The sequence below is a fragment of the Melanostigma gelatinosum genome (assembly GCF_949748355.1).
Source record: "Melanostigma gelatinosum genome assembly, chromosome: 3".
Taxonomy (NCBI): domain Eukaryota; kingdom Metazoa; phylum Chordata; class Actinopteri; order Perciformes; family Zoarcidae; genus Melanostigma; species Melanostigma gelatinosum.
Window position 1 is genome coordinate 19,690,530 of NC_136636.1, and position 144,179 is coordinate 19,834,708.

At 41.6% G+C, this 144,179-nt stretch overlaps 3 protein-coding genes and 1 pseudogene across 7 annotated transcripts in view; 2 read left to right on the forward strand and 2 right to left on the reverse strand.

Annotated features, from left to right (window-relative positions):
* Positions 1-7,140: 7,140 nt before the first annotated feature.
* On the reverse strand, positions 7,141-80,151 carry LOC306797768 (A-type voltage-gated potassium channel KCND3-like; the record flags this gene model as incomplete). Its single annotated transcript, XM_079297183.1, has 6 exons — positions 7,141-7,378; positions 8,058-8,302; positions 8,910-9,002; positions 13,466-13,567; positions 20,132-20,294; positions 79,049-80,151. 6 exons carry the CDS (start codon positions 80,149-80,151, stop codon positions 7,141-7,143), a joined length of 1,944 nt encoding a protein of 647 aa, XP_079153309.1.
* A 15,494-nt stretch (positions 80,152-95,645) lies between these two features.
* On the forward strand, positions 95,646-107,978 carry LOC306797578 (CTTNBP2 N-terminal-like protein). 3 transcript variants are annotated; one of them, XM_079296917.1, is made up of 8 exons: positions 95,646-95,693; positions 96,154-96,193; positions 99,162-99,266; positions 104,706-104,939; positions 105,530-105,637; positions 105,778-105,966; positions 106,081-106,251; positions 106,399-107,978. In XM_079296917.1, the coding sequence occupies exons 3-8, from the start codon at positions 99,174-99,176 to the stop codon at positions 107,320-107,322; spliced, it is 1,719 nt and encodes a 572-aa protein (XP_079153043.1). In that variant the 5' UTR covers positions 95,646-95,693; positions 96,154-96,193; positions 99,162-99,173; the 3' UTR covers positions 107,323-107,978. The 3 variants fall into 3 exon arrangements, with proteins under 3 accessions (XP_079153043.1, XP_079153042.1, XP_079153044.1); XM_079296916.1 differs by lacking the exons at positions 95,646-95,693; positions 96,154-96,193 and adding an exon at positions 95,730-95,816; XM_079296918.1 differs by lacking the exon at positions 95,646-95,693 and having other exon boundaries at positions 96,165-96,197.
* A 6,695-nt stretch (positions 107,979-114,673) lies between these two features.
* Positions 114,674-122,484, forward strand: LOC306775169 (protein Wnt-2b-A-like; annotated as a pseudogene). Its single transcript, XR_013773152.1, has 5 exons — positions 114,674-114,911; positions 117,461-117,681; positions 118,520-118,797; positions 119,074-119,338; positions 121,970-122,484. The product of XR_013773152.1 is annotated as a protein Wnt-2b-A-like (transcript).
* Positions 122,485-131,501: 9,017 nt separating this feature from the next.
* LOC306797617 (suppressor of tumorigenicity 7 protein-like) overlaps positions 131,502-144,179 on the reverse strand; it is a gene marked incomplete at its 5' end in the record, with an annotated part of 14,222 nt that continues 1,544 nt past the window's right edge. Inside the window, 13 exons of one of the 2 annotated variants that reach the window (XM_079296984.1) lie at positions 131,502-131,735; positions 133,159-133,298; positions 133,469-133,561; positions 133,961-134,111; positions 141,954-142,056; positions 142,146-142,218; positions 142,353-142,467; positions 142,668-142,768; positions 143,164-143,252; positions 143,427-143,505; positions 143,719-143,834; positions 144,028-144,082; positions 144,167-144,179. The exon at positions 144,167-144,179 is cut by the window's right edge and continues 147 nt beyond it. In XM_079296984.1, the coding sequence (XP_079153110.1) occupies positions 131,640-131,735; positions 133,159-133,298; positions 133,469-133,561; positions 133,961-134,111; positions 141,954-142,056; positions 142,146-142,218; positions 142,353-142,467; positions 142,668-142,768; positions 143,164-143,252; positions 143,427-143,505; positions 143,719-143,834; positions 144,028-144,082; positions 144,167-144,179 (1,224 nt within the window). In that variant the 3' untranslated portion in view covers positions 131,502-131,639. Of the gene's footprint in view, positions 131,736-133,158; positions 133,299-133,468; positions 133,562-133,954; positions 134,112-141,953; positions 142,057-142,145; positions 142,219-142,352; positions 142,468-142,667; positions 142,769-143,163; positions 143,253-143,426; positions 143,506-143,718; positions 143,835-144,027; positions 144,083-144,166 lie in introns of both variants that reach the window. The other variant, XM_079296983.1, reaches the window with a different exon arrangement.

Genomic DNA, 144,179 nt, shown 5'->3' on the forward strand with positions numbered 1-144,179 from the left:
GAAACACAACTTCCCTTCCCTTTGTGCATCATGTCAAGTATTTAGATGTTCATTTTGCTGGGTGTTCTCCATCTTTGCTTTTGCTGAGCTTTACGTTTACCCAACTCGTTTGGATTTTGTTTCATATTGAGGACAATAATAAAAAGTTAGGATTGTATGACTTTAGATTGGAATTTTGTACAAGTGTAGTGAGAAGTATTATGAGTACACTATACACTTTAGATCAATCATTGAAATATGATAAATGCAGTGAGACATTTATTGCTCACAATTGTATTTCCGATATTAAATAAGAAGAAAGGGATGTGACGTATAACAGAAAGTAAACGTTATTCTGAAAACGATTATATGTGTATGTCACTCACTGGTGTTTTGTAAAAAGTACTATTCCAGCTTGTTAGGGATTTACACACATTGGTGTTGGATGTAATCACTGAATAACTCTCCCATTAAACAAAATGTTTGATAAGGTCGACCTGTCATATGCAGAAGTGATAGTAAAACCAATACTAGTGTATGAACATTGTGTTAAGTTGATAGTGCCCTGTACTCTCAACAAAAAATGAATTGTGTATCATGCTGCCATCTAGTGAGACATGTACAGAAGTGCAGAGAGGAACATATAGCTGGACTATGTAATAGTTTCCAGGGTGTAACGTTGTATTGACTGGTTCCTATTTGCATTGGTAGAGGAAGTATTCAGACACTTTACTTCAGTGAAAGTACAAATACCACACTGTAAAAATACTTCATTACAAGTCTTGTGTTGAAATGTTTAGTATGTAAGTGTAGTCAGAATTAAGTACTTAAAGTAAAGTAAAAGTAAAATTCTTTATTTTTAAACAGAAGTTGTGAAGTTTAAAACCTTCTTACATGTTCACCATAAACACGTGCTCAGAGCAATCATTTATTTGATTATTCTATTAACACCTATTTTTCCATCCTTACTGCCATCGCCATCATTTCTCATCATTTCCTGTCCATCTAGAAACTTTGCTGAGTTGCTTTGCAGAGTATGTGTGCTCGAACAGGCCAGGATGTTCCTGCAGTGAATGCTCCATTGATAACATGCCTTTCAGTTGGCTGGTTGATGGGGGAAATGTTAAAGGATACAGATGATCCATTCAATTGCACAATGTCCTGTCCCACTGTGCATAATGAGACGGTTTTCCGTCGAGTTGTGAGACCCCAACACTGAGCAGCTTTGTGGGAGTGACTCGGTTTGTCCATGTAAAGGCGCTCTGAGGAAGAGGAAGTAAACATCACAATGGCTGATTTGTTTGCATTGTCATCATGGAGAATGGTCATAGCCTTTTTAAGGTGCATTTGTCCATTTTGTGAATTCTCCCACATTTACTGCATCTCCCCTTCACTTTGATCCCTTTCCTAATGTAATCCTTGGAGAGCTTTTTTAAATTCTGTGCATGCACCGAGGACATGGTCTCTGGCATTGCAGTAGGGGAAGTAAGGGTTAGGCTGATTAACATTTACCTTTCCTTCGGTCTAGGCTATTGGTGTGCTTTCTGACTCAGATTTCATCGACAAGTAGACAGAGCATACTTGTCCGGAGGGTTGCCGTTTTTTTTTTCCAGTTCTTGGTCTTTTCGGTTTGTGGAGCTCAACAGCTCTCTCTGATATGCGTTTGGCTCTCGACTTTTACTGTTGCCAGGTTGAGAGGTCAAGGAGGGAGTACATTTGGTTCGCCTGCCCTGTCAACATGCCACATGCTCAACAAATCCATCTCTGTACTGCACAGGGAGTTTACTTAGGAGTCTGACAACATGAGAGCCACGTCTTAACTCAGACTTGTTAGGGCCCTTCAGGGACAACAACATAGACATCAGAGCTTGGACAGAAAGTGTAAAATCATTCAAGGCTTCTACATCACCCATGCGAATAATGGGGGAGTTTAATATTGCTTGAATTTCACTCTGAACTAGCAGCCTTGGCTGACCATATTTCTCTTGAACTGCTAGGAGAGCAGTGGGCTTTGTTCCATCATGCATGCCGGATCTAGCCAATCGGTTTGCTCCTGGATCCTTAAGATGTTCTAAGATGACCTGGTGTTTATGCTGCTCAGTGAGATGGGGATGATAGTCAAGAAGGTCATCCAGAGCCATTTTAAGGAGGGGAAAATCACTCTCTCTGCCACTTTTAAACACAGGAAGTGAAGATGTTGGTAGTCTACATGCAGAGGATATGCACAGATCCATGACATTGGGGGTTTGAGAATGTGGCATCTGGGATGACATGGCTTGCATTGAAGGTAGACTACCAGTGAAATTCTGCTGTCCAGGACCAGGCATGGATGCTATATCATTTGGGCTTGGACCTGAGATGCAGGTGCAGGTGTATCGTGATTAGAAAGAGAAGAAGCTATCACCTTAGCAGATGCATGGTGACTGAAAGAGTGTATAGCCTGCATGGGCAGAAACATAGGGAATAGACAACAGTGCAGCTTGAGCAGTAGCTATAGAGGGCAAAGACTGAGCCTGGACAGGCGCTGAACCCTGAGATATCAGTTGAGACATGGGAAGGGTCTGGGAGGCCCTATAGTTTTCCAGGAAAGCTAAGTTGAGGAAGCGGGGGAGTTAAAGCCGAATGAGAGTGACAGTCAGCGTACAGCAGGTTCCGGGAGGCTGGGGAGGCTGGAGTGACTATCCTGGAAGGAGCCAGATCATAAAAAGAAGAAGTGGCTCTGTTTCCATGATGGGATGAGGGAGACAGGAGCAAAAGCCACACCAGGGTGTTCATCTTCTGAGAGATCCTGTCTGATGAAACTGGAAACAGTCTGGGCTGACTCAAGCTCTTGTTCTTTAACACAAATGTGTCGGTTCATGTCAGCCTGTCTGCCAATTCTCTCTCTCTCCTTGTGTGCATCTTCTTGCCTATGCTGAGCAGCTATGTCTTTCTCATCAGCCTTACAGGCTGCACTTGCTGCTGCCCATCATCCTTCATTTCTGAACAAACAATAAAATATTTACTTGTCCTCGGTTGAAGAGAAAATGCAGATGTGGAAATAGTCCCATTACATCACAAGTGATTCAACAACTAGCATATGTATCTCACCATTGAGTGGCAGCTTCACATTCCTTACCATCCTTTCATTTGGCATCGTGTAAAGAATGAACCAAACTATCAAGAAAAAGCTGACTAAAGCTATGGTAGAGACGGGCAAATCTTGGGTTAAAAATGATGTCTGCTGGCTGCTGTCCTAGCTGACATTAGAATGACTTTAACCACTAATATTTCCTTCTTTGTCTGAGGCGATGCCCAATTCCAACTTCTTGGGTATGGGAAAAAGGTGGTCCATTCCTTCCCTGGGACATGGACTCAGCGTTAGGTGACCATGCAGTCGGTCTGATTGACAGATTTAAGGGCATCTATGGTGATATTTCTTTGTCTCTTCCTCTCCCCAGTGAACATCCTATGCACGACTTCCAATCTGGACAGATGGTTCTGGTCAAATCCCTGAATCCCAGAAACCTTGAACCACAATGTAAAAATATCCCGAAAAGGTCAAAGTATACAATGTCATAAAAATATAGTACACAATCTTAAAAATGTACTAGCATTGTCTGTCATGAAGATGTCATGTTAAAAGTCATACTATAGTATATTGTTAGATTGTCCTCTTCTTTATACTTTTACTCCATATTCCGTACTTTTTACTCCACTACATTAACTTGATACCTTTAGATACTAGTTACTTTGCAGATATAAATTTATCTAAATCTAAATTTTACAAAACACAATCAACAATCAAATTATGATGTATTATCGGTTTAGATAATCTAAGAAATTCGGTAGCTACCCATCAGTATGTATCGTAAAAAATAAGCCCCACCTTTACCAGCTGCAACATTAAAGTAACATTAAGGCATCAATAACTATAACCAGAAACCAGAGGGTGGCCGCTACGCTTCCACAACAACTCCGTTGGTCGGGACGACATTATCAACTGTCAATTGGGAAGAGAGATGACAGATGAAAGATTGTTGTGGTAGATTTTAATTCTCATCTGACACTTCATAGCTTTTATAACAAATAACCTGACGGAATATTAAAACAGCTAACAGACAAAAAAGCTCAGTTCAAAAGGAAAAAAAAGATAACTACACAAACAGCAATGCCAAGACTTTAAAAAAGTGACCCCCACAATGCCTTCTGAAGTCAAGTCCATCATATAATGACAACAAGTAATCATCATACAGCATGAGAGAAGTGCTTTCTGTTGTTGAAGCATGGTGGTGATCAATGATAAGAGCCCTACTGTGTAGATACTGCGTCAACCAAGATCCAAGTGATGAACACAACAACAGAGCAGATGCTCATTATTAACATTGAGAGGAGAATTATCTTTTTTTGTTGTTGAATAAAGCAGCATGAGGAGTACTACTACTTTGTTGTTCTTACAAAGAATGGACAAGTTAACGTTTTGGCACACTTTGGTTTTTAAACGTGACAAAATACAGAAAAGCAACACAAAGTATACCAATACAGCCAAAACAATTTCACTTGGTGCTTCATGATCAAAAAACACAAAGTTTAATCGTAGTTCCGCTTTAGCAAAACAATATAGACGAATAAACACATTGTTTATTTCATACAAGTAACAATTGCACAACTTGGCAAGTAGACACAAACTATTTCAAACATCAACTTTAAATGAACAACAATGTGCAACAGGATATAATTAATATATTAATGCAGGAGTAAGAACAAATCATTTTAATCCATTTTAAATCATTTAGTTTTAAGGTCAGAATGCATGATTTCTGCCATTCTGTGACGCTCTTTGGGATTATCATGATTGATGATTATTAATCGCCTATTGTTAAGCTTCCAATTTCTAAATTGACCTTGGAAGTGTAGTTTGACAGAACAATCACAACTCATGGTCCTCTAAATACCTTTTGTTGAGGATTTCAATCATATCTCATGAAATGGAATACAACATTAATAATTGTTGTGTTTTCTTTAGTGTACAATTACTTGAAAAATAATAATTTTTGTGTCCTTAGAATGAGCCTTTTTATATTTTACATGTAGAGCCACCGTGTTTCTACAGTAGCCAAGAACGGACAAACCTAACACTTGCTCTTTAAAGGGCCATTCAAGTCTGTGTCGGCCACTGTAGTTCTGCTACACGTGTGGCACACAGGGGAAGCTTCAACTGGTTGCAATCTGCAACCTCACTGCTAGATGCCGCCAAATCCTACACACTGCACCTTTAAGATGTAAGCAAATCGTATGCATATCAACTTTCTTTTTTCTTTACTCCAAGACTGAAAAACTGTGTACAGTTGAAACATCTGGAAAACTAGTAAAGAGGACCTGGGAGGAGTCGGGATTATTCTATCAAACAAGCGTATTCCTGCGTATTCTCAATTACTTGCTTTCCTTACAATTGTATATTTAAAGTTTTAAAGTACATTTATAACTTTAAAAAACAGACTTTCAAGTGCCACTTCATGAACACACTGTAGTCAGCTGTGAAATACTGTCTCTTCATTGACAGTTTAACTAAGTCCAGAAAATGGTACAATTTGAATTTGAATTTATCAAAAGACAAAGAAGATGACAAAATAAGATTTCCAGCCAAAACAATAGTGACTGGATTCGCCAAAATCATTTTTATAATTGCATAATTCACCCTTGTTCTCTCCATTTTAATAGTCAAAAAATAATCAGTTTTCATATCGTTTCTTAGTTTCAGTTTAGTTCCAACCACATTGATATCAACTGGATATAATTGAATTACTTAAAGGGAAAAGGCAGGACATAGTCAATATTAGTCAAGATCAAAAATCTAAAATAAATCAATCCTACTAACAAGTATTGTGAATGCAGCAAAGGCTTGTGTCCGATAGATCGATGAAACACATCAGTGAGCCACACAAGACGACATGTTCTTTCATTACAGTAAACCAGGGCACTGTAGTTTACATCCCATATACACTGACATGCTGCTGTCACTTGAACTCTAAATGTGTATTCACCCACAGCCTAAAATAGTCAGAAATAACTGCACTATATATTCCTGTTTGAGTCATTTTTGCTAGAAATTGCAATGCCCAGTATGTGAGAGAATTACAAACCTTTTTATTTATTTATTTAAAAATCTTTTTGTAATGCCTTTTTTAAAATTTGTGTTATAAACATATAGGTTTGGGTCTAAGAGCCACAGAGAGGGTGAGGAGGTCAGAACATTTTGAGAGACAGGCTAACACACTTCTGTGAGGTTTTCATGTGATTTATTAACAACAAGAAAAATAATAAAGCTGGCCTTATTCTTTAATAAAAATACAAAACCTTCACTTGTAAGTAATTGTGAGGTCAGCTGGAGGGATTTTACTGTTAAGTTGAAAACCACTGCTTTGTCTCACCTCAGTATGGAAACTTATAAGTCATGAAGTCAGTGTCAGGTCAGCCTCACTCACTGAAGTCCATCTCCAGTCTGAAATTTAAACATGAAGCAACTAAAAAGCACAGTTTGGTTTGAGTCTTTGACACCGTGAACAGACACAAATTTCAACAACACAACTCACATTTCAGCGATATGATATTAGCAGCATCGTCGGTACCGGACTTTTCAAATGCTGCTGTAAATCGTTTTTTTTTTCTTCAAAATTCTAAAGAAAAACAACACATAACACAAACTAGTCCAATCAAATCCAAGTAAACACAGTCAACACTTTTCTTAATCTTCCTTCAAACACATTTGAAGTCAACAAAATATCCGTTTCACTATTTCACCGTGAATTCACTTTAAATGAAGTGTGGATTGGTGGTACGTCGAACAGTATGTGCTGATGTACGGATATGCTAATTGTGCAATGTCTTCCAATTTTTCTCCACAATACTTGCTGTAAAAACTTCTGTAGTGCTGTTAGAAATTATTAGAAATGCAGCGACTCTGTCCGTATCGACAGCACATACACAACATGACGGGTGTGTGGTTCTCGGTTCACATATCTACAATCTTCTACATCAGTAACGGCTCCATATCGTCTGTCTTCTCTGGAATACGGTGCTCGTCCTGATGACCCTGTGAGACGGGACATGGTGCGTCCATGAAGGCAGTGTAACCTGTTTCGCCACCTGCTCCTCCTTATCTTACATCCGTCAGCCAGTGAGTCACAGAGCAGAGACTTTGATGATGTTGGTGCCAGCTGAGCTTGTTGTGGTCTGGATGCTTGGAGCTGCAGGGTGACCCGAGGCTAGGGGCGGCCTCCTCTGGGGGGCCCTGCGTAGGCTATCGGCGTCCGGTGTCAAAGCGGGGGGGCACGGGAGGCTGATGATCGCCGTGGTGATCCGGCTGCCTTTGCTGTTGAACCTGCCGCATTCATCGGTTTTGCGGTTGAGGTTTGAACGACTAGAGGAAGAGATAATAGACAGAATAAATACAATTTCATAATGTTCATCGAAGCACATGATGTGCAGAATACACGGAGTGAGGTTTGAGATCACGCTGTCTACAAGATGAAGCACATAACATAATAGGCAGATTACTCCGTGAACACATCATATTTGAGCCATTAACAAATAATAATGACAAAAGATATGCCACACATTTCCTCTATTACTTTATAATATATTGCCTAGACATCCACTGGTATACAGTATATGATATATTCAAGTAAATCACTTCGCATGCAATTTTCATCTATTGTTGTTTGTTGTAGTTTTAATTCCCTTATTATATATATATATATGTTATTATGATAAGTTCTTAGTAAGTACATAGTTGTAATTTATGGAAGTTCAGCCATTATATCCTTCAACAATAACTCTAATTCAATTTGAAAATGTAAAGGGTATTAGACACTTGTTTTTACCTTTTTAAAATGGTAATTTCATCCATATTACTGCAAACTGTTTTTCTTACTCCACCTCTCTACTTGTATTTAGCTTTACACCTGAACCAACCCTACAAGTGGAAATATTGTGGGCAGTTTAATTGTAAACTATTTTACCCTGATAAAGTTGGCAGAATTCAGCTAACAGCCTGTATGCAAAGCCGCAGTCTCTCCTCCGATGCTGCTATCTTTTACCTGGCGGTGTGTGATGGTGGATCACCAAACTGTATGTGGATGGCACTGAGCTCCTGCAGGGGGCCCTGGTATGTTGGGATGGGATGGCTGGAGGGCAGAGGAGTGTTTCTCTTTACCCTGCGGCAACAGCAGGTACCCACAGAGCTGTCGTGGCTGGATATAGAGGGGCTACGTGACGGGTAGGTCTGTAGCGCTGTCTCTAAACAGTTCTGCTTGTACATCTGCTCATCCACAAACGCATGAGCCTGGAGAGAAGAAACAGAATGGTGCTTTAAAGACACATGGAGGTATTGGTGCAGACAGAGAGGAAAACTGAATGTGAAGTCAATAAAAAACAGACTCATGGGACCCGAGTGTTGTACGAAACAGTTTGACTAATAAATACACAGAAGCAAGATGATTAATACTGATTATAACAATAAACTAATGGTACATTCACAAACTCATTTAGTATATGAGTCACAGAACATCCAAATCCGGTCCAAAAGGTCCAAATCACTGTGTGCAGACAGGATTAACCTCTACTTACACGACATGTCAAGTGAAAAGTTGAATGTAAACATTGTGAAGCATTTTTGCCAAGAATTTGTCTCTTACTTCCAACTGACGTTGAGGCACAGATTTAACGAGCTGGAAAACATCGCTGTCATGGCCATAGGCATCTTTGACAGCAATATTTTACAGTACAGTAAAACCTCTAACCCTGAAGTAATGTACATGTTGTGCACAACGTTTGTGTCTTTTTCACTGACAAATAAATGTCAAAATTAAATAAACACATAATTTCAACTCCATGAATGTAGGAGGCAGATTTCTGGAGTCAAAGATGGAGAAGTGTTCCAGTGTACCTACAGTGGTTTTCTCCAGACAGTTCAGTAGGTGGTGGTGTTGGCTCTCTAACAGAGAGGTGGACTTAGTCAGCTTCTGCTCATCCTCTTCTGTATCCTTAGTAAGCCACACACACACACACACACACGCACACACACACACACACACACACACACACACACACACACACACACACACACACACACACACACACACACACACACACACACACACACGCACACACACACACACACACACAATTGATGAATGTTGACAACTTACATTGTTGGTGTACTCATTAAAGCCTCTCACTCTGTGCACAAAGTAAACTTCGTCATCAGTAATGAAAAGTCAGACGTGGCTCTTTCATTCTGCTCCGTGTCTTCCATGTTAAACTGGACTGCCTCGGTTCGAGCTTGTTGATTTCACTCTCATTTGCGTTATTAGCAGGTAGCCAACAATTCCTGCCGTCTGCTTTCACTAGCCAATTAGTTACATAGTGGACCACGGTTCTGCTTGGTGTGAATTGATCCTTAAACCTTGGCGAGTGGTTTGTTTATAATTATTGTCTCTATTCTTTGGTGGCATTACTACTGTCGCCTCTCCTTTGGTTGCTTGTATAAGTAAGGTGCAAATGAACTCCTCCTTTTCAGTTTATTGAACTAATACAAGTCTAAAACTGTATTGTTGCCAGCTCTCTCACTAAATTATCGAAGTAGATACCACTGAGCATCATGTGATGCTCCAGGCAGCTGAACAGTTATTGATGTACGAAGCCTCAGAAAGTGGAAAAACACAAGAGTTGAGAATAACAGAAGAAACTGATGGAGCAATTTCTTTTTGGTATTCCCCCAAACGAGACTCGGTTTCAAAGCTCCAGCTCCAATATAGCTCAGTCTCAAAGTAATCACAATTGCCAAAAAACATGAAGACTGAAAACAAATGAATTCCCTCTCTACAGCGCACATTGTTACTCAAAGGATTTGGGTGGGTGGCGATCCAGCCCAAGGACTCTCATTCAGACACATAAACAATACGGTGACGTGGGCACGACAGAACTACGCCTTCTGATGCCTCAATGTGTGGATCTGCCCTGTGGCAGAGGCCCGATCAAATACATTGTATAGCTAGAGACTGAGAACCGTGTCAACTTTCAAGGTTATGCTCGTGTAACAAAAGATGCTGATTTGATACAATCCATCTGGAATGTGACCCTGATTGTGTTAATCCCACTCAGGAAGTTGTTCTGAAGGTCTTGTCTTGTATCTTAAGTGAAGAGAGGAAGTCTGTTTACTCAACTGCTGATGGCGCTTACATTTTTCCCAATGTTGTGAATATAAGCAGGTGATATGGATAACATTTATTATGGTATATGTCATTTTGTACTTCATTATAGATATAAATTGCGACATGGACACATTTTTGAAAATTTGAGTTTATATTAATCATAATTACCAGATGGGACAGTCTCTTTTTGGCTCAGCCGATATATTAAATATTTGACAAATCAAGGTAGGTAATCAAAACTGTATATCATGCATGACCGGCTCCTAGAGCTTGGTGATTTCAGTCAGAGATCAGCTATTTGTTATTTTACATGGCTTGTATTGACTTAAATGGAGGAGGCCTTTCTCCATTGTGATAAAGTGTGCTTCTTTTTTTACCAGCTTTGAGATGATTTCCTACCATCCACTGAGTTCGTACTTTCTAAATGTAAATTTAATGGCCAGATCTTCGACTGAATGTCTGACGGTGACATATGTAGCATGCGTATCTGATTCCTAGATCAGTGTTATTCATCAGATAGATGTTGTAAATGTAAATATGCAATGTAAAATCCCATTTTGCCATGAGACAGTCCTGCATATTGATTTGCAGCACTGTCTACAATGGCACACGATAGAAACCAATTCAAGAGCTCATATTTTTTGTCAATGAGCTTATAACACTCAATTATGGGAGGGTGATATGACGATATATATGCCGCGATGATACAAATTTGGTCAAGCAGTGCCATGCCCTACTCTGGTACTGTAGGCACATCTCTGGGGGTATTTAGACCCGTGAGGCAATGTTGAAAATACAAAGATCTGATTTGTTTCAGACCTGTTTGAATCACTGGGGAAAAATGGAATTACTGCCTTGCGGTTGTATGCCTCCGCCAATCAGTGAAGTTGCGGTTTACATCCATGTATGTCCAACATTTCATCACATCATCATTTTACTGTATTAGACATTTGTGTAAAATTGTCATAATAAGCATTAATTCTTGTGTTACGGCCAGACATGTTTTTTTGTGAGGTCACAGTGACCTTTGAGAATTCCAATCAGTTAATCCTTGAGTCCAAGTAGACGTTGTGCCAAATGTGAAGAAATTCCCTCAAGGCGTTCCTGAGATATCACGTTCACGGGAATGGACCGGACGTATACACGCACAGCCTGTTGCCGGCGCGGAGGCATAACTGCCATGTGGGCCTCAACCCAGTGATTGGGCCTCAACCACTGGGGCATATCGGAACTAATTCTGTTACTCTGAAGTGAAACGTGTAAATTAAAAAGCACCTAAAGGGATAACGCTGTATGGTCTTTCTATGCAAGGCTATAATACAACTTGACAGGTTTATCAATAAATCAACCTCTATGATAATGGGCCGGTGATTTGGGTAGCAAATAAATGGCTGTCAGAAAATTAAAAAGCCTTTGGGGTAAACTGAAATAGACCATCAGACCAGAACTTCTAATCTACATACGAGAGAACCAGTCATTCTGTCATATATCCCCACTCGCTCCCACCCGGACCCACGCAGCGCTACTGACTGACTGACAGCAGTGACGCCACCGTAATTTGATGCGGCAGGACTCTGGCAGCCTCATCACACACACGCAGAGGGATGCGGGTCGCTCAGCACTCACAGATGGCATTTATATGATAATTCTAACCACTTCCAGACACCCATGAGCTTTCACAACGGACTCGATTGGATCCAAATGCATTTTAGTAACCATCTGCAAGGAAGGGAGTGTGTCACTGAAAGCAAAGTGATGGACTGGATGGAAGGGATATAGGCAATTTGCTCATACATTACCAAACACACTTTTCCATGGTAGTGACGAGTTACAAAGAACAAATGGTTACGTGAGAGTGGAAGAGAACATGGTGGTGGATGCTTACTTTAAAAAGTAGACAGTTGGTTGATGTCTGCAAGTGGAGATAAAGAGAAGTACATGTCAATTAAATGAATAGTTGTTTGTTAAGAAACCCACTTATTTGCTTTCTTGCAGAGAGTTAGATGAGAAGATCAAGACCTCGTGTCTGTGTGTTCAGTTCAGTGTGGAGCGAGACCCAGGAGATGATTTGCTCGGCTTGACCAGAGTTAAAAAAATACCCAAAAGTTAATCCAGGCAAGCTGTTTCTCCCCGTTTCCAGTCTGTGCACTAAACTAAGCTAATTGCCTAGCTTTGGTCCTGTACTAGGGCTGAGCAATTTGGAAAAAGTATCTCATTCCGATTCATTTAACTGATATTGCGATATGATTCACGATATTGGAGGGAATGGTTATTTTCTTTCCATTAATATCAAAATGATGAGGAGCTGTACCGAACCCATTTTTTCTGTCTGTCCAAAGAGACAGATATTTCCCTCAGGAGAAGGTTAAACGAGTGACTATACATCCCACTTTCCAAGAGATGAGAAACATGACTTTAAACGGATGCTCTGTGTCTGCTGGACGTGTTTAAATGCCGCCGTTTGCTCACAACTTTATCGACGATTGTGTTTACAACTTGTTTCAGCTGCCCCTGAGTCGCCACAAAATATTGCCGCCTTAAGGTACAATGATGACAAAAGACAGGAACATAGCAACACTGCAGTTGTCTGTTCTGTAATCACAGAGGAGGAACGACAAAAACATTTTGTACCTTTTGCGGGAACAGGAGTTTGGGTGAGTTTAAGTACTCCGCTGCCTCACTGTTCAATGCTGCGGTTTGAAGTTTACTGCAGCATCTTTTTTTTAATGCACTAACCATCTAATTATCACTAAGAGCGACACAGCAACCGTGGGAAGTAAAACAGCCTCTGTTGTCTGACTTTGCCAGTTTTACAGACATGGATGAAATAAAGTGTAGGACTGAAAGACAACCAAGAAAAGTACTTTGTGTGATTACACCGATAACGATGGTTGTCTGAATAACTCCTCTGCTATCACTCCTCTGCCCCGTATAATAACCAGAATGTAATGACTCCAACTTCTGTTGAGCTTTTATAGCCTCTAAAATACTTCTAAATTGTCCTTTGCTTAATTACAGCAGTAATTGTTTGTCACTCTGTGTGTGTGTGTGTGTGTGTGTGTGTGTGTTTATGTACTGCAGATGTGAAGTTGCTGCTTCCAAGCTGTTGCGTTGTAGTGAACTGAAATAATTAGTAGAAGGGTGTTTGACAAGGAACAATATAATTAATCTCTCACACTGAATTATAATCAGCTGACATTTCACATTTCTTAATTTTGAATGACTTTGCAGTAATCATCGCGCCCACTTTGCTGTGGATGGTTCTTAGTGTTCAGGTCGGAGGTTGTTCTCACCGTCAGCTCCAGCAGTTCGTTGAGCAGTCCGTTGCGTTTGCTGTGGAAGAAGGCGTTGATGCTGCCGGACTTGGATATTCTTATCCTGGCCAGTCTGGCTTTCTAGGCGTGGGAAGAAGAAGAGGTCACAGCATCAGACAGGGTGGGCGGGAGGTCACGGAAGATGACTAATGCAGTATTAAATGGTGAGAAACTGCCGACTCATGAACCAAGTTTTGTAGTAATTGAGAACAGTATGATGCATGAGAACAGACCTCTAAATACACTACTCCTCAACATGCACTACATGCTCAAACGTGTGTAGACTGGATTCAGTGGCAACTATTTAAATCACCGGTTTATCTCATTACATCATAAGTTGTTGTTCAGGCAAAAGAACATATGGTATATTATAAAACCATATTAACAGTCATGCTTGAAGATGTCACCTTGAGAATTATAAACCAATGGATACCTTTTTTTTAATGATATAACTAATTGAAAATTGTCAAACACAAAAGAAATATGGAAATTAATTGTCAAAAAATATGAATTAATCATGAAAGTATTCATTAGCCAATGCCCTAATGAGGACAGGAGTGTGCACTTTTGTGCCAGATGTAGTGTTGAAGGGACAAAAGTAGATTTTCCAATAACAACTGACTGAAACAAAAGCAGGTTTTTTAGGCTGTTTTGTTTTCTTTCATTGAATGATTCTGTGTTATTCTAAATTGCCGTTCATTTCTATCCACTACACTGTACAGTAAGGCAAACAACCACTTTGTGGAAGCTATTTAGGATCCAAATGAAGAATGCCTCTTTGAAGCTGCAAATTTTTTTTGCGTGAGTCCACAATCTAAAAGATTTCAGTTTGATCCTTCAAATGTCGATTCAAACTAAACCACAAACCACAGGACAAACATCACCGCAAAACCAAACGAAGCCCACCTGCTGATGTCGCCTGTCTGCAACTGAGTTACAACGAATGGACGATTTACTGCATTAGTGGTGATTCTGCCCATAAGAGGCGGACGAGTTTACAACAACGCACCTGTCTGCTGATCCTGTTTCCCAGCTTTGTCTACAATGAGGCGTAGTAAAAAAGGATAAATGTGATAACCCCTCCAACAGAGAGATGTGATTACTGAACAGAGCAAGGGTGAGAGAGCCAGACAGGAAATGAGAGAGAAATCCGATTGGGAATCTTTTGGAATGAAGAGGATATTAGGACGACTGTATACGATATACGGCTGCCTCAAGTGCTTCTGGACACGTAGGGTGAGAGATTTCTTTAACCTTGTGCTGATTCTCTCTCTCTCTCTCTCTCTCTCTCTGATAAATGCATTTCAGTTAAGGGAGACAGGAGGAGCAATATCTGCTTCCCAGACGTGAATAAGAAGTAATGGAATTACTTCAGAAATTGTCCGTCAGAGCGTAGATACCTGTGAAGGTGTGAGGAATGCTGGAGACTCGTGATGCAACGATAATGATTGTGTTTGTACGTGCACAGTATGTGAAATGGAGAGAAAGAGGGGGGGGGGGGAAAGAGACAGCCATTCTACGCAGCTTCAGCTAAAGTGTGAATGAGTTTGGAAGGGAAAGTGCTGTCGTTGGCTGCCTGCGTTTCTTATTGATCAAAAGCTCGACTTGACACGAGAAAAGAAAAAAAATATATGAAAGAATAACTAACTCTGATCCGATTGATGCGCTGATGGGTATTTCATCCTTGCTGATCGTCCGCTGAGCCCAAATGGTTGTCTCAGGAATCTTTACTCTGAGCTGATGAAATTCTGAATTTGTTTAGAGTCCAGAGGTCTGAGCAAGTCAAGTTTGGTGAAGTCTTAAGACACAAGTTTTAAGTCTGATACCAAGCCAAGTCCAGGTCCATGTCGTCATCAAGTCTCATGTCAAGATGTAAAGGATGTGGCTGGTGTTTAATATTTGTCTTTTCTGTCAAAAATGTTACAGTGGGATAGTTTGTCCCTCTCAATGCTTTATGACTTGTCTCGCCTTGCGGCAGCTCTCACCCCCAAGCCTGTGCGTTCCAACTGAAGAAGTCAATTATTTTTAAGGGATAGTGCAGTGATTGTTTCGTATGCAGCAGAGTCCAAAACGTCCCTACTTTTAGTCCTTAATATGGGTTTAGCTCCAAAGATCCTGGATCATACATCCATTTTGCAACCAATAGCATCTTTAAGATAGACCCTTCCTGCTTGGTAATGTTCTCCATCTATCAAACACAGGCTTTCTGTTATACATGTGTAGTCACCCGGTCCAACCCTGATTACATCATTATTTTCTCAGACCTTAAACCCCCCCCCCCCCCCCCCCCCCCCCCATCACTAAAAGACAGCTATTTTCAGTGGTTGATTCGATGAGTAACCTTTTAAAATCAGGGTATGAAAAGGCTCAATCATTTCTTTAAACAGCTGGGCACTGTCATTACTCAAGCAGGAGTGCATTGCTGGGCACCTGTGGATTAATATATACATTTGCTGCGCTAGTGAGTGTTCACGGCAGCAGGATGGCGTCTGTGGGATTGGCTGAAATAAACTACAGTGCCCATGATCACAGTAATGAAGGAACATTTTCCCCAAGTGCAACGATATATGTCGCATTGATGTGTTTCTGGGCAACAATTGAGGTTGATGAGGAAGGTTTTCATGTCTGGTGAAGTTCTTTGAGGTAAATTATAGTCTGTTCAGAGGCTGGCCTAATGGCTCCTCGACACTCCGTTCAAAGCCCGGTGATGATGGATTCTTGTGATTTTCCCCTTTTTTTTTCTTTCCGTGGGCTAGTTGACAGAGAAAATCAAGCCTACTTGCTGCAAAGTTACCACCCTCAGTCAGACAGCCAGACTACTGCAGTCCAGAGAAAAAGGCATGAAATGTTCAGCTCGCAGACAAGTGAGCCTTGAAGCTGCTGCGTGCAGAGACCTTTTGTTTTCCCCTCTCTTTTACCCAAATCAGCCTCTCTGCCGCTTCGCTTTCTCTGACCGTCTCCTTTGTGTTCTCTTTCTGCTTTTTACTTCTTGTCCGACCTCCTTCTCTCTTTCCTCATTTTCTCCTGTCATCCTGTTTTGTCCTCACGTCTCCGGTCATTTTTACTTTCTTCAACATCCTGCCATATCTCAGTGCAGCTCCACTTGACATCGCTCTCCCATTACCGGTGTGACCTCAGTCCATTTACTGCCTCGACGTTCGCGACACTCTGATGGCGACTACGCTGCACCGCTTTGTTGTGCAGTGATAAAAAAAAGAAAAACCTGTCGTCGTCGTCTTCTTCTTCTTCTTCTTCTTCTTCTTCTTCTTCTTCTTCTTCTTCTGGGGAAGTTTTCTTTTTGAACACCTCAGGGAATTAGGCGCATTAGTATCAGGGGTTGTTTCACAGACTAGTTATGTCATCTGTGGGTGACTGAACATGAAGAGGAGACACTGCTCTCTACACCGAGGTCCGCACACACACACACACACACACACGCACACACACACACACACACACACACACACACACACACACACACACACACACACGCACACACTATAAAGTAGTTAGGAGGGAACAACTATCATTAAATCTCATTTGGATTCTCTACTTTCTATTTTCTGACTGTGAAGCTACAATTAGTACATGAGAAGACCTTTTTGTACAGTCAAATCTCCGGATGACGCTATAATTGTAATGGGAGCCTGGAGCAGCCTGTTGTTAGAGAATGAAGACGAATGAGACCTAGAGAGGAAGGTAAGGCCAGGAGAGATGGGGTAATAGAGAGCGGGAGAGTAAATGAACAGGGTTAAATAAAAAAATAATCTTTTTTTATATATAATCTTTCCTACCTTACTTCCTTCTCTTTCTGTTCACAAACTCATACTATCAGGGGAAACAAGTGGCACATGTGTCTATAAAAGCGATTTTATGTGAATTGGTAAATAGAATTGCTCACAGGTGCACGGTAAATGTGTTGGTGACTTGCGAACCTTTTACAGTTGTGGGCATAAATACAAGATAAGAGCAGACAATTACCGTACACAAACCAATCCAGCAAAGCACCTCCTGCCGGCAGAGCTCCGGGTTTCCACTGTACTCACAAAATGTACTTTCCTGGCGTGGTGAAACATTCTCACTAAGAAGAAAAAGATGCACCTTTTCAACTGCTTGTGTATTGTAAAAAGAAGTCTTATTCTGTCTGTCTGTCTTACTAAGACATCATAAAAAACAACTCCAGTGCTGGGATTCACAGTTGATTTGGAGACAGCAGTTGAGAAAACCATCTTGCAACAAGAGCGATCCTGTAAGTGTAGCTTTTAATTATAGATGTTATAATTTTGTTTTCTTGATCTCTTTCAGAACTTCTTGTCCATGTTGGCTTAAAAGCTGTTGCTGCTGTTTCCAAGGTCAAAAAACGAACTTTGAATTATTTGCATTTAAAGCAGCTATAGCTCTCTAAAGCGTCTTTCAGCTGTAAAAGAATACAGCTTGCAGCACAACAGATGGCTGAAAAACCCACTATATTCTACCTGCCCAGCACCAAACTACAAACAAAGTTTACTACTCTGTTTGAGTAAATGCTATAGTGTGACTATATGTTATAGTCTGACCACTCACTGCCCAATCTGTTTACTTTTCCGATTCAAAGAGGAATAGCAGGGATTAGTGCTAGTCTATATGAGTTAGTTTGCAGGACATCAGGCCAACGTTGGTCTTAAACATTTTGAAACTTGTGCATCAGTGTTTTTCATTTCTGGTCACCCATGAATGCAGCAAAGAAAACCTGCATTCAAATGTAATTTCATTAAAATTTTCATTTAACATTAAACGGTTCCCTCGGGGGAAATCTTAAGATCCATATAAAACAACAGTTTGCACACGATTACACAGTGCTAAATGACCAACAGAGATGTTTGTTGCTGTTGACTTACTTCAACTCAAGAAATGTTTCTGTACTTGAACATAAAAAACATCTGTGTGGCTGATTGGCCAGCAATTAAATGTTAATTTGGGTTGTGAAATGTTTGGTAGAAGATACGTCACAAAAATAAACGTCTTCCTGAGATACTATTCAGACAGACGTCTGTCCTCGCAGCACTTTTGGTCGCTCCTGCTGTCAGTAGCTGTTGCTAGGCAACAGTTCATTCATGCACACATACAAAAATCAATATTAGAACGACAGTCAATGAAGAGGTATTAAGTATTAAGTTTTAAAAGCGTCAAGGAAAAACGTATGTAGAAATCTTATCTGCCCACATTTTCTGGTCCTTGTTTTGAAAATGTATCGTTTTCTGAAAAAACCTTTGTCCATCTATGTTTTGAAAATGATGAGGGAGGTCGAGGAGTGATGGAACGTGAGAGAAAGACCTGTAAAATGATATGAATATGAATGTTTTAATGTTGTGGCTCAATGAGAGGACTAGATGTCATCGTGCCAAATGCCTAATAGCATTTTGTGAAGATTATCATGAAGAAAATGCTGAAGAGTTTATTTTCCTCAAATAAGGAAGCAGTACGATGCTAATTTCCAGGTTGGCTTACAAAAATAGGTCGTCCCTGCATCTATTATGCTCGATATTCTATTATTTTTGATTTAATAAGATGATGGTGTGTTTTGTTTCTTTCTTTCCTATTTACCTTAGTGTGTCACGATCAAACCTCACATCTTGGAAAATAGAATAAAACATTGTTATAAATGATATTACTGTTTGCAGTGTGAGTTAGGTTATTACTTACACGTTTCATTACTCATGTGGGACATTTCATTGGCTTACAATAACAGTTTAATAAAATGTTTTTTGTGAATTATCCATTATGAGTCTATTTTCAAGCCATGTGTTAAAAATGACCATATGTTTTTTTCTTGATGGTATCTAAACCTTCTCTGACCTGTTTTATGCTATTTCTTTGTTATTTCTGCTGATTCAAAGCAATATATTAATAAGAAAACCAGACACATAGGATTTCCATATCGCTATGGATTGAAAGCAGACTTCTCCCTCCTCAATTAGCGATCAGCAGCTGCTCTCTAACTTAATAGCTCTCTTATCTCGCTCCGCAGAAAGGTCAAGCCCACTGGGTGAGTGTAGTGAGTGGATAGCGAACATTTAGTACTTGGATTTAAAGTGTTCGTTTGAGAAAGAGACAGAGAGGGAGTGTGTGCATGCGTGGAAGGAAGTTGAATGATGTAGGTCTGAAGGGCAAAGAAATGTCCTTTGTGTGTGTGTGTGTGTGCGAGGGTTTTGAAAAATGTGGAATGATGTGGGTGGAAGGACAGATTTACAACGCAGACGTACAATTCAATTGGGGTCAATTCTTTTCAGCATCACCTTTAAAAAAACACTTTATCCGTCCTCATTCATCAAGATCATTTAAGCCTCTGTCATTATTCTTTATCTGAATATATGTACAGTATATACACACAATATTCATATGAAAAAAAGACCTTCAAAAGGTTTTCCATGCTTAACCATTGGTGTACAACGACCCATCACTTTTTATTCAACACGTAAACCTGCCATTCATGCTCCCTCCATAACGTGATACTATCGAATAATCCTGTGGCCTTTTTTACAATCGGAAGCTTGAACTCCTCTCTTTTGTTCATGTGCGCACACTTCATCAAAACAACGCTTGTGTTTTGAACATTGAATCTCACTGTCGGAGCAGAAGGGATGAAATAAAGACACTGACTTTTACCTTCTGAGCGCGGCGTTTGTCGGCTCTCTGGTTCTGGTGGTAGATGCGACTGAAGTTAGACACGATAACTGGGACTGGCAGAGCGATCACCAGCACGCCACTCAAGGAGCAGATGGAGCCGAAGATCTTCCCGGCGATCGTCTTTGGCACCATGTCTCCGTACCTAGAAATGAGACAGACTAGGTGGTGACAAAGTGCTGAAATAGATACATGGTGTTGACTTGATACACAACGTATGTTTCCATTTACGTGCGTTCATGGCCATTTTCTATTTGACCATGAAAGAACTTAGTGGAAATGCAAGAGAAGCAGTCTCTGCATGTTGGATGAGACAGAGAAAAGGTGGCATATCAAAAAATAAAAAGTTGTTTTGGAATACACCTCAACATTAGACAGACTGTAGACAAAGCATTTGTATCAGCTTGACACTTATCAGAAAGGTCCAAAAATAAAAAATAATCAGAAGAGACTAATTCATTTCCATCATGGATCAAAGCATCAAACCTACTGGTGCTCAATTCATTCTGTAATCTTGTCACATCCTCTGAGAACATAATGACAAATGAGTTTCTTTAAAAGGCAATTAAAAGAAAAATGCACAGCTCCATCGCCATACACAACGAGCAAGGTTCACCTATTCCAGCAGGACTCATACGTATTTCCCTGATCTGACTTTGGCAGAGAGCACTCCCTATTTTAGAGCACTATATTTACTTTGTGTCATTTAATCTGAATGTGTTTTATCAACAATCCTACCGCACATGCACTGTATTTAATGAGCGCGGGAAAAAAATCACACTGTGAGACACTACTAGGCCTGTCAGTGAGGACGCAAAGTAGTCAAAGTATAAAGTTAAACCTGCATTAAGTGATTTATTTTGGGGGCTGTTTGGTGGCAGCTGAAACAAGCTGTAAAAACATCACGGACATCACATTTAGTTTAATCCAAAAATATAATTACAGCAGCTTTAACTATTACATCTCCTTCATGAGAATACCAGTGAATGGCATTCTAACCACATTTTAACTCCTGTTCTCAGCTTCCGTCGGCCGTCCGATAATTCGATTACACAGGTGACTGGCTGCTTTAACAGGTAGACAGAGGTGCAGAGACAGGACCACTGCTATCTTTGCAGCGCAGACTAGGCATAACAAAGCCATGCCAGTGGGATCCAGGGCCAGGAAGAAGCCAAGGTTGATGCGCTGGCCAAAGCTGTGGGCCATGACGGAGTTTAGTGGAACAAATTGATTATTAAATACAGACTTCCAGGACGAGCTTGTAGGCAGGTGGGAAATGACACTGAAATCGTCTCCTGGAGAGGCCGCTGACATCAAATTGAAGTATTGTGATGTGAAGCAATGGGAAACAATATTTGCTGGTGCTTGAGGGAAAGACAGAGTAATTAGATCAGCATTTCACCGAGGTTGAGAGCTTTGGGGCTGTTCCTGCTGTTTTTTTTCTTTCCAAAACAGTGGTGAAAAACACCAGCAGCAAATGTCAGGGGTTGAGTTTTCATTAAAACCAAATTATGACTGGTTTGTCAACTGCATGCCAAATTAATCAGAGCACAGACGGCCAAATTGCCTCCTAAGTAACCATATGATGAGCAACTATTTTTAAAAACTGAGTCCTGTACAGTGCTCACACCGCAGAAAACACACTTACATCACTTACAACAAACTTCACAGAGAACAATTAGGGCAAAAAACAGCATCACTGATGTGTTCTAACTGAATATTATCTGGTCTAGCTCAGCTACAATCACAAAAACACAGACTTCTTCGGCATGTTAGTGAGTCGCTCACTACCGAGCCTGTTTGTAAATCGGCTACTGTCAACGTTACCTTCTTCATGTCACCTTTCTCTGCTCTGCTCCTCTGTGTGTGTGTGTGTGTGTGTGTGTGTGTGTGTGTGTGTGTGTGAGGAAAGGCTAAGCCCTGCACTCGGTGAAACACCAGAGCAGAGGACGTTACTGATGATTAATGACTAATGTGTACAATTTTAGCAGAGGCGCTCATAACTCTGCAGTGGCACACCTGAACATCAACCTGTACAGCCAGGCGGTTTGTTACACACAACCATCTGAGAAGCCGTCGTTGTAAATAGTTTGGAAAAGGACGGGCACTTTGGAAACACATGCGGCAGGTGATTTGACGAACCATTGGTCAATCAATCATTCACGAACTGAAGTGGGATTAGAGCAAAAACATCTTTTCCATCGAGAAATCCATCAGTGGCTTTCTTTGGTCTTCTTCCATCCACGCTAATCTCTTCAGGAGCCGCTATGTGTTGTTTTGAACATCAGTCGCCTCTCTGTGTCTTCTCGCGCACACCTGAACCACGGCAGCAGCCGCTCACAGGACGCCGATGGGTCCGTGCTCTGGCTCACTGGACCCAACGCATCAGTTGAAGATGTGTGATCTTGCGACTCTGCCGTGCAAGGTAGCCTAAATATCGGTGCAACACTGAGCAAGGTGAGTGAATATTCTGCATAAGACACTGTTCTAGTAACCACAGTCCTCGACAGACCGTTTTCCTCAAGGGCCACTTTAAAACACGGATCGAGCATAGTGGTTCGATTTTGATCCTCAAAGCTTCTGTGAAACACTTGCTCTTGTTCAGAGCTCTTTCTTCCTCCTCCTCTGGCTGTTTGGCCTCGTTGGCTCCTCTGCATTTCCTCTCCACTGCGTTCTCGACACAACGAGACTCTTGACAGGTAAGCCCCATGCACTGTTGACCACTGTGTCTCCTGAGGGCCGCTCTCTGCCAACCAGGGTGGTTGCTGGCTTTCCACTGCTCAGCCTGTTGGTTTTTTTGGTGGGGGGCCCAAAGCATGCTGTAAAGCGCTTTAATCGCTAGACTTACCTCCTGCTTACTACCCATAAACTGATGAGCTGGGGATTTATCACAAACCCGGCCTTCTGCTCTGCCTGAACAAATATGCAGGAGACGGAAGAACGTGCTCAAATCCATTTTTTAAATTACTTTTTTAAAATGATTTTTCTGTCGAAGTAGAGAGGAGCACGAATGATGCAGACCACAATTAATGAACAATTATTTGAACAGACTAAAAATTGACTGTTTTTGACTTTTTTTTTTATATTCATGACGGACAACACATTAGCCCAGCAAAAATTATACTTAAATCGACAAGTGGGAAACTTCCAAATACGATGGATCTCAAAGTTATTAATCATGTTTGCAGTAATAAAAGATTATATCCTCGTTGCTCTTCATACACCAAACCCCGTTTTTTTCCTGGGTAGAAGTTTTTCTTATATTGTTATATTGTATTGTGAAATCTCATAGCAGTCTGGCTGACTTGAACTGCAAGCACAGAAGGCACAGTCAGAAAGATGACAGATTATTAACCAGCGATGGAGATTTGACCACAGAGCTTGTAGTTATTGTCCTGCTCCTGGCTGCCAGACAATCAGACAAATGATTTCACAGCTCTCTCTGCTCACCATCTGTCAGCTGATGAGAGATGACGTTCTCTCAGCTGTGTCTTTGACTGCTTTGTTCTAATAATTTGACACTTCATACTCACTGTGATGTGTTAAACATCATTAGAACTGCGATACGGTGGAATACGCAAAACTTTGCTCTTTGCAGTGAATGAGTTCACAACAGGGTGTCATAATTAAAGGAAATGGACATTAAAGCACTTAAATGCATAAATGATGAATGGTTAGATGTGATTTTATCTCAGGCAGCAAAAGAGGTCATTATGGAGCTGGCCTTTCATTCGCAGCAACCACTTTCTCCCATTATACAATTTCAATTAGAATTGCTGATGATTTGATTTGATCATTCTTACATTAAAAAATGTATAATTCATAATCTGCCACTGCCTGAACCTTTGTACCATGCCACACAGATGCTACGCCACTCCACAGATGCTGCATCAAGCACTGCAAGGCCACATTAGTAGGTGACTGCGTGTCCTGAACACGGCGTTTCTGCTGTTTTATTATTATTTTAGCTGACGATCATTGGGGTGAAAGATAAAATAGCTGCTGCAACGATAATGAGTTGTTTAATAGTGTTACACATGTTTTAGTGCATCTGTCAATACTTTTACAGTTAAAACTCACTGGTAAACGTTGTTTAATTGAATGAATATGTGAAGTATGAAGTCCTAAATAATTGGATGAAAATTTATATGTATAAGAGTGAAATTAAAATGAAAAAATCGTAAGAGTGGGGTGGCCCATATCTACATCCGGCACCCTTGCTAGAGCACACCAATATTCAAACTCAGTCTTCATATGGACTCTCTGGTGCCACAAATACACACACATGTCTCATCTGTTTGTATGGATTTTCTCATCTCAATTCTTTGGACTGATGTGTCATGGCTGATGTGTCATGGCCTTTTCGCCTGTTCTGTATGTGGTACATGTAATTAGGCATTCTGTAGTGTTCTGTGTGACATTTGGGCTAATCCCATGCCTTTATTTTGCAAACAGATCTACAAATTTGAATCAGTTCCACACAGCAGTGAGCAGCTGCAAATTGAAATGTCAAGAGTAAGAAACTTTCGCTCATTGAAAGATTTCGGATTAATTAGGGAGTCAATGAGTTTGTGTATAAATAATGCAAAACACTGAAGGTCAGGAAGGTGCTCGTCTCACAGATTTAGTGAACGCATGGTTCGCCTCGATGACGGGATAAGAACTGTTAACCTTTTCAAATCAATACACTGATATGTGTTACCACGAGAAACAGGCATAGTATAGAGTAAATTAAGTAAATCATGAATTATTATAGAACATCCTGAAAGAGTAGTTAAACGCTGCAACAAGGCACGAAACACAGCAGTGGGGCTCTTACACCGTTAAGTGGTCTACAGGGATTCATTACTTTGCTTTTCCCATCTGCCACAGTTTGAGGAAGAGGCCTAAGTGAGTGGAAACATCTATTGTGAAGGAATTTATTCAGTCATGTGTTTTATCTTTTTCCAATCTCTCGCTTTTTTTGCTCATTGTAAGAAACCCAGCAACACGGGAAAGGAACAGCATGACACAAATTGTAATAAAATAAATGCCCTCTAATACCACAAACTTGCATTGCAAACCCAAAGTTGCTTAAGATCACAAGAGCACACAGACTTATATCGTGAACAGAAAATGCTGTTATTAGGACTCTTAATAACAACTGCACACTTGAATGAAAACTCGTTGTTTCTTTTGCAGCGCTTCACAGCAGTGACTAAATCCTATCGAGTTCAAAGCTCAATGCTTCATTTGATATTTCTGTTGAAAGCTGGTGCACAATTTAGAATTTGAGTAAGATTAAACATCACCTCATACACTTCGCTTCCCCCGCAAGTAAAGTAGCATTCAAAGGTCAAACCTCCAGAACCTTTGTGGTCTTGTTTCATGCTCTTATGACTTTCTGAGAGCCAACACAGAAACCAATAAGCACTACCAAACCTCAACCAAGGCAACATGGCCTGCTCATCTTTCCAGAGGGACTGCAAGGATACACAACCTGCAGTATTGATATTTACACACAATCTCACCTTTTGTTTTCCACTGAAGGAAAGCAGGAGAGAGGAGGATAACAACGGAAACAAGAGCAAAGGAAGAACAAGGGAGGGGGGATTTAACTGAAGGAAAAGAAACAACCCGATATCTCTTATTACACACAAAGGCTCGCAAGCAGTGTGGGATATTAGTTTGTGTGACCTGCTGCCACTGGAAAGAAAGCACCATCCATCACGACCAATGTGAACTCCTGGTGAAAAGCTGGTTCACCTTAACAGGGAGAGTTAACGTCCAGGGCAAATGAACCTTATGGCGACAGGTTAGAACAGTGAGTTTATCTAAAAGCATGAATAAATCTGGTTTAACTGTTGGCCAAAGGATGATGTATGAGAGAGCAACAGCTGCCTAATAGCAGAAAATAAAAACTGTGAACCTTTATTTACCCAGTTAAGGTTCCCACAAGCATGCATTGTCTTTTTAAACTCTTAATATTATATATACTGCTACAGTATAGCTGCAATCCATATAAATACCGCAAATACTGACACCTTTGTGTCACTTTATCACGCATTGGGTAGCACAGCACGTCAAACTGTGATGATCCACTCTGTTCACAATAAACACATGTTTAATGTTGTGAATTGAAACAAAAAAACCTTCACAAAAAGATTGTGGTTTGGTTTAAAAAGTACTTTGTGAACACAAAGACAAACAACACATTGTTGATTTCACTCAGGACATGAACAGCGGTCTTCTGGGTGAATGCCCAGTGTTGTTTTGTCCCATCCATCCTCCCCTCCGTCCCGTCTTTATGCTACGTCACCCCACTCCCGGAGCATTTGCTCTGAGCATCTAATATTAACATGGATGGGTTTACATTTTAGTTACTTGCAAGACTGTTACGTATCCTACAGATGCTAGCAGCTAAAGGGTCTTTTGTGCATCCGTATCCGACGCCGAGGTGCGAGACAAAGTGTCGCTATTTAAAGCTGAACGGGCTGATTGCAGTCATGCTACCCAGTACAGCCGCTGGCCTCCTCTGGGTGATTCTTTCTTTCCATTGTTTTTTTTTCTGCAGGTCTTAAGATTAAAAATGGTCCTTGTTTAACATAACCTGCTTTGCCGTTACAGGTATATGTGGGCGTAACATTGATCATTGTTTATTCTAATGTGCCAATTGAGATACGGAAAAAACTAAAAGCAAAGTCGATTTACAGATATTGCACTTTGGGGTAGAGGGGGGCTCATGCAAGTACCATTCATACAGAAAAACAATCTCCCATGTGTATTATTGTCCTTTTTGTCTTCTGCCTTGTCATGCCCTGTTATGTCCTAACTGTCATGGCTCAGTGTTTTATATGATTAAATAAAAAAGAAAACAATGGAATCATATGTCTGAACAGATTTGTTCTTAAGTGGCTCGAAGGCCAGATTTAAAAGTACTTGTCACATTCACCAATTGAAAATGTTCTGTGAGGTATGAACGAGATTCACAAGTGGTCAAAGTAAAGTCATACGTCTGCGAGGGGGAAAACACCTGTTTGACTTAATACCTTCACACTCCATCTGCTGATCTCCAGCAACAGGATTTTTTAGGTCTGCTGCAGTGTAACGTTTTTACATTTGGGTGACATTTTTATGAATGAATGTTGCCCACAAATGGTTGAGAATAGGAAGCCTCACATAATAATTTTAGGGGTGGTGATTGTGGAAATAATCACATATCATATACCTGCTTATAAACAGGTGGTATTTCCAGTGGTTGAAAAAGTACTTTGATCTTTTAATTATTACCTATAAAAGAAAGTAAAAAATACTCCACTGCGAGTAAATGTCTTGCATTCAAAATGTTATTTCAGGAAAAGTATTAGCAGCTCAATAAACATATGTATTAACAGTAAAAGTACTGAAAAATGCCCCATGGACTTAAATCGAATGATTCCCAAACAACGGGTCGGGCCCTACAAAAGGTCATAAAATAAATTTTGGGGGGTTATGAGAAGATTGATAGTAGGAAAAGAAGAAAAACTTTGGACTTTAAATGAACTTTGTATTCATATTTGACCTCTTTATTTTAAGAAGTTAAGAGAGGAAATATCTGCTAACAACTCATAGATATTTGAAACATGACAAGAGGCCCAAACTAGACTTAGGGGTCACAAGCAGAAAGGATTGGAAAATACGATTGTAATCATTCAAAATGTGCTGTGTTTTATAAGCTTCTCATATGTGTTGATGTTAAATCGCCACCCGATGGATTATCACTTGTAATCATTGCTCTCGGCACGCTTCGTCACAGATTCTCTGTCTATGCTGTCAGACAGCTTTCATTGACAATTTCAGCTCCACAATCATCAGAAGTAATGAACCATAGTGTCCTGAGGATGTGACAGGAAATACATATTTGCTTTTTGTATTTCACTCGTCTGCAGAGATCTAGCAGCGCTTGCGCTTTTTCATCCAACTCAAATACACACTGGGGTATCATTACCCAGTTTACCTGGCTCAGTAGCCGTGGAGTTGATCGCCGATATTATCAATAGCATACAAGGTATCTATGAATACCAGAGTATTATTACTGTTGAAAACACATTTGTCTTTCATTTTTACATCAAAAAAATAATAACATATTTTATCAGATGGACTCGGGGTTTTGCAATGATCATTCTTGAGTTCAGTTCATGCACACAGGAGCGTTTTCCACCTTAAATGTCCTCATAGTCAGGAAGTATTCCCAGTGCTAAGTTATTGAATACTCTACCTTCTGATTGTTGTTTCCGACACAAGAATATGTGACATCTGGCGAGTCCAATGTTGGACAACGGGAATCATAATTTCAGCCAACGATTTAACCCAAAACTAATTTGTTTTTCATCTCTGGTTGAGTTCTGCTTCTCCTTCTCCTGTCCTTAATCTCCATCGCCAGAGGTATCCAGGGAAGGGGGCTGTAGTTCTTGATCAACGGTTCGCAGATTTCCTCAACCACGATGTGATGGATTGCATCACAATCGTAGTGAATTTGGGGAACTTGCCTCTTGTGTCGTTTTGGGGGCAAGGAAATGAAAATGTGGAAATTAATAAGCAGGAAATGCTTTCCTGTCTTTCCCTCCCTAATGGGCCAACTGGTAATTCTGTGATCGAGCTCCGTCACCGGAGAACTCTGCAGTGACTGTGCAGGAAACAGATTCAATTGACAGTTGGATATGACATAACCCACTGTCCTATAATTTGCTTTGATATTTAAGTATTCTGCATCAGCAATTGCGTTTTTAGGGAAAGCTGAAAGCTGAATGCCAAAATGCCTGTGAGTGTGACATAGCTTAATCAACTCTGTCTCTGTTTATGTGTTTGCATGGAACATTTGTCACATTAAGGGACATCCCAAACCGGCTGTGTGGAGAGGAACTGGACAATAAAAAAACAAGAAAAGCGTGGCTCCAGAAATGACTTCCTATTCTCTTAACGCCCAGGGTAGAAGCAAGGGGACTTCTAAGGAAAAAGTATCAACGCTTTTAAGTTCAGCCTCACAAGTAATATTTGGTTCATGCAGAAAGCCAAAGCATTTTCTACAGTTAATAAAATGCTTTTTCATGATACTTTTAACAATCACGGTAAACCCATAGTATACCCATAGTAGTCAGTTAACAAGCTTGGAGAATAATAGAATATAAATCTCAAAGTTTAACTTCACTTTGGCCTGTGAAACATTTGCTCTTCTTTATATCAGCTGATTTTTAGTTCCACTTGAATCCAATGTTATACATATTATGCAAGTATCAACATGTCCAGTGCTAATGCTCAACCTAATAAACTAAAGTCTGTATGCCGTTGTTGAATCCGTGGTAGATGCATCGGACAAGTTACTGCGTCAGAAATCCGTGACAGCCAATGCACATAATTAGTTTTTCCAATTTAAAGCATTAGTTTTATGGGGCGTGTGTTGGCCTAGTTAAATGAGTCTACATAATACTGCAGAGAGAACTATACCAGAAGTCATAAGTGCATCTCCTTTTTTAAGCAAGCATCTAAGAGCATAAACCAGAGCAAAAGTACAGTGCAGCAACAAACTAATACAAATACAATAAGGGTCAAAATTACTACTACTTTTACGACTACATCAAGGTCAGGGGAGCTTTGTTGTGGTGGTGAACATAATAAACATATGGCTCAGAACCTATCATGGTCTTGATTTTAAAATAATAAAAACAAGATTCACTGTCATGATACTTTCATAATCACTCCAGCCACTAGAGGTCTTCGTCACCTTAACATCAACACATGTTGGAGGTAGGCTACTTGCCGAAAGGTTTTGTTGTTTTTGTCTCTTCATTGCATATCTTACCCATATCCCCTACACATGTTGAAGTCAAAACAGACTGGCGAAGCAGTCCTGCATGGATGCTAATCAAGTAATGAAAAGTCTGTGATTAAAGCTGTGGCTTACTGATGAGTAAAATCACATTCATCATGCAATCCTGCTACATAACACTATGCATCTGCTGCCCCACACAGAAATATAATTTTTCGATTACAAATTGCATGCCTAATTATAATTGAATTGTGAGGATTGCTTCCTCTTATATAATGAGGGAATTAAATTGGAGAAATTAGCCACAGCAGGAATTAAATGCTGTAATTCTGTAGGTGTTTGAGAGATGTTTCTTATACACAAAAACAAGATTCAAAAGATTCATAAGCATTGGTTCAAGCACTTGTTGGAATACTAAAGGGTCTTTTACCTCTAAAGGCAAACAGAGTTCAAAATAGTTTCTATTTAAGGGTATTTCCCTTAAAATTTCCCTTTAGAGAGAATAATTATATTTTAATCTGAAGAAAGTGGCCGTTCTAATGATCCCTGTGCTCCAGGATACATTTGAGGCCAATTACGCTGCATCACAAATACCACATTTGTATTCGTCTCTTCATGCGGACTCCTGAAGTGGGATGCCACTCCTTTTGAGTGATACAACAGTAGCTGCTTGGGTCTCCCGAGCCTTCCTGTTAGCCTACTTTCTCCTGTAACCTACTTAGGAGGCTTTTTAAAAAGATCCCAAAGAAAGCTTTTTTCATTTCTGTTCTCATCTCACGCTCTCTAATGGAGCCGGATGGAGAGACAGCTGACTGGGGGTTGGACGTGAAGAGGGATATACCGTGAGAGGAGGTAGACACGTGGGTAGGTGGTTAATGCAGGTATGTGATTGGACTGTAGAAATGTAAAATCCAAACAGCAGTTGCTCTCTGCAAGCCATCTTGTCTTCTGAATTATTATGTCTCACTATGTATTCAGTGTGTTTTCTGAAAGCAAAGCTTTGTGCAGATGCTGCTTCATGTTGCTATCAGTAATACGAACACTAATTTACAGCTCTGCAACAACAAACTCTTGTTGCTCACTAAACCACGTGTCATCTTATGTGTAGCCACGATGCATCTCATTTTGGCACACACACTTTTCTTTTGCAGAATTGAATCAGCCAACATGCATGTTCACATCTCACAGGGATTCTATTATGTGCTGCAGCAGTCCTAAAACCCAGAAATGAGCCCGCTTTTTTGCACTTCCGGTTCCCTCGTCTCAAAGTCAATGGGTTTTTTGAATGGGTTTTTGGCTCAATGTCTGAAATATGGTTTGTGGTTAACACAAGCTTAAGATTTTAATGTTTTGTTCTATGATATAATATACGTCAGTAAAAAATCCCTATGGTGAATTTTAAAGTCTTTTAAAAAGGCAGTGGCTAAATAATACTACAAAACAAGTTCACCTTTAAATTATTGTTGTATATCTCCGTGCTCATGTGACCATGGATTAGTTAGTATATAACCTAACATTAGCTTTTATTGCTGCTGATTGCATTCATGCTTCAAAAATCATAAAAGTGGGGTTCATTTGTGAAGATTATCTTGCTGTACAATCGGTATCATAAACGTCTGTTTAACACAGAGCTAATTGTCTGCAATAATCCATACTCAGTGGAGAAAATCCCATTGGCTTTTTTATATGAGAACCACTGCGATGCTAACTTCTGAGGTTGGCCTGAAAAAAGATGTCATCCCTGCAGCACTCATTAACATGTGAGAAGTTTGCCTTCAGAGCTTTCTGCCAGAGATCTTAAGTTTAGGCAACAAGCCTTCTTAGTTTGATTTAGGAAAAAATTGTGGGTTGAAATAAACCGTTTCTGACAGAAAGCCCTGAAGGGAAACCTCCCATGTGCCGCTCTATTGTCTGTATATTGCCGATACTATCACAATAGACAAACAACAGTATAACTTTCATTTTTTGAATCCTCTGGTTAGGTTTGTTGAAACGGCCCTTAAATGTCCTCGGTTGTTGTTCAGAATCTTGTAATTTGAAGAGGAAATGTAATTCAGCAGCTGTTTGGAGTCTTATCCAGAAAGCTGGCTATAATCCAGTAAACCATAGGGTACCATGAGGAGAGTGGGGCACCGATGATCTTTCCGGCTGTCTTTACGCATTGTAAAGACAGCCGGAAAGATCATCGGTGCCCCACTCTCCTCGTTACAGGCAACATACACCACCCGCCTCACCCGGAAAGCCACTCAAATCGTAAGCGACCCAAGTCACCCTGCACATACTCTGTTCAGCCTCCTACCCTCTGGAAGAAGGTACAGGAGCCTCCGCTGCCGCACCACCAGACTAAAGAACAGCTTCACCCACCAAGCTGTCAGGACACTGAACTCTCTCCCCTCACTCCCCCCAATCATATCCTCCAGCCTGACGGGAAGCTGAAGCTGACCCCCCCCCCCCCCCCCCCAGTACAGAAGTATTGTAAATATGTATCCATATTTATATTTATATTATATTAATTGCCCACTTTCACTTTCATACACACACATTATTATATTAATTGCCCATTTTTCCCGTTCTATGTGTATTGAATGTTTTATTGTAGTACAGTATATGTTTTAACTAGGATATCTGTTTTTACCTAGCCTAGGAAGTGTTTTATGTTTTATGTGTCGCGCTTGCACTTTATGTTCCACCGTGGGAGAGTGGGAAACGTAATTTCGATTCCTTATATGTCCTGACATGCAAGAAATTGACAATAAAAGCTACTTTGACTTTTGACTTTGACTTTGAAACCATGTCTTACTCGCTTGTGATCAGCTGCGTCTGGTTGATCATCTGTGGTGGATAACAGGTCCCTACTCTCTGACTCGCATCACTTGTTTTATTTTTTATTTTTTTTCTGCCAATACTTTTCTACCCTATGAGTCATCTGTGTTGTGTTCATCTTGTATTAATTCAGCTAGAGTGGCAGGCTGGTATTGGCATAAGAATGGTATTTTGACAATTGAAAATTCGTCTGTAGAAACGCCGTCAGTAGATAATAGGATGATCTTTTGAAGTGTATCATTGCAGCCTGTCTTAGAGAGAATTGGAAGGTTGTTGGTTCAAGTCTTCAAATTGCCTCAGAAAAGGCCGAAGTGAATGAATAACCCATTCGTAGAGACAGATAGTAGATAGAGGGAGCACGGTGGAGACGATCTCCTGGAGTTAATCATGGCCAACAGGATTGTGCAAAACAAACTCTTCTACACCGCAATCTCCTGACTTGTCCTTTATCGTCATCATAATGTTGACATTTTAGTTTTTTTGTGATATGTCCAGGGAACTATTCAATGGATTGCCATGTTATGAGGTAAATACATTAATGCCCCCCTCAGGATGAATTGTAATAGCTTGAGTTAAACATGCACCTTTTCTTTCGTCCAATATTTTGGTTTGTTTGCGTGTTAGCCTGCTTTAATTTAAAGTGCAACAATGCCTTTCTGCAGCCTTGAGGGCCGCCAGAATGGCCGTAGACTCTCTGTCAGGCGTGTTAAAGACAGTTGGCAGAAATTTGGCATTTTTAAGAGAAAAGTATCACAGACCTGTTGTTATTATACCGTTCTGTACAGCCTAAAACAATGCTGGTAAAAGTGCTAAAATACTAAGACTTACCCAAATAAATATAAATGTTTTTCTTTTTCTTATCCATGACTGAAACTACACACGTCTTGCCAGAAGCAGAACAGCGGGAAAGGTTAACTGTGTGATCCCATAGTTCCGATCTACTATCTGTCTTTTAACGTTATCAATGTGGGACAAGGTATGACGAATCCTGTTACAAGATTAAGCCTTCGTAAAGTTGTCATTAGTCAGAAGCACATTTGAACAAACCGCAAATTACTCCTTGTGGCCCTAACTATCGCCAAGAAAACTATCCTCATGAACTGGAAATCAAGGAATAACACACACATCGCACACTGGAGAAACTTAATGACAGAATATATTTCAATGGAAAATCTAACCTCATCCATCATATACAATACAACAGAACACCATTCCACCTGGTCATCCCTCACTATGTTTCTGCAAACGTGACACCACCCATTCTATTAATATTGAAAGATGTATAGTATATATACCGGTATATATATTTTTTCTTTGTGTATTTCTTTTACTATTGTTGATTTCTGTTTTGTTTTTCTTGCCGGACAACCAATTGAAACCCACGTACATGCATCATGAACATCCATATGCACACATACTTACCTGTTTTTCATTTTTTTTTTTTTTTTTGGTTTGGTTTTTTTAATTATTATTATTATATATATATATATATATATATATATATTTTTTTTCTCCATCTCAAAAGGCTCAAGGACATTCTCACACACACACACACACACACACATGCACACATACACACACACTGACTATATGATATTTGCTGGCTTTTATCCCACTGTTCTTGTCATCCTCTTGTTGTTATGTCTATGTATTGTCTTAATATTGTCTTGTATCTTTCAATAAAAAATTTATAAAAAAAATAAAATAAAAAAGAAGCACATTTGAACAAGTTAACGTTTATTTAACTAAAGTTTATAAAGCTATTAATCCAGATCAGACGTGAGTGTGTAAGAAATTTGAGCAAAAAACTGTAGTTAGTAGATATAATAAAAGTGTTTAATAATTCATAATTAAGAATTCATAATTAGTCATAAACATACGGGTTTTGGGAATGCATAATTAAGATAAACATAAAGTGATGTAGGATTAGAAGCTAAAAGAAATGAAGCTTCTGCCAAGTTGCAGAAGTGCAGTTTATATACTGAAGGATTATCATAGAAGGAATTAAGTCATAACTGGGGATTGAATGTGTTAGCGGCTCAGGGAGAGAGATGTGGAGATAGACGGAAGGGGAGGAGTCGCGAACGAATATGTGGGAGGTTTGATTTAAAATACTTTTTTGCTCTCTCGTGTGAATGCTCTCAGACGACGGACGTGTTTTTTATACCTGAGGAGCTGAGTTGAGTTTTTTGCAAATGGGGTTTTATTGATTTAATATTTCATAGGAGTATGTACTCCAATGTTTAACTGTAATCGTACTTGCATCAGTGGAATTAAATTCCTTATAATTGTAAACCAGGCTTGGTAGATTTCTTATTGGAGCGTGTCGACTGCACAAAGCAGCCGGACACACGTGCTCCGGCCTTCTCTCTGTGGGGTGTGAGTTTCAGCCTCGACAAGTGCTGACAGCCTGGATTTAGCAACAGGATTGTTTAGGAAGCCCCTGTTTCTATTTACTAGCACCTAAACAAAATTCAGCAAAACAGAGAAGAGGTCCTTTAATAAAGTATCGTAATTAAAGCCTGGAGGAAAAGATAGGATCTAATTAAATGATAACAGTACAAGTTGTTCAGTTGTTTATTTTCATGAGGGACAAGACTAATGAGAGAACAGAACTACAAGCCCAGAAACAAATGAGAGCATCGTGCTTGAACAGCACAAACAATTGTGGCTTTAAAAAAAAGAAGAAAACAGCCGGTGAGAAAAGGGAAGAAAAGGAAGTTTCATTTTGTCCGGCATGAATGTAAAATATCACTCAGTGATTTTCTTCTAAAGGGTCCACAGGGTCAGAAATGCATAAAAAATGTTGCAGGGAATTTCATCATAAAGTCAACCAAAAGCATATTTTCTGAGATATGTTGTATTTCAGTGATTTTTTTATTTAATGTTAGAAAAGTGATTTGAACACTACGAAAAAGAAATGTCAAATACTTTTACCGTGCAGGGATGTGATCTCAAAAACAAGTGGTTGAAAGATATTCAGATGTTAGTATATTTCACTCTCTAATGCGATGTTTGGCCATTGCACATGCGTACTTCAGCCAGGTTATGAACACAATCTTTTCTGGTACGTGTGGAACAAATTCATTTTCTCCATCACTGTGGCTTAATAAAGACATATGGAGCACCCCACCCACAAGCATCCATTCAGCTCATTCACATCAGTCATGACTTTCTCTCCTCTGATGTTCATAACTAAGTCATGAACAATCTTTCCCTCTTTGGTTCAGTAAATTGTGCACACTAAGATGAAAAAAAAGACAGGGCATCCACTCCTTGCATAGCTCTTTTGAACATGAAGACAAAAGTGGTGACAGAATCAGTATTAGCGAACAAAAATAACAAAACAAAAAAGATATTTCCTCTTAGTCATACTGAATATGACACTCATTATACCTCTGTGGTGTGTAAAAGAGATTTTTCTTCTTTTCTTTTAAGGCATTGAATTATGAGATGCACGGCGCAACAAAGCCTCCATTTACAGACCTCAACCTGGAGAGACAAATAAAGAAGAAATGTATCCGTGCCTCTTCAGTTTCAAATCCTGTATTTTTCCACATTATTATCTCCAAGAATCATGTGATCGCTCATGCGTGTCTGTGAGTGAGTGAGTGACTGAGCACCTCTCTGTCTGTCCATGGCTAATCTTGAGTAAACTGCATTATATTCAGAGTGCTCATTTATGGCTGCATGCTCACACTTTCTCAAAATACCTTTTTATTCAGTTTGATACTGCCCATTGATTGCTCGCTGACTCACTCACTCACTGCTCTTAACCGCAAAGGGCCGCAAGTGAGACACAGCTGAGTACATACACGAACCACAGCCGCTGCTCTGTTGTCAAAGACACAGTTATCTAATGCCTTTTTATTGGGCATCAACCTTGTATTTAGCCTAAATAAGCGCTTAAAGTCGCGAATACGCCCCTGAGACGGAGCTGAGACATGCAACTGAGCAGAGCCGGTGCAGACATCTGCATCGATTCAAATGAGAGCAAATCTGTTGTGTGAGACGTGCAAGTGAAAAACATATCCGACACACTTGTGGTTAGACAACTAATGCGGGTTGTGTTCATTCAGTAAAACTATACAGCAGTGGTCGGTGCACACACCTGACATCTGCACTCTACTGAGTGCACCTTTCTAGTACTTCCTATATTTGTAGTCTGCATACATTTTTGTTTGGAGACCACTGTTTACAAATGTACAAACTGGTACACAGGGCATATAACTCATAAGAACTATTTGGACAATGTTGTGTAGCATTAGCTGAATCTTTTCTTTGTGTGTGAGGATAAAAGAGAATGGGATGCAGTAGATGCCTGGGCTCTCCTGGCCCCCCACAGGATGTTTTTTCTCTTTGAACAGGTGTTTGCTGTGAAACCTTGGGGTGTCAGCCCTTCAGCTTAAAGGTGGTCCACATGCCAGTCAGATAGGAGTGGCATACTTACTCTCATGCTTGTAGAATAAGGGTGAATGTGATGATGGATGGTCTGGCTAAAGTCTGTCACATGGGTGCATGTAGCAGAAAACTACAGCCAGGGTTGACAATTTATTACCCAGCAAAAATTAATGCAGTCTAGTACAACAACCTGCTATATATCCTACCTTGATGAATGTTGTAATGTTCCATTTTTGTTGAAAATGTTTTACAGAGGTTTCTGTTGAGTCACCTTCATGTTCAATTTAGAGGCTTTAGTTTGTGGTGCTATTGAATTGTATTACTGTATGTTTCACTGCGTTTTAAATATTTTGTCTACCCCACATAGAGTAGACATATTATGTTACCATTTTACAGTTTGTTATTGTTGACCCTTGGCAAATAAAATCTAGTTGTTGAAATATTTATTTGAAAATGACGTAGAGTTTTGGTGCATATAATGCATAGCAGAGTATTGCTTTGAACATTTGTTTGACTATTTCATGTTATTTTGAATAAATTCGGCGCATTAGATCATTTTGTGATAAGGATTTTAACCATATCGCCCAGCCCTTCTTCTGTATTACTGATGCTCTCTATAACTTAACTAGATATTTGTGTTAAATGTCCACCTCTCCATCTCCCTATAGGATCATGCCGTTTTTGTACAGAAGTGGGAAAACACGTCACTAGTGTAAGGATGTACAAAACTCTTAAAAACTTAACCACAGATATCAATGCAGATAGTGTAGGTTAATCTTGTCTGATGCCTGAAACCTGACCTGATGAAATGCAAAAACAAAACAATGTGGACAGACAGTCACAAAGGCTCAGAAAAAAAATAATTTAATTTTCTTGCAGTTGGAGCCCATTTTCAGATGTAATGAAACATTCAAACGTATCAGATTAGACCATCTGAAATTCAATATCTGCATCGTAACACGAAGACATAAGATTTTCATGACGGCAGTTTGAGCAGTGCAATATTTCACAGATAGGCTACTGAACCTCAACAGATGAGGTCAGTTGGCAGTGATAGCAGCAGACATTTCAAATCAGTAACAGAAGCGTGAGCCGGTTAAATGTGAGGCAGAACAACTTCACCCCAGACAAGTATTTTGTTATGATGTCAGTTTTAGGCATACGTTCAGGTAATTCCAAGACTATTACCATCCGTTTGTGCTTGTCTCTCTGTGTTCTGGGCCTTTAAACAAACACTTTTTACTCTGCCGTTTCCCTGGGCAAACATCTGCTCAGCTGCGATAGGTTTTAAATATTCGGCAGTAAAGCTTCCCCAAGCTTCCTGGAAGTGGCAGAATAAATTATATTTGACATTTCCATCGGGGGTGATGATTCTGCGCCAGCAAAAAAACATTGTTTATTTTCTTGTGTTATTTGCACACTAGTTGATCAATTTTACAACTAACCTGTGAATGAATGAAATAAACACAAAATATAATAACAGTCTTGTGGGTTTCCTGCTGGTATCACTGGGATTTTAACCATTTCTCTTGACTTTCTCACCTTGTATTTCATTTCACTCTCTTCATCCCGCAATCATTCTCTCACTGTGAGTCCCTCCAACTGCGAGCAGAAGTGTGAGCGCAGTAACAATGTGAGCTACAAGGAAATAAGATTTAAATTTGATCCACATGTGTTGAATATAGATGGCTTCCTGCCTCTCTCATTTTACTTTAGGCCTATATCTTTCTATTCATATCATATTATATTATATATGGAATATGCTATTTAAGCTTCTATTCATATAATATTATATTATATATGGAATATGCTATTTAAGCTTCTATTCATATAATATTATATTATATATGGAATATGCTATTTAAGCTGACATGCTTAACATTTGTAACAACATGTTGCTAGCATGCTAATTGCTGTGTTACTTATAGTCATGTGAACATGCCAACATACTAAGGCACTAAGGCTTACCATGTATAAGTGTATATGCACTTTGTTAAACGTTATGTACTAAATATATCAGCGGGTTAACATGCATAAAGTTATCATGTCTGCTATTAGCCTATTAACAGCAGAGTTAATGTTACATGCTGACTGTAAAGGATTATGACCCAAATCTAAAGAATGGGTAATGTTCAATGTTTCACTGATGCTAAGTAGCCCAATCACAGCTTCAAACTCACACAATTGTTAAAAAAAGTACTAGTTTATATATGGCTGTGACTTGACGTGATAAATTAATAATTTGGCTAGGAAAGACATTTCAGCAGCTACTGAAAATATGTTTTGTTTTGTTGGTCATCAGTCAAAGTCTCTGAGCTTGGTACCTTGTATGTCTAAATCATAAAAACCGGAGAAGAAAAGGGACTCGATTCACTGCTATGTCAATTTATGACATTTCACAGGGGACATCCACAAGAAACCAACCAAATGGTGCAAAGAAGTAGTCTGTAATTTTCACAAACCGGACAAAAAATATTTTACTTGTCCCAGCAAACAAAAAGTAGCCGCAGTCATCAGTTATAGGTCTGTGTGTTCCAAACGGAGTGCCCTGTTTGTCTCAAGCAATATGCAATGCAATGCAGTAGATGTAGCCTTTGTTGAATTGTGTCAGGGGAAATTCTATCACAATCAAACTGTGAATCTTGATAAACTCAATAAGCTCAGATCATTCTCTGCCTCTTCTGATAGAAAATAATGCTAATTTGAATTTCTCTTAATTAATTCCGTATAGATGCAACAACAAATTAATACGTTAATCTTTTCACTGGACGTTAACAACCGATTTTCCAAAATGGATCAGATCAAACCACATCAACACTTGTGTCTTGTTTCTCCTGCATTTTCCGAGTTGAGAAAGCACTTACTAAATATATTTACTTGTACATCACAGAGCATGCCAGGAGATGCTTCTGCACGCGATAGATGAGGTCTATCATCAGCCAATGCAGTAACCTTTCAGCCCTGAGCAATATATACTGTGTGTGCACTAATGCAAACATTAGTTATTATCCGTTTACAATGGTTAAATATTAAAAGGGTCAAATATGACTGTCTGACTGTCTCTCCAGTTGTGCAGAGTTTAAACAGACAGTAAAATCAGTCCTTAAGGGTTTTAGTTTCAGGTAATTTTGGAGCCACGGCGTAAGGCTAATGTTATCCAACATGAGGTTTGTCAAATAAAATAAAACAGCACCTATAGGCACACAATCATGATGAATAGAAATGTACATCAATTTATGAATCACACAGGTTCAATTTGTATCCTTCTCTTTTAGAAAAATGCAAAAAGATTGGACCTGTACGCTCTGCCATGTCCCCGCTGTGGGTCACACAAGTGGTTTAGAGACCTGCGTTAACTTTGATAGCCTGTCATGTTACAAACACTATCTCACATTATGTTTTTAGTCAAGCTTCACTACATCTATATATTCGGGGTCACACTCAAAACATGTGCCGGGGCTGAGCCCTGGACAGCAGACAGATTCTCGATGCACATCAGTGTATGGCATCCTCAATTCTTTTTACATTACTGCACATGGCTACTTTTTCATTAATTAATACAGTAAGATAAATATAAACTCTCTTTTGATTTATTTAGAAAGTGCATCCAAAACACTGCATTAAGTAGCCAAGCGACTAGCGGATGTTTCCTTACTCGTGGCTTTTCTACTCTTACTTTAAGTCACTGCATCTCCCAACAGAACAACACCCCATTTTAATTTAAGCCTGTTTTTTCAGGCCAATATTGTTGGAACGGAGCTAATATCGTAGCAAGAGCAACAAGTTAGTGGACTGCAGAGGGCCGACACACACACACACAAACACACACACACACACACACACACACACACACACACACACACACACACACACACACACACACACACACACACACACACACACACACACACACACACAGAGGGGAAAGCCACAGCCTCTGTGAGATCAGAGTAGAGAAACAAACGAGACAGCAAAATGCAGTAAAGACTCTGCAACGAAGTTCAAGATTATGTTCTGTCACTACATTGATGCACAGAGTTTCACATCTATATCCACAAATCTACACAAATAAAGAAATCTCAACATTCTAATCCATAAAAAATGTGCGATAGAGTGGAATGACAGACAAATTATTGAACACACCAACTGACATTTATTGATACTTGATGGAGAAACTTTAGTTTGCAATGACATCTTCATGACGCTTCCTGTAAGAGAAAACTAATCTCTCAGTTTTCAGGTGGGATTTTGGACCATTTTTTTTACACTGGTGAATCTTCATCTTCAGAAGTCAAAGGTCAGAGTTAACGTCTGCACCATCCTCATTTCCATATGGATCATGGCGCTAAACAACTGTATTTATTCACCGACATTAACTTTTATTTACAGCACTCACAGGAACAGCAGGGCTGGCCACTCGGTAGTTACTCTTTGTTGTGGTAATGATGGTCCCTGGGTGGAAATTAGAGAGTAAAAACCCATAAACTCTATAACTGGCACCAAGTCATTCAAATATGGATAGGTTGAAACTCTTGAAGACAGCCTGCAGGCTACTGTAGCTCTATAGTTCTGATGTACTTGTGAGGAGAAATAATAAAAAACAAAACCTCTCTTTCAGTTGGCACCCTGCCAGGCTCCTGTTTTGAAGTATGAAAGGGAACAAGGTGTCCATTCTCGTCTGTTGAGATCAGTCCTAACTCACTGACAAGTTTGGAACTCGAGGGCAATGCAGGTGATGCTTTATGAAGGGATGGGGCTAAAAGAAGAAGACGAGAATAAGACTGGATTTGATCAAATGAGTTCCTCAATAGCTGGAGGCATGATGGGAGATGATGATAGGAATAACTAGCCAGGAAAGAGACAAGTGGAAATTCTACGCGTCTCAACGTATAACAGAAAAAGGGAAACGGTTGCATGCGTGTACGCATGGCTCTGCCCGACTGCAAGGAATAAAACAAACATCAACAACAATCACACACATTTCAGCACAGCAGTCAGAAATAAACTGTTATCGACCATTCTGAACCTCCATACTTACGCCACGTCTCTCTCTCCCATCATCCCCCTGCTTTGATCTCACAGAGGCCGGGGTCGGTGAGAGAGAACAGAACATGTTTCAGCTATTCAGAGCTCTCCACACACTGCGCCCCACAGCAGGGGAGTCTACAGCCCAACTTACCCCCCAGTCCCACTCAGACTTTGAGGCTTCACCTCATGACCTTTCAAACTGACCTAAACCTTTGGCAACCAGCAGAAAAGCACGAGAGGACCAGCTCCCCGTTTCTCTGACTTTTAACTAAAGCCTCTATCAGCAAAACGTTTTTCAGTGCAGTCAATAAAAGCAGGGGGTTCGTCCTGATCAGAACGTAATCTGCATTTAGACCTCAAAGACAGAATCAACAAAGCTAAGAGTCAACATGTACAGCCATGCTAGCAGCTCTGGGAGACTGTACTTCGGTACAGCAGCGTTTTGAGCTAGCATGGCAAAATGCTCACAATTTACACGCTGACAATTAGCAGCAGCAGGCATGATGTTTGCCATGTTTAACATCTTAGTTTAGCATGTTAGCATGCTAACATTAGCTAATCAGCAACAAATACAGTAGTGTTAGTGCAGTTTAAGTTTAGTTTATTCATTAACAGGGACTGCAAATAAATAAATGCTACAAGTGGGGTGGAGCTAAGTCATGGATGAGTTTGTATTCCAAGCAGAAGTTTGCATATTGTAATTGCTCATCCCAACTAAATATCCGATACTATTTAGAATTCGAGTGGTTTTCAGTGCCATATGGTTTGCCTGTGACTAGTAGTTCAGATGAAATCATGGAATGTAGAAACATCTAGCAGCCTCTGCGGTGTGAATGGTTAGATAGTTCTGATGGACAGGGGGCACTTTGCATTGTAGCCCCTGCCATCAGTGTATGAATGGGTGTGAATGGGTGGATGACATGTTGTGTTAAAGCCCTTTGAGCGGTCGAAAGACTAGAAAGCCGCTGTACAAGTGCAATTCCATTCATCATTACGGTTACTCTGTAGACATGCAATTTCTAGTGTACAAGATCAAACTAGAGCCTTTTACAAGTTTCTTTAACATGTGGGTTAAAGGAGCGGTCGGAGTCAATTAAAACCCCAAGATCTTTAAATTCACTCACTCCTGCAACCTTGTCCAGGTGCAATGTATATCTGCACAAAAGTGTACGGCAATCTACCCAGTAATTGTTGAAGTATTTCAGCCTGAACCAAAGTACTCGGCCGACCAACCATACCCACCCAATAACCCAAAATGTTTGTTCAGGTTGAACAACTGGTAAATGTTCCTGTTAAATGAAGGCTTTCAAAAGAGGATAATTGTCTTTACACAGAGAGACCCTATCGGCCAGTGGTAATGACACAATGACACAAAGGGCTTAGTATTGTTATTACAGACAATGGCATCAAATAAAAGCATCTGAACTTCAAGTTTATTCTCATAGGCTCTATTGAGAGGCAAGTAACTACCACAGAAATGAAATAACTCAGTCAACCTTTGCCACCACTCACGGGGACTGAGTGCAATTCACCTAGAACAAGGACCTGTAATTTACAAATCACCTTTGTTTAGCTGTCCGGGGGCGTCTTTGGTGTCCAGCTGTCAGTGACTGAAAGAGACGTTTGTTTACCACAATCAAACAGAGCGAGCCGAAGCACTGCAGATTCCACAAATTACATCGAGCCACTTAGCTGCACCTCTTCCTCTATTGGGCAGGTGAAAAACTATGCAACTGCGATCAAGGCTCTATTTGATGAAGAAGATGAGTAATATATAATATAACGAGGGGGGGGGGGGCGGGGGGCTTACGGGTAACATACAATTATCATTATAACTACTGTAGTTGATTTCTTGTCTCTAAATGTTTGAAGTTAAAAAAATGGGAATGAACCTTTGTCACTAGAAGCCAGTCAGTAAATTGTTGCTCGTGCTGTCACCCTACCGGGTGAGCCGCTGCAATCCATGCTCCCACAATGTAAAAAATATAATGGAAGTATGAGATTTGTTGATTTAGCCTGGTCTTTTCTGTTCTATAAGAGCTAACAGGAGTTATTATTGTCCAGGGTTCCTCACCAAGTATGGTTTGGCACTTTTTTATTGAAAGGAACTTCAGATCAGATATTCTATGGAAGTATTCAGAAAGTCAGAAAAGTTTAAATGATAGGTACACCCCTACTGGTCATTTCCCATATTTTACGTCAGTTAATACCAAATGTACAGCTTCTCCATTTCGCTGACATTTGTTTTTTTTTTGCTATGAATGCATTAATATGACCAGGTTTGTCTACTGGATGAAGCAGAACATTATCTTTTAATAGTCATTACAGAGCAGACCTCACACTGATTCGGCAAAAACACTGATTCTTAATGTTGGAGTTCAGCCTGGCATATTCATTGTTCAAAAGCTGGTCATGACTTCCATTAGCCTGCAGCATACAGTATATTCTGTATCAGATGACACAGAATATCTGAGACTGTTATCGTATCTTTTTCATTTTAAGCCATGAAGTGATTGGACACGTTTGTCTTTATTGTCCGATGTATGTGCAGCTGTGCCTGGATATTAACGACATGAACGCAGAACTATAAACTTAATTTCTTATAATCATGTGGAGCGTGTGATGAGTCGAGGCACTAGGTCTAAGCAGTCACGGGCGACTGCACATTGAAACTCAGACCACATTGAACTCAGGTGGACTCAAGAGTTCATGGAGGTCTCTAGAGGACCACTGAGCAGTGCGATCAGGCACTCATCTGGTTCAGCCTCTGCCTGCAGCACAGGGGACCCAAGCCTTGTGTCAGCACCATGATAGCCTATGTACACCACACAGTGAAAATCACATTAACAGATGGCCTATTTGGCTGCAGCACTTTAATTAACACCACTGAGGCTTTCAGTTTCCATTGAGTTTTTTTAATATGTCATATGGAAGGTTGTTTTGCAGCTGCTTATGACTGACTCAAATGGCCCCTGAGACTGTATTTCTCTCTTTGACCTGATGGAATTGAGGATGAGCTTTGATTGGCTGCAACTGCACAGCCATGTCATAATGAAATTCAGGGCACATATGGCGTGTTGTTATTTCATTTCTTACTGTCGGAAAGAGGGCAGAGGGACAATTACATTGCTGAAAGCAAAGTATATTAGTACTGTAGTATAGTATCAGTATACAAATGATTTAAGTTCAACCTTTTGCAAGAGTGAAATAGTAATCAATGAGCTAATAATTTAATCAGCAAATGTGAAGAGGGAAAACCAGTAAATTAATTTCATCTGTTATACTGTACGCGAGTGTAAATCCCAGTGATCCACAGTGGTCTATTATAGGTTGGCAAAGGGAATTGTGAGTGTGAAAAATGCAATCATATGGGGAGACCACCGAACCTTTCTAATAGTGAGGAGCCTGGTTGTACTCTGCTGCTACCAGAGACCAAGACGTGGCTAGCTAACTCCACAACCACGAACAATAAGTATGACCTGGAGGATACAACCCAGCCCGGCCTGAAAACAAGTTATCCTGCTGTTTATCATCTTCAGCAAATCAATTGTATACTATGTGCCCCGGTTTTGTTATTACTGGGCTAATTAACTTGTTGTGTTATTTAAAAAACAAATAAAAACAGTCATTCGTTTTAAGCTCTGATTGCACTTTATTCCTTGTTTAATTTCATTCGGTTTAAAACCCCAAATGCCTTGATTTTTTGTGAAAGAAAATTAAATTGGTGTTACGTTCACCTGAACCCTGAGGTTACAAACTGCTATCTACTACAGTAACTAATTATATCGTGACTCAAACATTCAATTAACAACAGCACATTTACTCTAAACCACACACACACACACACACACACACAGACACACAGACACAGTCACGCACACAGACACACAGACACAGACACGCACACAGACACACTGACACAGACACGCACACAGACACACTGATCCACCTCTTCCGCGAATCGCCACCTTAACGTGGTGGAGGAGTTTGAGTGGCTCAGTGATCCTGGGAGCTATGTTGTCCGGGGCATTAGCCCCTGGTAGGGTCTCCCATGGCAAACAGGTTTCAGGGGAGAGCCCAGACTAAGAGCGGTTCAAAACGACCCTTATGAGAAGTAGCCCACGGACTTCAGCCACCTCGCCCGGACCAGGGAAACCGGGGCACCCTCCCGGAGCCAGACCCAGGAGGGGAGCTCGTAGGCATCAGACAGTAAAACACTGACGCACATACACACACACGCACACACACAGAGACACACAGACACACAGACACGCACATGCACACACACACAGACACACACACACACACACACAGAGACACACAGACACGCACACATACACAGACACACACACACACACACACACACACAGAAGTATTCAAATGCAGCACAACACAACTGCCTGAAGGTCACAGAATGAATTCAATCTGTTGCCGTTGACCGTTGGTGCTTTTTAGGATTTCAGGCACTGTAGCATCTTACAAATGGTGATGCCTGGCTGTGGTCCTATTTTGTGTTTACGTTGTGTGGTTGGAGCATTAGCTTCAGGGCTGTTTTGTTGATATATGATTGAATGAATACATACACAGCATACACATCTAATTGTATCGGAACTCTGCAATTAAAACAATATTAGTGAGCAGACATGTTATTGACGAGGTTATGATAGCTGCCTACAGGCCGCCACCTGTTTGGATGTGGGTGGACATCGATCAATGATGTCGACACACGGAGTCGTTACCATTAAAATCCTCCTCCAGATCACGGTTTTAATGTTATGACATTAGGCAGTGTGAAGTTGAACTCTTCCCTAATGTAGAATCTCATTAGCATTTCATTACACAGAGTAAACACTCAAGGCTCAAGGTAACATTAGCTCCCTGCTTGATCCCTGCACCAAAACGGTCTGTAGTGGACACAAATACTGCAATGATGACTTTGATCCACAGCTGAAGCAGTTAACATCACTGCTCTTTGCTTGTTTACGGGTAGTTTCATGAACGATTAAATGTCTGCTCTCATGCGTTTCTGAGCATCTGCTGGAGCTGCTTTATCTCTTCGTCTGTTTGCTAAGGGAGTCTATTGCACCACTGGCTCATCGTGATGATACATTATTTGAGAGCAAATTGGGCCTAATTGCAGAATTAGGAGTAGAAAGAGTGGGAGAAAGGGAGCGAGGGAGGTGGACTGAGAGACTTTCCTATGTGTGAAGAGTTGGAGTTGGTGAGCTCAACGAGTTCATTTGAAAGCCTGAAACATTCAGTGGGCTCGAGTGGTCATCTTGTGGCTCACTTATAAAAGGTCTAAGCCATCATCACATCAAGCACCTACCCATTAGGCACCAGATGCTGTAGATGTGGCCAACTGACTAAAATGAGACGGCACAATGAGGGACATAAAGCATACGAAAGCTTAACGTGATACTCTGTTAACAAACAACATGTTTGGCCTTTCTGGATGTTGCAACCACGGAGTGCTCTGAATATGTGCTGTAAAGAATTATAGTGGATGAATGAAAGTAATAAACATCCTTTCTTTAGGCAGTAGACAGTCAAATTGCAGTTTTTACAAAGGGACTACAACCAGATTTGTGCAAGTCAAATGTTTTGGCTCATATTTTTTTTATTGTAAGGTGTTCCTGTTTAAAGTTACAAAATATGGGAGGGAGTGACAAATGATACAAATACATATGTTGCTCCATTTGAGTTGTCATTGCTGAAGACCACTCAGTGTGAAAAGAAAAAAATCATTTTAAAGCAAATTTCATATACATTTTGAATTAGGTATTTCAACTTTTTTTTAATCTAACTTCAAATTGTTTCTAAGTAATTTAAGAAGTCTGTATGCTGAATCCATGAGAAATGATTAACTTATAAATTAGCTTGCATTTCAATTTTGTTAAATTTCATTGATCAAGTTGTCAAGTTTTATCCCTCACATCAGCTTTTCTGTATTGCTAGCAGCCAAAATAAGCAACAATGTTCCTCAACATGACCCTCATGCCTTCCATGACAAGGTTGCAGGAGGTATCTGAGGTTCAGAACTAAAGAAATAAAAGGTTCCTGGGTCCAGACCTTTGAATCCGCCTACTCCACCAAGTTCGAGTCCACTGATTTGTCTGGCATTGTTTCATGAAACAGCGGTCTATTGATTGAAGAGTAATCGACTAATAAGGGGAGCCTGGGGGGGGGGGGTTAACGATTATGTGATCAGTGCTAGGGGTGAGACTAATGCCGTTGTCAAGCCGTTGTCAAACTGTCAAGCCTTCGTCTAGGGTTTTAAACTGTGTGCTGAAACCAAAGAGCAATGGTAACAACAATGGAGACCGGGAAACAAAATTGGCGTTGCAATGAAGGCTGCTGTAAATCAATGTAAAGTACCAAACAGCACTCTGCTTTGTCTCGGACGACTCTCCCTGCCTGTTCGTTTGGCTGCCTTCCTTGCAGGTGTTGTAGGTGGGTGTGGCTGGTGGAGGGTCGTCAGCAGAGTGGAAACACCTGAGGCCATAAGCAACACTGAGTTACAACTTACTATGAGAAAGGATATAGTGAATATTTGTTTTCCTTATTCCTCAATTAAAGACCACAAATTGAATTCTGAAATTCTGTTGTACAGCCAGGTGGAATGTGTGAGCAAGAGGGCCTGTGAGACTACTTCAGACAATAAAAAAATTCTGAAAATATAAAGTATGCATGATACAGTTACTTCTTCGTGAAGCACCACAAAACAAAACGGCATGCAACAACTTGTTATTTCGATTTTACCCGTCTGTTTCTTTCAGTGGCCTCCATCTAGTATTTCTATTTGTTCTATATGATTGAAGCAGCTAGTAAAATTGATTAACTAGTTCTGTTAAATCAGAATCAGAACCATTTATTGCCAAGCAAGTTTTCACCTGCAAGGAATTTGTCGTGGCGGAAGGTGCATAACATTCAACAATAAACAATAACATTCAACTGTCAAAATAACATTTAACTATCAAATAACACTTAACTATCAAATATATAGTTCATATATATAGCTTTCAAGCAATAATCTAAGGAGTTTACAAGTTTTACAAAAAAACTCCATGTTGGTCTATTGTTTAGCGGACATGATGCTACTCAGCTGGTCTATTACATTTAGACCTCCTCTTGCACGATGAATACATACAACTCAAAATGTGCTTACAACCCATATTCAAGGTTCAGTAGCAGAAAACACATCACTTTACCCCCTAGACCAGGGGTCTTCAATGTTTTTCAGGCCAAGGACCCCAAGCTGATAGAGAGATGGAGCAGGGACCCCCGACTATATATGTTGTATAAAATTGTGTTTTATATTAAACTGGGCCTAGTATCGTGTATAAACATACCTCTTTATTGTGCATTCAATACTAAGCTATTCAAATAATACACAGGTTCATATATTCATGTTTTTATTTTAAACATGTGCAAAGTACAGTGAGTAGGGTGGCCGTCCCACTGCCATTTAGAAACATACCTTGTCAGCTGATACCAATGCCAATATCAACATTGTCTGTTAATTGCATGATAATCATGCAAACAAGCTATTCAAATTGATGTTTATATTTTAAACAAATGTGGAAACGAAAATGGGTGATGGCCTATAAAATAATGGGCAGATTCATGTTTAGAAAAAATAAAAAATATATATTTTTTGTGAATTGTCGAATCAACCAAAAATTTCGCGGACCCCCTGTTGAAGACCTCTGCTTTAGAGCAATGCCATGTATCCAGATTCAATCATTTTCATACCATCCAAACCAGCAAGTGTCCTAAAAGTTTAAAGAATACAAAACCTTTTTAACCTACATGTGTCTTTCAGCAAAGTTTTATTTGACGTGGTACTAAAGAGCAGTTTCACTTCACATGCTGAGTGATTTCCACGACATTAAAAGTAAACTGGCCCAAACCGCAGTGCACTCTGTGGCACTAACTTCTGCACAGAAGTTAAACTGGATAAGTTGGTTTCATGTGGCATATTGTTGTTATTACACCGGGCAATCTACATTTCCCTGTTTAATTGCCCTGAGCATAAACCACTTAATGACACAGGAGCTCAAGGGCGGCACAGATCTGAATGTGATGCAGCTTCTAGGTCTGGTTCACCCTGAGTTCACTCAGTGGTTGGGCTTCAAGTAGCTGCCGAACAATCTCTCTACGAAACTGTAAGGTAAACCATGAGCTGATGTGGCAACAGTCTAGGTTCTCTTGTAAGCACAGGCCATTCAATTCTTTCACGATCGACAGATACAACCCCCTGCCAGCCTGAGCCTTCCGTGCTAATCGCTGTTGCCGATGCCCACCGAAAGGGGCGAGAGATGCAAGCTAATCTATTCATGTCCAACATCGAAAACATCCCCGTTCCTCAGATCCCGACCACTCCGACACACACACGGCATGCCACCAAGCGGCTCAGTGTGGTTTGTGTAACGCGGACGCAGGTAGACGGGCGGCTGTGAAAGGGAAGAGCAACAAGCTACATGGAACCTTGCCAGTGGGGAACCTTCCCCTAAGCCGGGGGCCAGGCCCGGTTCTATTCCCGGCACAGCACTGGATGTAACCGAGGCCTTCATTTGACTGGTGAAGTCGTGAAAACAGGATTGAGGATTACGTGGAAGAGACATGACTTTGGGGAAAGACAATGCGGTTATGTGGGAAATAAACAGACAAGGAGGATGTTTGATGCATCACATCAACATTGTTTTTGCTTAGTGTCTACCCTCACTTCCTTTTGCCAGAGGGAATACTTGGCTCTTACTTCATGGGGAAACAGTCAAAAACGGGACACAACAGATTACATGGCAAGCCACTCATAATCTCATGCACGTCCCAATTTGTAGTCTTAACACCGTTCAACTCATGACACAAAAACAGCCTGACTGCCCCCATCTACAAAGTCACTGCCAAGAGCGAAGAGATGATTGTAATCAAACAAGAACAAACTGGACTAGAAGAGGAGGAGCCTGCTCGGGCTGTTGAGGACAGCCGTTGCATGAATCAGGTAGAAGAAGAATCCTGCAGTTGATAACTATGTGCGAGAATGCAGCCTTTCAAGAACAAAAACAAATATGTCTGAAGACAGAGGCTGGAGAAATGTAAGACTTTGATTTAGCAACATTTAGGGAGAAGATATCTGATACTCTCAGCTTCTCCACCGGAGGTGTAACTATTCTTCCTGACTGACATAAAAGAAAGATGTTATCTTTAGGGCATCATGACAGACTGCAGTTGTCAAAGATAACGCTCTGAGACAAAGATTAAGTTAGATATACAAGCAGGTTCTGTGGCTTCCGAGACAGCATGACTACAACTAGAAGAGCAGTTTAAATGCAAGAGCTGAAAGAAGTTTAGGTTTCACTTTAATGTTTTCCATTTTCCTCCGCTTATCCGGGGTCGGGTCGCGGTGGCAGCAGGCCAAGCAGGCTGATCCAGACCTCCCTCTCACCGGCAACATATTTAACATTAAATATCAAACTGAAGTCACATTGAGACATTTTAGTAATTAATAATGTTACTTAAGCTGCTACCAACTCTTCTCCAACCAATCTGGTGTAAGTTAGGAATGTAGGTTAACACTGGCATTACCAACATGCAAATAAATCCAACGTCAGCACAAACACTTTAAACCAGTGGTGTCCAAACCTTTTTCAAAGAGGGCCAGATTTGACAATGTAAAAAATGCCCAAGGGCCAACAGTCCCTGCTGACACAATTTTAAACAATAAAAGTTGCTTATAAATACACTGTTATTTAATAATTGTATTTTCAATGACACATGCTGTCCGGTGGAAAACCGATCGCATGACTTGATTCAAGTGTCAATCTATTAAACAGTGTTTAGCTGTTACACTCATTCACCTCATCCCATTGTGATCCAGCCAGCAAACTGTGGAAAATCATATGTTCTCTCTCAGAACTGAAGCATATGAAGCATTCAGTTTGTCTCAAGGGCTGACATAGTAAATATTGAAGTGTGTATACACCAGTGGTGGGCCGTCAGGGCCAGCAAGGCCTTCTCTGCTGGCCTAGACACTGACAGAATCCCAAAGTTAGTTATTTTATTATTTTTCATAAATACACATGTATTCTAAATATTTTTCCCATTAGCCATTTATCTCATTGCATAGCTACTGTCTTCCTTAGTTGCGCTGCTTCCAGTGCAGCTTCTTTTAAGTAGAGCTTTGTGTCTCTAGTAGAGCTCTGTGTCTCTAGGTAAAAAACTCTGCCCGGAGGCCTTCAGAATTACAAGTGAATCTCTTTGCAGTTTAAGTAAATGGGGACGATATTGTTGATTGTCATAATTTTCAACCAATCAGATCTTTAGTTTGACATGTTGGGCGTATTCTTTGACATGCCAGAGCCTGCTAGCTGGCCTACAAGTACGTCAGCTTTAACGTGCAGCTTGATTGGTCAGTGGGCTAGCGTGACTGTTGTGGAACTAGCTAGCAGAACTTTGTAGTAGTAACAGTTCAAGTTTATAGATATGTAAGACGTTTTTACGTAGCATTACATTTTTCGCGTTTTGGCATGTTTGGCGGAGACAATCCCAATATCTGCTGCCTCTGTCGAGCAGACATTTTCAGCCCTCAAACGCATTAAAACGTATTCAAGAAGTACAACTGGGGAGGCTCGACTGTCTTCACTGGTATATTATGGTATGGTTCATATTAGTCCCTCTGATGTGTATATGTGAATGGTGTCCTTGAGTCTGTGGCGGAATGTGTGTTTTAGCGCTGCAGTTTTGCTGGACTGTGCAGAGGCCTGTTGAATCGTGATATTTGGGTTTTATGTTATTCTACCTGCTTTGTCGTCACATAAATATATGCGACTGGTTCTTGTGAGTTTGTTCTTGTCATTGTGTTAATTACATTGATTTTGACTACATGCATTGTCCGTTAATGACGAAGCATCCCGTCATGCTGGCGTCACAATGAGGTTATTAGGAGGTGGTTCAACTGCAGCTGAAGGCCCAGGTATAAAATACACGGCCCGCCACTGGTGTACACTAGGTGTGTTAGTGTGTGTGTGTGTGTGTGATATCAAGTGTACTGTGTGACAAAGCCTGTGTTTAGCTTGTGCAGAAAGTGGGAACTCAAGCTACGGTGTGATGTTTTTATCTGCTGAATAAATGAATGAGCGGATTGGTGTGAGACAGTGAGGGAGTTACCGCTCTCTGATAACATCGACGTGGCTCGTCCTCTCCTCGGGGACGGCCTCGTGTTAGAGAGAGAGACAGGCAGCCGAGCTTTGACACCTGAGACAGGTGAGCATCTCACCGAACACCTCGGCGACTCTCCTCAGACACCTCCGACATCTGACCGCTCCTCATTAACAGCCACTTGACCGTGTCTAAATTAAACAGAGAAAGCCGGACGATGTGTTTGAAGCTATAGGGGGCCAACTCCAGAAAACATATATCTGAGTGACAACAAGTCATCTCCTGCAACCTACCCAATTGAGATTTACAGGAAGAGTACATAGAAGGACTCAGGTAAACATGGCTGTGTTCCTTTATATTATTATGTGTTACAGCGGAGGCGTAGTCCTCGTACTTTTCTCTTTGTTGACAGACAACCATAGAATTTAAAAGGTTACACAATGATAACTGGCTAATGATGAATCCTGGCTCTTTACCGTTATGTGAACCGAGATCAAATCACTTTTTAGAGCCATGAAGTTGTCTCACAACAGAAATCTTGGTAATGAGCAGTTGTGAAAGCAGGGCTACACCTTGACAAGAGGAAATGGAAGTGTACCGTCTAAGAAGCTCTACTTGAACCACAGACACAGTGACATTAGGGGAGGGGGATATGGAACAAATACGTTCTCTGTATTGAGTATCTTCCTGACCTTGGAATGGCTTCAACACTAAATAAGATAGCAGTTGCTTACTTAAGCAGTGAAAGAATGAAACGCATTGAGTCACAAATCCAGTAAAAAATCTGTCAATATTCAAAAACAATATTCTAAAGGGCCCTCTCTGACATTTAAGTTTAGGGACATGTATATAGTCTGCCATAATGTCAATTTTATTGAATTCAATGCGACACTCCTCTAATACTTTAATCGTGAAGCTGCACAAAACAGGCACAACCTCCCTCAACGCATGTGGCTAAACAAATAATAAAAACCACTGCGTCAAGCCATCCAGTCAAAGTCTCAGTCAACAAATGAGGGGATGTGGTTTTGCTTTGGCCACTGTCAGAGTCAGCACACAAGAAAGAATAAGAATACCTGTATTAAGGTTCATACTGGAGTCATACTTTCTGCAAATCAAATGAGAAACTTGTCAGCAGAGCCTTTCTAGTCTAAACAAGACACCAAAACTTCTGTTTTGAGGGAGGAATTGTGAGGTCTCTGAGGAACCCGGCAAATACAGCTGCCTTGTTCCTGACACCAGACTGACACCGCCATCGATCGCTTCCAATACCCTAGATGAACTGCTGCAGGGCTCACTTTCAATTGTAGTCTTGGTAAAAACCTCTGCTAAATTGAACAATTGCGTTAACAAAACATTTCACCCCCTGACAGTTATTTGCGTCAGGCTTGCTAAATATCCCCCAGAGCCTCATGGATGGCTATCAACACATGAAAACTGCATAAAGAGAAGCCATTAGTGTTTCCTCCTGGGGTAATTAATGGTGGAACAGTGTGCAGAGAAAAAATGGCTCATTTTGCAGCTCACTCTTGGTGAGGTACTGTCAACATTATTTCCTTGAAACATGGACAGAATCAAGCCTGACACCCCAGAAAATACTTGTTCATATAAAAAAAATGTAGACATGCTTGGATGAATTACCAGATTTACCAGATAATTGCCATTTTTTTTGTTAAACATTGATGTCTAGAAGAGCATTTCTTATGGCAACAGTGATACTGTATCTGAGCCAAAGCTCCCACAGCCACAATGTTTTCCAGGACGAGCACCAAACAAGGCAGCCTGTCTATTGTGTTGAGGACAGTAGAGGAACACATTGCTGACAGCTCAAGGGAATGAAGCATTGTGCTGCCACTTCGTCAGAAGACACAATGACGGAAGAGAAAAAGGCCAGAGGAGACAATCTAGACTGTGTCGATTCGTCTCCATGGTGACTCCTCACTTTGAAGAAGCGCCCTGGTCTTCCAGTCTGACTTGGTGCTCACAAGATATTTTTTAACAAAGTCCAAACATAGACAACACCTCAAAGTGATGAGGTCTTATTTGGATCACCATGAGTTATTGGAACAATACAATCTTGGATAATTACTGCACACTGAAAGGCCTCATGCCATGTTCACAGTACGACCGTCAAAGCAACAGGCTTCAATGGGGGCCAGTGGCATGAAGCTACAAATGCGGTGAAGTGTCAACCAATTAGGGCTGTCAATAGGGATGCTAATTTAGATATATATATTTTTTTGGTCCAATAACTAACCCTCATTATCCAATCATTGAACGTTAACCGACAAGATTAGTGCCTGGCATGCAGGGGTGCTGTAGTTAAAGTGCCTGACAAGCCACGTTGCTGATACGATAACCCAATGCACTAACAGGTCAAATCCATCATTTTTGCCAGCAACCTGCTGATTAAAGTGAAGTGAGTCAGCCCCGAAACTGCACAACTTTGATTCAGGCACACTAAAGGTTGACTGACCTTTAAGGTGGTCCAGAGCTATTCTCTTTTAAGTTGCAAGCCGGTCCTCTGTGATTTCCTCAGCTTTAAAACGTTTTTTTTAACTATCTTAAACATTCCTTTTAACTGTTTAACTGATATCAATAATTGGTCAAAATGCGTATTGGCGGTTCAATTATAATTACTAACATCTGTAACCGTCAACGATTATTCTAACTTTGAATAAATAAACAACGGACAATCAAATATGAAACTTAAAAGTGCTGTCGATAACGTTCTGCTTACCCTGTTCCTCGTGGTGTAACGAACTGTAGTTGATCTGTGATCTGTAGGCCCCCCCACGGTTCAGCAGACAAGTGAACCGGATTATTTCTTGGATTATTTACAGTTTAACCATCATAGTGCGAAATCAAGCTGATAGTCGTTAAAGTTATGCAGAGGGAGTAATGCTTTATTGTCGCCAATCCCTGACAATGCTGCTTTGTGAACAACATACTTTTGTCAGTGAGAATCTTACGTATAGGTGCATATTACTCCAGTGATGAATTCAATCACAGTCATAACTATTTTAAGATTTAAATCAAGTGCTGTAAGTAAAAACACTGATCCTCCAGTTCAGGAAAGGAGTTGCTATGACGAACAGTGATTGAAACAATCAATGTGTCAGCAATCCTTTGAATTTGAGGTCCAGTACTTTTCAGGCATCTAACAAAGAGGTTCTATTATATTGTTACATTTGATTGTTTTTAAGAGAAGATGATTGGGTAAAATATTCAAATATAATTATTATTTAAAAGAAATTATCCTTAAAATAATTGTTATATACTACACTATAATATATCGTCTTTAGATGAATCAACTCATAGAAAAAATGATCGTTGGATTAATGAATAAAAAAACAATTGGGAGGTGCAGCCCTTGATAGAAATTCAAAGGCCATTAGGAAAGACAACACAAAGGTCAGATTTATGGGCTTTTAAGCTTTTAAGGCTTTTTAGCTCATGAAATCCGAATATGATATTCTAAGTGTTGGCCTTGGAAGTAATGCGCTAAGTTACTGCTGCATAACTACAGAGCCAGGCATGCTAACGTTACATTAGACCAGACAAACACATTGTTTCATCAATTCATTACTATTTTCTAACTTATTTCGGTTGTGAAAAGGTGAACACACAAATTTCAGGATATCTTTGAAAATTGGAGATTAATTCTGAACTTGATAAAGACAGAATTGGGTTTGAAATGTGCTTTTTCAAATTGTTATGAAGTAAAAAAAAAAGGGAAAAGGGAACTTTCTACAGTGTTTTTGGAAGAAGAAGTCACCATACAAGAAAGATGACGTGTGCGTGTGTGTGTTTTCCACACGCATTGCAATAAACTGAAGTGAACAGTTATGTGTGGCAATTCATCATTGAAAGTCAGTTATCATATATTCATGGTGTTTAACATTATCCTAAAAGACGTGGAAGGAATGTATCTCTATGTGACAGTGTGTTTCTATTCCGATATTTTACATAATGTGTGCAGAAATAGCAATACAGATGCTGTTTTTGCTAGAAATGTTGAAATTTTCAGTTGTGGGAACAATTTCCAAAGAGATGGTACGACAATGGTAACGCACACAGCAGGTAAATGCACTCGCAGTCAAATTGCATAGTTATTTAGACTTGGCCTTCACTCTAGAAAAGAAAAGTGTGAGATGACTGTGAAAGAATGCTATTAGCGAATTCTTTGAATGTTTAAAATTAATCTTGTTTTTCTTTGACTATGGCGTTTCTGACAAACACAACACAAACCAGCTGCCGTAGAGTTTGTCACAGCAACTGAAGATGACAAAGACCGTAAAAAAAAATCAGAACTTTCATTGTGCTATTTTCATGATTCAATCGTAAGGGATTTTGCAAGTGACTTTATCGCAGGATTGTGGACAAAGACGTGTGGGAACAGGAGGAATACATTATCAGAGAATTAGTCATGACCATTCCTCTCTTTGAAAGCAGTGCACTTCTCCCAAGATGAAAGAAATGTCCTTGTGCACTGGGTCTTTTTGATGCATGTACCTTACCTTAGATAAAATGACCTTGGGGAGAAAGAACACATTTGGTTACCTTGTTACCGTGTTCCTAGGAAAGTGAAATATCAGTATTTTAGTGGTGGAGGCCAAAGAGAGCCAGCAGCTGCTTACAGGGATAGTTTGACTAATGTGCACACTGACGGCTTCACTGTATGCTCATGTGTATTTAGTTTTCTTTACCCATTCTTTAAATCCTCTAATCCGTCTCTGTTCAAGATGTGTACAAGGCCGTCCTCAAAGAAATATCTCCCATATATAAGATTTAGGTAGTGCTGAGTCTATGAAGAAAGACATATGCTACGTTATTGTTAAGAGTCATGGTTGTAGTTATTTTTTAAGCCATGCCTAGTGGTGTGGCTCTACGAATTGAAATGGTTTTCTGTGAGTCCATCTCAGATTGATCCAGCAATAAAAATAAAGAAATCTCAACAATCATTGGATCATTCTTTGATGTGGATCACATCAGACTTGAGTCGTGCTTTCCTAACTTTGTAAAAAAAAAAAAAAAAAAAAGTATAACGGCTATTTGAGTCGGTATCGGATCGATATCCGATATCAGTATTGGTAGATCCCCACACTTTTTAAATCGCTCCATCATCAGGTCAACATTCTAATTTGTCCAAAAATATTGGCTTCTGACCAAATACCTGCAAAGCTAATGTGGTGTCTTTGCTAATTATAATATCAGCATGCTAACATGCAAAACTAAGATGGTGAACATGGTAAGCATTATACCTACAATATCATCCAAAGTTGATATCAGACTGAAATTGACTCAATTAGCTGGAACGGTTATCTGTGAGAATGGGGCCGATTTATTCAATTCTAAGTTTACGTTTGATTAGACGTGCGCTTACTTCGCCATGTCTCAGCTTTGTTCAACTCTCTATGAAATGACAGTGTGCTCTGGTATTTCCACGACTTATCTCCTCTGCCTCTCTTTCAGGTATTTCACCTGGACCTCCGTGCTGTTTAAAGCACAAAGCAAGGTTTAATAAAGACAGGTCAAGCTTTTCTGGGATGGTGGTGTTTGTTTTGTCTTTGAACTCCCAGCGAATGGTGACGATTTCTAATAACCCTCAGCTTGTGGACCAGTGAGTAAGTCTGGCTCAGCGAGACAATTTCACTGGTGCAAAGTCCTACGAATGCCAGGATAAAGCAAACAGCTAAATGCTGTGCAAAATGATTTTGTACATTTATGTCATTCAAGAGAAATGAACTTGTGAGAGTTCAGTGAGTAAGTAACTGATGTGGGGAATGGTTTGAAAGTTGTCGCTTTGAGAGGACAATGGACGCACATAATGGTAAATGGACTTGTACAGCGCTTTTCTAGTCTTCTGACCACTCAAAGCGCTTCAACATGCCATCATTCACCCATTCACACCCATCCATACACTGATGACAGGGGCTAACATTCAAGGTGCCACCTGCCCATCAGAACTATGTAATCATTCATACCCATTCACACAGCGATGGCACAGCCTTTGGGAGTAATTTGGGGTTAAGTGTCTTGCCCAAGGAGACATCGACATGGACTAGAGGAGCCGGGGATCGAACCACTGATCTTCTGATTTAGGGACGACCCGCTCTAGCTTCTGAGCCCCAGTCTCCAATGCTTCAAGATGAGCACCATGTGATACAATAAACTGTGTTGCCACAACAAAATTCCATTCATCAGTAGTAACAGAAGTGCTTTATGTCCCCAGAGCTGGAGAAAACGTTATGTTTATGTAATTGAATTCTGTCAGCCCAACAGATTTGTCATTATAGCATCAGCTAAATATAGGAGGTGAGTGAAGCACTCATGTAACCTCGTAAAAAGGATGTCAAGGATTTCCAGGATGAAGAAGTAAAAGCCGCTGAGGAGAACAGGATGAGGAGAGAGATATTTCCAGAAGCAAGAAAAATAAATCTTCACAGGTCACTGTTTCAACAGGTGGAGCCCTTTGAACGATGCATGTCAAACAGTAGAAAAGAATAGATTGTTAAAATGACTGCAAGACAAGAATTGGCCTACCAACTATTCAAGAAATCCTGAGTCCTATCACATCATCATTTCACCTCAAATGTATTATCCTCTCTCAGAGGGGTGAAGCATCTTATACTCTGAGTGTAGTTTTACCTTCATTTGTCCAAAAAAGGCTAAATTAGCTGAGTCTTGTGCTCTTTGTTTTGGATGCTTCTGTATGTTGTTTATCAAGCAGACACACCAGCCTGGAAGCACAGTTGGCGAGACATCTGAGACACAGTCTGTCTGCTATCAGTGAAGTGCACAGATGTCATTTAAGCATATGCATTTAATTAAGAAAAGGTTGTACAAATAACACAAGAGGTCATCATAAGTGCTGTTAATTACACATTCTACTAGATTTATTAATGTTCACACTGTCAGCAAAGTTCAGTTTTGCATGCAAATTCCCCCTGTGAACAACAAACACAGGTTTGAGAAGCCATATTAAAAGGAAGCATTTTGTGGAAAGGACATTTATTTAACCTGTATTCGATAGAGTTTTGATTGGCAGCAGACAATAATGCCAAATAGAAGAAAGCTGCACTGCACTAGTTCAAACACAAAACGTGTCCTGTAGATAAAGAGGTTCTTAATCGTTGTTATGTTTGCATAGTCGACAGCCCTGTTCGATAGCGCTGTACTTCGAGCTGAACACTAATGTCAGCGTGGTAACATGTAATGGTAACATGCTCATAACGACATTGCTAATGTAGGTACATTTGTTGAACATTTTCACCATCTTAGTTTAGCATGTTAGCATTCTAAGATGCCATGGTCTGCTGTCAGTCTTTTGGGAATGTCGGCCCTTTTGCTGGTATTTAGTCTTCTACCAAAATATTGGAATCATTTCAAATGTGACCTACTGGTGGCACTAGTTTAAAAGTCAGCGGATCACCAATGTCTTTAGGATTCATCCCCTGGGCACCATGGATATCTGTATCGAATTTCATATCAATCCATCCAGAAGTTGCTGAAGATATTGCACTGAAAAACAAAAATGTCAACTTGCTTGATGGCACTATGGGTAAAGTCAGGGAATCATCAAAGTCACTAGGATTCATCCTCTGGGGATCATACATGTCTGTACAAAATGTCAAGGCAATCCATCTGATATATTTCAGTCTGGACCAAAGTGATGGAGCGACTGACATCGCCATACCTGGAGCCATGCATGTCTAAAATAAAACACTTCTCTGGTGCTTTTAATACTTGCTGTCAAATTGAAAAAAATGTTCTACAAATGCACCTTAGGTATGCGACAGGGTAACAAATCAGATGAAGTGAACTGTTGTGGCCGGTCTTATATACAGTAACACGTGGCATTCACAATAATTATATCTACATGAGGTCTGCAATTACAATAGCCATTCAGTGTAGTTGTGCCGGAAATCTCTTAAGGATTTTAACTTTATTGTGAAGGACAAAAGATCAAACTTTTTCAACTCAAAACTTTATTTGATGCTCTTTCATAAGACTGAGTGAAATCTGCCACCACGATTATTACTCCTCAGTAAACCTCAGCTCCATCCTCTAACCCTTGTCTTAAATTATGAAAACAAAAAAGGTTTCGGATACAAAAAAGCAGAGATGAGCACCCCTGGCGACAGAAACACAAGAAATCGATGGCGGCAATCACTGTTTGATGTGAGGTGGCGGCTGTGTCGAAAACAAATCTATACAATCTCCTGAAGAGTTTCATGAAGAATTGACAAACGGTAATGTGATTTGCGGAATAAATGGAAGTAATACAGGCTTGCTCACGCACAGTGTCATGAGCAGCAGCGGGGCACTCTGTGAGCTCTTTATCTTCGACCCTTTGCCATTAGATCATACCAAAATGCAACTGATATGCTAGTCTCTTCATGGGCCGCTTAGAAAAACCACTGTGGTGTCCAAACAAGCAAATCAAGACTACACGGTAATATCATGAGACCAATAATATGTTTAATGGCCCTGAAAGCAAAAGCCTGAGACTAATGTTGTACTCATATCGTCTCCCTTCTAAATTCCAGTTCATGCTGACCTTCTGCATTCTAATAGAACAGAAGTGTACCGCTAGAATACATTCACTCAATGCAGGTTGTGGCAGAGGATAGGAGTTCACTCAAAAATATGACGGTTTTACTGGAGTTAATTGTTATGTATGCCTACTGGTACACCATAAAGTACACACTGCTACGGTAAACAGTTCAATTTGTATGTAAATAATAACACAGGTTATTTGTATTTTATTGTGACCTCAGTAGTGTTAATTATATTATAGTACTCAATTTTAGAGGAAAGAACTACAGTAAATCATTGGCACAGAAAATAATCTATGTTTAAAGTGTTATGTGACTATATCGGGGGGAAAAGAGACAGTGATGAAACCTAAAGTTGCTCCTCAACCAACAGAAAACAAGCTATTTGAGGCATGTGATAAAAGAGTGTATTTTAAATTCCAACCTCTGAAGATGAACAGCTGACCTGAAGTAATGAGCAAAAACAGCTCAAACTGAATCAGAACAGCAAAACTTATTCTACAGCATCACACACATTACTAAAACAATCTCACTACGACACTAAAGATGAACTGCTGAACAAATAATACTCGCTCATGTAATAAATGAATCCAAAGGATGCAAACTTTGTGTAACTGTGTTGAACAGTGTATCAGAAAGGGTGAATCTTTAAAAAACTGCTGCAAAGGGATATTCATTTTTTTTAAATCCCAAGATATTCAAGAGCACCCTAAGGTCCTTCTCCAAACAAAACAACCTCCGTTACAGTTTGTATCTATAGAAGTTCATGTTGGAGAGGTGGTATAATCTGAGTTCAACATTACTAATTTAAGTAAATTATTTCTCCTTAACAAAATAACATGTTGGCATTGTTATGGCAACCCTCCTCAATTAAGTAGCTAATGACATTTTAAAGCATAAAAAGAAAATATGAAAATGATCACTAACTGCTTTTATTGTGTAATAATTGATCATGCAACGTTTCTGACATTGTGTTACATGTCCATCACAATCGAGCTCTCTGCAGCCAAACAGGAGTCCATCAGTGTCACGTGATGTGTGAAAACCTGTTGTATTTTATTGTTGGCATACAGTATAATATTTGAATTGACGCACTGGACTGTCATGGCACATGATTATTCTGTTGCTCACAGGAGAACCAATCTGCCGGCCCAAGCTGCTATTTATTATGGACAGCTCAGAAATGCAGGGAGCTCTTTTAAATTCAAACTGGATATGCACTTCACTTGGTCAATTTACTCCTCCAGTTGGGTTGTCATTATCTCCTGTCGACCGCACAATTATATTTTAATGGCTTTGAAAGGCTTGTCGAAATGTCTGTGGATTGTCTTATTTTGCAATTCTCTCCAATTGATACAGACACAAACATGTTTCTTTGATAGGCAACTTGAATACAATTTGCAGGGCTGAGTATTGGTGGGGTAAAACAAATCTTTGCTATGTTGTTATACGTCAACAGAACAGACAGCAGAAAAGCTAACACGCGTGAGAAGGTGGATGTGAACAGCTCTCATGGAACAGTGTGGTGTGCCCAGTGTGGGAATTCAGCAAACGAGTAGTGACGGTGTCTCACAGTAAAGCATAAAACCATGCAATCGGATTTCATCTGAGGTCCATGCTGGGGCAAACGCTGACTGCCTGTGGAGATTCAATATCCTTCTAGCGACAGTCGTTTCAGCCTTTCGGCTTGACACTTCAACTATCGAAACAGACTTAATAAAGTCACCAGGCAGAATTCAATTGATGCCATTCAATACTTGTCAAAAGTTTGGTCATCAGAGGAATTCCAGCAGTGTGGACACCGCTATCCATCCCCTCCTGAAGCGCTATTCATTTTGTTCTAATATCTCTCGACATCACAAGGGACAACAAGTTCAAGTCATTATCTAACTGACAAAAGAGACTGTAAAGGTAGAGGTACAAGACACCTACAATTATGCATACCATGTACCATGAGAGTGTGGACTGCTCTAAAGTGGTTCTTGAGAAGTGCTTGTCGAACATAGCTTTGGAAACCCCTCAACCCGCACGCCTTTATAACCTGACCCGAAGAAACCTTCTGTGAGTCTGTGCTTGCCTGCTGGAGAGGATGGTGATCAAAAAGATCACAAAAAGTCAGCTCAAACTGCTTCAAACTCATCTTTATATTTCTTTATAGAGTAAATCAGACAACAGCATGCTGCCGCATAAGAGGGAAGGTTTAGGATGGGGCAACACATTTACAACTAGCAACTAAAAGGCATGACAGTCCAAACGTTGTTATCTGTGAAGAAATTGAAACACAAAGGAATCAAATACCGATGAATACATTAATTTCAATAGAAATGTTCATTCACATTATGGTGCATCTGATTAGGGCTCAACAACAATATGGCACCTAAGCCTAAATACGGTACGTCTGGATATAATGTCACTGTGCAATCGACATTCATTCAGTATATGAAGAGGGTGATTAAAAAATGCAATGAACATCGCCTCTGAGTTCCGACATAATGACATGGATGTGCCAATAAAAAGATGTGGTCACCAGTTGTATTGATTGGCTGTGAGAAGGGTTTTCATCCATAACTCTCCCAACAGCAGCCGTGATTACTCGTTCTGTTCTTTTGACCGGGCTGTAATGAAAATATATTTTGGAAATACAGCCATCAACAGCAGCATAAATCCATAAAGAACATGGCAAAAATCATTGGACATGAGCGATTTACACAAGAATCCAAAAAAATGACTTCCAGATGTTGAACGTCAGGGAGTACAGGTGTTAAAACACTGCAAGATTGAATTCCTTGTGTGTAATAGTAAAAACCTGTGGAAATAGCAGCTTCTCAACATTTCAACTTCCTATTATTTTAAGGGTGCAGCAACACTGACGGAACATTACTTAAACAATAATGTAAAAAACTAAAAGAAAGTATAATGTGTCGTTTTTAAAAGGATATTTGGAAAATTGAGGGAAATGTGTCAAATCTTTGAAGGTTTTCAGCTGTATATAGAATACATTGTAGCAAATAACTCCTGACCTGAGAAATAAAACCTTATAAATCTAATTTTAAACTACGCACCAAATATTAACCCTTACCCACATGATTACATGTTTTCCAGCTGACTGCATACAAAGGAGTCACATGGTTACAATTATTACAGTTTTGTATCAATTTAATTTGGCACATATTTATCCTCTGTAAGTCTACATCTTTATGGTGAACAAAATGGAAAAAGGAATACAAACTTTCGGTATTTTAGTGGCTAAACAGTGTCTCTCACAGCAACAACGGCTGGCTTCTACAGCACCTGAACTCAAAACACAAAAGCAACAAGAAAGTAACCGTGCTGGCGTGACGATAACAAGCATGAGTGAAGCTTCTTTATCTCCGAATACACAGAGAGGTCAACATAGCTCAGAGATTTTAACATAATTGGCATCCAGAGCTGTTGATTTACTTCAAATGTGTCTTGTTGATGTGGCCGAGAAAGAGGCTGCAGGCCCGTTTGATGGAGGATAACGATTCTGTGTGGAGCTATTCAGGGTCTGTTTGAATGGCAATCAGTGAAATTCTAGAGGTTTATCTGTCTTTTTAATGTTTGTTTTCGAGGCGGTGCACGGAAATACTTGGCAACACTGTCAGCAGAACTTTGTCAGTGAATGGCGGCAGCCCACACCCATATAATCATGGACTGCTTGACTGACACTATGCCTTCAGACATTAATGTCTACACTGCAGAAGTGAATTGTAATCACACAGCACCCTGCTTTAGAAATAGAGACACAAAATAAACATGTTTATAAAACTATAGAGCCACACCAATCTTAAGGTTTCTGGGTTTTAAAGGTTTTTTTTCTTTTTCATTCATATTATGGTGCATCTGATTAGGGCTCAACAATAATATGGCACCTCAGCCGAAATAAAGTTATTTATTTATTTTTTTAAAGGGAGCAGACCGATTTACACTTTTCACCAAGTTGTTTCGCGCTGTAAGAACATTCAGTGCAGTTTTCATTAAATTGAAGAAATTGAATAATTTGAAGAAAATGCAAATGAGTCACCAATGGTGCCGGAAAATATATGAATAAAAGTGTTGGCACGGCAAAAAATCATTCAAACATGAATCAACATTTTTTAAGAATCACACACTCTTTTTATACAGTTGAAGGCTACATGGGAATAAACAAATTAAAATGTCTCCACGAGCTTTTACACTGAGATGGGTAGTATCGTGCTACGGTGCGCATTGAATCAGTTTCATGATAGTGAGGATTAATATTTGACAGCCAAAGACATTGCTACCGTTTAGGCTCTCGACAGTCGGAGTAGAGGAGAGACCGGTGAAGTGAAGATAACATTGTCGGTACCGGTTACAAACAGGCTCGGTTGTGAACGACAGGCATGACGGATTCAGTGTTTTTGTGTTTTTAGCTGAGCTAGACCACATAATATTCAGTTAAAAGAGATTGGTGATGCTGTTGTGCCTTCATTTTTCGTTGTTAAGTTTGCTGGAAGACATGTAATGTAGCACCGCTGCGTTTTATTTGGAGTGAGCACTGCGCCAGACTCCGTGTGAAACAAAATCCTTTTAAATGCTACATTGCTTGTCAGCAACCGGTCACGTGGTAACTTTAAATCAATTTGGCCTTGTTTGCTATGATTAATTTGGCATGCAGTTAACACACCAGTCATGATTTTGTTTTAATGAAAATACAGCTCCTGGCATTTGCTCATTTGTTCTTCATCCCTGTTTTGGAAGAAGGAAATAATGGGAACAGGCAAACCGGCTTTAGAAGTGATACGTTTCCTTTTTAAAGTGTTACATTTAAGAACATCATTTAGTGTTTTGTAACCTTGTAGGGCTTTTTATTGAAATAATGAAATTAGTTTGGTTGTAGTGATCAGTTACCAGCAATAGTGTGACTTGTAATAGTCTTAAAAACCAAAATGAAAAATAATTGTCGGAAGATAGTGATCCTGACAGTTCAGTTACATTACTGCTCATACATTAGTACACAGCCTCAACCAAATCCTCAGCTGAACCACACAAAGAACACTGCACGACTTATTCCTGCACGAACACCACTCAAACAATAGCTTTGGATTTTATCAAACAAGCTGTAATTCAATTCATTCAAATATTGCTTTCAGGGTAACCATGTGTTTCTGGAATCATCGGGTTCAGCAGCAGCACAAGACACACATCTGCTTCATTCTTCAGTACCTTTTCCCTTGTGTTGTTCAAGGACAGAGGATGTTGTATGTTGTACACCTAAAGCCCTCTGACACAAAATTGTTATTTGTGATATTGACCTATACAAATTAAATTAAATTGAAAGTGAATGTTGAAAAAGCGGCGTCATTGTTCTCTCCAATTTGGCTCAGAGAAGGTTGCTATTTTTCTTCTTTCTTTTTTTCTTCAACACAGCACAGCTGGAGGCATCAAACTCAAATTCAGGTCAGTCAGTCGGACAGTCATCTTACACAGCTTCATGGCAACTGTGAATGAGGGCAGCTGGTGAGTGCGAAACCTTGTTTAAGACATTAATTGTTACAAATCAGCGCAACGCCTGAGACAGTTCCGCTTATAAAAGTGCACGTATAAACAATGCAAGTTGTTATATTTACTATCAGATTTATTGTCAGATTCATGAAAGAGTTTGCCCATTAATGCTTTTTTTCTGTTAGCTGCAGTGGTATCTTGGTTTTACTGGGCGAGAGATGTTCTTTTTCTGCATAACAAAAATACTTATTTTCGCTCCATCATTTACTGTATCTATAGAAATCTTGATTTGAGGTAGCCGTTACTGGGCAGGTACCGAGCATCTCAGGGACTACACCCAAACATGTTGCACACATATGATCAACAACAAGCAGAAACATTTAGCATGAAAACACGCAAGTGATTCATTGTGATATCCTGTTGTTGAAATTTTAGACAATTGCTAGACTGACTCTAAACTGTTGCAGAGTAGGGATTTATTGCACTGCTTCACGTCAGGCGGCAACCTCCGGTACTCACAAGTGAAGCCAATGCAGAAGTGTCTTAAAACTTGCATTCTCTCTCGTGGCCAGCAGGGGCCAACTCGTCTGGTTGCAAACAATAATTCCGATTGAATGGAAGTCAATGATTAAATGACCCTACTTCTCACTTTATTTACTACCTCAGTAAACATGGTAAACATGAGTTGATGGTCTCAATCGCTCGTCTCATGTCTTCAATACAGCATGATGTTCATGTCGTATATTATGGTCCCTTTTAGAATCAAATAAACCATAGAGTGGAACATGCTTTAGGGCGGGCTTACTATGATTGACTGGTAGAGGCGGCGTCTCTACGTCACTCCTCAGGAGTCCAAATATGGGAACTTCCATTCACTGGTTGCAAAAAGCCAAAATTGCGACGGCCAAATCCCCGTACTCAAGGCTTCAAAACAGCGGTCCAATTCTTCTACAGTTTAAAAAGTTTTGAACGGTCATAACTCCAACAACATTGAGAAAGTTGTTTTTTATGCTACAATTGTCTTTGGTTCACAGCGTCTAATTAGGGTCTAATTATGGACATGATAACATCAGAACATTGTTGTGTTTTATGATGCCAGTCTAATGCAGAATTAACAGCAATAACCACTATTATCGCTACAAACAGCCGTTCAGGTCAGTCAAACAATCACAGTCGCCTTTGTGTTGTAAGTCATTCCCTGACGACGACACAATGTAAATATGCAATATATGAACGCAATGCGTGCCTTCATTATAGCAAACTCACGAATGTTGATAGCTTTTGCCGTCCAATCAGAAAACTCATTCTGGCTAATGTATCTCATCTCTTGCTTCATGAATGTTTGAACGAAACATAGCCACATCAGCACTTTCAGTTGTGCTATTGGAGGGAGTGCTTGATTCAAATAAATGTAAGAAAAACCGGCACTTTACATTCTTTTTAACATCTGAGGAACTCTGGCTGCATATAAAGTGACATTTAAAGGTCGAGGTGAAAAGGAAGGTACCAGACTATGTCCTGGAGCTGCATTTGAGACTGTAATGGAAAACATAAACATGCTGGTATTATTTATAATGTCAGGTTGGCATATGCGCCCCTCAGGCTAGATGGACACACTCACACACACACCGGCAGAGAAACATACACTTACATGTATTTTTCAAAATCAGTTTGGAATTTGTTTCGACAAAACAGAATAATCAAAAGTTTCTTTGTTGCTCTCACTGTTTTATGCACTTTATTTTATGTTCACGATATGGTCAATTTAACTTTGAGTTCCACTCCTCGTCTGCATCCTCCTTCACATCACACTGAAGGTTATTAGTACATTTTCTTTACCTTTTCTGTGAGCTAAACCCTTGCCAGCTGTGTAGCAAGATAAGGGCCAAGTATCTAAAAATAACCCACTCATTCGGGGTACAGAGCATGCCGTGTCATTCAAGGTTCTCCTTTGTGCCCCAATACAAACATCTTGAGATAACATGTCGGAAACTGTATTAGATAACAGCACGTCTTCTGTCCTCCTCGCTGGCTTCCTTCCTTTTCTTTTTGATTTGACGTTCACTCTCTTCCTTTTCACCTTCCTCCTACAAGGAAGGTGAAAAGTCTTTCTTCGTTCTCCTCTATCTCCTCCCATTTCATCCCACTATCACATTTGTAAGATATGTTGATGTTGCATATCATGTTCTTCTATGCTTATGTACTTCTTGACTTTCCCTTAACTTACATTCCACGTCATTTCCCTTCACTTCTCCAAAGTTGTCGAACTTAGCGTTCCCCAATCAATCACGCAAACGCACCCACGCACACTCATCTGTGCCTCGGCTCCAAGGCCACGCTGCTAACAGGCTGCTACTCTACACTCGCTAAGGGTGTGACATCAAACACATGAGGCCCAGGAAAAAAAGTACATTGTACGGACAACTTCCGATATCTGTTAAGCATGCAACCCAACAGCTTTTACGTTGTTACTAAAGAAGACCACTTCAAAAATAGCATGTTTAAAAAGTGCTAAATGTGTAAATTTGCGGTTCCTTAAAATACAATTTCCTGTTGTTTCTTCAAACCAGAAGCTCCATCTCTGTGTCTGATGTAGAAAGCAGGAAGAAAGATCAAAGGCATAACAGCTCTTGATTACAGCAGAAGGACTTCTGCAAGTAAAATGACATGAAGCAAAATCCAACCCAGTTGCAAAACAATGTAGAGGCTGAGAGCATTCATTTGTTTTGTTTATATGACAGAACCACAATTAGAAAAGGACCACCAAGTGATTTGTTAGGCTGAGAGAGAAATGATACTCGAACAGGTTTATCACAAGCTTTTCAAAAAAATAAAACAAAGAACACGTCTGAAGGCAGCCATGTTTACGATTCAGACGATGCGAACACTTGCACATAAAGCTGCTGGTGTATAGTCTGCAGTGTGTTCAGAGTTTTGTTATCTCAAGTGAAAAACAATGGTTATACCTTGCTGGCAAAAGGAAAGGCCGAACCAATTAGAGCTAGAAAGAGATAACGAGATGAAAGAGAGAAAAAATTGGAGTCCCGTGACAGCAGAAAACAAGAGTTGGATCGCTCTGAAGATGGATGGTTTGTTTAGTGATGCCGGCATTGCTTGTTTTCAGATGCATGTGAACATGAAAGAATCCACTAAATGAATTAAAAAACTGTTGGTGTGATAGATACATCAACCGTTTCAGAGGGCGAGGAAAAACCTTCAGAGAAGACCCTCTGGGAAATCAGTTAGTGTACAAGTTAAGTTGCAATTTAATCATTAATTTCTATAAATAGCACAGTAAATTCAAACCTGCACCAATATATATCTTCATAAGTAAAACAGATTATATGACTATGTGTTATGTTTAAGGTGTCACAAGTCTACAGCTTCTTCAGTTCAAGGAAAATTGGCGTCTTCAGCTTATTGTTTTGGTGTTACGGCCCACAACGTCACTGTTTTGGTTCAGTCTTACCGTTCGTCAGCATCGTGTCCAGCCACAGCAGGCAGCTGTATTCAGCTAAAGAACTCTGATACATCCAGTGCATGTAACCGGCCAAGCACCAAACATCCCACAAATAAAGTTAGCGACTAGCTTGTGAACAAAGTGAAGCATTTAGCCGCTACAGAGCCAGATGTTTCGCTCATGAGTTGGTGGAGACCAAAACAGAGCAAAAAGGAGAGTGAACATTGGACTTGCATTCATCAGGTGGCTAGATCACAACTCAAGATGAATACTAATGTTGCTTCATGTCTGCTGGATATGTAAATAGGCAATTGGCAAACCATAACAACTTCATGAGGATGTCAAATTGGTGTTTACAGCTTAGGACACAGGACAATGCTTCATATGAAGGGTAGTCAACCACATCAGAAGGCAAAGGTTCATACCTGATCTGGACAGAGACGCATTCTTTTTTTGAAGAAGCGGATTACGGCACACATTTTCAGACAGTGTCTCCAGGAAGAATCGTAGATTTGTACTCGGTTATGCCGATGAAAAGTGATCGAAAAAAATAAGAAAGAGAGCTTGAGAGGGGCGGTAAAACCCTTGCACCTTTCTCACCTCCGCACAGCTTCACACGGGTGTGAACGTCAGATTGCCAACTTTGGAAAGTTACAGAAAATGTCGGACACGGAGACCCTAATCGTTGGAAAGATGTTTCAAAAGCTATTTCACCATCCAACATGCAGTTCTGACGGAGGATAAGGGTGCCTCAAAGCATGATTATATGTCTATATCTGAACTGTGTAGAAAAGGCTCCATAAAATGTTATGGGATTGGACTCGCTTTATCGTGATAAAAAGAAGATAACAGAGAGAGAGAGAGAGAGAGAGAGAGAGAGAGAGAGAGAGAGAGAGAGAGAGAGAGAGATCTTGTGCACGTTTAATTCTTTTTAAATGAGTTTAGGTGTTAAATGAACCTGTGTTGGCGCTAAATTAAATTCCACAGCTATCATTAGAAAGGTTTCTATTAAAGAGCCTTGTGTTGGGAAATTGGCTCTAGGAGCAAAGTGGCCAGATAAAGGCAGGAATATTTGTAATTTCCTACAAGCTGCACTTGTTTTGACCCCAGGGGTTCAGCAAGGCAGCAAAATAGCTCATAAATTACATCTGAAATCAGGCTGCCATAAAAAAACACTACAATATGCAACCTCTGATGATTTGTGAAATGTGTGTGAAAGAACATTCCCACTCACAAACGATGCAGCTCGACATCCCAGTTCTGTTTCAGCGTGCCGCAAAGATCCTGAATTATTAACAAAACAATGGATGCCATTCCAGAATTAATAGGCCAAAACGCCTCACTTCTGTTACCAATTATCCATTGTTAACTGTAAACACAATCAATCCAGCACACAATTACAAGGAAAATAGAAAACAATTTGCATATCAAGCAAATCTAAAAGAAAACACACACCAACTCCAATTTTTTTCTCACACTATGAGATACCATATTTGAATCAAAAAAAGGCAAAGGATACTTTAGATATTACATGTACGCTTAAAAGTAAAATACTCAAGCAGACATTTGATTAACTACAAGAGATTAAGAAGAGATGCTTTGTTCAACCCAGTGTTAATTAATGCCTTTATGCAGAGCCGCGTGCTGAGCTAAGACTGGAGTTAAGAATACCTTTCATCAGAACCAGAGGCCTGAGACTATTGCTGCCTTTGTTGTCTCCAAACTCACTGCCAAATACTTTCTTTTTGTTGTTTCACCAAGGAGATCAATGGTCAAGTTAGACAATTAACCTTATTCATGAAAACACTAACGAGGAACACAGACGTCAAGACACAGAACTCGGCTTATCAGTTGTTGAAAGATGCCAGTTTCTAAAAGTTTAAACTTAACAGCAGCAATGTTGATGCACTATAAGGATTCTTTGACTGACGATTGAATAGTTCCCACTGATTGTGGAAATGCCCATCCCTAATATGCCACATGAAATAAAGTCTGTGTGGAAATGTGTCCACTGTGTCTACGTGGATACACACTGAAATGGTTCGTGAACTGACAGAAAATGAAACCACAACAATGTTTTATAATTGATTCATCAATAAAGCCAAATGCCAAACATTCACAGCTTGTTAAATGTAAACTTTTGTTGTGTTTCTTTCCGTTTCGTATTCGTGTAAAGTGAATACATTTTGGTTTTGGACTGTTTGAATAAAACAAGATGGATTCACTTCCGGCTCCGTGCATTTTTCAGTGCTTTTAAACATTTTGTTGAACATTCATGAAGATTGATTTGATGGTGATTACTACAAAACAGACTCAGACAAGGTTCTGTTGAGCAAGTCTTTTTTTTTTTTGAGCTGACACCTCGATCAGCAGGTCAATATCCTTCCTTCCAAAACTCAATAAATTACTAAAACAACAACATTTTACTTCCTGCTTTGCTTCAAATAGACAGGAGTCCTAATTACAAAGCTATTGTCACTGGGCACACTGCTAAAATGGTTGATGCTGCTGTTTGTCTTAGCACGGTGTCTTCTCATTTATACTGAGTGACTATATACGAATGTATAGTGTATAAGACCCCTTATAAGAGGGGGGTCTTATGACAGAGTTTCTTATAGACCCTCGTGGCTTCGCGGACATGGAAGTATACTTTGAGTTTAATGGATTCACTGAAAAAATGCATCGCTAAATGAATCGACTGCGGAGATAAAAATGTGCTGCAGCACACCATACAGTATGCGGATGTATGACATTGTAGTTCATGAACGTGGACACTGTAACAGACCTGAAGCAAGTGTCAAAAAGAAAGAAAGAAAGTTTTGTTCGGCCCTTCTCACTTCACATCGCCCCTTCCTTCCTCCTGGTGTCGACCAGCCCTGCTGCACAGAGTTCTTGTAAACCAGAAGCACAACCCGTCTGACCTCCCTCATTCCTGCCTCTGGCCCCGAGGCCAAGTCCGCGAAGACCAATAGAGATGTTAAGCAGAGAACGCAGAGGGGGGCGAGCTAAAAGTCTCTCTGAAGAAAGAAGCAGATTATATATAGCCACTGATTAAGGCAGAGATGGGAACATGACCTACATGCATAACAACATTTTCTCTCACTTTCTACAGAACAAGCCTCCGTCCAGGGCCAGGACTCTACAACTGGGAGAGTCACTCTAATTATAACACCGGAGTCAGATTTCAATGCACACCTCGTTAATATTTCTCTTATTATTGGGTTAATGTTTCTAGAGGCTGGGAGAGCTGGAGGCAGGCCAGCCAACCTTCCAGCGCACCAGTCATACTGGTAAAATACAACCAGCTCTCATCCATTGAGCCTGCATTGAGTATCAGATTGTAGTTAAAACAGATAACTCCCTTTCACACACATACCTGTTCTCAAGATAGCTGTTCCTCTGGGAGACTCATGGGGGAATAGGGGAGTAAAAGAGGGAGTGCAAGAAAGAGAGGGGGGGGGCTTTTCCCTTCCATCATCAATCTTTCAGATCCTGTCCCGGTGACGCCATTGACCGCGTATCCGGCCGGCTCCAAACAGCGCCGAGCACCGGCAGGCCGCCGCAGGGAGCACACCTCGCTGAGATTCAATCCAGATTGTTTTATCAGCCACCTGAGGTTGATTTAACACCCGTGTTCCTGGACAGTGAAAGTGGCTGATTATACAGCCAGTCAGTCCCTTCCGCCCCCCCCCCCCCCCCATCTCCCTCAGCTCAAGCCCATTACTGCTGCGCTGTCTGGGCTCAAGCAGACGCGGAGGGGATGCAGAGAGGCAGGAAAAAAAGGAGAGACAAGATCAAAGGCAATAACTATGTATGTGTGTGAATGAATCAGCATATGATTGTGTGTATGTGCTCTTTGGGACATACTGTGTGTGTATATATATATATATATATATATATATATATATATATATATATATATATATATATATATATATATATATATATACATCTGATCAAAATGTTGACAGGCTTGATTGTCAGCTGGCAGAAATGTTCACAGTGTTGCAGTATGTCTTCTCAGGTGTGTTTATATTTTTAATGTCCTACTAGCATGAAAAATATATATGTTTTCAGGCCTATAAACCTTTCACCCAGAGTTATTAATGTGTCTGTTTGTTTGTGAATGCGTGTGTGTGTTTCTGCCTGAGGCCACGTTTGGACACACATTATCGACTACACGTTGGCGGCAGCGTTTTCTAACTACCGTGTTGAGGAGTTGGAGGTGTGCAGCCTGTCGCCTGGAACCCTTCATCCAACAGCTCTCTGCGGCTGTTTTCTTCTTGTTCTGCTACTCTCTGCTACATATCTAAACCTGACCCAGCGTAAAAAACAAATGCCAAAAAAGTCAAACATCTGGTTTTGTAAATGCCTTTTTGATAACCGGCCGTGGTGACAAGTACATCGCATTTCCTGTGACTGCTTCGGAATAAAAGCCAACGCGTTTCACCCAGCTGAATGCAGACTGTATAACAAAAGTGAGGCTTGTTGTAATGGAAATCTTCAGTACTAACAATACTAACATGCACATATGCACGTGGTGTTAATGGCTGCCATAATTATTCCTGTTCAGATTGCATTAAGGGAAGAGTGTAGGATCCAGTGTTTGCTGCATCAATTTGGACTATTCCTTTTAAATCTGTTGCTCATAAGCCCCAACTTTATAAAAGTGTACTAAACATACTAAATGTGGTTCGTCAAAGATTAAAGTAACATTTGGTGATGTATCAGCTTTGGTTTGGGTTACGATGATGGACAGGCAATCTAAAGTGTTCTACAGTAAATGCATAGATGTGTGTTTGTTGTCAAATGCTTTGGATTTGCTGAAAAATAATATTCAAAGGAATATGGTGGTGAGCCAAAAAACATATTCCAGTATGTTGTGTACGCCAATAACACATCTGATGAAAGCGTGCAGGTTTTTTGTTCTTCGGAAAACATGATTTGTGGATGACCAGTGGGATTGTTTTATGGACTGCACTGTATGTATGTAGCGTCTTAAGCGCACTGACAGATGGTTCATCGGTGACCTCGTCACCTGAGCATATGTCTCTTCAGCAGGTGAACAGATCGACGGGCGACAGGCAGGAGGGAAAACGGAGCCTCGTGAGAAGCTGCTGGCTGTTCAACTTGCAGTTGTAATCACGTACAGATAAGCCTCTCTGATGTTCTATTGAAGAGGAGGGGGCGCATACTGTACTAAGCACCCATATTTCAATTCATTTCATTTTCACCTGCTTGCTTTTGTTTTGTTTGTGTGGGTACATATCAAAGACTGTACTGTACATGTTTGTTTTTTCTCTTTTACATATCAATTCGATGTCTGTTGTTTTGATCAAAGGAGGTAACAGTGCTGCACACTGCTGGATTCTGTGCAGGTCATAGTCAGGTTGTCAGCACAGGAAACAAAGCCCTGACTCACATCATAAAACAATTATACCCTTTTATTTGAAAGTGTCAATTCATAATACCTCTGATGGTTTTTCATGCGTGTAAAATCCCGATCATTCTGAACTCTCCTCTTGTTTATCGGCACGTTGTTACACATATTTATGCACCATATCAAATATCTAAAATCCAAATCTGAGAGAACAACAAAACCGTATGTTCAGACCTTCTGTGCGCTCCTCTTTCAAACCGAATGTGAGCACATTTCTATGAATCCCACTTTACCGTTTCCAATAAAAGGTATCGACCCGTGTGGCTGTATAGAGGGGACATGGTGAATTTGAACACTCATATTCTGATTGTGTGAGCCTTGGACATGCATCGGGTTAATAGTTTTCCTGATTGTAAATGACTGTCCTGGTTAGCTATGAGGATCTAGCTGTGGATGGACTCTCAGTGCTGCTGCCTCTATTGTGTGTTGGACATAATGGCTCCACACTCAAACAAATTGTTCAGGGTTCACAATTTACATAATGCTTTCACCTTGGCATTTCTATCCTTTTGTATGTGCGATACAAAAGATCCTCTTACAACACTTACGACACACACACACACACACACTGTAGAACAGGTAACACGAGGCTGCAGAGAGACAAATAGAGCTATTCTGGTCTGGAGATCCACGATTTATTTTGGTTTCCATTTCAAGACGACACTTTGACACACTGATCATAACAAGAAGGAGAAATGACTGAAATAACTACTTTACGGTCACCTTAGAAGAGCAAAGAACATTTCAGGTGTGCCAGCCAAACATGTCACTCACAACAGGGACCCTAAACATACTTAAAAAAAGCCACAAAAAGCCACAAGGTCGCATCGTTAGGTATCTTGTTGTGGGTCAAACGTGGTGCAGCATGACAGCCCACACAGTGTTCTAGTCTAGTCGAGTGTTTCTTAGTGTCTGAGCAGATCCCTCTCCGTCATGGACACAGCAGAAAACAGAGCTTTTGAGACAATATGAGCAGGTTTTAAAGCTCTCTGTCAGCAGACCCTTTTGGAGAGATGTGGGTTAAATAAAAAAGTGTCTTAAATTACATTTTATTTCACATTTTCTTCTGGCAATATAGATCCTTTATAGATTAATAATTAAAAGGATATGTTCACATCTAAAGTTATAATCCTTCAGAGTTCAGTCCCTGTTACTTCATTACTGATGGTGAAAAGAAATACAGAGAGATACAGAACAGGAATGGCTCTTGCAGAAAAGGTAACAACCATAAATATAATACAAATGGGGCTTGATTTCATGAGATTCTTACGGTTGTTTTTTTTTACCGTAAAAACAATACTTACATTAGATGCCACAATTGCTCCTACTGTCCAGAGCCCTTCCGAGCACAATACCAGAGTAAAGTAAGTGAGACAAATCAAGTGGGCATCTTCCAAAGATACAGATGTTTTGGAGCGAATTTCTGTCTATTTGTGTTTCGTTGCTGAGCAGCTTGGAAAATAAAGAGAAAAAAGCGCTGAAATTATTTATATCTTTTGAGTTTTGGTCCAAAAATATTCAATTACAATTACTGTTAGTCACTTGATATAATGGAACCACCAACTTTATTCTTTTATCATGCCGTTTTATTCCAAAAGGCAGTTTTGCAATTCCACACATCATTATTGTACAAAAGAGTGCCGGAGAGAAAAACTGATTTTTTTAGGAAACCATAACTACTCTTCCACTGTGCCTTCATAATACTTCACTCAGCCAAAACTTCGGGAACACTTTCAAATTCACCCTGCCGTTCATGGCACCGAGCCTCAGCGAGCTTGTGTGAAAGATTAAGAGCAGAGGGGAATCATAATACAGGTGACAGAGGAGATCTTATGAGACACCTCGCCTCCAGGCACACACACGGCAGAGAGAGAGCCGGCTTTATAATACAGTTCATTTAATTCCTCACAAGGCTTTTTCACACTGAACGCCTGTGCCATAAATACGGTGCTGGTGGTGTGGCCCCAATTATGAGAACAGAAATGCAGTACAGCAGCTAATATGTTCTCTGTAAAACTACCAAACTGAACCACTGTTCATACAAATGAAGAGCTGAATCATCTAAATATCACAAGGGTGCATAGGTGGAAACATGATCAAGATTTGTTTGTCTATTGGATGATTATAAAAAGGCTGGCCCATCATAATTGTTTCCAACACCAATATTATTGAATCATAATGGTTCAGTCCATGCTCTTGGGTCAGGCTACATGTGCATCATTTTCTCAAAAGGCTAAAATTGAAAGGGATACAAATTATTTCTCAAGCAAAACATAAATTAAAAGAAAAAAAACTAAATATAGCTCTACATCAATGGAGTCCTTAGTGCACACACACACAAATATGTGTAGTATCTGGTCATCTTCTTCACACTCGGCTGTATTGTATGTCTCCTAATTTGGCGAGCTGTAGGCGAGGCAAACAAAACGCCACGAGTGATTGTGCTGGCAGATAAATGTCGCACTTCCCACCATTACTCACACTGGCAGCCTCAAATATACGCTGCAGTGTACTGAAGTATGGGGGCAGTCTGGCTTAATGCTCATTTGAAATTCAAATTGGTTTTCATAAATTATTCAATTTTCAAAGTAAAAATCCACAAAAAAATGCATCTAGTGCATCTATTAGCATCCGAAAACATTGTTTTACTTCTGTCACATATACAAATACAGCACGGCAGAATGGGATACAAGACGCTCGCGGTGTTTACACGTGTATTTACCTCTGTGAGTGTGTACACACGTCGATTACTCACCCCAGCGTCGTCATGGTGACTATAGTGTACCAGAAGGAGGCCGGGATGCTGGTGAACTTGCTGGAGCTGGAGCCCTTCTCTGCGTAGAACATGACGGTGGCGAAGATGATGATGGCCATGGTGAGCGAGAAGAGGAGGAAGCCCAGCTCCGAAGCGCAACTCTTCAGCGTATAACCCAGGATCCGCAGGCCCTGCGAGTGGCGGGAGAACTTGAAGATGCGAAACACTCGAAACACGCGCAGCGTCACGAAGGCGCCGCTCACGTCCTCGTTGTTGCTCATCACCAGGCCGATGTAGTACGGCAAGATGGCCACCACGTCGATGATGCTCATCACCGAGCGCATGAAGCGGTAGCGGCTGGGTGCGGCGAACAGGCGCAACAGGTACTCCACTGTGAAGATCATGACGCAGGCGGTGTCCATGCAGAAGAACGCCACTGTGTAGCGTTCGCCACACGGCATGTCTTTCTGGTTGGCGGTGGATCCGCAGGGCACCGTCTCCACCACATTAGTGAGGACCGAGATGGCGATGAAGAAACCCGTGACATAGTAGAAGACCAGGGCCATGGTGGAGGTGTGGGGGTTCTCAAAGGCACGCCACATGGTCTCCCTGCAGGTCATGTTGGGCAGCTTCATGTCCTTGTTCTCCTCCTGATCGTCCTGAAGCCGCTCAAAATTCTCCCGCTTCCTGTCCTTGTACTCTTCGTAGCAGCAGTCGCCGATGATCTCGGGGATGATGCCGAAAAAGATCAACTCCTCGTCGTAGGCTGTGATGCACTGTTGGCGGGGGTAGTGGAGCTTCCCCGTCCGGTAGAAGTTGAGGATGCTTCTGAAGGCGTCGGGGTCCCGGTCAAAGAAGTACTCCTTGATTTCCTCATTGTAAAAGAAGTCTTTTTCGGAGCTGCCCAGCAGGGTGTCAGGATAGCGGTCCAGAGTGGTTCTCCAGGTCTGAAAGCGATGGCCGCTGACATTGAGGATTATCAGCTCGTCCTGTCTCTTACTGTTGGCCATTGGTGCAACAGGCATGGGGCAGTTGGCAACAGGCATCCAGCCAATGGCTGCTGCCCTGGCAAAAGGGAGCCACGCTGATACTCCTGTCACCATCGTGAAGCCGAGTCTTAAAGTCCTCCTCACCTTCACGGTTGGCACTCCTCCAAATCAACTGACATCTGAGGGATAAATCGCCACAAAGAGAGGAAATATGAAGCTGAAAACAGCAGCACACTAGCTGATCAATCCAAATTATCAGTGTTTGCCGTCATGGCACTAAAAGAAGCAGCATGGCACTCGTGACATTTGGAGTTCCAAATGAGTTTTCCCCTCTATTAAATTTCCAGTCACTCTCCCATGCTTTCAGTCCAAATCCACCCAAAATGTCATCCAATTTCAAGGACAAAGCTGATAGATGGCAACAACTAAAGCACAAATGCCGGGAAAGCCAGACAATTGGGTAGAGGTGAAGTCGAGTCTCTGTTTAGTTCTGCTTTGGTTTTAATACACTACCTCACAATACTCAGTTATCTAGCATCAGGTTTAAAGCCTGCTGCAGTTTGCTTACATTGTGACTGATACCAGTTTGTTGAGTTGCATGTGAACCAGATTACTTCTGGTTTGGAGTTGAGCCCACATTTGCTACGGATCTGTATAAATGCAGTTACATGTGCAGTGAACACAATCTGCTTTATCAGTTCAACAGCATCAGATGCTATCTGTCCTGAGCAGCATCATTAGCAGACCGGCATGTGGACAGGCTGACTGTCAGGGACTGAAACAAACCTGTTGCATCAGGATAAGGAAGCACATTGATCTACGTGGCAATATTAGACATTAAAATAAACTAATATCACAAGGTCAGTGAAACATTACATTAAAACTAAATTGCCTCTTTACATATATCTTTAAAAAAATACAGTGTAGCATACGATTGGTAGGGCTAAACTGAAAAGTACTTTTTTCCATGCACACTGACTACCTTCACCACGAAGTGCATTAGTTCACCTCACAACCATGGTGGTGTCACCATGAGACTGTGCTCATGGTGAAACGCACCTGCACGTATTCTTAAGCCAGTCTAATTGCTCCTTTAGACGAGCATTGAGTGAATGGAGCAAACACACAATCAGACACTCACCGATAAAAGTGGAGGAGGAGGAGGAGGAGGAGGAGGGAGGGAGGGGGGGACAAAATCCCCAACTCTTCCAAAAGCAAATCAGACTCTCAGCAAAGACCCGAGTCCTCAGTTAGCAAGTGAGAGAGGGAGAGCTCGGATCCATCTAGCGGGATGAAGCAGCGAGCAGCACCTCTCCTCGTCGGTCGGCGGACTCCGGCACCGAGCAGAGCACCTCAACAAAAAAACACACGCGCGGGGCGATGGAGCAGAATGAACCAGTCTGTTGGACCACAACACTCAAGGGAAGCGATTTGTAGCGGGATGTGTGGACGTCCTCTAGTGTTTTGTTTTTTTCTTTTTTACATCCTGGCTTTCTTTCTTTTCAGTGTTTCCAAAGTGAAATGTGATGGAGAGGCGCAGCGCGCTTCCTCTTTCTCCAGCGTAAAGTACAGTGTGAGTCTCTCTCTCTCTCTCTCTCTCTCTCTCTCTCTCTCTCTCTCTCTCTCTCTCTCTCTCTCTCTCTCTCTCTCTCTCTATCTCTCTCTCTCTCTCTCTCTCTCTCTCTCTCTCTCTCTCTCTCTCTCTCTCGCTCTCTGTGCCAGCAGCGTGTCATCAGCCCTCCTTCCCTCTGCCTCACTTTACCATCATAACGTGACTCACCTCGTCGCTCTGCTTTACTTTCAATACTGTGGTGATGCATTGCTCCCTGAAGCAGAAAACATAACGGTGTTAACGGAGATTAAAAAAGGTCACTAGTGTAGTAAACTTACTGTGGTGGACTATGATTTAAGCACCGAAAGGTTAGAAAAATTAGCTGCTCAGCCCCCAATAACCCCCCATTCCTCTCAACATGTGGTTTTAGGCTAGAGTACCCATATGATGATTGTTCAAAAACCTCCCCGTTTCCCCTGATAGATAGAAAAGCACACAACATAATGCTCATAACCCAGTTTTCACCCCCAATGCATCAAATACCGCAGCTTAGTGCTCCTCTGCGTCTGTCAGTGGCGCACAGAGGGACCGTTTAGTGCGTGTGTGACGCACCAGGCTTCCACATGACTCCGACGCAAATACACACCCATTACACACCCAGAGCAACTGGTGTGAGATAGTCCACACAGAGCGCTGCATGGGCTATGCATGTGATGGCTCGTTTTGAGGACGTAGAGGTCAGGTGTAGGGAGGCTGGCCATAAAGTCTTGTATGGAAGTGTAAACCAGAACAAAAAAGCACCATCCTCCATCCTTTTTTCTCACTCAAACAAGCCTTCATCATCAGTGGGTGTCAAAGGAGGCCATAGAGCCTCGCCATCAGAGAGGGAGACGCAACTGGCTCTGCCTCCTATCTCACACTTCAATCCCAGGCAGCATGGGCTGTCCATTGGCGCCTCAGGGGGCTACATGAGGAGGGTCTTTGAAAGGATGACCTTGTGTGTGGCTGTTAGAGGGGAGAGGGAGGTAAAGGGAGAGAGAAAGTGAGACTGTGTGGCCTGGGTGTTGAACAGGATATTGATGAACTCCAGTGCATTCACATGTTCAGATGAAGTTCTGGCACATTGCGTAAAATATTCATGAATTGAGTCTCAGAACATTTTTTAACTTGCGGGGAGTCTCACACAAAGAGGCTTGCTTTTGTTTCATCTGTGGTCTTTTCAGCACTGTGGAGTCTAAGAATGAAAATATTGTGAGGTGTGTTTTTCTTTTCTTTTTTCTTTAAAACAGTATTTTCTGTGTAGCACAACCACTTATTGTTCAGTGAGCACTGGATACACTTGAAGTGTAGACCCACAGACACCATATCATTAAAGAAGAAATCTGCAGACACAAAGTCATACTATGAAGACATCTTTAGTTACATCACTGCCTTCCCTGCATACGCATATTCAAAAGAAATAGTAGCGTATACTGCTGAAAGTAAGATGAAATTATTTGGATTGTTGACGCTCATTGTCTTCAGAACAGTCACCCTTTTTTGTGATTTCTTTTGCCGATATGATCTCTCTTAGTCCTTTTTGTGACATGTTCAACCCTCTAGCGTGGCAGCTGAACTTTAGAGAAGAGCACTTACGTCCAATTTTTTTTTACAATACTTTGCATGAGATGGTGACAGAAGAAGCTTCAAAAAAAGAACATGAAATGTTAAAGATATTTTAAGGAGGTGGATGCAAAAATAAAATTGGAGCGACAGACCAAAATGCATTCCAGAGAGGAAAACTAATATGCAAATAAATCTGCACCCAAATAATTATGTTGAAATTCCACATGTTTTCAGGTGTTTATTGCAGCATATTTTCTTGAAGTTAAAATTTAATTAAAAATTATTTTAGATGGCATCCCGTATTGTGCACCTATTTAACAAAATATGCAAAAATATCTACAAATAATTAATTTCTTAATATTTATAAAATATTCTATTATATTTTCCTCCTGTAAGACATGTGCCGACGTTCGTACCCAACCAATTTCAACCAACAATATCATGACATCCAATCAGTGTGTGCTTCATTCTAATCCCAGCGGTCCAATCAAATTAGACTTAAATCCCTCTTGTAACTGTACACAGCTCCAATATTTAGTTTCAGTGGGAAATACGTCCCAAAACACGTCGCTAAAGTCGTTCTAACTTGTGCTTCACTGGGACTTAAAGTCCTTGAAAATCCAGCAGAGGGTTTTCACAGTAACTTGCCAAATGTATTCCTAAAATGTGAGGAAAACAAATCATTAGTCGGTGCTCATTTACAATACATTTTTGTGTGGATGGCTTTTTTCAGTACATTTAATTGTTGAGACTTATTAAGCTTAAATTTTCATTGATGGAATGAAAAAACTATTGTTCTTTCATATCCAAATATCCTCTGAAAAGGCTACATTTAACCTTTGCAAGGCTTTGGCATTTAGAACTGCAGCTATAATCAATCACAGTGTATCATGTGTTTAAACCCAACACAGCAATTGATATCTGTATTTTCGTAACAGTTCATCATCCAATCTGTGTTGACCAGAGCCAAAGCAACAGCTGAGACTTCAAGGTGTTTTTCATTTGGCTGTCCTGCCTTGGGGTCGCTGCATGCTGATTGGATGAAAGCCACATTCTATGAATGATAGGCCCTTACACAGACCAACTCCATGACAGTACAGAACTTGATACAGACTTCATCTGCTGCCATTTTTGTGAGCTGTTTCTCATTTTGACCGAGGCACTTGAATTAGATTAGATCTCTACAATAACATCTTCTATTTAGATGGTTGATCATCATTATGTCAGAACGATATTATGTTAGGCCTCTTGTTATTCATGGTTCCCATGGTCTTATGAACAAACATTTGTCTCTCTCTGCACTTCAGTTGTGGCATTCAGAAGCATAAGAAGATGATTCAGATGGGCGGCTCGATCTGCAGTACATTTTGAAGTGTCCTTGGGCAAGATTAAAACCCAAATTCTGAGTGTCAATATTGTTCGCTCCTGAGGAGCAGGTGGCACCTCGCCTCTTCCACCGGTGTTAGAATATGTGTGTGAATGCTGGGTTGTGTTGCAAAGCACTTTGGATGGTCGCTAAGACTATAAAAAGGCTGTATAGGTGCAGTCCATTTACCACTTATAGGTAGAAATATAAAAGAAAATATCAAGTACCTACACAATGAACGAGGTCACAACTTTTACAAACCCACCGACCAAACTGTCGGTGCATTGCATTGTGTGTACCGTAATGTAGGCGCCAGGACAAAGAATCGAAGGAATAAAAAAAGTGATTTCAGTTTTGTTTTTTAAAATGTATCTAAACTCTTCATTGTGAGTCCAACATTGTTATAGAGTGCAATGCTAAAACGTTGTTATACTCTTTTAAGGAATATCTTCTCTCCTTAATGTTGGTGTGAAGCTGAATTTAACATAACAGTGAACCCCTATTTTTCTCCACGAAACTGACCATCCTCCCAAAATATTAAAATCCTTTTTCATGCTAAAATGAAAACCAAAAACATCCAATAGTTTCATGATTTAGTGTGTATCATCTCACACTGCATAACGCAGCCCTCACTATGCAACTCATGATGACTGCAAATGCTTTAGGATCCTATAATCTTCCTGCCAAGTCCCGATCTTTTGAACATTTATTATGAGTAGGAATATTTTAAATACAGAAGGTTTTATGTCCTTCTTTATCTGGTGAGATTCTGTCTACAGGCATTATCTTTTACTCGTTCTTCAGTAAAATATGCTTCGATACTGCAATTCAACATAGACACAGTGGCGATTCAATGGGGAGTGAAGGCGGATTTCTCTTATTTGTTAAACCACAGAATGCAATGCATCCCTTTTTAAAATAGATAGAATAAATAGATAGAACGATAGAAAAAAAGATAGTTAAATATGGAGTTAGGGATGGACACGGCGGTCAAGAAAAGGAAGTAAAGGTAATAATTAGGTTGACATGCCACAGGTATCCTCTGTACAATACAGAACATGAACAGCGGGAGAAGTGGGCCTTAGAGGCTACAACAAGGATATCAAAAGAAAGCGAGAATAGAAAGACGGTAGGGTCTGAATCGAGAATGAATGCAGGCATAAAAAAAATCACGAGTGTGTATCTCAAAGAGGGAAAAGCAAGCCGGCCCATCGGTCTGACGCACTAGACCCAAGGAGATATAGTGGGTAGGTGAGGATAAATGAGTTCAGATGAAAGCCAGCAGCACTGATTGTGTTTGAGTGGTCATCTTATGACTCACTTACAAAACGCCCGGGGGTTCATTATCCAAAACCTCAAGCCACACTACAGCGTAACATGCATGAATCCTGTTGATCCGCCCTGCAGAAAAAATGAACAAAAGACAGAGACAAAAGATGGAGTGACTGCGGTGTTCACCAACGCCATCAGGCTGGTGGCTTTGCAAAGCAGCTGCTCATGGAAGCCCACCACTTAGAGAGAAATTATTTTGACTCTAGGAACCTCAAGCACCCTGAGCTGCAGAGCAAATAGACACCACACAAACTCCGATGTGAAATTCATAAGAAAACAGAGTCGGGAGAAGAATGAGGACAAATATAGAATATGAGTCTCACTGAAATGATGAATAGAAAGCTTCATGGCGGAGTTTAAAAAGTAATTTGTCAACATTAAATGGATCCAGAAAATGCAGGTGTGTACGACACTGCACTCTGATGTAAATGATTCCTTCTGAATGTTGTGTGTTTATTGCTTCCTTTACATATTTGCAGGTGCAGTCCATTTTGCTTTTAGATTAACATATGCCTTTAGTGCGCCGCATACAAAAAAAATCTAAATGAGTGATCTCCATGTTCACCCCAGTGTCCTGCAACGCATGCAAGTGTATTTAACTGAGCTGTAATATCACACAGGGCTCTAAATGATTTCATTTTATCACTTGCAGGACAAGGTCAAATTTGCAATCAGAAAAAAATAATTGTGTGAAGACATTGTCAACATGATTATCTGGCTCTGACATGGTGATTTCACTTTATTGTTACATGTGGTGATACCTTGTAGTGTACAGCGCAAACAAAAATAAAAAGAGGAGATATAACTTTTCCCTTTATATATCATCGCCCTTCAGAAAATAGCAACGTTATCGTAGTTCAGTGTTTTAATTAGAACTCTAATGAGTGCAGTTAGTGGTCCGAGGACTCCAAGGCTGATTTATGACAAAGTAATAAATTACATTCAGTAATGAATATTTTCAATTATAGAGGTCCTGGCTGACAAAATCATCCACCTCAATGGGTTCAAATGTGACAAACGCCATCCTGTAACAGCTTTGATGGGATCAGATGTGGGAGGCATAAGTGTTTTCTATTTGATTTGTTTTTGATTGTTTATGCTTAAATTACTCAAAGTTGTATGCCCTTGCAAATGACTGACACCCCCACGCACATGAACACACTGCTATGCTAATAGATGGCAATGTGACAACAGGAGGATGTAGAAGCCCAACTGGGTCCCTCCTGTCGTGACCCAGTTACTGAATATTGGTTTGCATCATTATCTGCAACACAGTATTCAGAGACATCAAAACATTAAACAGATGCAAGACAGCCACTAGATTGTCCTCTGAGGGAGGCTGTGAGGAAATACACAACATATACATTAATTATATTGTGCTGAAGGAGTTGATCAACTGATTGGTTGAATGACAGAAATTCGATTTTCAACAATTCTTATAATAGCACATTCTCACGCCCAACTCGCAAATAGATACGCTTGATTAGTGGCCCGACACGTCGAACAAAGCTACCCCATAGCGTCAGTTTTGGTCGTGTAAGTTTTCACTTGTTTTATGCATGGCGTCTTTTCATAACATGCTTTTGCAGGGCTGTGATTAACCTTCACTGGTAGCACTGGTGCTGCCAACTTTCTCATTTGGTCGCTAGTGTGGCTCAACATTCTGTGGTTCCAGTCTCTCTTGTGTGATGAACTGCTGATCTGCATCATCTGAAATACTGTGTTTTTGAGTTTTGTACTGTTGATAGACATAACCAGAAATGGTAAGGGTGTTACCTAGAGCTACCTAGAGCTACTGTATGGAAAGCCCATGGCCTTCTTCCCCATTGTTTTCGGAGATGTTACAATTGACAAATCAAAAAAATGATTGAGATTACTTGGTAATTGCAGACCTAATTGCAGAGCTGATGCGTAACGCCAAAACGTATTAGATATAATAGGAAGTATTATGTGTGTGTGTGTGTGTGGAGGGGACACAGAAATGAAAGAACATGAAAATCAAAGAAACTGGTACAGTAGAAACTGTGTCTGAACACTGTGGCAAAGTAGCCACGGGTCAGTGGCCAGACACCCACACACATTTAGACATTTAGATGGTATTTTCCGGGACAAAGTTAATTTTAGCTTGAAAGCTACACGCATGCTCAGAACCTGATGGGCTATAAAAGTCATGAACAAAAACAATTCAAACCAGCTATTTTAAAGAGGAAAGTTTCAGACATTTTCTATTCAACATGTAGCGCAAGTTGTTGTATTTCGGTCACTGATGGGGATCCATTGAATAAATATTCAATGGACTGTATTTGAAAGACTTTGCTCTGTCAAAGACTCACAGCTTTAATGGCCATTTGTGTGCAGTTATTCTTTGAAGGCAGTTCTTTCACATTTAAGTATGAATGTATGCATGAGTGTCTCTCAAACACACAGACACACACAGTATCATTTTATTGTTGTCATTTCTCACAAAAACAATTGCACACCCTTTACATTCCTCTGTCTAGGGCTATTTTGCCTTCTATATGACTTGGTAATCATAAAACTGACTTGATGATGTCATTACATCCAATTTTCTTTGGCTATTATTATACCTCATTTATAAAAGCTCTGTCACTAACCTTATTCTCGGGCTTTAATTTCCAACTCAATTAGATTAGCCTGAAGTATGACTGAGTACTTTAACATTTTTGGGCAGCGGGATTCGGACATTTTTAGCTGTGTCCAATTTCCTCCCCAGCGTGGTGTGTGTGTGATATGGGGGAAATACCTTATCTAAATACCTACATCCGTTTGGCATTTGTGTTTTAGATTGGGTCTTTTTAATGCCTCGCTTTATCCCGCCACTGCTATGATGCGTGATTTATTTTAGACGCAGTTCAAATCTGTTCAAAAACTTTTTCTCCTCATTCTTCAAGTTCCTCTTAGTAGCTGGGCCAAATGCCGCTGTTTGCAATTTCTCTTTCATCCCAGAGGTTCCAATGTTCCTTTCTTAACTGATGAAAATGACAGAAGTTGGTGCTTATCCTGGAGATCTTGGCCACAGTGAGAAATTGTGGCCTTTTTTTCCAAGACTGAAAGGGGGCATTGCACAAAGAATACCCAAAGCCAGAGAGACGTACAAACAAACAATGTACTTCAACTGGTCTGATTGGGCCTTTGAAATCAATCTGTCTGGTGAGTGATGATGACAGAGCTGGAGGTAAACACTGCACTACATGAGCAGTCACAGCCTGCGATTTCACATCAGATTTCTCACCTGCAAAGTCAAATGGTGTTTACTCGAGTCCCAGCTGCAGATCTGCTTGATTGTCTTTAGCGCACAGATGTCGATGAGTTCAAAACAAGACTAGCAAACTCACGACATCTGTACATGCAGACGTCGTTCTGTCGCACAAAACCATTATCTTCTGTATAGACAGTGTTTGTCAACCGCTGCTCGAAAACTGTTTCAAATCGTTCATTGATATCTTGGAGTAATTTGCTTGGATTTGGGTGTTCTTACTGGGAATACACTGGCAAATCCCCTTCAAACACAGAGGGGGGTGGAGAGATGCCTTGAAAGCAGAATCAGTAGCTCCACCATCTTAACATGAAAGTGAAAAGCGTTCGGCTTTCAGAACAAGCACAGTTACAACACCCTGCCACGATCTGTCCTGATACCTCCACCTCCTCAAAAAGCAATCTATCCTTTGACTGTTGATTAGTTACAGTGTTATGTTCCCTGTGGGGATTAACATGCATATTAAAGAAAGAAAAAACATTCCAATCAAGAAGTGACTGATCAGACTTCTGTTGGTTTTAGAGTTTGTCATATTATTTCACAGAGGAATTGATGAAACAGCTTGACAAAATCAATAGTTACTGATACTGTAGAGGTAACTACACTAACTATTATATTCCATTGTAGACTGGGCAATTCCACACCTCAACTTGCAGGAACTGAGCATTCAACCAAAAAGGGTTACAGTTAATCTACAAAAGAAAAATGCTGTTGCAGTTTTTCCCCACTGTGTGGAAGCCCAACCTGGAATCTATCAGAGCAAACATTAGCGGCTCTCTCCTTTATCTAATTTGGATTTGTACTCAAGCAACCCATGTGTTCTCTGAGATAGAGCTACGTTTGCCATCAGTTTTTCCTCATAGCCTTTTCTTTTAATGTCAAAAACAAAATTGTTCAAGTGTGTAAGCTAATCAGCCAAACAGGATACCATGCTTTTTTTTTCCTATACCATGTTGTAGTTGCCACGAGCAAATATTGCAAAACGCAAGAATTTAAAAAGAAGGTCACTGCGATTGTACGGATTTTGCAGCATCGCCCAATATTAACATTTCTTGCCGATATGAAATGTTGTAGTTCTGTGCAGACAGCTGCCGAAGGAGGAGTGTCTAAGATGGACTGAATTCTTATTGAGCTTTAAATCAACAACCGATACTGAATGGACTCATGAAACATGCACCAGTCAATTCTGGTGGTACTCAATTTTAATTTTTAAAGACTTAATAACAATATATAAAAAAGGGTCAGAAAATCGTATGAACTGTCTCTTAGATAAATGCTTAAATGTGCATTGTAAAGCAGGCGAGAACAAAATGATGAATGGCCTCACTTGAGTTCTTATGGCTTAGATATTTCGAAGAAGTAGAAAATCTAATTCAGTTTTATAACAGTGTCCATATCAGGCATGCACATCCATGCGCTCTTCTTTGAGTTATTATATTGAATTTGTTGGAGATCATTTTCCATCAGCCACGAACAAAGTCTTCTTAAAAAGAATAAAACGATCGTCTGCAAAACCCGTCATTAAAATTCATACTGCGTACTGTACTTGTTACTGAGGAGCAGACACAACAAATTCGACTTTTGGAGAGTACTAGGAGCCATTATGTGATTAAATTACCATTCATCATTTTGCTATCTGGTGCTTTTAGCCTGGATGGGTGCCTGGATGAACAGGCTTCCAACAGAGCAGGAGAGCGACATGATATCTACAGACTGCCACATTGGCCTTTTATGTTAATGCCTTTGATGATTTTTTTTATTAGTTGTCTGCGTGTGTGGTATTGATCATGTTATATTGCCTGCCTCAGAGAAGAAACTTCTGGCCCTGTCTCTGAGAGATTGGGTCAAGTATCGAAGTGAAGTATTGAGTCCAGCAAAGTTGTTTTAGCTCCGTTGTTTTTATGAGGCAAAGCAATGATCCTTTTCGTTTCTTAGTCGACATCATAAAGGACTCAATAAGTCACATTTCAAGGTCTTGACGCGACTGAGGTTGAGGAGTATTTAAGTTTAAGATTGCAATCATTCCCCGTAAATTACATATTAAATCAAACTGTACCTCAAAGCCGTCAAACTCAGCCGATGTATTTCTCCCTGCGTAGTTTACAAAAACAACTCACCTTCAGGAAAATGAGCTGAGGTGTAATCAGCTCAGACACGGTCATGAAACTCTCCAAGAGCCATGATGATCAACGCATTCTTGGATTATAACTCATAAACCTTGAAAAGAAAGAGTGTGGTGGACATCCACGGGTATGGGTTTGGTTTGTCTAGTTCGGAAGATAGACCTTTGTCAAAAAAGTTGAGTGAATTCAAATGTCACCCAGGGTGCCGATTAATTAAATCCAAAACTCCAGACTTCCATTCGTCTCTGTTATCTTGTGAGCCAGGGATTTGTAGTATGCTCCATTTTTGTCAGCTCATACATAAGTGGGCGATAGTACCTCTAAGTTAGGAGACGACTCGTCTTCTTAAACATAAACTAGATTGCTTCATCTTTTTCAGTTTATCCTTCCAGAGATCTTGTTCCTCTTTTGGTGATTGAAGTCAAAAGCATTTGAATAACTGAGATCACAGGGACTTCTTCTTTAGTTTTGCACCGTTTTTAGGGTCCAATCAAGGCCTTACATTAAAGCATCACATTACATTAAAGCAGTGAATACATGAATGACAAAGTCGTTGTTGGATATTAAATTCCACATCAGCTGCTGCCACATGATTAGGAAACAAATATATTGGTAACAGTGATGTCAAAGACACATTACCACTCTGGTGATATGCAAATGACTAATGTGGACTGCTTCAAGGTCAAGCACTCAGGCGTTACATTTAACATGGCCACCGGCAAAACAAATCACTTTCCCAGCCTTAAGCTCTTTCACAGCTCCACGTGCAATCAGGTGAGCACAGTGGCCGTGTGTGTCTTACTGACAGACGGACTCACTGGGGGGTATTGAGAGGTTACATCCTCCCACACTATTGTATGCATCCACTGTGCTGGGAATCAGATAAAAAAAAAACAGTGACAGATATGGAGTAATAGATGAATAACTAAAACCCCCACAGAACTGGGTGCCAGGCAACAGATGCTGATCACTGCCTCAGATTAGGTCCTAGATTGTCGTCGGCTCTTGCCAAGACTCTGATGCTATATTTACCGCTCCCTTTCTCCATCCCTCCTCGGATCGTGCCTGTGCCACCATGGTGTGTCATCTCCACATCACGTCTGGCATCTACGACGGAGCGCCAGGTGTGAGACGCAGATGAAATATTCCTTCTGAATGCCAGAATACTTTCACTTAAGCAGGGAATGATACGGCAAAAAGTAGGAGAGATTGAAATTGTGTAGTATATGCATTCAAAGCTTGATTGGGGCCCCAGGTGTTGATGGTTAAATCTGGCTTTTGCAGCTGAAAAGGAACTTTTGAAACATTTTCTTTTGAGGAACCTTGAACAGTTTCCACACAGCTGAAGAGACCACATCTGAGCTTACCATGACCTTTTGGGGAAATATTCTTCACCATTCAAGCAGGTATTTTGAAAGTAAAAGTATCCGTGCTGAGCTATATGATTTTTCCGTTTAGACTTGGATTTAGGAATCCACTGAAAGGAAAAATGAGCTATGAACTTGATAAATGCACGCCAGTCAGCGATTATGTCAGCAGAGATGAGGAAAAAGAGTGTGGGGGAAGATTGGTGTGAAAAGTACAAAAGAACAAGAAGAAGTTCTGCTGACACAACTAAAGTTTGGTCTTTCTTTCCTTCAAAAAACATGATAGGGAACCATGAGTGTTGAGGGTTGCGCTGGACCACATAAACCATTCCCTGAGAGGAGCATGTCAGCCCAAAACCTTTTCGCAGATGGTTCTAGGTCTAAAACTCCGGTTCTCTTGTGAGGACAAGCCGAAGAACCCTAATTGGTTTTAGTAAGCACCTTTATTTATAAGAATGAGAAGTATAAATTAGGATGAAATATAAATACTCAATACAGGACAAGTACCTCAATTGTGTACTAAACAGTTGAGTAAATGGTAACATTTCACCACTGCATTTATCAAACTACACCATTATTTGATATTCTAAAAATGTTCTGGTTTTACAGGACAAAACTGAAAAATATTTCTAAATTGAACAATCTTAAAGCATTGACCTCTGTTCCCACTTTTTTTCAGGACTAAACCAAAGTAAATGGAAAATTTGACTTGATTGAAATTTGATTGATTGTGTGGCAAAAGGAGACGAGGACACGCGACAGAGACTGAGGACAGAAATCTCCACAGCAGCCAGTCAGCAGGCTGAACAGAGCAGCTTAATTGAAGAGCCTGAAATAGAGACTCTTTATTCGGGCTGAAGATTCTCCCTGCACTAGCAGTCTATCAGGAGCAACAATTATGTGACTTTCCTCTCTGTATATCCTCAAGATAGCATTAAAAAGGGACGCGGTTATCAAACAGCACAAATATGCTGCATAGCCATAGATAGGAGGCTCTCTGTTGTGCAAACGGTGCCAATTTAGCGCTGACACAAGGTGGTGTGTCTTGTAACATTAAGCGAAATTGCTGTCGAACACATCTGAGTGCACTTATTTGTGTTTGCCCTCTTCCAACAGCAGGTTTGCATTACATTTTAAAGTGTGTGTATATTTGGCTGATGTGACTTATGAATGCATTAGTAGAATAAGCTTTATCGCCAACATTACATAAAAGTGCTTGTCTGTCCATTCTGCTCAGCCATGGTGAAAAGTGTGCTGACTGTAACTTTGACTTGAGTTGTGTGAGCATTGCACTCTACTGGCAGCTCTCCTGTATTACAGACCTTGCATTTTCAAGTCTACAACACACTGATTACCTCATTTGATTTTTGTCACATGGGATCTGGAGCTCTGTGCCTCACGGCTGATAAAAACAACAACAACAACAACACAGCTGTATCCCCAGCTATAGTTAGACCTCCACAGTCAACTTGTGTGTTGCTCCTGAGTGCTGCTAATAAGAGACAGAGGTTGCGAGAAGACTGTTCCCGTGATTTCAGAAACACAGGGTATAAAACTGTAATGCCTCCAATTGTTCCGAGTTCTGAAGGCTTTCAGTGCTTTTAGTTTGAAGCTGGCTGCTGTATTAACTCCATCGACAGTCTGTAAACCTTTTGATTTCCCAGGTGAACTCAGAAATCCACATTTCTCCAACAGCAACACAGCTGTCTCACAGCTCTGCACACTAGGCTACTCTGGCACTTACAGTGACTATTCCACCAGATGGCAGTGAATAATACTGTAATCCCACAAATCCATCAATCAATGCAAGGGATGCTTTTGCTGGAATAATTAATCATGCTGGAATAATTCATATAAGTGGCCAACAGATGGTTTGTATGGTGACATGTATAACATTAAATGCATATGGCATTGTCTTTGTGAGATAAAAGTTACTTATGGAGTTCTAATTTTTATTCTTTGTCCGTGCATGGTTATGTCTTATATTGCACTGAATCCGTTTGATTGTTTGTGAATGTTTGGACAGTGTTGAGTGCATGCAGTTTTAGAACAGAATCAAATCAAATATTCAGCCCATATGTGGTGGAAAGAAACAAAGTACTTTTACTCAAGTGCTCATGTATACTTCTGGACGATTTTGAAGAACTTGTACTTTCAGATATGTTACAGTCATTATCTAATATATGTGTGTGTGTGAGTGTGTGTGTGTGTGTGTGTGTGTGTGTGTGTGTGTGTGTGTGTGTGTGTGTGTGTGTGTGTGTGTGTGTGTGTGTGTAGTTAAAAGGGACTAGTGAACAATATTAAATTGCTGCTTACACGTTAATGCGTTATTAACATGATTCCAAGTATATTTTACGACTAATAGGCTTCTTAAGTGAAAGCATTCACAATTATACTCATGTAAAAGTGTTTTTTCATTGTTGTATTACTACGGTACTTTTACTGAAGTAAAAAAAAAGTGAGTGGGCTATTTATTGTGGTCTTCCACCCCTGCGTCATATAAACTACAAACGTTACACTATAAACCTCAACCATATTAATGTAATTGTCAACAATTGCGATTTTATCGAAATATTACAAAGGAATATTGTTATAAGAGATAATGAGACCAGTTCACTATGGAATAAATGTGCTATAAAGTCACTATAAAGTGACTATTTAGGACCACAAACAAACCAAATGTCATGTTTTAACATTTCGTTCAGAAAAATACTTGTAAAGTCAGTAAAATAGCATGCTAAAACCCTTAACCTGCCCATAAGAAATTCCTTAAAAAAGAGGCAGGCACTCAAGAAATGCTAAACAAAGAAATCCAACCAAAATCCAGGAGGTGGGACGCCAGTGGCCCGGCCCCTTTTCCCAGAAGCTCTTCTTTCATTGGTCGGCGCACAGAGTTCTGCCTCGTCCATTGGCTAGCTGCGCTGTCAGTTGAGAACCGTGCTTGGCCAGAAGACGCAAATCAACTGAAACAAATCTCCTGACAGGAGAAAAGTTAATGCTGGAGTTTTCAAAGACCTCCGAAGGCCTTATGAAGGTAAGAAGAGCCGCAGAAAACGTGTTTGTGTCGACGGCGGGAGGTCAGAGACGATAAACTGCCGGGTTTCACCGTGTTCAGCCACTTTTGGTCCAAAAGAAAAGAAGAATAAAAAAAAGAGATGTAAGCTAACTATTTGCAAAAGTGGTCAAAGCTAACGTTACATGCCGAACCGTTTGCACTGCATCTCCTCAAGACTGAATGGTGTGCTTTGTTCGTGTAAAATACACTGAAGATGTATCCTTAACAAACAAACATCGACAGCTCCGACAGTGACATGTCCTCTGCTTCCTCCAGACTGCTGGTGATGGCTATTTGATCCTCACGAGAGCGCTGATTGAATTCATTTAACGTCACAGTGGCTCCACATGTTAAAAAAAAAACGTTCATTTACTCAGCAGTGTCAACACTCTAGTTTAATTTATTCGTTTTTAATAGTTTCTTTTTTTTTTTAAACTAGGCTGCATCAAAGGCCAGGAAGCAGCAAGCCAAGTGAGTGAGTAAGTAAGTGGCCTGCTGAGAAAATTAGGTTGGCTAACAAATCCAATTTAGTATCCGGCCACACTGCATCTGGTCCGCCGTCGTGATGACCAGAACACGGAAACTGAACAGACCTCAGGCTGTGTACTTCCCCTCAGTTGACCCTCATTTTGTGGGCCAGAGAGATTTCACAGTCTGTGACTCCCTCCCTTCCCAGTACAGATGATGAGACAAAGTGTTACATGTGGACTGTGTATATGTAAGATTAATCAGAATTATTGTACACATTGTTAGTAGAACTTTTGATTCAACATAGTGCATTTGATTTAGAAACTGTCCCCAGAATAAGAAAAGTGTGTTTTAATGGACTTTGAAATGCTTTGAGTGAAGTATGTTCATTTTCCACTTGTACTGTGTACCGTCTCCAGCAGCTACTCACGAACCGAGGGCCCCTTTGTATTGGGAGCAGAGCATATGTTTTTCTGCAGTAGAGGCTGCGATGTGTTTTTAATGAGTTTACAGTGTTGCAGACGAGGCACATGGCTGGCCAGGCTTAAAACAAACAGGGATAAAAAAGGATTATGGGGCACACAGGCCTTTTTTTCGTCATCGGAAGTGGAGCTACCGTGTGGGAATATTTGTATTTGCCATGATGCCGCTCAGTGTTTGTGTACCCTCATGATTACCAACTCTAACTGGGGGGAGGGGGGGGGGGGGGGGGGGGATGAGGTGAAATAATAATAAAATAATGAGGATCTAAACAAGCGTGATGACACATGTTGGCTCTCTCCGGGCCAGACGTTTCTCATGCCACAGCGCACTCTCTCTCTTGGCACAGTGATTACAGCGCCCCTGTGAAATTAGCGAGCAGGCCTGTAAAAGCAAAACCAAGGGAGGTGTGTGTGTGGCGTGTGTGTGCTGTAGTTTAATTAGCATTTTACCCCTGTGGTTAAGCCACAGACCATGAGTGCTGGTGAAGGCACAATTTAAACACTGTGTGCCTTCTTTGTCGAGAGGACGCTGCTGTAGGGATTAGGCTGCACTCTAGGTGCAGTTCATCGGGATCGTGGCTCCTTCCTCTTTTCATTCCTGCATACTGCTCTGCAGAAGTGTCACGGTACAACCAAGTGCTGGAATAAATGCTCGTTGATCTTTCTGTATCGCTGATGCTGTCGAAGATGCCTGGGAAATATTGTAGCTGCCAGCTCCGCTATGAAAGGCCGGTGGCTCCACTCTGTCATTATGCAACCAGCGCTCCGAGAGATGGGCCCACCTCCCCACCTCCTCTGGGTGACTTCAAGATGTGGAAAGTTGTGGAGACCACAGAGTGCTCAGAGCAGAGCATGGGCCTCTTGAATGAATACCAGCTCAGGTGTGGATCAGCGTAATAAACAGCAGTGAGTTTTCAGATGCTTTAGCCACCTTTCAGAAGGACTTTTTTGTGTGATTAAAGCTAGACTATAGGCTGCTTCTGCTGTCATGTAGTCAGCCAGTGCAGCGTGGATCCATCCTGTACCAGACAGCAAAACATGCACCCCAAAATGAATTCGATTTTTAAAAATATTTCTTGCATGGTTGTTACAGTCAGAACCGGAACCAGTCAACGCTGCGTGTGCGTTTGTGTGCGCACAGGCATGTGTTTTAGAGATAGTGGTGGCGAAGCAAAGAAAGTTGTTTGACTGCGGGGTGAAAAGCTTTGCTAACCCTGCAAAAATCACAAGCGGTGGCAAAGAACAAGATGAATCCGAACAAAGAACAAAAAGGAAGTGTGTGAAGTCTCCCGGCATCTCTGAGCTGGATGGAAACTTCTACAGCAAATCATGTACAACATACACATGACATGATATAATGAATCTGACTTAATGGCATCTTAAATCACTCAAACAGAAGCTGACTAAAATGTGGCAACTGTGTTTTCAGTTTCTGCAGGCACATTTTTAAAGTTTGTGTTGAGCCCTGCTACACGTCCCACATGGCGATCTGAACGGATGCTTCGTGTAAAAACATCAACAGCTTTGATCTCATTTCAAAGAGGGGCCCCGCATACGTTCTCCTGGCCAGAGTGCGGTGGGATGTTTTGAGGTGCGGACACCGCGGGGCTCGTCAGCAGAACCAACACAGCTGTGAGATTAGAGTGCAAAGACACTACAAAGAGACCACATCACATTTCCAATACAAAGCAACCCAACTGTCACAGGACCCGTAATGAATGGATGTGCAGTGGGGGGGGGGGGTGGGGGAAACCCCAAAACAGAGTGATATTGTTTTCAACAGTGAACTTAAAGTTGTGTGCATATTATCAGTTCGTCAGCTGGAAGTGTTTAAGACAGATGATAGAACAGCTCGGGTGCTTGAGGCCGTGTTTGATGTGTGGTCCATCTGTGTCAGCTAGTAGCGCTGCCACGTTTGTGTCTCTGAAATATCCGACAATAAAATGATCGAATTTGAAGGAATATCTCGCTCCTGTTGTTTTAAGATGCCTGGTAACTCATTTATTTATCTTCTAGTAGTTTTATCTTTTTATGTAGCATCACATTTAGCTTGACGTATACCGCACACTTCTGAAACCTCTGAACTGCACCCACAATAAGCTGTCTGGTTTCTTTTCACAAAGGGGAAAAATGTTACTACATTGTTTTGTACACTGGTTCTGTGCTGTAAAATCCCCCCCTCCTCCTCCCAAGATCATAACCACATATCCACATAAAGCTCATAAATCAGTGGGCTGGATCAGATAGATCACAAGTCTGTCTGCCTTTGGGGGAATTGGAAAACAGTTTTCCAAGTTTGTAGATAGTTTCTCAGCGTTCCCTCAACTGGAGTTGAATAATAATCGAATAGAATTAATTAAGTACAGGGTAAGTCGTTATTTTCATGCATGCGAATAATAAAAAGTGGCAATCACATCAGTTTGAGTCAATTTTAAGAAATAAAAACTAAATTCAATTGGTCAACCAAGTTCCTCTCTTTGATCTTGTGCCCTCACAGTCCAAGCTGAATATGGAGAGTTTGACCAAGCCAGAGTTGCTGATGCTGTTCAGCATTTTGGAAGGAGAGCTGGAGGCCCGGGACCTGGTCATTGATGCCCTAAAGGTACCTATCAATGGAGCTGGTAACATCATCATAACACCCAAGCGACTCTCTGCACAACATCTGCTTCTCTTCCACAGCAAACACTCACTAGAAACCTCTCAAACCACTGCAGTAGCATATTGCTTGTTCTCTTTTTAGTTTGCATGGAGAGCTCCTTACGTTGGTCACTTCATGGGCAACATATTAAAAAGGTTGTCATGCTGTATGCGACATACATAAAATGATTGACAGCAGAGAAACAAGCCTTCGGGAGGCTGGTCATGCATGCCTGTGAAGATACGATTGTAATGGATATGTAGAGTTATGGGTGGATGTAACGGGTCATGCGTTTGGTTTTGGCGTTATTGGACCCAAGGTAATCTGATGATGACAATCTGGCAACAAAATGAAGAGAAAAACAATTAACATCGAATCTAAGTAACCCTCTTGATGGCACTCGTTTCCTGTGAATGGAAACGATAAAGCCATGTGTCTGCTGACACAATGCAGACTATTGTCTGGGCCCCCGTAGAATGGATTCCTGAGGGAATTGTCTCAGACGTCATCTTTTTCATAAATTTAAATGAGTAGACTCATTCCAGTGAACTTGGAACATCTACTCAATTAGAAATAGACACAATGTAGAGTGTATACACACACGCAGATCATCAGCTAGTTCCAGTCTTAGGAGGTCTTACTTTGGCATTAGGATTAATGCGTCATTTCAGTTAAAGGATTGTCAGGCTATTGTCCTGCAGGCCCACATACTCAAGCTTTCAGTGACATTTTATTTTGATGTCCTTAAAGAGGTTTTGTCATTAAAAGAGCTGTAAACTTACTTCAGTAACACTGTGTCCCGGTCACGCTGTTAAAAAACCCCCCACAAAAATAAGATAAGCAGTGAATAAGCAACTTAATTCCTGCAAAAGATGCCCCCTGGCTTTGTGAGACAGATTCTCTGCAGACTTTATTCCCACTATACATATTTGAGCTTTCCAGCCATTATTGCCGGAATGCTATTCAGTGTCCTGGTGTAAAATGCACCATTGAAAGAAGGAACTGGAGACGCAGCTATTCTGAGAGAGCCTCCTGCTGAATGTCCATGTGTTGTGTCTAGACCACATTCCTACATCTCTCCTGGGATCTGGCCATCTAAGGCGAAGAGGACTTCCAGCACGCCGGGTGCCCGATGACTCAATGTAAGCGAGAGTAGGAGTGAACAAATAAACATTGGCCTTAACCGGAGCTGGAGGGGAATATGGCTGTGCTTCTTTCATGGCTCCAACGGCACTAAACTGTTAACCCATTCAGGTGTGGGACTGGATCAATGCTGCAGTGTTAACTGTTATGGAGCTTTAATCAAACAAGGGTATAATCACTGACCTGTAGGAAGTTAATTGCAGGGAGAAAGTGGAAACTGATCTCTTCTCTGCAGCACAGCCTCATACCTTTCTGCTGTTCTGCGGTTGAGGAGTTGGCGATGTGTAATCTTGGGTCTCGTCCTCACATGACAGCAGATGGTTATCAGTAAAACATCACCCCATAATTCTTTGTTTATTTAAGCAGCATGGCTCAATGGACGGCAGTGTTTGTCTGTCGGTCCATCACTGTGGCACAGACTGAAACATCTCAACAGTTATGGGATGGATTGCCATTAACTTTTGCACATTCATGGTCCCCAGAGGATGAAATGGTGACCCCCGTGACTTTTCATCTAGCGCCACCAGCTGGTCAAATTGTTCCCTTCTCCAGTGAAGTATTCCAGCAGTCTCGAGATGGATTGGCACAACATTTCGTACTGTTAGTCATGGTCCCCAGAGGATGAATCCCAATGACTTTGGTGATACCCTAACTTTATCTCTAGCACCCCCATGAGGTTAACAGTTGTGGTTTTAAGTGAATGGATGGATTGCCACAAAATTTGATTCCGACACCCTCAGAATTGCAGTCATTTTTGGTGATCACTTCACTTTTTATTGAGCGCCTGATCAAGTCCACATTTTAACTATACTATTACTAAAATACCTGCTGAACTAATGGCACTGACACCAAACTGGTGCGCATTAAACCGGCTAAACGGATGTTAGCATTTTGCTAAAAGAACGGTTGTGTCCAAGATTTACTCAATAAGATGAACCGACGGTAACTAGAGAAGTAGGTTCAGTCATGTTGGTCATGTCAGTCTTAACTGATGCCTCACCACTACACCGAGTGTCATGTGAGAAATGTGTAGCTCAAACACAAATCACCACGGTAATAACACCACCGTTCAACTCGCACAGGAACGGGCAAGTTTTCACGTGTCGAGTCCATTGTCTGTGCTTTAAACATCCAACAGTTGTATCAGTGAGTAAGTACAGATGTGAGGTTAATGATGCGGCTTTTCTCTGGTCCTCTATATGTAATTATGCAGAACTATCAGTGTCATTCTTAACTATCTGCTGCATTTTTCCCTTTGTGACTCACTCCAGCAGCTGCTCGCGCTGCGGCTTTCAGAAGGAAGTTCGTCTCTGGCAATGCTCATGTTTGGCCCACAAAGCTCTGCATTGATCCATTTGTCCCCTTTTTCTTTCTGAAAGGGAATAAAAGTCTTTACTTTAAGTTCAATGGGGACTCAAATATGGAAATGAGCCCTTTAATTAACTGTCGGGGGGTCATATGGTGTGGTGGACTAGAGCTTCCAAATGGACGTGTGTGTTCAGCACTGAAATAGGGGAAAAACAGCTTCGAGACGCATCAGCTGATTTGATTCAGTGTCAGTTAGTGCAGCGTCATCAACCGTGTGCTCATGATGTGTAGCATTCTTCAGACTTTTCCTTTCCATTTACATGCATGAGCATTTCAGGGTATGTAGCAAGCTGCCTCAGCTGCTCTGAGATATATCGGACTCTAGGGTAAGACGTTCATATATCACCTTCCCTCCGTGTTATACAGATCTTGTCACCGGCATTGCACGCCTGAAAGAGTCCAGGCGTGTGTCGGCAAAAGATAAGCCGGAGGGGAACAGTGCGGCCGTGGCACTTCCCCAGCAAAAGCACACAAGTTGCCAAGAAGTGTAGCAAACAGACAAAAGCATGACTAATGGAGGTAGGACTGTGATGCATAGCAGTCACGCACGTAGCGTGTATGGGTATTGCTCATGTACAGCATGATGTCATGACTAAGCTCTGGTAGATTTGGGTGTTAAGTATTAAAGTGATGTTGGAAATGTGTTTCCTGTAATCCGTCTTTTCACTTCCTCCACCCTCTCCGCAGCGGTGGAGGGTTGATGGGGAGGAAAACAGCCTCTCTTTGTGTTGTGGGAGTCGCTCTGTGCATTGAAGGTCTGGGAAGAGACACGCAGTCTGTGTTTATGAGCACGTTTGTGCAATAGAGGTCCTGTGAAGTGGGAAAAAAGAAATTGCACTTAAAAAGGTAAATTATCCAGTTCGGAAAACAATGGACCATCTTAAGAATCTAGTAAAAGGTGTGTTCTTTGTGTCTTTCAAAATGTTTCCTCTTGTATGAACAATGGCCTACAAATGAAGAGTTTTTTTCATAACATAGTCTACACGGTCCTGTGGGGTCATCGGGCTTTAGACAGCGGCCATGTTTGAGAGGCATTTTTGAATTCTCTCGGGCATCGTGTGTTTTCGCCGTCTCCCTCCATGTTGTTTGATCCGCCTTCACACGGCCCTCAGCGGACTGGATCAAATAACGGCAGCCTTGCCTCGCAGCCTTGCCCTCCTCTCTTTGTGCCGGATGAGCTAATATTGTTGGAAGATGACAATCACCAAGCCTGTGATCGGCGGTGGAATATAGCCGTCAATCATCACTCCCTGTAGTTTTCATGCAGGCTAAATAACTCCTGTTGCTTGACATAAGTCTGTGTTTGAATGTAAAATGTCATGTCAGTGTCTTCATATACTGCAACAATTATACGCAGTCAGGCAAAATGCTGCGTACATTAGGGATGCATGGATCTGATAAAACACCTTATTAAGCAGACCAGGAGTCAGCCATGATGTGACTCATTACATCCAGTTTCTTGGTCAATGTCTTTATCAAATTCATTTCCTGTATCGCTTACAGGCGTCACAGTGGGTTGCAGACTTTTATGCCTCGGCAATCCTCATGTTTACTTACATTTAAACAAGAAATTAAATGAAAAAGGTCCACGCAGTAAGGTATAGATATTTTTACCATACCTTTTTTTACAAATATGGTAAAAAATAAAGTAGCCTACTGGTATTGGATCAGTACTCTGTATTATGGGCTGACACTGTTAGCTGAGGTATTTGTGTTGGATGAGAAAAGGTGCTGTTTTGGAGGGATACTGTGATGTGTTATGGTGTACCTCTATGCGAGGCTGTAACCACACACAGTCAGCTGTTCAATGCTCTGCAGGAACTTTGAATGGGCTGAATATTGCTCTGCAGACCACGCTCTCGACTACACTTTTCACTTCTCAATTAATCGTGGTATCAGTTGCCAGGAGCTCTGTCCTCGCCCTGCCAGAGAGGATCCTGTTCTCTCTCATCGTTTGATCCTCTTTTGTTGAAACCTCACGAAGACACACTGCCAGTTCGGCTGTAGCCTCCTCTCCCTCCCCCCCCCCCTCCCCCCTCTCCCTTCAGCCCCTTTTCACGGCAGGCCTTAAGGCATCTGCTGAACCTGAAATGTCTTGCTGCCATTATCTCTCCTTTGTCACGAGTTAAACAGAGAACAGGTCTGCCTTGGCCGAGGCCCAGTCCAGAGCAGCTGTCCCGCTAAAGATAGACAGACACTCACCATCTGTTGCTCCTTCCTCCCGCTGGCACGCTTCATCCTGCACGTTTCTGCATTTCCTCTCCCTCTCTTCCCCTTCCTTTATCTGCAGATCATTTACCACTCTAGTATTGGAGATGCTGATCACGCTGTGCGGAACGCAGCATTTACGAGAGAAATAATATCAGCATGTGTTAAACCAGAACTGTCTGGGATTATAACTACCGAATCATATCATAATAGGGGTGTTGATGCCAGTTTTTTCATTGTATAGAAACTTTTAGTTTCAGGCACTTGACACAAATGACAACATTCAGCCTGAGGAGTACACGAATGTGCGTGCGTTCCAAAAAACGAGATTTTATCACTGGATGAGTGCAAACTTTGACCTGCTGGTGGCACTGGAGGAAAAGTCAGGAGAGCACCAAAGTAATGAGGATTAATCATCAGAGAAATATGAACGTCTGTCCCAAATTCCATGGCATTGCCTCCAATAGTTGTTGAGACACGGTCATTCGTCCGCTAACAGGGCTAAAAATGTGATGGAAGAAAATTTAATCCTTTCGTAAACAAGGACATTCATGCAAAAGCATAAGCAAGTCAAGCAATTCCACACATGGACATTTGCTACCACATAACCTTCAGACCACACGCATACTTTACTAACCAGTTCATCGATCACCTCCCCTCTCACTCCTCTCTTCCTCTCCTCAGGCCCAGCGTAAAGAGCTGTTTATCCAGGAGCGCTACAGCAGGTACAATCTCAGCGACCCCTTCCTGGCCTTGCAGAGAGACAGCGAGGCTGTCGGGGACCAGAACAAGGACCCGGGCTGCTCCTCCCCGACCTCCAACCCGCTGGTGGTTCTCAAACTGGTGGTGAGCCACTGCAGGCGGATGCAGGAGAAGATGTTGGCCCAGCTGGCTGCAGCGGAAAGCAGGCACAGGAGGGTAAGGGTGGGTGTGGAGGTGTGGTTCTTAATTAGGGGAAGCAGAAATGAGCTGGTTCCTTTAGAAAATAATAACAACAGGGTAACATACAAGATAGAAAATGGCCTCAGTGGTGGAAAATACTGTAAAGAAAATGTATTCTCTAAAAGTACACACAAACTGCTTGCAGCAAACTGCTGGTACACAACACTAATGTGATTAGATCATCCCTCTTCATTAAAACCTTTAGTTTATTTGTTTTCTTTTGTGGGCCAACTGACAGAGCGAGCTATACAGCTGCTGGTCGCTGCTAAGAACAGCATTCAGCACACACACACACACATACACACACAGTGAAGTACTTTACAGGTGCAGGGTAACGGACATGAACAAAGAAACAAAACACCTGCATTCTGAGCACGATACTTTTCTCTGCAGGCAGGCTGAACATGGTACTCATTTAGATGAGCTGAATTACATTTCTTTTGCTTACAGTGTAGTAATCGCATTGCTTCAAAAATACCTGTTATTTGCCAGAATATGAAGGAGACCAAACTCATGTGGGACAGCTTCCCTCCTGACTCTCTGTCTCCCCGCTGTGTTCACTTCAGGTCATCGCAGATCTGGAGGAGGAGAAGAGGAGGCACGCTGAGGACACAGCCGAGGGAGACGATGTCACGTACATCCTGGAGAAGGAGAGGGAGCGCTTACAACAACAGGTGCCCTCGAATGAATAGTGACGTAGACTGCCCTGTAAACATTTGTCTAAAAGTCTATTAGTGACTGGTGGAATTTGAAAAGAACGTTGAAGTTTGTATGCCGAGTTTGATTGTCGTGTGTCTCGTCTCCGTCTTTGTAGTTGGACTTTGAGCGCAGCCAAGTCCGTCGGCTGGAAAAAGAGCAGCGGCGGATTACCGACCAGCTAGAAGAAGAACGCGCTCAGCACAAACAGCTCTCCTGCGCTTTGGCCAAAGAGTGCAAGTGGGCAAGTTCCAGGGCTCTGGAGGAGGGCCACCGGCTGACCGAGCTGAGCCGTAAACTTGACACGGTATTTGCATTTTGAATCCAAGCTGGGCAATTTATTTTTCCTTTTTGTCGTTACAAAATGTTGGGCCTGGAAATGTTTTGCGCTCCGGTTTGAACGGACTTTTCCCTCTCGCAGGAGAAGGAGGCTTGTCAGGCCCTGAGCGAGGAGTTGGAGGACGAGAGGAGGAGAGCCCTGAGAATGGAGGCGAGGGTGGAGGAGCAGCTGGCCGAGTTCGACACCGAGCGAGAGCAGCTCCGCTCGCGCTTGAGGAAGGAGGAGGCTCACTGCTGTCAGCTGCAACAACAGGTGTGAACACATTCATCACGCAGGTGCCAGTAGATTGCACATTTTACTGGAACTACTCCACCTAATCTTAGTGCGAGAAGAAAATGAGCTCGCATTTACAGCCAAATTTCTGCTTGAAATGAATCTCTTTCTCCACTTTGTGATCAGGTAGAAGAGCTGAAGAGGATGCTGGAGGAGGAGAATATGATGAGAGATGTTTCAGCTGCAGTAGAGGCAGAGGGACACGAGTGGGCCACTAAAGTTCCTCCAGGAAACACAGCGGTAGACACTGTGACAGTCGAGGACATTGAGGAAGACAGAAACGAGCAACCTGCTCAGCCAAAAGTCATCGATCAGCACTGTCTGATGGAGACCGACGGGCACCACGGTCCGAACAACGGCCTCTCGGATAACATCTGTGTAAAGAACGGGAATGAAGATTCTCAAATTCATCAGACCCAGACATCTTCCTCCCCCTGCTCCTCCCCCGGCCTTGCCAAACAGCCACCAGGCAGCCCCAGCCCCGGCAGCTACCAGTCTCCCTACCAGGCCGGCATCAACCAGCGTTTCCACGCTGCCCGTCACAAGTTCCAGGGTACCACTGACCCGGAGCCTCAGGCCCCGGTCCCACAGCCCGCTCCTCCCCTCTCGCCGAAGGACGTCTCCCCCGTGACCAGCAGCGCCTCCCTCGAGGCCAGCCCGGTCAAGCAGATGGCCCGGAGCACAGTCACTCAAGTCCTGTCTCGCTTCACCACGGCGCAGCAGAGCACCGCGCCGAAGCTCACCGCGCCAAACAATTCGCCCTTCGGCACAGACTACCGCAGCCTGGCAGCGCCCCTGTCTCCGGTCATCGGGAGGGCGGCCGGGGCACTTCCGCAGGGGATCCGATCCCCCACCATCCCCAGGGCAGACAGGGGCAACCCTCCACCCATCCCCCCGAAGAAGCCCGGTCTGGCACAGGCCCCTCCCTCCCCGGCCACAGTGCCCAGGTCTGCCAGCCACTACTCCGACAGCCCCCTCTCAGGCAGCTGTGGCCTCACCTCCAGCCAAGAGGCAGTCAAAGAACTGGACATGGTGGTCTCTTCTAATTAACTGATTGTCGAGATATTGTTTTGTACATGACAGGATTTATATCTTTTTGAACAGAGGTCCCTTCGAACACTGTTACAATTGTATTTATTCTTTATTTTTTTTATACATGCGCTGAGGCACTATTTTGGGTAGTGGTTAAAGGGCCGGTACTAATGAAGAGTTCCACATGGTAGTTTCTATTTCAAATTACAGTAACAATTTTTTTATGGCGTCATACTTCCAAAGAATACAAATCAGTTCATCATCTGAAAAGGTATTATTTGATCCCTTGTACGTTACTTTTTATTAAAACAAATCCTTTAATCTTCAGACCAAATGTAACACGTAGTGTGTTACGATGTATCGATAGCTCATGTACGTAGTTGTCTTTTTTTATAAAAATGTATAGTTTATTTTAACAATGTTCCTTAGTTATTAATGTATAATAGTTTAACAACAGATATTCTAATAAGTGCTGGGCTTTGATCATGCATTACTTTAATGTGCAGTTATGATAATCTTAAAGGCTCAGATTATATGCAGGCACCATTGTGTAATACTTTGTTTCAGAGCAGTGATTCTGATGAATGTCATGCTTTTGTCATTTATAGGAAATCATTATAAAACACTCAATTATTTTATAGTCAACCATGATTGAGTAATACTGTATCATAACACTGCCGTGTTGGTTATTACTACTTTTTCACGTCCTTTACAGTTCTGTAAATGCTGGAAAGTTAAAAATATAATAAATGAATCCCAAAGATTGTCACATATTTATTTCTTTATTTGTTCTCTCGTAGGACTTGTGTAGGCAGTCGGCGGTGCTTGTAGGTATTAATGCTGCTCACATTATTGGAACACTTTAGTGTAGAGGTGCAACTCAACTTTTCTTTTTTTATCAATTAATCTGCCAATTATTTCCTTGATTAACTGATGTATTGTTTGGTCTTTAAAATGTCAGTCAACTCAGGAATGAAAACATTTTGCATTTTTCCACTATTTTCCATCAGATATCAAAAGGGAATTGGTTTGGCATGTATGATTCTATTCTCTGACATCAACAAGGCATTTTGGTCCACACAACTGCCGCTCCATATTTTCTCTTTTTCGGACCATTCTCTGTAAACCCTAGAGCAGTGATTCTCAACTGGTGGGTCGCGACCCAAAAGTGGGTTGCGAACCCGTTTTCAGCGGGCCTTTGCCTGACAAAAAAAAAAAATAGATTTTATTTTGAAGGGCATTTTTTTTATGCAGCGGAATTATTCCAGCATTTACGGCACTTGTTCAGTGGTGCAGGAAAAACACCGACCAATACGTTGTGAATCACATCACGTGATGAAGCTCAGCCAATCAAATATGAGTATTCTGACAAGTTTCCTGACTTGAGTGAGATGTACACACACCGTGACACACGGGGAGAGACGAGGATATAGACAGCAGAGCAGGAGTATTGAGGTGTGGGTTGTGAAAGTCAAATCATAGGATGAGTTCCAAAAGAGAAATGTCCAGAGAGACCAGAGTCATTAGACTCTGACTGGACAGACTCATGGAGGTGAATTCTTCAAACACTAATTTCTCTTTTTGGAAGATGAGAAAAATATAATATTGTGGATTTTTCACTTCACCCTGAATGGACTGAGTTTAAAGCTGCAGCGTAATTCAGTGAAAATATTTTTTCTAAATTGAATTTCATTCCGTAATTTATTTTTCAATCCAGCTGTTATTTTACTTGAAATGAGAAGAACATGTATTCATGTATTTATAATCCATCCAGTTAAATTTGAAAAATGAGAATAATATTTGTTAAAATATAATTGATGTGTGCTTTCTTTATTTGATTTGACAGTTGTTTACTACACAGAGACGTTACTACTACTACTAGACGTCTTGAATATACACACCCAAATGATATATCTATATATATATATATATCTATATCTATATATATATATAGATATAGATATAGATATAGATATATATATATGTATGTATATATATATATATATATATATATATATATATCTCGAGATATATACACAATTTGGGTATATCTATCTTCAAGACGTCTAGTAGTAGTATATATATAACTTGGGTGGTGGGTCCCGGCTTGTCATTAAGGGGTGATGGTGGGTCCCGCAGCCAGACCAGTTGAGAACCACTGGCCTAGAGATGGTTGTGCGTGAAAATCCCAGTAGATCAGCAGCTTTTGAAATACTCAGACCAGCCCGTCTGGCACCGACAACCATGCCACGTTCAAAGTCACTTAAATCCCCTTTCTTCCCCTTTCTGATGCTCAGTTTGAACTTCAGCAAGTCGTCTTCACCACGTCTAGATGCGTAAATGCATTGAGTTGCTGCCATGTGATTGGCTGATTCGCTATTTGTGTTAACAAGCAATTGAACAGGCGTGCCTAATAAAGTGGCAGGTGAGTGTAAATATATAAATGTTCAATTGATAATGATAAAATGACTTCTTAAGAGTTTGGGCCAAGAAAGAACAGTGCAACTAATACAGAAAATGAATTTCTTACAAATGAATGAATACATTTGATTGAACATTTATGTGACACTGATTTTGTTATGTCTTCATGTTGAAAACTCCACTAACGTAATTCTCTTGAGTATATAGGGATATGTAGGTTAGAGTTGTACTACTGTACAGCCAAAGAGAGTCCTCTAGAGGTCAGTGTTTGATAAGTAGCAGAACAGATCAGTGGGCTGGGAATCCATGAATTAACTGGGTGGTGGTCATGAGGTCAGAATTGTGTAAGTGCACGGACAATACTCGACAAATATCCCCTCTGTGGTATCTAATGTCACAGTATATATATATATATATATATATATATATATATATATATATATATATATATGCAGAGCACATGCTGACTGGGCTTTCCGTCAAAAACTAAATCCCCCTCCCGGTTGTTGGGGAAGGGTTGGCTGGTTAACGGGACGGGTCACCTCTCCTCTGCTCAGTTCACCTAATTAACATTCCAGTGTGGGACTACAGCAGGGCCGCATCCAGCACAGGCACGCCTGGTTCTCCACCAAAGCCCCATCTTTCTCAACCTCCATAAACACAGGCTCAGGTTGATGAGCTGTGAGGGGCCACGTCCTCGCCGCCGTCACTCCACTCTACTGTTGTCCTCTGCTGGGACACGATCCACAACACTGAGCAGAAGGCATAACAGTCTTCATTTTAATACCTTCTTTGATTGTTGTGAAGAGCCCTAATGGTCAATGATAGCTTGCACAGCACACGGTTTCCTTTTAGGTTTTGTATGAGTAGTCAAAACGTCTTATGACCAGAAATGCATTTGTACGCATTGATATTTAAATTATGATGCAGGCTTCGGGCTGCATGACTTGGATAAAAAATGATGCCTTCTAAAAAAAAAGAAGTTTATTCAAGCTATGGGTCATAACCCCAAAAGGATCTTGGCTTTCCTCATGTTAGGATTCCACATGACAAGAGGGGTAGTAATTCAATTGTTTTCAACTTTTTTTCCCCTTTGTAATAAATCACAGAACAGTGGATTATATTTCTTTTTAAGTACCCAACCTCATAAAGTTGTCGAATCCTTTTTTTTCCTGGAGAAGATCTTCATGATTTTTTTTGCTGTTGCAATTTGTTCTGATGTAGATTTGTTAGATCTTTAAAAAAAAATAAAAAAATTCCACGAAGGCTTTGTGAGATGTGCTTGCGATAAGTCACTACATGCATTTTTATTTTATTTTTATTTTATTCTTTAACATTTTTTATTCACTCTGTGTATGTAATTTATTGACCGTAGGGTCACATTGTGTTTTTTATGCTTTTAAATGTCTGCTCTGTTAAGCACTTTGTGATAGTACTGTCTGTGAAAAGCGCTATATAAATAAAATTCATTCATTCATTCATAAATAAATGAACTTGAAAAGGATTGCTACAGCCGCCACATGTCCCTCCTGGGCAGGTCTGGTGAGCGCTGTACTTTACGACTGTGTTGCACAGACACACGGTGTCGTGGCTGCAGTGTCATGTTGTGTGTGAATGAGACGACAAATCCGAGGTCAAGGAGGGAGCGCGTGACCTGTCAAGAGCTAAACCACAAATTTACAACCGTCTCATTTCGTACCTGTTACACAAAATACAGCCCGTCAAGCCATCCATTCTGTTGTCTGTATCAGTGATGACTGGCGTCACTGCACGGGTCCCACAACAAAGAACACCCGAGCGCTCATCTGTGCCGTGGCATGTGGTGGTCCAATCTCTTTCTTATCCTCTCGTTCTCTTTTCTTTTTTCCTTTTCTCCCCGTCGTCCCCTCTTCTCCGTCCAAAATTAGCCCAGGCCCTGAGATGGGCCTAGAATAGGAGCTCGGTCGCCCCACACTGAGCCTCTTTAATAAGACCACAGCTGGAGCTGGCTCAAAGCGGGAGACAGAGGGAGAGGGAGGGCCGGATGGCAAGCGTTATCGCCGCCGTCACCTGCTCCCCTATAAAGCAATTTGTTATGGAGTTGTCATTGTAAAATCCATACAGGGTCAAAGACAGGGTCACATGTAATGAGGATCCGAGTGTCGCTCCAAATCTAGATATGACATAACTGCAGGACAAACAGCTGGGCTTTGTGTGTGTGTGTGTGTGTGTGTCTGTGTGTGTGTCTGTCTGTCTGTGTGCGACACAGAATAAGAGTGGAGAATGCCCAGTGACAGAAAGGACAGGCTCAAAGCCTACAACACATTAGCTGATATATGTTGTATTGTACACAAAGTTATATGCATTTATTTGTTGTTTAAAAAAAAGAAAGAAAATAAATCAGTCTTTCCTTAGAAAGAAAAAGTGTAATTTGAAAATCCGTACAGGTTGCATTCACAAACACACTATTCCATTCGCGGCCCATGCTGTGGTATTTTTAGGCAGCCACATTGTTGCTGACCTTTACGTGGGTCTCTAACTAACACCCCTGGATTTGCACTGATTCAAATGACCTCACGCTCTCACACGCACACATACTGTATGCACCCAGCTTCTCTTCAGCGTCTCTCTCTACCTGCTGGACACACACACACACACGCACACACCCACACACACACACACACACACACACACACACACACACACACACACGCACACTGCACCGCTGGGTGGCTCACTGAAGTCGCAGGGACACAGGCCAGAAGTGTCCTTGAGACCGATCCATGAGACAAACCTGTTTCTGGATCGAGACTGTTGATATGAGCTGAACCACAAACATGCACTCCGGTGGCATTACACGAGAGGTTCAAATGCTTGGAAGTGGTGTGTGTGTGTGTGTGTGTTGGGGGTTATTTACTCTGCCCACCCCGAGTCATATGGCATGAAGGCAACTTTTTAGAACGTATTGTTCATCTTAGGAAAAGGAATATATCTGGCCTCATGCCAAACTTGGAGAAATCAGGCTTTACTTCACATGCCAGATCTACAGTATAAGACATGTGAAAAGTCAATCGCTATGTAAATGTAAGATGCTACTCTATACTGCATGTGGAGTTGTATCTTTAAACAAGTTACATGGGACACAAATCTGGTTCCAGACAGATAAATTACAAGGACAATGTATTTTCTCCACCCTTTTTCCAACCTCAAAATGAACTGGAGGAAATTCACATTAAAATCTGTCCTCGTACTGTATCTTCCAGTCCATTGTGATATACTGTATCGGGCAAGTAGAGCTGCAGGGTGCATCATTCCAGCATCGACATTGCGATACGAGTACGCACAACGGTCACATCGCAAAACTCACACACGTCAACTTCTTGCAGCTTGACACAAAAGGGAAAACTTCCAGTTCTCAATTACCATGAATAATCCAGTGTTTCCCATGAATTACCTGCAGCCTATAGGCCCACCACGGCCTCATAATGTATATATTTTTACACTTCACAACAAAAGGGTGGCTGTCCACTAAAGCACACAATTGTTCATTTTGCTCTCAAAGTGCACCAGATCCATACATTTGAAATGAAGTCTTTTTACCAAATAGTGTCATTCTGTTTCTTCTTCTCCAAACAGAGGGTCTTATGACAGGTGGTTTATGTTGTACATATTGTAAAATGCCTTGTAGATATATTTGAACTGACCGACTAAACCTTTTGGCAACTTTTCATGAAAATGATTTAGATTTCTCGACTGCAATCTGCAGGTATTTACAATTGTGGAAGTGATTTTTAAAGTGTTTCTTGAGCCAGAAATCTTAGACATCATACTGGACCAGCGGGCAAATGAACCAATGTCTGAAATGCCCCCTGGGAAGGATTACCTATCTCTATGGAGACACTAAGTTCCTGTTTCATGATGTGTCAAAGCACGAAAGCTTGACCCCTCACAGCTGAAGGCTCCCTCAACACCGATGACACAAAGGGACAACCGATACCTGCCTCATTTGTATTCATCGGAAACACCAATGTTGGGTCTAGTGATTCCATTTGTATCAATACTATTCATAATCTCTGTGAATAAAGTATGTATTTAACATGGATGCCCGAGGAGGCTCTTTGTTTCAGTTGCACAACTTCCAATGAAGTGTGTTATGCACAGTCCTAAAGGGTTCCGGACACAATATTCCTGTTAGAGAAATACTCCTATCATAAAATGAACGGCACAAAATGCCAAGGCATAACACAGAGAAAAAGCCCACAAATGTTTTAGAGCTATAATGACATGGTAGGGGAGTGCAGGCACATATTAAAGGAATATCACTGTGCGAGGCTGTGTTGGAACGGTTGTCCTGAAATGGCAACAAGTTGGATACGTTGCTCCGTAGATATCCCGGGCAGGATTACTTTCCATCAAACTAAATATATACATCTCCTGCCCTGCTGTCTGTTGGTCTACATACCGCTATTTGTCATTTTCAGACAAAGGGGTGGAGGGAGGGGAGAAGGGGGGGGGGGGGGGGGGGGGGGGGGGGGTCACAGACAGCTGAGGCACTGGAGCGGAGCGCTGCGCGTCACGGTGCGCATCTTCATTCCTGGCTGCAGGAGGAAAGGTGCGCGTAATGATCCACGGAAACGGTTCTTCCACTTGACGCGCCTCTGATTTAAGCGACCTCGCCACCGTGTTAAACAGCATCGGATTTTACCCCCCCCCCCCCCCCCCCCCCCCCCCCCCGCAGCTTTAATGGTATTACATTCAGTGCGCAACAAACTGTGGAGAAAAGTTGAATATTCAATTATTGCTGATACAAGACCGTTGGAGACATCTGAGACGGGACTTATTCTGCTCATGATCACCGACGCGACTGCAGATTATGGATACAGAAGGAAAATCTGCTTGGCTTTATTAAAATGTTGACCGGTGGAGTCTTAAGCGCTTTCCTTCCACGTGAAGCTCCTTTTGATCCCAGATGATGGACGGCAGACAAGCGTCAAGGACTTTCACACCTGATTGTGCAGCTTTTGCCAACACATGAAAGGAAGAAACATGTTTTGTCTGATGAAGTCTCGGAGCGTAGCACACAGCAGCAGGGCTATGGGAAGCAGAAATAGGAGAAAACCCCAACATCACTCCAAACCCATCAAAATTTACTTCATTTTTATTTTGCTCCTGCTGATTTTCACGCCGAGAGTGGATTCATCGTGGTGGTGAGTGAGCTCTTTACAGCGCGTCTGCTGATGTTTAGATCAGTTTAATTTACAAGCACGATGTATTTGTTGTTAATTACATAAACATCTATAACACGAATAGCCTGAGTTCAGTTATAGAAAAGTTTATAGAAAAGGATTTTGATGGAAAGACTAAATGTTTAGATTCTACTCTCAAATTTACCATTTCCACGAATGTTTCAGGTATAAAGATGGAAAACGGTCCGGTCTAATTTTCTTTGACAAACATGATCTAAAACTGTCATCTTGATAAAGGCACGTTTTGCCGAAAGAAACTAAAACAATTTAGTTCAACATTTATATCCAATAAAACCTCAAAATGGAACACATTCATTTTAGGTCACCTCTGCATGGGAATTTGTTCTTGTTTTATTTTTATACATTTTTTCAACATCAATGCAAAGTGAAATGTTTGGCGCAGTAATGTGTGTCATGTGTTCATTAAGATGAATGGTGTTGGGGGGGTTGGGGGATCTCCCCTATCCATCCATCTTGCCCGAAGCAAGTGGCAGGTGCTGGCACTGGAGCATGAATAAATGCCCCTTGATGATAATTCTCTTGAGGTTTTAAATGCTCAGAGGTGAAAAAAACAAAACATGGAGGATATGCACCCCCTCATCCCACCCACCTGGAGTAGTTGGTCTCATGTGTCGGCCACACTTACAGAAATTGTATTTGATGTGTGGCCAACTATTTAACCAACCGCAGAGAAGCAGTTCTGATTCTACGTTTTCTTCCTTCATGTGCAGCCTTGCACCCCCCATAACAATTAGCCTCTGTTTTACAAGATGGATTTAGATTTTAAAAAAATGCACCCTTTGTAAATAACGACGTGAATGGTAATTTCCCAAGAGAGACAAAAGCATACGTTATCATATTTTCCATTGTGCAATAATCCCTTTTGCAAATACATTATGAAAAAAATGCAATTAAATCACTGACAAATTCCAGAGAAACCGAGAGAGACACAGAGCAGGAGAGTCTTGGAAGCTTGGTGTCGAGATGATTAATACTTATTTAATCCTGGTTGATATTGTTAGGGCCTATTTTTAACCATTGCGATAATGTAGATGAGCCCCATGTGCCTTTGCTGCACAGGACCCACTTCCCTCTCCCTTTCTGTGCGCGTGTCCTCTCGGTCAGGGGTCTTTTGGCACAGCCGGCATGTACAACGCACAATAAACACAAGTAGTGCTTCTGCTCTGCTTTACTGCTCAGGCAGATAGTAGCAGTTTGAACGGGACCGGGACCGGGACAGCCATAACGGGAGTGGAAAATGCCTGCTACGTCCGTTTCTGTCTCGGTGGCCAGGCGACACAAATGTGGCTGCGATTAGGGCCTATAATGATATCCGGATGGAGAGTGGAGCGTTCAGGTTTAGGGAGGGGGGGGGGGGGGGGGGGGGGGGGGGCAGGAGAAGGGTGATGGGGGGAGGGGGGGGCTGCGCCTGCATATGGTTGATCTGTCTGGCAGTGAGGGAAAGGCCTGAGCGGTCACTTGCACTGTTGATGACTGTCCTCTGTTGATAAGAAAGCTCCCCCCAGTGTCACAATACCACCAGCATGTGATCCGCCCTTTTAAGAGTTGCTACAAAGTACGGGATTATGTCTGAATGGAGCAGGAAGCAAGAAGGCCCGTCACAGGCAAAGAGATGCTTTTCACTGAACGTGAGGAATTTAATAATCTCTTCCACGTCCTGAATATCTGAATCTCGACAAGACAAAGCCAGCAGGAGGCCAATCGGGTAATCTCGATTTAAAAGGACAAGTTCGACATTTTGAGGAAATAACTTGATTTGCTCTCTTGCCGAGAGACTGATGAGAAGATCTCTCTGGTCTATAAGCTAAATATGAAGCCACAAACAGCAGCCGGCTGACATAGTTTAGCATAAAGACCGGAAACAGCCAGCCTGGCTCAGTCCAAAAATAACAGAATCCACCTCCAATCACCGCTGCATTTCTTTAACACATAGTATCTTGTTTGTGTACTACAAAAAGAAAACACTACAAAAAGTGTAAAAAAGTGAAATTGCCACTTTACAGAGGGCTGGGGGGTGCGGGCCGGCTCTTGTTTCTGGCCATTTCTTGGTCAGGACAAGGACCTCGTCCCTCCTAACTACAAAGTTGGAGTTCATCAGGAATTTATGACGGATAAAATATCTCACAGTGGGTCAAAAAAAAAAAAAAAAAAGTTCAACAAACCAGTGACAAAATGTCTGCAAAATCGCCATCGCTGACAATAAATAAAACCAATACAATTTATTCCACAATTGCAAATGAGGTAACCATCTTGCAACAAGGCACAAACACGACCAGATCCCATTCTACCCACACTGCGTGAACCCCTAACCCTGATGACATCATCGTGGGCTACTTTCTCAGACTCGACACAGCCCCTCCAGAGCCACACTGCAGTGATCCACTTTGCACAGGCTAAGGCGTGTGTAGGCCCACATGACGAATAAACACTACGTGTAACATTGGTGGACTGCCCCTTTCACCTATCACGATCAACACCGTGTCTTGCAGGTACATCGGAGCGCTGGGTGCTCGGGTGATCTGCGACAACATACCCGGCCTGGTGAACAAGCAGCGGCAGCTGTGCCAGCGGCACCCGGACCTGATGCAGTCCCTCGGCGAGGGAGCCAAAGAGTGGATCAAAGAGTGCCAGCACCAGTTCAGACACCACCGCTGGAACTGCAGCACGCTGGACCGGGACCACACTGTGTTTGCCAGGGTGATGCTGCGAAGTGAGTCTGCACTGTGTGTGACGGGGGCTTTCTTCATGTGTGGTTCCTTGTGCGTGCGTGACAGCGGTTGTTTATGTCAGAGACACTCGAGTTAATCATCCTTGTAAATGCCTCTGCTGTTACCGGATAAGCAGAGAATTAATAGGTGTCTTATTAAATCAACTCGTTCCTACAATTCAGACTGAAAGAGAAAGTGGTGGATTTTTTTGTTTTTGTTTTCACCCTCTCTGGAATGAGGGAAGATTGGGAAAGTGGATGTTCTCCGAAAACAAGTAGCAGATCGAGAGATCCACACTGGTGATGTATAAACAGTAATAGGAGATGTAAATATTTGGGTAGATGTCTCTGGCAGCCAGACAAAGCTTTACTCCCTGACATATCGCCTGTGTCCTGCTTCACTGCGTGAGCAGGAATGAGAGCAGGAGGTGGGTGGGAAAGCCAGACCAAATAACCCCCAACATCTCCTCTTGTCTGAAATGAAAACACAGCCCAGTGACTGAGAAAGCTGCCATCTGTGCAAAATAAAAAAGGTGAAAAGAGAGTGAGGTGGACTGGTGTTATAGCCAGCATGCTTCTACTGGACCATCCACCATAAATGGAATGATTGTTGTGCTCCTGCTGGCAGAAAAGCTGCTTTACTGAGCAGCAACACGGTGAACTAAAAGAACAACTTGAATCCTACCAAAGAAAGCAACAAAACCAGTTGTGGTGCGGTTTACGTTAACGTTTACGACACTGTCAAAATGAAAAGTGTCAGTAAGAAAATCTGCAAACAAATTCTAAATAACGCATTTTCTGAAGGATTTCATTACAACACCTCTCTTTCCCGCGCACCCAGGCAGCCGCGAGGCAGCGTTCGTGTACGCAATCTCTTCGGCAGGCGTGGTCTACGCCATTACCAGGGCCTGCAGTCAGGGGGAGCTAAAGATCTGCAACTGCGACGGCCACAAGCGAGGGCGAGCCAGCGACGACAGGGGCGTTTTCGACTGGGGTGGCTGCAGCGACAACATCAACTACGGCATCAAATTTGCCAAGGCGTTCGTCGACGCTCGAGAGAGGATGGTGAAAGACGCTCGAGCGCTGATGAACCTGCACAACAACCGGTGCGGACGGATGGTAAGCAGCAGGGGTTGAATTGGGATTCATTACATGGGAGGGCTCTGTGGCTTCGGTAGGAGAATATATTTTTCATAAACAAGCTATATTTTGATGCACTCTGACTCCTTAAAACATTCAGAGTACATGTCTTAAACGTCAATTATGATATATTATGGAGGAAGAGAACTTAAAGCAAACTCCAGTCAGAGGGAAGCAGAGCTGATCACACCTACATCATGCCGTGGGCAACATCATATAGGCTTAACACCCTGTCACCTTTGACCTCTGCTCTAGGCAGTGAAGCGCTTTATGAAGCTGGAGTGCAAGTGTCACGGGGTCAGCGGCTCCTGTTCTCTGAGGACCTGCTGGCTGGCGATGTCTGACTTCAGGCGAACGGGAGACTACCTTCGCAAGAAGTACAACACAGCCGTCGAGGTGACCATGAACCAGGACGGGACGGGCTTCATGGTGGCTGACAAGGACTTCAAGGGAAGCACCAAGAATGAGTTGGTGTACGTCGAGAACTCACCAGATTACTGTCTCACGGACCGCTCGGCAGGTGAGTGAAGAAAGGAAGAAATGAGGTTTTTGTCGTTGTGGAGTTTGATCGTTATTTTCTTGAAATAGTGAACATTTCTATTGATACTGCACATGAATAACAAGAGGGCAATAAAGACTGTCGGACAACGGTGGCTGTACATTTACGAAATGATACACTACTCTGAGCTCAGTGCGCTCATTCAAGATCAAGATCATTTTCAAAAGGGTTCGTTAACTCAAGTTACGCAACGTTTGCGTCCCTTTTGGTTTTTAGCCTTGCTTAAGTTTTGAGATATTTGTGAGCTTAGAAATCCAGTAAATATGTATTTACATAAAAAAACATAACATAAACAAACAATGTTGTATAAAGAACCATTGACTTTGTTTTGTAAGAATTGTAACCAAGATATGTACTGAGACACTTGTCAGTGCCCTCTGGTGGACAAACTACGTCACCGTTTCTAAATTCATGTAAATTCAATGTATAAATAAGCCGATATCACCAAACACACTGGCATGGCTCTACTTTTGAGTTTCCCCACCAGAATTCTGTCATCATCCCAACACATGACAGGTCATCAGCCCTTTAAAACACCAACGTTTATCTGATAAAGCCGACGGCTTCTTCTCTTAGCCGACATAATGTCCCGGGTACCTTGAAATATAAAACTATTGTATGTGGTAGAGATGATCCAAATCCTGCTCATAAAGTCTGGATTGAGACATCCCCAGTATGTGGAATAATTCATAATGAAGACATATTTTATTCAGGTCAGCAAAACACCGTCAATCTATATTCTCAGATTCAGTGACACATTTTTGTGTTCAATCATTGATCAGTGTTCAAACAGGTGGTTGGTCACTTGGACAAGCTCTGAGAATCCACTGGCGGCTTGCATTCCTACACAGCTTACCGTTCAATGATTTGACCTTTCACATCCCCTTTAATTCCTAGTGTTTGCTTTACCTTGTTAAGCTCTGTCTCTCTCCTCCAGCCCAGCCCCCTTCAATAGAGCGTGAAGGAGTTCACTAGCTCACTGTTAATAGGTTAGGTAAGGTAGCGTAGTGCACATGTGCAAGGGGGACATGAAGGTACCACCGGATTCTCCCACTGCTCCCTGCTGTTAGCTTGGTGGCAGCTTGACAACTGAGGGGTAATGGAGGTGTGTAAAGGCCGTCTTTCCTTGTTAGAAGGTGATCTTAAAAAGAAGCTGATGACCCTCCTTCGCCACTAATCTCCATTGTATAGGAATTCATAGCCTAAGGATACATGCAGGCTTATTTTTCAAATCCTTCCTTTGGTCAGTGTTCGGCTCCACTCCCTGGAGCCTGAGGGGAATAGCTCCTCTTATCCTTTTTTTCTTTGCTTCAGGGACGCTCTGTTATTAGACATGGCATTTGATCTTAGGCTTAGATTTTACACCCGAGTGCGTGGACATCTTTGTGTTTGTTCTCCGAGACTGTTCTGTCAGCGTGTCTGTAAGCCGATACCCTGCCGAGGAGTGTGGAAATTCCGCTTTGGAAAAACTGTTTCAGTTTTCGGCATCAAAAATATTCACCGTGCTGTTCAGAGGTGGTCAACTGCCAACGATTAGCAGTTCTGGACATCTACAGTATGTGCTCACTGGAGGTTTTCCAAAAAGGAATTAAGTTGAGCTGATATGTGACTCGGACAAACAACCACTGAAGAAGAACAGTGACGATAGAGTTACTTATGTGCAATAGAAAAGGTGCATGTTGTTCACACTTCAAAAAATAGAGTTCTGATTCCTTTAAAGCGGCACTTATCACTATTTTTGTAACGCCACTGGATTAAATATTCATGTGTCGTGCGAAATCACCCATCCCTGCTGTCCCCCCTCAGCTCTACAGAGCGTTACAGCCTCTCTCACCTTTATATTCTGTCTCACAGGCTCGGCTCATGAACCTCATTTCCAGGAGTAGCATGCATCCGTTTTCAGCACAACACTCAGATACTCCAGAGAGACAGAGTTAGCAAATGGCTCGTGGACATTTAGTTTTGTGTAGCCTGACTTATCTCCACAGCGCTGTGTCAGCGCTAAAGAAAGGTGTGGAACCACACATTATCTTTCTGGTATCGGGGGGGAAACGCTCTGGCTTGTTCGTAACCGATCACAATCGTCTTGGGCACAAATGCAGAGACGGTGCTCTTGCTAAATAGTTAGCGGGAGAATGCCAGCTGAAATAGGAGGCCAATGGCAGCTTGTACCCAAAAAAAGAAATGCAAATAGCGAGATCAAATGTCTGCTATTACGTTATGTCAAAGCAATTTGTATGCAACCACAGCTCAACCAGAATTTTGTTTCTGTAACACAAAAAAGACACATTTTTTAAACATTAAAAAGCTACACAACTGTACTTAATTGTTGGTTAAAATGGTTTTAGGGTATGGCTGTAATCATGGTTTGTCTAGTTTTCACGTTAATAAAAACTTTTATTAACGTGAAAACATTAAGCTTATAGGAATAACACTCATTTTCCAATGTAGCATACATTTTTTTCAGACTAGAAATGTATATTTTCATGTATTAATGCGTGCTGCGCTGGTAAAGGTCTGTCAACCAAATGAGATGTTTCACTATGCCAGAAGAAAACGATGATTTACTCTCCAATGCATTCTTCTTCACAGGCTCCTTGGGCACAGCAGGCCGAGTGTGCAACAAGTCCTCCAGAGGCACAGACGGCTGCGAGGTCATGTGCTGTGGGCGGGGCTACGACACCATGCGCGTCAAACGTGTCACCAAGTGCGAGTGCAAGTTCAAGTGGTGCTGCTCCGTGGAGTGCAGCCACTGCGAGGACTTGGTGGACGTTCACACCTGCAAGCCCCACAAGCGGCCCGATTGGCTGGACATCACCTAACGAGGAAACCTGACCAATCACAAGTCCCGATGGACGGACGCAACAACCTGCTCGCTAATGACTGCATCGTATTATGGGATATATAATTGGGATCTCTTAACTGTTGTACCTCTCCGGCTTTTGATCCTGTTGATGCTTCATGAAGCAGAGACTACACGTTGATGCTAAACTGGAAATTCGGCCCAGTTACTGATTGTGTGCTGCTTTAACAAGTGCTTTTTTTTAAGATAAACATTGAATCTTTGATACAAAACGGCTGAATATGTTGTATTGTTCTGTTGTAAACGCACCCTTGTTTGAGGCAGAGGTATGAGGTGATGTCTGCTTGTTTTATAGAGTGCTAAGACGGTGTGAGAACACGACATCCTACTCATACCGATGATCATATTTACAGTAATATTTAGCCTGAAGAGAGACACATAAGGAAAGAAAGACGGAGAGATCTTTGGAGGTATTGTAAAAACACTGACATTGTGTCATTTAAAATGATATCATTGAATGGTACTGCAACAAATCATTTCAAATACAAAAAAAGACAATTGCTGCTAATGAGTGCAACTCTAACAAAGCAGCAAACAGTCGGAGGGAGCTTGTGAAAACGTTCCTACTCGGATAAGATCAAATAATCACACTGTGAACCGGAAGGAACCGCAAACAGAAGAACGTTAAAGTGGCTGCATACTTTTGAGGAGGTTCCCGGGAGAGAAACGACGGACGAAGCAGGAACAATGAAGCGGCATATGGACTTCGGAGTGGTGTCTGAAACATTTTCCATACAGTATCCCACATATTCTGTCTGCAATTGGTCCAGCACACTCTGGCTGTGCTTCCTGATGGAGAACTTTATCATTTCTACCTCTGGCTCTTTGTCTTTGTTTTCATTTTGTTGTGTTTTGCCGCTACTCCGACAGCTTCAAGCAATTGTCCTCAGACCGTGTTCAGAAAGACACCGCCCGTAACCCCCCCCCCCCCCCCCCCCCCCAAAAAAGAACACAGCCCCCATATACATTTCAATTTGGCTACTCTGTCAAAAAATGCAACATTGTCTGGTAAAAACATTGTGTAGGCCAATCAAATACATTGTACTATGTCGATGACTCACACCTTCACCTGATGATCGTCATGCAGGACGATGTTTTTGACGCGATGGAATCCAAAGTTGTCAAATCCAGTGCAATAATATTCCAAACTGCTGTGCAGTGATTCGGTGTCTGGTGAGTCCTAAAACTCATGGATTTATCAAATAAACTGACGGGAGGAGGCCGACTGCGCTGTTGCACACCTACAGTATTAAATATTGTCTTATATATATATATACACACAGTAATTGTTAACAATCATAGGACATTATTTAAAAAAAAACAGCTGATGTTTGTTTTCATTTAACATCCTATAGTGCCACCAAACATGTAAACTTCAGTCATATAACATATTATAGTTCCATACTATTTTATAAATCAGGTTTTTAATTTTGTATATTGCCATTTGGTTCTCATTCCTTTTAGGGCCATTGCAACAACTACTACTACTACTACTACTACTAATGTAATACCGTACATCGCCGTACCTTAATACTGTGATATTTTCAAAGAAACAGTCAAAATCTCATACCGTTACAACCTAATCAGTACCTTAAACAACATGCCTCTACCAAAGCAGCTGTTTTTGACGTGGTTAGCCATCATGCCTGCCTTTGCTGTTCGCCATAATTTACCTACTTCCACTTTCTCTTGGCCATGTTTGTTTCCTTTTCTTCTTCATCCACCACTCATGCCTCTACTTTGATGGCAGTACACTCCAGAATGCTATAGAAATGTTTGGAAATATTACAGTACTTTACTCAGATGCAGCTTTTTCATTTTGTTTATGTAAAACAAAAAGAGCACTCACTACATCTTGCATTGGTTCTATGTTAGCTTTTAAAGCTACGGATCACTGATGTTGAGGCACATTTAATTATTTTTAACTTGGATCACTGTCCAGGACCTTTACGCTCAAGCTAACGTGTTGTTGTTTAACCCCTGTGTGCTGGTTGGTCTCAGTTGGATATATAAAGAAATAGATTTTCTGTTGATGTGATGAAGGTTCAGTGTGTCAGTTACCAACGGTGGATCACCTTCAACACTGCCATCTTTAACAGACACAACCACACCACAGCTGTGTGCCTCCAACAGTTTACGCTGCTAACGACGTATAATGCTACTTCCCTCAAACTAAAAGGCCTGAGAATGTACATTAAAAAACATTTATATGCTGCTAAATTGTCGCAGATCTTAACTAGAACTGAACAGCAAGATATGTACTGTAAAGCTGATGATCCTAATTATACAGGAAAATATTAAAAAACACAAGTTTCTGTTGAAAAGAGTTTATATTTGTATGAGGTCCTTGTTATCACAGACCCTCTGTCTCCAATGCTTCTCAGTGCGGAGTTGCATCTTAAGGTTGTGCAGCTTTTCTCATCGCTCAGTCTTCATCGCCAAGGCCAGCACAGCATGTTTCTTCAGTCATCGTATTGTGACAGAATACTTTAACAAGGCAATCTTTAGCAACTGTGCTTTCAGTCCTTTGTGCGCATATTCACTGGCTCTGACCGCTTTTTTTTGAGGAGTGAAGTATTTCATGAAACTGGGCCAAGACGTTGCAGAAGGAGCAGCGAAGTAGCTGTGGACCCTGAGTTTGACTTTTTCAACATCTGGTACTGCAGCCAGACATCATCATGCACGACCGTTGGAGACACAACCCTCAGAGGGGGCTTGTAGATCTAAATGACTCTGACAACAATGTGGATGCTGAGGGTCAACTCATTTTTTGAAGTCCACCGAATGAAGGGGGGGGGGGGGAGCCGCAGCGAAGTGCTTTGAACGAAGCCAAATGACACGCCGTGTCAAACGTTCACAAGTCAAAAGTTAATTGCAAACAAAAGGAGCCTATTTGAATGTACACGAAGAGCACGTTGGCTGTGTTTTTCTTAAAGATTAGAAAGGTGAGCACTGTTCACATATACAGTACAGTGGTGGGGGGGGGGGGGGGGGGCTCTGGCCCTCAAAAGGTTCATATTTCCATTCCCCAGTTCGACCGAATGTGATAAAGCACAACACTGACAATTTAAGTCCGTTTTGAAATTTAACATTTTATTCCTGCATCCACATTGGGAACCACCGGGCCTGCACTGATCCGTACTATGGACTCTGACAGGTTGAGGGTAAACGTCACAGTTACCGTACCTGAGGTCACTATTCACAACTCCAACATCACATTCAAAAATATACCTTTTTTTTTTTAGATGTATAACTTCTATAACAGTTCAGCCAACACAAAAGAATATGTGTATCCGTAACTGATAGCATGAATTCATGCAGGGGATGCTGCATTTTTTACACCGAAGTTATTATTTTCCTCGTTCAGCATTGGGTGCAACAGTGTTTGTATGACTGTCTAGGGAGGTATTTTTACCTTTGAAATGCAGGTCCCGAAATACCTCCCAAAATGGCTCTGTAGTAAACCTTGTCGATCCCCCTCGTCACTCCTATTAGAGGTCTTCCGGTCTCCTGTGTTTTAGCCCTGAGTTCAGTTATGGCAGAGAGAGAGGATCAAGATAATGCAACAAACAGCTCGCTGTCAGGCAATTCCGGAGGACATTTTGCAGAAACAGAACTGGACTGGCAGATGGCACATCACTAAACATCTCCAAAGTTTAAATGTAACATTCTCTTCAAGGAAGTCACTTTCTTTGAAAAGTTAAGTTTTCATCGAGTAAACTGTACTCACTCACACACACACACACACACACACACACACACACACACACACACACACACACACACACACACACACACACACACACACACACACACACACACACACACACACACAGAGGGGATTAATAATACTTTGCTGATGTTTAAATCTGTCATAGTATCCGCGCCGCTTTGTCCCCCACAACGTGTGATCCAGTTGAACTCTGTAAAAATAACAGGAGCGGCATCGCAGGCATTCTCTGTCATCATAGTGATATCAAATGGGCATCTCAATCTGACAACATTTTGGAGCTAAAATTGGCCCGGGGGAAAGACTAACAGTGTGGTCCACACGGATGTTTCACATTCAGAAGAGCCGGAGGAGAGGAATGTTGTAATCCATGCTTACAAACTGTAATGACTCGAGAACAATTCAGCGTGGTGTCAGTCTCAAACTAAACATGTTTAATATTCTCCTTGAACTTGTCCGACTGGTCCAAAACACTGTACTCCTTCTAATCAAATGATGAATATCTATGATGTACAGCAATATGGGAAATATGTTGATATGTATACATTGTGAAATTATTGCTGTCCAGACTATTTAGGGAAAGTGTTGAAAATCTGTCCCAGAAGTTTCATTGTTTTTCTTGGAAGAGAGGGTTCCCCTCATGACCCTATCAGCAGTAATTAAAAGGCTTTATGTGGACATGCAATTGGACTTGACTACAGCTGCTTTAGGTATATTTACTGTCCTTGCCAAGTGACATCATACTCATTTGTTACTGGGAGAATCCAGCTTTAAATCTCTCATACAGTATGTTTCTATAGGATTGACAAAGGAAAAGATTCCACAAACTAAAGGCAACACAATATGAATTATGTTACTACAGCAACACTCCAGTTAATTACATGGAAAGGCCTCAAGCTGACGCTTATGTCCCCAGTGACGTACAATAAAAGAGCATATTGGGGTCCAGCGTCTTTCTCAAGCATAGGGCACACGGCTATTGACGCACGTTTAATGAGCAAAATAAATCCCTAAATTCATTCAGCCGACTCACATGCAGCGGATTTATCTTGTGGATACAGATTATGTGCAGAAGTGATATATGCACTCCCTACAACCACACACCAAGTCAAGATCAGCACCGAAGAGACTGGGGAGTGGCGATGAATACTGTCCCCTGAGAGCCACATTCGATACAGAGCCTGACACCAGCCATTATGCGAAATCCATTTCATACAGGCCGCAAAAAACACCAGCTGCATTGTGGGCACTTTCCTGCCTGGCACCACAGACCATGATGGAATATTCCATTTTGTGAACAAAAGTCAATCCACCAACAACACACCTGCAGATGAAGAAAAAAAACAAATGGCGTAGGCAGACGATGCAGCAGACAGCAACAGAAAACAGTACACATATAAAACGTTATGGCTGTTTCGTGTAGCAAGGAAACAGGTATGCTTACCTCCCTGAAGCCAATAAACAACATCAGGCTCCACTATAGACCATGCATGGAGTAAATAGAAAAAATAATGGCCAAAACAGAAGCTCATTAATACTCACAATATTCAAGCATGAGAATTTTCACAACAGAATAAAAGCGCCATGATTGACTGTACACAACAAGAAACACAAAGTAGCAGCAGCAGCAGCAGAAAAACAGCATTGCTCATTAGCAAATCTGCAGGGTCAAAGGTCATTGACATTGCCAAGCAGAGAAATGTCAGAGGAGAGCCAAGACATCCGCTGACAATGAGCGCGTGAGCAAAGGCAGCGCTTACCTTGGTGAAGTGAAGCAGTCTCAGTGAAGTGTGACGTGCTTCCGGCTCACAGCTGGTGAATCGCTGATAAGAGCAGTTGTTGGGTTCTCACAGCCAGCAGGAAGGTCGGGGGATTCTGTCTCGCTCGCTACTCCACTAAGGAGGACTTGACCGCGAGCAGGCGGCGTTAAAGCTTGGTAATGAAACGCTACATTATTAGTAACGAGTGGATTCAGAAGCAAACAAGCAATGTTAGCAGCAGGCTAGTAGATTAAAGCAGCGGGCAGGGCACTGACTGACGGGTCAAATAGACCGCCCCATCACACGAGGGTGCGTTTGATTTGTTTTCCAGCAGGTCGAATATCTCTCCTGACTGTATAATAATAATAGTAATAATAATCCACTTTATTTCATATTTCAGGCCTGTAGTGAGGTAAATAAAATCAGACAATTAAAAAACATTACCAAAATAAAATGTAATCAAATACCCAACAACAATATCGGTAAAAAAGACAAAACAAACTGCTGAGTGTTGGATATGTACATGCTTCTTTTTATTGAGTCAGATGAGATGGACAGTTTGGGAGAAAGTGAAGAAGGCAGCAGTCTCAGTGACTCATTGTACTCTAATGTTGCCTGTTAGCTCATTATTAACTCACTGGGTGGTCATCAAGAAATATAAAAAGACTAAACTCAATATGAAGTACTGTTCAGTCATGTTGTCATAACTCATACGTCTATGAAACCTCATTTCATTTTTGTTTTACTTGAGGCAGATTCTTCAGGAGATTTCAGTCCAACTCAAACTTTATGTCACCTTCAGGGAGACACTGGGCAAAGGTCCAGGGACACAAGAGTTCATGAACTCATCGTGCTGGTGAGTTTAGTGGGCTGGCAGCAGGGCAGTAGCGCACAAAAACCCTCATTTAGTGGTCAACTGTCAGGACAGTTCCCACTGGAGATTTAAAGTGTATGTGTGTCTCCATGGGACATCATTTAGCCTCTGCGTGGCTTTTCCACACAAGTATATGGTCCGAATCATCATTTTAGTCGTTCATTTTTCTTATTAACCCTTCTGACTATGGCCATAAATGTCTCAAACATCTCTTACCGTACCATACAGGGCATGAGAAGATCAAATTAAACGATATACTCTGTCTTCATGACATATTTGTTGTTGACATGTTTACCCTATATCTTCTGTTTTCTCTCTTGTTACCCGGACTTTGATGCACTCCGGAGGTCAGTGAACAACTCGTGTTTCGACATGCAGCCCAGAAAACCGTGCTCTGGCACTGAGAGCGAGACACTCGAGCACCCGTCAACAATCCTCGACAGCGATTTTCATTACCGCATTGCTCGCCACTTGAGCACGAGTGTATGTAGTATGATTATGGCACCGGTGGCTCGCTGAGAACTTGCCACATAAAAGCATCTGCTGATGGTGGTGGAGTGGTGTAATCATAATGATGGCTCTTGGCTTCATGTAGTCCAGGAGCAGCAGCAGGGCGGCAGAGCGAGGAGTTCGTCCTTGAACAAGATATACCGACTCCCCATCGATACACAAGTGATTTCAAAATATGAAAGGGAATCCATCCAACATGAAACAAAAAGTAAAGAGTTTAAATATCTTTCACTTCATGTTGAAAATAGGTTGCTTTGCTTATCGAATGTTTTTCTTGTCTGAAATTGAAGTAATCAGCATCTACACATTCATTTAGACTAGAGAATACCCATTCTGCATTAATAAACAGTAAACCAGACGACGGCAACAACCAAACCAAAAGAGAAGGAAATTGCACTGAAACAGAAATTTATTGTGAGTTTTGCTTTCAAACTCATCCAAGGGTAGTTACAACTTCTTCAAACATTCTCCTGTCTTCAGCGTGAACTCTCATATTTCGGTCGTACACTGTAAAATGTCACATTTCAAGTGTCACAAATTTAAAATGGACAGATTACAGACCAGAGTGAGATGCAAAACAGAATCCGTGTAGTTTGGAGCGGATAAGGGTTATTAAAATCATAATCCAACTTTGCAACATACTGTATCAACATATAAATCATCACCAGCGTGCACTTTTCTACTTTTACACAAGTACGTTTGCCATCGTTACTTGACTGCTGTATCTAGCAACGCTAATCAACAATTCTGTTACACATTACATTTGAAGGCATCTATTTATCAAATTGAATCAATCAAAATTTCAATCAAAGAGTTGCCACTCGACATGACATCAATATCGTAGGTTCAGTTAATGCCAAATTACACAAAAGCTAAGCCATTATCAAGATGGTTTAACTATTGTGACGTACTAAAAGGCACTTTATTGTCACATGTTTAACGTGTAGAGTAAAGATTTGTAAGTAGGATGTCACGTACATCCCAGGGCATGGGCTCTAGATTGTTGTAGTAATAACGTTGTAACGATAATGTAATAACTATCAAGTAACATCACTTTACAAAATAAAGTAAACGTGCCCGTAGCTCAAAATGTAAAAGACCTGTTCATGTAATAAACTATTTGGGATGTTTCATGAACCAAGTGGTGCAACAATTAATGTTTTCTTTTTTTCAATTACAGGATTATTTAACACATTTAGAGGCTTTTTCTTTTTTTTTACAATTTTGAACATTTGTTCCTGACCGGTTATTACATTATACTTTGCAACAAGGTGACGCTGGCATCTTAATTGATAATACAGAGATGAGTAAATTCAATAAAGTCAGAACTAAACCAGACACAGAAGAATCAACTCGTGTACAATTACTGGCAAAATGAACAGACGCAGTCAGAGGCAGAGCAAGTGATATTCGGACATAAAAAGGTAAAATAACAACTTACTTTGTAGAATTTGTCTGTGCATGCCTGTTCACTTTGCCACCCGTCGGCAAATGTTGATGCATTTTAGAAATACTGTTACCTCCAGTATTACAGCAAGCCTCACGTCGCCCCAGCTGATTCCACTGCAACGTGTGCTGCTTTCACTTTTTTTGTTTGGCGTTTGAGAAGTGGACTATCGCACTGACTCATGACATCTTGTCGTGCAATTAGCGGCAACGAGTGTGCGGAACTGTGACCGGTGACGATCCCATTTACATTTCAATGTTGCTGGGGCGACGGTTGCCCCAGTGATATAGTGCCGAGGTGTCATCCCGTGGTAACAACTGCTGAGCTGCAGAGGCGTTGTATACACTGCAGGCACTTCGAGGCTGTAAATCACAGCTCCGTTTTTAGGAGGCCTTACAGACGTTTAACTCCGCCCCGCTGGATGTCTGTGGTGCACGGAGGGTTGACGTGGGACACATCGGGTCCCATCCCAAATATCCAGTGGGATCTTTTGTAATATAGACAAATAATTGAGCAGGTCAAAGAGAGGAATAGGATCATATTGGTAAATATATTCTACAGGGGACATCCTAAAAGGTACATACTGTTGTCAGTAACACACTGGTTAAAACTCACTCATCTGACTTGACAGTAGTTCGTATTAAAAACATGCCATTTTAGCGTCTTCTTTTTTTTTTTGTGTGATTTATTTATTATTGTGATGGAACAGGGCAGTGCCTCTAACTCCTTACTTCATTTTTGCACCAAAAATCTGCAACAAGGCTTTGTGGGAAACTCAAAAACCACAATTTTGCAGAGGGCTAACGTGAAGACACACGAACGAGTGGAATCGTTGCAGATGATGTTCACTAAATGTGCTCTTGAAAAAACTGTGGCCGCTGGAACAGTGTGGGAGGGCATCTTAAGAGTGGCTTCGCCATGTTGATACAACCTCAGCCAACATAATCAGTAACAATGCAGCAAGTGGACAGTAATGCTGAAGACAGGAGAGCAAACACTTTTTGTCTGAGGGTTTGGGGTGGTATTGGTGTGTGTGTGGGTGTGTGTGTCTGTGTGTGTTTGTGTATGTGAGATGGGGTCAGATTCGAGTCAGCTGGTGCCAAAAACTGGACGGCATGAAGCTTTCCATCTTGTCTGCGAAGAAACCCAGCGGTGCAAAGAGTGTGCTGAAGAACTGAGAGAGAGAAAAGCAAAATGAGCCTTAAAACCTCTTCCCCTTTGTTCTTTGACAATGTTTAAGTAGAACACGCTCACCATTTCCTCGAACACGTTATGCAACTCATGCAGTACATTCTACCTGAAAAGCAGCGATACTTTCAGAGCATTTGTGGAAAGCGTTGCTCAGACAATTCAATTTCCTTATCTGATTTCGGGATACACTTCATGTTATCGGACGATTGACTTGTTAGGAAGAATAATGACTTTGTCTCTACCAAATCAGTCAAATACGACTCGTACTTAGAGGGAACGGCTCAAACACTCATTTTCATGATTACCAGCAGGGAATATATGCACTTAGATGTAAGATTAGGACCTATCTTATACAGTGTAATAGCTATGTGTATAAGTCAGTGATGTAAGCTCGCTAGTAACAGTGAAATGTCCTCTAACATATTACAATATGGTTTCTCCCTGAAACGGCTTGAGGTGTGCGTGACACACTTGACACTTTAATAGCCTCATAAGTGGATCAGCCTGGCCAGACAAGTGCGAATCAAGTACGCCTCTAATCCCATTTAATATATGACGCATAATCAACTGCTACGCTATACATGTCTGGTGTCCATAAATAAAGGCAAGGCAGAGACCACCACCACCACCACCACAGACTGTCTTGGCTCATCTGTTCAAGAGCAGCAGATTCAGAGGAATCTGGTTTTCCTCAGGAGGCAGCGAGGTCCCTCCGTGTTCCTCCCTCACTGGCTTTCACACACTCCCATCTTGAACATTACGCAAACCAGGCTCACCGGGGCTGCTGTGAGAATCCTATCTGGCCTCAATCTTTCCCATAACAAAAGGAAGAGCACTAGACGTTCTCTGCGGCCTTGTTTTTACTACGTGTCCATGTAAAGGCAGGCCCTGATAAACAGTGGGACCATAAACAAAAGGGTTCGCCAAAGGAAGGGGTTTGCCAAACTAGCTAAAAACAGAGAGCGCAACACTTCTGTCATAAATAAACAGCAAAAGGAAGTCATGCGTGCGTTCAACTTCTTCGAAATTATGTTTGAAATATGTTGCTTATTAAGGGCGATAAGCTTGCATTATCCAACTGTGGTCACTGATCGCTTACGCTGGGCTACAGCTTGTTTTGGCGGGAAACACAGACTTTACAGGCCCACGACTCCCATGAGCCTCCAGTGTTACCGACAGTGATGGAAGGCAGCAATTACCAACGGGGCTTTAAAAGATTCAGGTTACAAACAACATGCATTTAAAGCACAGACCCAATCAGAGATTAACCGAAGATGTGAGCGGGCTGCCAACTTTACACACAAGTTCATCTCGTGTAAAGATGAAGCCGTGGACCGTCTGAATCAGCGTCTGTGAAATTGTACGGCAGAAAGCTTTGAGATGAAAATTGCAGCTGAAGAACTTACTGCTTTGGCAAAGACACCCATGAGCTCAGGGAACTGATGTGTGAGCATGGCCAGCATGGCAGTGAAGGAGCAAAGGCCCGCTGTGAAGAGGATGAAGAAGGGAAGCTCTTTCTTTGGGTACACGGACACCTCGTGGAACGCTGGAGCGAAAAAAAGACGAGGATGGTCAGAACAAGAGAGCGAGGCAAAGTCATAAACAAAGAAATAAAGCATTTTGAATCGACGTGGAGTTTGAATAGTGATTGAGTACGCAATCAAATTGTGAGCGACGAGGTACATTAATGGACTGCATGACGATGTATATACTTACAGGGCAGCAGTTCCCTATCTGCTGTTTCTGTGCATCCTGGGTAAGGGTAAAACAGGTGACCCTTCTCCAGAGGGTAGGGAATTATCCGGAAGGCTGTTAAAGCGGGCAAAGGCACAAAGAGGACATTTAAGGAAGATGAATAACACAACAGGTATGACTTAAACAGCCGACATAATCTTCAGTAAATCACTAAAGTAGCGAAATATCACACAGTGACAAGACACTAACGCGCTAATGAAATATAACATTCTTGAAAATGAAGAGCAGGAGAAGACACTGTGGGTCTCTGACGGCCCAGCTCCATTGAAAGGCTGTTTAATTGGGACTTCTGAACATGCATAGAACCGGGTGCACTCCCTCTCAACAGAACCAAAGGGAAATAAAAAGTATGATTTGGAACACTAAAATGAATACAACGCATTAACATTAAATAAAACAAACAGTGGCCGAACAGCGGTGGTATTGGATAGAAGCAGTAACAGTTACACATACTGCCCTCCCAGGTGCAGTGTAGTAGGTTTAAGGCTCCCTCTGCCCTCTTCCAGTGCTGCAGGTGGAAGAAAGCATATGCCACTGCCTCGCTGTCACCCCTCTTCAAGATGTGCTCTGGAGGAAGGATCAAGCTCTTCATCTCTAATAAGTACTGCAGACGGGGGGGGGGGGGGGGGGGAAAGAAATACACGACTTCTGGTCAGTATACACTGCAGTACGTTAATGCTTTGTGGACTCCTGAGCTCCGTAAAGACCAGCAGAGAAGTCTCGTTTAGGTGCACTGAAACACTGATAATGTCCGGTGATGAAACCAGCTTCAGTGGATTCACATCATTTTCCGTGTAATATTTTTATTCATACATTTCATTTGGTTGAGTATAGTTCTATATGAAGATGTGAATTTGGCCTGGACACTCGTGGGCTGAGTTGAACAGCACGTAATTGCAACGTCCACCGTTTGCAGGTTTGAGATTTTGTTGTTGTCCTACTCCTTTACCCTCCAGTCTTATCGCATGAATGAAAAATGCTGGACATTTTTTTTTTTAAACATTTTGCAAGCAAAAGGAACCCAAAATGTTTTTTTCTCAGGCAACCAAACTACAACTGAAGTCCCAGTGAATATTTGCATTCTGCGTGAGAAAGAGGCGACTCGAATACGGCGCTACATTATTTGTGCGAGGTCGGCAACTGTTAACGCAACAGTTGCCCCCTTGTGGTCAAAAAACGAATGAATGCAGCTTTAATGATTTCAATCACATCACGTCTCCTTGTTTCTCAGTCAGCACTTCACTTACTCTATTCTAATGGGCAATCCCCCCCCCCCCCCCGGCCAGCTCCCTGCAGGCTGAAAACATATTTTCTACATGTGAGGTATTCGTTGACAGCCTTATTTTGCAATTGTTCAAGGCGTGTGTGTGTGTGTGTGTGTGTGTGTGTGTGTGGGGACGCTTCCCAAAGCTCTCCGAGTGTGTGTTATTGTTACAGTACATTCATTCCACGAATGTGCAACACCCCCCCGCTCACCCCTCCTCTCTTTCTCTACTGTGTAAGTTGGTCCCAGTGAGTCAGTCGGTTCACTGTGCTGACAAAGGCCCACATCCCAGAGTTACGGCCTGTAGAGCAGGGCCCCGTGCCACGTAAGTGGTTCAGCAAAGTCGATCAAATGTCCTGTTAGCCAGCCTACATTAAGGAGATGGTTGATGTCAGGCTATCTCTGTTCCTGCAAGGCTGATCCGCTCTCAAACAGTCTCGTTAATTCGAACCAGACGATCAGATTCAGGATGATTGCGCGTGCCCGTCCTACGTCAAAATGGGGAAGCGTCGATCACCGAAACCATGATTTTCTAACAGTACAATGTCAAATAAAGTCAAAGAAAGAGCCGCTTTTTACTCCGCTGACGAGCAAGAGATGATCATGAACGCATATGAGGATTTCAAGACTATAATCACGGCAAAATATCAGACAAGTTGAATGCGTAAGTGTTGGGAAAATGTATCAGCTAATTGTAATGCCTCATCACCCCAACCAATCAGATGATATGTCTTTAAATGTGCCTGCTGGCAGTAGACTTCATGAATGCATCATCCAATGAGATCTATAGCGACAATAATGATCTCAACTCTTTCAGAATAAGTAGATAAAAACAAGCCCAAAGAGTATATAATTAATATGAGGATATATGTAGTGTATGCCCTTATGTATCATGTAGCCTACTATATATATATATGTGTATATACATGTATGTGTAGATTACCATATAGAACTAGTTTGAATATGTGTGTGTGAGAATCTGTTGATGGGCGGATCAGTACGTGTATTATTCATAATCAGACATTCAATCAATTGAAGCAGTGAAAATAAATAGTGTGTGATTCTCTCTATTCTTATCATGAGTCCACCTTCATCATGTTCTTCAATAATGATGTGCTGGTGTACTAATAACACTGTCATATCATTATGAGTGCTTTAACCTCCATGTATGCAACCAGCCATCAAGAGGACATGGGAGCAAGTAAACACTAAGCACACACACAATTCAGAATGGTAGTCAATACAATATGTGCCATGGTGATGAAATGAACACATCCATAAGTTTATTAAGCGCTAAATAAACTTTGCGAACAGCACGGCATGCAGCGGCTTTCCCCATGTTCTCCGCATCGCAGACACTGTACAACAACGTAGCACTCGCAGAACAGCGCAAGGCTGCATCCAGTCTGTGAGACAGTCAGTGCTCGGCTGCAGCGTGTGGTGTTCAATGTATGGCTCGAGAAGGTCTGTAAATGATTCCTTGTCAGCAGAATCGACAGCGCTCGTATAGGAAGTCATCATGATGTGATAACGGATCTTGGCGATGTGGAAGAACTCTCTCCCTATAAAACGCTAATCCAACTAATATCCTCCTTCATCAGTGGATCTCTGAGGAAGGGAGCTGCACATTAATGCAATAGAGGCTTCTTAGTTTGCTCAGCTGCTTTTAAGGATCACCGTGTGTCTCACTTTACATGCATTTCATGAACTCCCGTATAACCCCCAGTATATGCGCAAGCGCATTAGACTACCGTATATGACAGGAGCTGCCATGATTTCCGGGGGAGTGACCAGCTTATCCAGCTACCTTCACTGAGCCTGCGCTGGAGCAGGTTCAAGCTTTTGGATGTGTTGCCATGGTGATTTTGCCGAACTTGCTTCGTGGAACCGAAAAGCCTGATCTACGTCATCTTATCCTGAAAAGTATCCGGCTAACTAAGTTAGACACGTACGTGGCACGGGGCCCAGGTATGCCTTCTGAAATAACAGAAAACAAGCATCTAGAAATAACAACGCGAGCGTATCGTGTGCTGCTTCTCTGTCATATATATATTTGTAATTAAGGTCTGTCCGTAGAGGAGTCATTAATAGGTGTACGCTGACTTTGTTGACATGCCGCTCTATGTACTTTATGTCTGTGGTGCCCAGTGTGGCATGGGTCCGTGTTCAACAAAAACCTGTGTGCGGGGGGCCCCCCCTGGGCTGGATTCCCAGGCGGCCAGCTTCACAGCGCTCTGGATCTCAGACCGACACTTTGGGAAGGTTACCCCACAGCTAATCCTGTCTAATCCCCTCCATGGTCACAGGCTCAGCCAGCCATCCATCCAGCCAGCCAGACAGCCAGCCAGACCATGCCGCTTCACCCATCTCCCCCTGCCTTACCCTCTTTCTCCACTCTCACTCTCATGATCACAGCGTGGCCGGGGCTCCTCCACCTGGCTCATCCCGGCCTTCCTCCGACCCTCTTTCGTGCTCCTTTAGCTTGCGAGATGTGAGCCTGGGTCCCATCGTGTCCCCTGGTTCATCAGTCTTTGGCAACGTCAGCCATGTCAATGTCCTCACTCTGCTTTCTCTACCTCATTGCTGAACTGCGGCCAATATTCGTGAAACATTTCTGTATATTGTGCTCTGTACAGGCCCACCCTCACCCCTCTGTTGTGTGCTCCTCACTCGCCACCTCCCGACTCGGACTAAAAGCTCAATCAGGCACGCAACCACCCAACAGGTGTGAACACCACTCGTTCCCGCAGACTGTCATGTCTTCCAGCCTGTTCTCTTGCCAACATCCTCTGTAGCCGCTACAACGCTCGGCAGCTCGAGACAACCAGAAGCTGCTCGTTTCACCCTCTCACTTACGCTGTCCGGCTTACGTAAAAAATCAGCTCTCTCTGCTCCAGCCAAGACATTTGACTGTCCGCCTTCATCCTCCTCACCATTTCGCTCTCCTTTCTTTTCCGAGCACAAACCTTCCACCATCCTCTACTCCCCCCCGGCATCGGTGTCGAGGCAGCCAGCCAGCTCAAGAGGAAACCTGCCGCTTCTCTGCTGCGGCAACTGATGAAACGACGCGCAGTCGTTTTATGCTAACGCTTAAGGACACGCGTGAAGCATGACGAGTAGGGAAGGAGATCTTAATTTGGTGGCCAATCCTGAATTTCAGATTTGATCATTTTTGACGATCTGATAGCGAGACAATTTGTTATTGTGGGTCAACTGGGATATTGTACTACCTCCATGTTATTCTGTTGCTGACAATGAATGAGCAGCATACGGCAGCCATGTAGATCTGGGTCCTCTGTGGTTTAAGAATAACCATTTAGAGAGGCTGGCTGCTCAGCTGTCCTTCCTTGCATGCCACGCCATTAGACCCGGTGACACCTCAGTCCTCTGTACTGGCCGACCGCACAGCCCAACACCCCCCCCCCCCCCCCCGTTCCTCGGTCCGCTTCTCCACTCCCTGTCGTCTCTTTGATGGAGGGATTGAGTTTCATGTGTTCTCCTTTTATCCCTGGGCAGTCATAAGCCCAGAGCATAACTCACAAGCTGCCTTCTGATTCTAATCTGCAGCACTTTGCTTCTCACAATGGGACGCACAGGCAACAATGACATCAGCCGTGTAGTTGCTCGATATGGGTCGGACAAACATACACTTGTACAGTGAAATAAAACAGGTGATGCAGATTAAGAATCTCATCGTCAGTAAAAAACAGCTACTAGCTACTCCAACCTCTACTGAGGACAGCGGCGGATAACTCACAGCGTTGATTCCAAAGTGGGCCAGGACGAGGCAATTCCTTCAGACTCCCTTTGCCTCGTCTGAATCAAACCTCATCCGTCTTAATTTAGAGCAAACCCTCGACTGCTGCTCCGTCTCAAATTGCAAACCAAAAAAAGCCAATTTCAGAGGTAAACTTAGCAACGGTCTGCATTTTGTGAGTCTTGACGGGCCATCTATGAGAACATGCCAACCAGAATGGGGTTGTCAATGGCGATGACAAACCGCCTTCCAAAGTGGAGTAAACTAGCAAAGGGAGATGGGATGGAGTCACCCAGACTGCCTCAAAGTGAACGCGTACGGACCAAAGTGGTGCTAAATGTAAATGTGCACCAGATTCAGACAGCAGGAACACTTGATCAGCTGTCCAAGCATCTGGCACACTGTCAGTTTGTTAACCACTGGCTGGTAGACAGGCTGATTGGAATGGACAGACAGATGGAGAACGGGGTGGCGGAGGAGGAGGACAAATAGAGAAAGACAAGAAGATGAGGAGGGGAGGGAAATAGAAGGGGGGGTGCACTGAAACAGACTGCATGACTGCATGTGTGGGTTTAGTGTATCTTTTTGAGCAGTTTGAATGGACTCATGTGACGAAGCCTTGTGTGATATTCAGATATAATCACCTTGGCATGCTTGATAACAAACAAACAAACAAATACACACACACACACACACACACACACTTGACCTAACATTGTTCCTTCATTACTCCACTTCTTATTTATTTTTTTACTTGATTCAGTGCAACACTGGTATCTCTTTTGGCCTTTCTATAGCAACACAAACACACACGGACTTTGCTGTTGATTCATCTTTGATGCAATTCCTGCTGCCTTACACTGATATATACATCAGTATACATATACTGTATATTTTATATATATATATATATATATAAATTTGTATCTTCAATAATGTCATGTTTTATAGCAAAAACTGAAACACATTATAAACCATAACGTAATGATTTATACGGTCAAGTATCATAATTGCTGGTCACTCACGGAATTTATTCCCATAGTTTTAATACATTATAATATTTTTATAATAGAGTAATACCTTTTATAATGCATTATAATGTCATAAGTTACTTTAAATGATCATTGTTTTAGTACAGTCAATCTATGCAAGAAAAACAAACATTTTAAAATGAACTATTACTTAACTGAAAGCAAACAATGACCACTTAGATTACAGTTATAATTACATTAAAATGCATAATAACTATAGTTATAATGCATGACAAAATATGATAATGAATTACAACTCTGTGAATTATACTACACTATCATCCTTGCAAAAGTGACCAGCAATCATTAAGTATTACGAAACTTGACCGTATAAGTAATTTAAAATGCTTTATAATGTGTTATAATTGATGTTATGAAGCATTATGAATATTCATGAGTGCTTATCAATATAATACGGTACTATAAGCTGATTATAACACATTACAAGTATTTCTATAATGCATTATAGACATGGGCGACATAGAAAGCGTCACCTTTATTTATTATCAGCTACAAGGAAAATACATTTGTTTGAAAAGTCACATTAGAAATGAAGCGGCGTAAAATAAGATTCACGACTTTTTGTTACGTTACTGTACTGAATAGACTCGAATGGATTGATCACTGATGAAGGTGTTCATTAGTTGAAACCCGACATGTCCGTGATGGTGTTATTTTCTTAGATGATGACTTTCTTAAATAAGTCAACTCTACAGTATTTCTGGATAAAGCCCTTTACAGAGCCTTCTTAACAGAAGGCCACAGGTGCACAGGTCACAGGTGCACTCGTCATGCCAGACAACACAAAGCAACAACCCCCCCCTCTTTCCCCACTGTTACATTTTCACATACAGCAGGTCAAAAAACGTAACACAACTCTGTTATGAGGCCTGAGTAAGTACCAGATGCCAGTCAAACGCTGAAAGATGAGCCTCCCAATAACCCTTCTGTGAAAGGTGTGTTACAAACGCCCTGAAGTTGACAGTGGTGGCCAACATCAGACTCTCTGTTTGGCTCCAACAGGGGATGAGGGAACATGAGAGGATAAGAAACAGGATGAGGGTACGTGATGAGAGGAGAGAGGATGGCTGCCTCTGGGCACAGTGGGGAGGGAGCAGTTGGAACGACATTGAAAATGAGGGCCCTCACTTTAAAAAAAATCAAAGGCTGGATCAAAGTGCTGGCTGACACCCCTGCACCAACGCCCCCTCACACACACACACACACACACACACACACACACACACACACACACAGATTCTCTTTCCGCCTCTCAGTCCGTGAGATGAAACAACACCACACTACAAAGGCTAATCGGAGACAAACCTCTGCTGCAACTAGTTGTGTATGACTGTGTGTGTGTGTGTGTGTGTGTGTGTGTGTGTGTGTGTGTGTGTGTGTGTGTGTGTGTGTGTGTGTGTGTGTGTGTGTGTGTGTGTGCGCATGTGTGACATCTAATCCTGTGGGAACTGATGGGAAAGGCCAGAGAGATATCCAGTTGTAGTCCCATGTTCTCCCTGGTTCAGTTCTATAGAGAGCTGCTCTGCACAGGGACCAGTCTGTTGTATGTTTACAGTTGATCTTTTTTTACACTATCAGTTAAAACACACAATGCATGTATAAATCCAAAAATATGACTTCTTGTAACAGTAGTTGATGATCAGAGCGAATGTTTTCTATATTGTCGCATTTAATTGTTTTGAATTGATAAATACTGAATACAATAATCACCCAAATTACTGAAATAGAGACATAATAGACAAATACACATGCAGCTGTAAGTACTTATGGTGACACGTCAGGTGTGATCGAATGAATTAAGAGCTAAGTATTAAGACCAACACTGACACCTGCTGTTGGGACACTATACGTCATGTCTGGATGGAGGCATCTGCTCTCTTTAAGCTCCATTAGGTCGCACCACCTGTTACTGCAGACACACCTCACCTAGAATTGTCTGACTGATTGTTCTGCATGTGAACGTGACGCATGGCAGACATGTGAAACCTGTGTGATCAGACTATAGAACGATAGAAAAATCCACCCAAACCACTTGCAGCATAGCAGCTGCGTCGATGGAAATATACTGGAACTGTTGCAGCTGCTGTTGGGTGGCGGCAGCGAAGGCGCCCTGCTGCTGCAGAGGGAACGCCGCCTGCAGGATCAGCTGGGTGGACTGGTTTCCGTGAAGAAGCCACGAGTAGGAAATACGCCGACTTCCTACTACGCCGGCTTCCCACCTCGCACACATTTTTATTGAGAGTGTGGAAACATGCGGCCCGAAACATAGACTTAACTCAAAAACAAGTCTTTGGTAATTGCGGAACAGGAGCGGGAACAAGCCCAGCATTAAGTGATCAATGGGTCATTATTGTTACGAGTCTAATAACTGACCTTTGGCACGTGTGGATTGAACTCAACAGCTCTGTGTATGGCCTCCACAGCATTCATCTCTGCTGTGCTCAGCCCTCGCCGTGACGCGGCCTCTGGAGAGAACCTGAGACAAATGAAACACGTTTAAGAGACACTCATGTTGAATTGTATGCAAGGCTGAAAAGATATATTTAAACCTATATGAACACGTACTTATCTGATACAGCCCGTGCTTTCAACAGTGCAGATGTGTAGCATATAGTGGCTGATTTTGGCAAGCTGATGTCTACAATGGAAGAAGAAATTGGGGTCATGTGACATGTGTCATACATTTTCAAGATCGATTCAATGGCTCCGAGCTCGGTTCTGTCCGAACACAATACGATGACGTGAAAATATTATTATTGCGTTCAGTGTTACCGTCGTATTTGGCGAGGACTGCTTGGACATCGGCATATGCCTGAAGCTCTAGAAGGGCCTCCAAGAGGTTTTCATGTATATTTAACATTCCCAAAAGTGGGAACTCCTTCATTAACTGTAAAGAGAAGAAACACCATACATCAACAATACAATTTGTCAGTAGTACTACTGTCCTGCCATTGTTCTAAATACAGTAAATACCCTATGTTGCCTCCGGTACTCAGTTGCATGCGTAATTCCACAAATCACACACTATAGCAATCAGCATTTTGAGGCGCTGCTCTGAAGGAGTCAAGTTTTTGGACAGAAACTCACATCTCTCATCATTTTCACCGCTTCTTTAATCCGACCCAGCTTGCGTGCACACATTGCCAGTCTGCGTTTTATGTACACCAGTAAGTTGATGTCTTTTCCAGCTGTGGATGGCAAAAAAAGAAAAGATGAGACGTTTTGATGCACAAAAGGCTCAACAATCCATAGACGTTAAAAACATGATAAATATGGATTGATTTGTTTTATTATGTATGATACGTGTGCAGAGAAAAAGCACGGACGTATTGATGGACTGTACACACACTTGGGATTACATCCTGAATCACAGGTAGGCGTGAACAGATGTGGTCTATTCTATTTATAACACAATTAGTGGAGTTGCTCAATGTGCATTTTGAAGTGCTGCACAGCACCGGGTGTGTAGCAGTACATTGGGTGTAGTTGTTCCTCAACTGGTTAGCTATCTTGCTGCTATTGTGCCTCACGGTTCAGTCATTGTGAGTACCGGTACTTCATGCAGATTTGAATCCATCCTTACCGATACTTAGTGCTTTTTTGAAGAGGCGCTCAGCTTCTGTGATGGTTGTTGCTTCTTCCTCTGCTAAAAGCACATACGCTGCAGCACACCTGCACACAGATGTGATGTTTGCATGCACATGAAAAAATGTAAAACCGCCCATAAAATGACTAAATTAATGTATATGTGCTATTCAGCAACAACAGTTTTAGAAGTTACAGTATTGTGTTTATAGACACAGTATTTAAGAGGAAAATATGTAAGTGTGGAAGAGCAGCACTCACTCTTGGTTCATTTCTATGGCCTGGTAAGCTGCTCTGATCCTGGCTTGAGGATTTCTCTCCCTCCAGGCTTTCTGCATCACTGTTGAGACATGATGTGACTTATTACAGATGTGACCAGACGACATATTTAATTGCAGACGTCCAAGTCAACAGAAAACCACAACAAAAAATAAAAAGCAGTTCCATTTGAACATTTATAAAGTGCCAAAGAAATCTCTTCCAACGGAATATGCTGGCAGTCTTTTGCTTGTACGGTCGAAACGGATTCAGTCTGTATTTGATTCAAACTCACCAGCATCTTCTGGTCTTATCTGCGGAGTGTCTCCTGTGAAGAAGGTCTGGTGGTCTTGAGCAGACAGGTTCATATCGTAGTATGTTAAGGGTTCCTTCCCTGTTACCCAGGTGTACCTGTAGTGTAAGATGTAAAAACAAGTTTTGCTACAATTTCATGCTCCACAATGAATAAAATAAAATTAAACCAAATTCCTCTTCACCAAAAGTTACAAAGTATTTATAAACAGACATTATGAACCATCCATTTTAAAGTACTATTAGATGCCTTCCTTCTACTCAGCTCAATAAATACCCAAGTCACACATACCTGTTGTATTCCGCTCCTCTGAACAGATTCAACGGGTTCCTCCAGACCTTACACTCTGCCGAAAGGATGACATTGATGTTAGTGCTTGTGGTATTATGAGTAGTATCGCTGGTATAGTTTGGATTACATACATATCTACCTGAAACACTGGG

What these genes read in the sequence shown, in the direction of transcription:
- LOC306797578 (XM_079296917.1), top strand. Translation starts at nt 99,174, where the DNA reads ATGGAGAGTTTGACCAAGCCAGAGTTGCTGATGCTGTTCAGCATTTTG. An exon ending in TGAGCCGTAAACTTGACACG is followed by an intron (nt 105,967 to 106,080) that starts GTATTTGCATTT and finishes TCCCTCTCGCAG; the next exon opens with GAGAAGGAGGCTTGTCAGGC. An exon ending in GCTGTCAGCTGCAACAACAG is followed by an intron (nt 106,252 to 106,398) that starts GTGTGAACACAT and finishes CTTTGTGATCAG; the next exon opens with GTAGAAGAGCTGAAGAGGAT.